At 41.7% G+C, this 110913-nt stretch overlaps 5 protein-coding genes across 32 annotated transcripts; 2 read left to right on the top strand and 3 right to left on the bottom strand.

Annotated features, from left to right (window-relative positions):
* Positions 1-4551: 4551 nt before the first annotated feature.
* Positions 4552-51925, bottom strand: lmo7a (LIM domain 7a). 16 transcript variants are annotated; one of them, XM_046403315.1, is made up of 32 exons: positions 51798-51925; positions 51063-51177; positions 44584-44654; positions 42247-42316; positions 37673-37779; positions 29202-29232; positions 27671-27784; positions 26459-26681; positions 25484-25733; positions 20961-20990; positions 20021-20135; positions 19004-19149; positions 17905-18556; positions 17433-17696; positions 16896-17010; positions 15267-15428; positions 14206-14375; positions 14028-14091; positions 13694-13750; positions 13329-13370; positions 12503-12528; positions 11769-11876; positions 10366-10452; positions 9403-9854; positions 9125-9181; positions 8179-8234; positions 7866-8024; positions 7334-7511; positions 6769-7080; positions 5934-6042; positions 5362-5464; positions 4552-5275 (listed from the first exon to the last, which is right to left on the bottom strand). In XM_046403315.1, the coding sequence occupies exons 2-32, from the start codon at positions 51129-51131 to the stop codon at positions 5253-5255; spliced, it is 4422 nt and encodes a 1473-aa protein (XP_046259271.1). In that variant the 5' UTR covers positions 51132-51177; positions 51798-51925; the 3' UTR covers positions 4552-5252. The 16 variants fall into 16 exon arrangements, with proteins under 16 accessions (XP_046259271.1, XP_046259269.1, XP_046259272.1 ...); XM_046403313.1 differs by lacking the exon at positions 51798-51925 and adding an exon at positions 51413-51731; XM_046403316.1 differs by lacking the exon at positions 51798-51925 and adding an exon at positions 51413-51731 and having other exon boundaries at positions 51063-51174.
* LOC124066684 (LIM domain only protein 7-like) lies at positions 21771-23572 on the bottom strand. Its single transcript, XM_046403331.1, has one exon. It carries the CDS (start codon positions 23239-23241, stop codon positions 22393-22395), a length of 849 nt encoding a protein of 282 aa, XP_046259287.1. The 5' UTR covers positions 23242-23572; the 3' UTR covers positions 21771-22392.
* A 942-nt stretch (positions 51926-52867) lies between the features above and the next one.
* uchl3 (ubiquitin carboxyl-terminal esterase L3 (ubiquitin thiolesterase)) lies at positions 52868-56749 on the bottom strand. 2 transcript variants are annotated; one of them, XM_046403412.1, is made up of 9 exons: positions 56595-56749; positions 56407-56418; positions 55429-55557; positions 55106-55262; positions 54593-54678; positions 54142-54189; positions 53942-54017; positions 53753-53811; positions 52868-53667 (listed from the first exon to the last, which is right to left on the bottom strand). In XM_046403412.1, the coding sequence occupies exons 1-9, from the start codon at positions 56634-56636 to the stop codon at positions 53578-53580; spliced, it is 699 nt and encodes a 232-aa protein (XP_046259368.1). In that variant the 5' UTR covers positions 56637-56749; the 3' UTR covers positions 52868-53577. The 2 variants fall into 2 exon arrangements, with proteins under 2 accessions (XP_046259368.1, XP_046259369.1); XM_046403413.1 differs by lacking the exons at positions 56407-56418; positions 56595-56749 and adding an exon at positions 56221-56386.
* Positions 56750-57801: 1052 nt separating this feature from the next.
* commd6 (COMM domain containing 6) lies at positions 57802-61191 on the top strand. Of its 2 annotated transcripts, XM_046403414.1 has the most exons (7): positions 57807-58033; positions 58548-58606; positions 58985-59050; positions 59151-59227; positions 59508-59676; positions 59777-59929; positions 60013-61191. In XM_046403414.1, the coding sequence occupies exons 1-7, from the start codon at positions 58009-58011 to the stop codon at positions 60061-60063; spliced, it is 600 nt and encodes a 199-aa protein (XP_046259370.1). In that variant the 5' UTR covers positions 57807-58008; the 3' UTR covers positions 60064-61191. The 2 variants fall into 2 exon arrangements, with proteins under 2 accessions (XP_046259371.1, XP_046259370.1); XM_046403415.1 differs by lacking the exon at positions 59777-59929 and having other exon boundaries at positions 57802-58033.
* An 888-nt stretch (positions 61192-62079) lies between these two features.
* Positions 62080-91142, top strand: tbc1d4 (TBC1 domain family, member 4). 11 transcript variants are annotated; one of them, XM_046403403.1, is made up of 24 exons: positions 62080-63167; positions 69090-69218; positions 69307-69544; positions 70309-70547; positions 71545-71634; positions 72051-72155; positions 72287-72419; positions 72551-72642; positions 72821-72931; positions 73723-73845; positions 74416-74475; positions 76233-76450; positions 76960-77112; positions 79590-79744; positions 80359-80553; positions 81440-81442; positions 81931-82092; positions 82206-82364; positions 82628-82728; positions 82839-82982; positions 84137-84296; positions 84435-84604; positions 86222-86398; positions 88311-91142. In XM_046403403.1, the coding sequence occupies exons 1-24, from the start codon at positions 62769-62771 to the stop codon at positions 88539-88541; spliced, it is 3747 nt and encodes a 1248-aa protein (XP_046259359.1). In that variant the 5' UTR covers positions 62080-62768; the 3' UTR covers positions 88542-91142. The 11 variants fall into 11 exon arrangements, with proteins under 11 accessions (XP_046259359.1, XP_046259357.1, XP_046259356.1 ...); XM_046403401.1 differs by having other exon boundaries at positions 70303-70547; positions 76236-76450; XM_046403400.1 differs by having other exon boundaries at positions 70303-70547.
* Positions 91143-110913: the final 19771 nt, after the last annotated feature.

Here is a 110913-nt window from a genome sequence, read left to right as displayed (position 1 = left end):
TACTATGGTGACATAACATCTGAAATGAAGCAGCAGCAGCAGTCTGTTAGCCAATTGACATTAACTCTATGAGTTAGCTCATAGAGTTACGTCTCTTTGACGTTTCAATCTTGACTCAAAATGAAAAGCCTGGGACCAAAAGGGTCTTACACTTTTATTCAATTTCTACGTTCATAATATGATGCTGATTCGCCTCCGCATAATGATGTAAAGAAAGACCAGAGCTGAAGCACAAGCAAGTCCCTGACAAGAAGCTTGCATGATCACCTGCTGATGATCCCTGTACAGAACATGGAAATAAAGCAGCAGCATTGTCCTCGTAACACCATCCCTCTTAGAGAGGCAAAAAGACTTTTTCTAATGGAATGGAAACACATCATAAGATTGATGTTAGACTGAATACTAATATATTTCCAGAACTAAGCAGGATTTTTCACAAGTTTAGTGAACACCAGGATATATTAGGAACAGAATGCTCCTCTGAAAGCCAGGACCTCTTTAGCTCCTGGATGGTACTTCAGTCACCACTTCATTCTGCTGAAAAACTGGTGAAAATGGAGTCAGCACACTAGATGATGAGCCCATGAACATACTGTATGTAAATAGGAGCATTATTTAGTGCATTAAGTCTATTTTTCACTTGTAGTCTTACTGCTGTCCACCACCAAATATTCATTGCCTTTGGATGTGTGTGCATCTGTAACTTTTTGCATGATTTAACTCTGTAACAGAAATCCTGACAGGCTTTCTTAGTGTTACTTTGTTCTGTAAGACAATTACAGGCAAAGTATTAGGTATCGTCAGATACTGTGGGGGTGAGGGGCGTGACAGTAAAAGGTTAAGGCAGAAGGTAACATACAGTAGAGACAGTTGGGTGATATTGATATGTTTGCAGTGTGCCTGATGTAAATGTTGTAAACAGCGGAACTGAAAAATATATAATTACATTCGAGTAAAGGACATATCTGCATCAGCTAATGTGAGTATGACGGTGGGCTGGATGTTGTGGGTGGCAGGTACAAACAGGACATCCATCATGTCACCCTGGCTGTCTTTGTAGCAATGTGTGCAGTGCAAATGTCAAAATTATTCTCCTGACATCAAATGAAGGGCAGATTTGAGTGTGTCACCCTCTCTTTTAAGTTTTCCTCTGATAAATTTCTAATTAACTTCAATGCTTGCTGAAGACGAGGGTTTGGGAGCAGAGGCAGGGGTGATGGGGGTCTGGGATGAACTTCAGCATGACGTCTCTGTCAGTTTGTGACAGACAGGCACTGCAGTTCCCATTTGTGGACTCGTACACCTTTCCAAGTCAACTGGTGTGCCTGCTGCTGCAACTCATTAAGTAAATTCTGCATTGTTCAGTGTGATTACAAGTAACATGCAACATCTGTCTTCCTGTTAGGGTAATGCTTGAACAGATGTGGCAAACTGTGAGGTGGTGTTGCTTTAATGAACAGGTAGTACTACTGCATCAAGGCTCCGAATATAAAATGTGAGTGGTGTACAATATCAGGATAAATTTGATAGTACTCGGTCTCGGTAAATTACTTCTCTCCTGTGTTCATCTTGGCCTGCTTCATACACCCCAAAACACCAAAAAAAGAGTGGAAAAGAAGAATCAGTATTCCAGCTCATGCTCAGCTATAGGACTGGAGCAGGGTGAATTAATATGAGGACAGAAGATGTGGTCCCCTGTCACCCTGGGCATAATGCAGTCTCAAGCATATCAGCGTGCCCCAGCTGCGACCATGCGGTCTTATCATTTCAGAGCCATGTAACACTTACTACACTCCCTTGCCATTCCCCACCAACTGGAAAAGCATCTCCAGTGCATCTCATTGCCAGTGATACACTTCCCTCCTCAGACACTGAGTACAGCAACAAAAATAATTCAGAGAGCTCATGAAAATAAATCACAGATGTACTTGTTCCCGACTGTAGAATGGCTGCACGGAATCTTCTTCCACGCAGGGTAAGTGAGTAAGTAGTTTCTTCCCCTGTAGAGACGCTGTTAGAAAGCCTAGGTGCAAAATGTCTTGTCAAAATGTTAACAGTCAGGTATAACAAAGCAGGACAGGATTACTCATGATGAGACATGTTTAATTATCATCTGCAGGGTACTAACCTGCTTGTGTGAATTGGCCATATTCACTTTTAATTAATGATTTGAGTCAGCATTCATAATGAGAACAACTGGGGATCAAGGCTGATCATTTCCTCATGGAGCAAAAGGTCACAGATCAATACCTGTAAACAAGTTGGAAAAAATGTTTTTCATGTCTGCAGATGGGAGGTGATTATCTGTCGATAATCAACAATTGATAGCCATCTGTGCCTGCCAAGAAGAACACTTAAGTGGCAACTATCATAGCATTTTCACTTTTTGCACTACAGGTAGCCCAGACAGAAGGGAAACTGCTGACTGATAATTCTTGTAAAAGTAAAAGAAGCACAACAGGATACCTAAAAGTTGCAACCCTTTTTTAAATGGGAAACCTTTTAGTTTCAAGATGGCTCTTAAATAAAGAATTAAAATAAAAACCTAGGAGAACATTAGATATAGTAGTAAGTATAGGTATTACCTACAATTTCCATGCACACCACATTCAGCTTTACCTACTGTCAGAAACAATGTCAAATTATTTACAATAGCTGCAGATGTGCCGTAATTAAATCCATCCCGAGCAGTCATCACTCGGTACATCAAAACTACCGTGAAGGTTGTATTTCCACTGCCGTGTGACGTGTTAAGCCACTGACTGCTCACATTTTCAGCGATTTATTAGATTGTTGCCTCTTTTTCATGGTTAATGATTCCCCACTGAGCATTAACTCTGCTACCGTGAATTTAGAATACTCTCACAGGTTAACCTCGATGCTCTGGGAATTTATAGGTTTACTTAAAGTCCATTTTCTTTAATCCCTGTGGATAACTTTATGACGGCGCCTCGAGCCATACGCACATTGCCTGTAAGCCCCAGCAACAGGTCTGGTGAGACAGTGTCTGCAATTACATGACTAATTATAGCACCAGTTCAAGCTGCAGGTGAATTAGCACCTGATGGCCTTTATAAAGTGCGAGAGGCATTCCTTTTAAGTGGCAAATGGCAGGAGGTGCTGCTTGTCTTGATGTCTTTAATCAAACACTGTTAGGTTTTTCAAATGTTCTTCACTGATAAATTGAAAGCAAGAATGCAAGAAAGCCAAGTCACTGATAAAAAAAATTGTCACATTTAATTAATTCTAAACCACAAACCACAAAATGTTATGAGATATTCCATAAGAAATTATGCTTTTTATCTACAACTTCTAAAGAACACTGCATCTGTACTTCTCATAAATGTCATGCTTGATGAGTGCAAGCAACAGCAGTTAACAACCAGCTGCAGTCTTCCACTTGATAAAACTTAGATCACAGTGCCCCCTTTTGGTAAGTCCAAGCTCCATCCAAGCTTAAAAATATGTGTGTGGAAATGCAGCATGATTACTGGAGTCTTGTGTGTTGATTGTGAAGCGAAATATCATCAGCACAGGCCTGACTGAAAATCTCCTGAAAAAAAGGTGAACTCTTTCCTTCTCATAGACATGCATTACAAAAAGCAACACACTGAGCTGTTGATGTGGGAAATAATTTTTTGATGGAGGGTACAACAGGCATATCTAAGCTCATCCATCTGTGTTCCATGTCTTTGAAGGCGCCTTTTCTTCTGAGCAGCCAATCAAAAGTCTTCTCTGTCGGCCACAGCACACACACACACCATTCGATTCTTTATGTCAAAACCTTCCATAAAGGCTGCTTGTGGCCTTGGCTTTGGAGGAAAAAGAAGGGGTACTTATACTGAAAGGTTTTATATTTCTCAGCCACTCAACTCCGTTTGGCGCCATTCAGGCAGTGCTTGTTTTCTAAGCATAAGGATTAAAATCTCTGACTGCCATGAGAGTGCCAAGAAAAATCTAAAAATGGAATCTAAGAATTTGAGATGTCTGCCTCTGGGGGTTGTTTGTGCTTCACCTCAAGAATACAGAGCAAATTTATATTTGGCCCAATCATTTTCGTATATTGCTTCAACTGAGCTGATATCCATTCATGGGAAACGAGGACAATTTCTTACCTTGCTGTTTGAGTGCATTTGGGAGCTGTGAACTGTGCAATCAGGAGCATCCCTAATCATATGAATATTCAAGACATGTTTATGCAGATATGATTTCATGAAACAGCTAAAATGACAGAATACATTAAGAAAATAGCTTATCAAAGCGTAATCAAATGTAATGCATGCATGCTGAATGAAATATGCATGACAAATTGGCTTTGGAGAACACAGAGCAGGCAGGTCCTCTGAACCTTTGCACAAAAGCTCATTGAAATTCCTTCCATTACGATTGTGGTGCAACAGAGAAACAGAAAGTGAGAGGGACAGGCAGGAAAAGAGGAGTATAATGATTTGTGATTACAGAGGCAGGAAAAAGCCTTGCATCATATGCTGGAATATCATTACAAAAAATTATGCAATTTCACTGCAGAAAAAAAGTACAGGAAGAACATGAGAGCATTTAGTCATTTTATTTACAAATGTTACTGTGTGCCTCACTGCCATTCAGCATGATATATTCTTCACACGGAAACCTGCTGCGGTGTACAATCCTCCATCTATCAGTGAAAACTCCAGGCAAATGCTATCCAAGCAGACGGTTTTAAATATATTTAGAAAGAATAATCTTAATTACTTCTCTCTGTTACAAACAAAAAGGCACATGACATAATAAGAATAACTTGGTCGACAAAACTTGTTAATACCACGAGCAGAAAAGGAAGCATGAACAAGAAGATGATTCTGCAGTTTTCCTTGAAAATTCCTCTCAGTGCCCAAAATCTTTCTTGGTGAAAGCCATTACAAAGATCTGCCTTAATATTCTTGCACACAATTTAACATTTCGACTAGTTTTGCAGCTAAAACATTTAAAAACTCTGGAGCATGCGGAACCCTGTAACTGTACAACTGTAATACTTGCGATATAAACACATTTAAAGGCGATAACATTGCAAGCTTTACCCTCTCAATCACAAAATGAAAAAAAAAAACACAAATATAATTCTTATCACTGAGTAAACTTTTCTAGAGTAATAAATGAGAGTATGTCCAAACCAAGAGTTCCTGCTGTTTTACATTGGAGTCAACGTTGACTTAAATGTTCACGGGTTGTTGTCACAAGTAGTTTCTTCATCAATCTGCTGGAGTACTGTTACGTCACATAGAGGTTGGCTGGCCAGCTAAAACAAAACAAACAGCAATATGACACTTGAAGAAAGCCAAAAACATCGCATCACCACACTGATCACACTGATCATGTACTTACTTTTAAATCGCATGTAGCAGGAGTTACAGTAGAGCTGTTTGTTTCGTATTCTGACTTCAGCTCCCGCTTTCGATCCTCCGAGGTCAGACTTACAGTCGATACACTGAGGAAGTTTAAGAAAGAGAAAAGCTTAAGAAAAGCTACCAGTCAAAACTAGACCGAAGGGTCCAAGGCCAAAGACGAAGGGATGAAAACAGACATAAGCCTCTTCACTGCGTGTATGAAAGGAGAAACGTGAAGGAAAAAGAATAAATGACAAAGACTGACAGGGTGGATCACTGTTCAGATGCAGGACACCAAACTCAAGTGAGGACCAAAGTTCCAGAAGAGATCAACAATGAGAGTGTTTGTACAAAGAAACAAAGTGAGGAGTTGATTAGTTTGCATACATTGGCACAGAAAATCTACTTTGCTCAGCAGCAAAGGGATCGGGACCCGGGATCAGGGTTCACCAGGATTTACCACGTTAATAATAAAAGAAAAAGAGCGTGAAGGGATTAGGTTATTTTTCTGAGGACTGGCCAATTTGTGCCGTAGATGTGCCCCAGGGCCAGCAGGAGTCCAGCTCTCACCTTAAAACAGCCCAAATGATAACAGAGCCCGAGGGACTCGATGATCATGGCTGCTCCTTTTCCCAGCGGGGTGTCACAGAACGTACAGATTTTCTTGCCACTCACTGACCTGGATTACAGAACGTACAGCTGTGATTGGAGAGCTAAGCATACAAGCATGATCCATGCATGTAATGCATATGCACACACAGAACACAAATTCACACTGGTACAGCACAGGGTTAAACTGATAAATCATTTGCTTGCTACAGTAAGAAATCTGGCCAATACTGGTTTCTGTTAAACATTAAAATTGGATGAGGATCAGTTTTATCCTCTGCTAAAATGGAACATAGCTGTGGAGCTAGTGAACATGGCTCCAATAAAACTTTCTGGGAACATCAGCATTTTATAACTCTGATTCAACTGTTCAGTCACCTATAAGAATTTCTTAAATAACATGCTTTAAAATTTAATATTAAAATTTAAAGGGAATGAATTTGACAAAAAACATATTAGACTAACTCTTAAAATCACTTCACAAACACATGAACACAGAAACACACAAACGCAAAACAATACTACATGTGCATGTGAAACTGAAAAGCTGAATCTGTATAAAATAATAAAAAAGAATGCAGGGAATAGTCTGAGTAACCTGTAAATGGATGAAGAATGTCACATAAAACAACACCATATGCAACAGCATATTAGTGAAAACAGTTTAGGTTCAGCTACCCTTTACCACCACTTACAACAACACCATCTAGACTGTGATTATGCAACCCAGTATACCAGTGAGAGGTTAGAGGCAGCTTGTTGGGGGTGTTATGCAAAGCAGCATTGTTGATTTTACCTGCTCTGTTGCTGAGAGGCGCCTGATTCAGCCATGGGCTCCGGAGAGGGAGTGGGTGACGGACAAGAGGGTGAGGGGGAGGGCGACTGCTGGGACCGTGGGGATGAAGGGGTTCCTGCCCCACCTCGGAGGGAGCCCATGGAGTAAGAGGAAGGCAGGGTGGAGGAGCTGGGCCGCTGGGCCCCCCAAGAGTAAGTGCTGCCGGACAGGGCAGAGTGAGGCCGGGTGTAGTTTTGGCTATAAGAATTATTTCTGGATGTCCATGATGAGCGCCAGGGATTGTAGGCATCCAAGTTGTCAAGAGACTCACCTCTGCAAAGCCAACCAACGCCACACCCGCAGTTAGCCAGTTAGTAGACGCATTTAATATGTCTAGATACCAAAAGGACCAATGGCAATTGTTTTTACTTTAAAATTTTTTCAACAACATTTGCCAAGGCCACTGAGTGGTAGCCAGACTAACAAATGTTTTCATTTCAGCACACGACAGACATTAACAGGACATTAGTAAGAGTTAAAAGCAAACCACCACCATTTATGCTCATAAATGCTGCATTGACTGCACCTGCGCATGGGTGGCATGTCGCTCTCTTTGACAGTGCTGGAGGGCCGCTGGCGAATCCAGCTGCTGTCCGTCAGCAGTGGAGTCTTCTTCTTCATCTCATTCAGGATCTGCTGCCGCTCCGCCTCTGCCTGAGACACGGACTGCTGACCTTTCTTCTCACCCACTTCACTGCCGGTCACTGCACCCAGAGAGGAGAGATAAACTAAAAATGATGTCTCGGGGCAATGAAAAGTTTCTGAGAAGTCGAAAATAGATCACGACTGGAGAGAGATTGGAAAAAATGGGACATAAAGACATTGGGATGATGTAGATCCTGCGTTTTTATAGTCTAGTTAAATTAGTTTTGAAGCCACTTGAATTATGGAAGCAACAATGCACCACAGTTGACCAATTAATTGTGTTCTCTAGCATTTTTATCTTCTGGATGACTGTTTGATTTACCGTTTGATTCATCGGCTGTTAATCAAACATTGCTTTTGATTTGCTATGTGCCATAATCGACTGATTAGCTGATCCGAGGGGCCGAGCCCACCTCTCTCTGGCTCTCTGTATCTCATGGCATTGAGGATGTTTCTCCTCTCCATCTCCAGCTCCGATGCAGCCCTCTGACTCCGGGCCTGTTTGTCACATGCACTCCTCTGCTGCTCTTCCAGCAGCCAGTGAGTCATGCCCCCCGGCTGCACATGCACATCTACAGTAGAGTACAGCCCACATGTGTGTGCAAAAGCATTTGGACATGGAGCCACTTATTAAAAAAAGTGACCCAATCAATTCCCTTTTTAATTTAATCTTATTTATAGGAGCAAATAATGAACTGAGAAATACAGGAAATCAAGAAAACAAACCTTTCCACTGAGGTTTTTCATCTTCATCAAGCTGTGGAGATGATTTGGATTTCATCCTGTCAAACAAAAGCAAAAACGTGATTAAAAAAAGGAACAATTACAATTAAAGTAATCATGCTTTTAGTGGATCTCATTTCTTTTTTTTTTTTTTTATAGAAGCCATATATTTTAAAACTCTTTCCACCACATACTCATAGTGTATTTTTTTTTTAAAGGTTATAATGGGAAAGTGCTGATTGCAGACCAATCACAGGTAATTCTCATCTCAGCTGGAGATCTAACCCACTTGCTGGAGGATTGGAGGACAATTTCATTCCATCAATAAAGACAGACAATGCTGTGAATAACTGGACACATCAGGCATACAGTAAAGTATAAAGTAAATATAATGAAAGAACAACATGATTTACTGACATATGTGATGTTAAATTATGCATCCACTGTACTGCTACCTGACATGCACGTTAGACACAAACTGTTCTTGTCTGTTAGAAAACTGGTGTTGTGCTGTTTGGCAGGATTACATGCGTGTGAGATATTTTTTTGGCAGTTTCTGCACAATTCAGGCAAGAACAAACTGTAGTGCCAAGATACCTTCTGGCACAGTGAATTATTTAGAGAAGGTGAACTTGGAGCTGAAAACGTGAAGGGACTAACATGACAGCAACATTTATTCAGGCTCCCTATGTAGCATTTATAAGTACATTTAATAAGTTGCTTATAACACATCATAATGTAGTTGTAACAGTTGGAAAGTGCTTCATGTGGCAGCAATTATAACTCCTTCTATGAACTGTTTATCTTGTAAATCATAAATATATATATGTATATCATAAATATCCGTTTATACACAACCCTCATCCTTTTGGGTACACACATCTTTTGAGTTTAACTGCAGATGCAGTTTGACAAATCCATACACAATCACTCTACTAACTGTACTAACCTGTCTGTAAAGGACAGTGGAGGCTGGACACTGGCAAAGCCATGGGAGCCAGCAGCCCTTTGGTGAAGAGTAGTGCATGGAGTGAAGCGGGGGGAGGGTTACAGCACAAAAGTGGAGGACAAAGCACATGCAAATACATTAGTATGTTAATGCACAGGCAACAAAGCAGTTATGTTCCACACTGTGGTGTGTTATTATCAGCATGACAGATGACGGAGGCGTGTGAGTACAGTGCGAGCACAGCACAGGATAGTAGGAGGAGCAGTGTCTCTACTGACCACTGCTGCTGTTCCAAGGCTCTCTCTCGCTCTCTGCGCTGCTGCTCTGCCGCTTCCTGCCGCCTCCTCTCCTCCTCCCTCTCCTCCTCTCTCCTCCTCTGCCATCTCAGCTCTTCCTCCTCCCTCCTCCTCTGCCATCTCAGCTCTTCCTCCTCCCTCCTCTTCCTCTCTTCCTCCTCCCTCCTCTTCCTCTCCTCCTCCTCCCTCCTCTTCCTCTCCTCCACCTCCTGCCTCTCTTTCCTCTTCCTCTCCTCCTGGAGACGCTGCAGCTCCCGCTCCTGCTCCCGCTCCTCCTCTTCCCACTTCTTCCTCTCCTCTGCCTGCCTTTGGCGCTCCTGCTCCTCCTTCCTCTTTCTCTCTTCCTCCTCCCACAGAGAAGAGGTGGACTGGTTGATGGGAGAGAGGGGTGAGTGTGAACTCACATTGTGGCTGTTTGCCTCCAGGCTCTCGGGCTGCCAGAGAGAAGGAAGAACAGAAAAGAGGAAGTATTTAACACACAATAGAATTAAGTAAGCTGAACTTTCATTTACCTCCAGGAGGAACTGCATCAACAATGAAGAAACTCCTGTCATCCCCTAAGGTGACAAACCAACAAGTGCTTTGAAACTCCAATGGACAGGGAAGTTTTTTTGTTGCAAAACTATGTGCTGGAAAGCCTTCTGCCTTTACAGTAAGTGTAGTCACACATGATGCGTGTCCTCCACGTGTAAACCTCCACATAAGTAGACATTGTGTTGCTCTCCTTTCCTTTTATGTGTAGTGGACCCAGGAATACCAGTCACATGGCGCTCACATAACTGCTGCATAATTTCAACTAATTCACTCAACAACACTATCAAAGCTATTTTGATACATTTAAATAATTTAGAGCTATGAGTCAGAACTTATTTCCATCTTTTAATACTCTGAAACTGTTTCAGTTATCAAGCCATAATTTCTACAAAATGAATCACTTGTCGTTACCTCTTGTTGGTCTTCACTGTCGCAGATCTCCTGCTGAGCTTTGAGCCACTCCTCCTGCAGTTTCTCCTGGTCACGTTTATATTTCTCCTGGATGAAAAAACAGGGAGGGAGATCAGAGGTCATCCAATTAAATGACACACATGAACACAATCTCGCATACACACACACACACACATATACAAATGAATAGTGATAGTGACATATGGCCAAATGGTACAGTGCACAAAAAATAAGTCATAAAAGGAGTGGGGAAGACTAAAGAGACCAGGAGACACCCAAAGACCATATAGATATCATAGCTGTATCATTTTCAGCTAGTTCCTACATGTTATCTAACCATCCTGAAGGCTGATAAAGCTTGAAAAGCTCACCCAGGGCTGGAAGTCTCCCTGGCACATCATAAAAATCAGGCCGTGTACCCAACAGGGACTAAGACTGGAGGAGTAACAAGCCTTCCCGGCTACAACAACGCTCAGCTTGGACACCTTTGATCTCCATCCAGAAATAGACCCTCAGAAAAAAAGTTTTGACAGGATTCTACAGCATTTAAGCTGAATATTTGACAGATCGTTTACTTTCTGATGCCAGAGCGCTCTGTAAAGTCTTCTGTTTTGAGCCTATTAGTAGTCTGCTTTGATTGTGAGGACTTCCTGGCCTTCATTTAAAGCTCTGTTCATCGTCTCTTTGTCAGATGGTGCACACAGCAGATTTCCAGATGGGTGTTTTAAATTAAATGGATTGTGAGATTGCGTCATTTGATGTTTTCACTTTTATTGATACATTATACACTTAGATGGCAGTTTGCTAAGTACAAAGGGCTAAAACTAATGCAGGCTAATTTTTCAGCCCTTCAATAAATGCTCCCCTCATGAAGATTATGTTAGCTATGTTAGTTCAGTTTTTGTTGAAGCTGATTCAGAGAGGTGTTGATACAACTTCATGTTCATTTTGGTGGGTGCAGTTTTTAGTTGCTGTTTAACTGTAATGCATCATATTGAGATATATGTATTTTGTTAATATTGTGTGATTTTGGTACACTTTGCAGTGGGCTCCTAGGCTTAGGAAGAACTTATTGTAAAATGCAATGAAAGCAAAGGTATAAACACAGACACAGAATTTTATTCATTTTTTTCTGAGACTTGCTATTCTATTTATCTATTTTTATGACTTTAATAGTATCTAATAGTAAACTAACAAAATTGCATTTTGTTTTTTTTACCTACCTGTTGCTTCAACTGTGAAATTTCTCAGTTTCAGTAACACTGAACAGCACCACAAGCTACAGAATCAACACCTCTATGAAACTGTTTCAACAATAACTAGGCATTATAACCCTTCTGAAGGCAGTATTTGTAATATATTGTAGATTAATGTCACCACTACACCAGTGTGCCTTTATGTACCTGTAGGAGGCGCTCCTGCTCCTTCTGCCATTTCTCTTGTCTCTTGCGCTCCTCTTCTGGGTCCCAAGACCAGCGGCTGGCGGACGGAGTGATGGCAGGAACAGGTATCTGCAGAAAAGACAGACAATATGAATGAACTTACATTCAATTTAGCAGACATGTAACTGTCCAATTATAGCTGGTACACCTGGAGTTTACTAGCTATTGCATCCCTACCTGCACTCTACTTCTACCTCTACCTGATGCTTATAGAGTAAAACTTGATACTGCAATTACTCCTGTGTACATTCTGGGAATGACTCAACTATTAGACCTGTAATGAACACTAAGGTACTGCATCACATCAGCCTTAAACTGTATGAAATCTTGCCACAAATGACTTTGGGGTACTGTCAGGTCACGCTAATGCGATCTATTCAGCCTGAAGTCACAATTTTCTCTCAAAATGCAATTTAACCTAATTATAATTGGCACAACAAAGAACTCAATTTATCCTTTCGTATTTGACTTCTCCATTTTCAAAAGATTCATCAAAATGAAAGCTGCAAACCTGGTTGAGTAATTGTGTGACTTAAAAGCTTAGAGGCAAGGTAACAATCCAGTCAATGTTAGATTCATAATAATGGGTCTGGGCTTTGTACAGCAGTTGTACCTGTTGTACAAAGGTGTTGTAATTCTATGGGGCAAATACAACAGGAAAAAAGTGTCCTTTATGCACTGATAATACTACTCACATCTGGCATTGCAGACTCTGATCCTCCTTGAAAAGAAAGAAAATAATCCAGTCAATGCTTCTGGCATGCACAGGCAGAGCAATAGTATAAAAGCTAACCTCGGGGCTGTATATCATAGTGATGCAAAGATGACAGGCTTATTAAAGTTTCAGCTTGACTGTTATGTCAAGCACCAATTCATCATTGAAAATGACACTTAAAACCCCAACAGTTAACTTTGTTTTCAACAAGCCCCAAGCAACAAAGATCAAATTTCACCCACTATGACTTATTGATTCTCTCAATTCAAGATCACCCACTTGTGCCAGCCTTGAATAGGAAAATCAATTAACTGATTGTGAGGACAAGATCAAACAAACTGAACGCAAAACAGCATTTAAGCAGCATGCATAAGACACACCCAAGACAAGCCAGTCTGAAAGACTAACATACAGCTCAATAAATGCATGCCAAGAGAGCAGCAGGAATACTTTAAACTTCATGCGCAGCAAAGTGAAAAGTGCAACCATGTGTTCAACCTGGACACCATTAAAAAAATACCACAAACACAACGTTCAGAGATTTGTATTTGTGGTTGGTACTCTGGTGTGACATGCTGTCCAGCATTCGGGTGTAAACATGATGGTTTAATACATGGACTGTTTTTTTCTATTTCATGGGACGTAAAAAAATAAAGTATATAATAAATATACATACATATATAATATATGAATGATAAAAATAAAAGCTATAAATTTGACTGAACTTAAAGTTTAAATAGCATGTCAGCTTCCCAGGGTGTACCAAGCGAAAGTTAGGAGGTCACTGCACACTCAGCCCTGTTTACCACAGAGGTAGACCAGCGCACTGACACTGGAACCTGAGCCACCTGAAGGAGGGAAGGGTCACAGCACAAGGGTTAAGCTCTGATGCCAGACAAGACTGTCGGAGAAATAAAAAGGAAATGGCCCCAAAACAGAGCCATGGAGGAATGTTAATCCTGACAGCTCATAATCAATTGATAATAGGCCACTTATCAATTGTGCATGAGGCTGTGAAGGATAAGGAACAAGTCCCTTGGAAATCTGAGGAATTCAGTGAGACAAAAGCACAGAGAACCCAGCCACCAGATTACATAGATGTCACTATCATTAAGAGCCAACCAGCCCAGAGACAGGCAACAGATTTTTTATTTTCTTTTTTCTTTTTTACCTTTTTCAAAAAACTCTGACCTCCGTTTTAAGTTTTTCAAAGATATGGTTTCTGACTCTACATGAGAAAAGGAAAACAGGATACAGTGAGGAACAGCAGAGGAGAGAAACAAGTTTCACTTGGGCATATACCACCTTGTAATACTAATACTATGAATTACACATACAGAGGATTTTGTTTAAGATGTATCACAATCACTCAATGTCAAGAAACGTATCCACAATAGTCCAATGTTTATTATAATATGTTTCTAGTTACCAAAATGACACCCCCTACTGGTGTGTGTTTCTACCCAGTGCTCTTAACCTTTCTGATTGTGTGCTCTGCTCTTTACCTTTGTTCCTCATGATCACCGACTCCTCACGGAAACCTCCATTAACTCCATTTGAAGCCCCATCCTGCAGGAGGACATGGCAGGGTATACGCTCATTAAAGAGGCACTCAGTCGGGAACAACACAGGAATAAAACCTGATCAAACCCGAGTCGACTTGAGTGATTCTGGGTCACTTACGATGACTGGGTGGGTGGGGCCCTCTTTGGGTGGCACCAGTGAGGTGAAATCCAGGCTGGAGTTGATAGTGTTTGCGTCAGCAGAACCTAGAAGTATTGGATGATCCGTACTGGTAAGATTGATGGTCTTATGGCTTTTAAATGGCAGGGAAGGTGGATCTCTGTTCCAGTCTGCATGCAGACAATGCAATGGAAAAAAATGGAATGCGTGTTTGCGCATAAAACCACATTTTCCATGACCATGTCTTTGTGCATTGTAGTTGTTCTGTATATGTGAAACCCAACATTTGACAAAGAATTTATTTACATGAAGACCACTACAAAGCAGGAGTTGCTGTTATAGTGTTATTATAGAGAGCAGCAGGGGGTGACAGAGAAACCACCTTCCCCAGCCATGCAGCCTATTAAAGCTTTCACAAACCCACACAGTGTTTCTAACCGGCTCACAACCACCGAAGCTTCACTAAACTATTTCAACAAGAACTGTGTGTTAGTTCAAGTGAGCTACTCTGGGTGGTTTATTATTCTTGTAAGGTGACACTGGTGTAGTTGGAATAAGTAAGCCTGTTATGCCAACACTGTGAAAACAGCACACTCAGAGAACTGTGGACATGAGCTGGGTTAGTTCTCCACAAGGAAAACACCGCATGGATATAGAGAGGAATGCTGATGAGACATAAAATCAGAAGAAAGAAGAAACAACCAGTAGAAATAAAAGGGGAAAGAAAACAATATGGAAAAACAGGGCAAAAAATGTACACAGGAAAAAATGTAGAAACAAAAAACACCGGGGTCAACGCAATAACAGTCTTCACTCATCAGATGAGAAAAAAAGTTACGGGTCTGTCACCAGCTGTCATGAAATCATTCATGGATGATTTCACAATAGTTTATGGACCAATTAAAATTGTCAAATCTGTTTAGTAACGCAAGCAGCGTAAACACTACTGTCATCCAGGAATGCAACCCTTAAAGTTCAATCTCCTGTTCTCTCTCTCTCTCTCACACACACACACACATACACACACTCACACACACACACACAGTGTTCTAATGACTCACTGTTCTTGCCATGACGGCGTATATCCATGACCAGTCTGCCCTCCTGCAGAGCCTCCTCCATGCAGGACTTCCAGTCTGTGTAGCTCATTTCTGCCACCTGGTGCCTGTTCACCGTCAACACCTCGTCTCCGGCCTGAAGCTGGCACATCTCAGCCTGACTTCCTGCAGCAGACAGAGGAACATGTCCGTAGCAGCAGATAGAGACTTGGCTGGTTGGTGACTTGGTTGATTGTCACAGGTTGCTGAACTCATAAGAGTTGTGAGGACTGACTATGATGAATGACAGTTTTCATTTTCACCAGTAGGATCTTAAACATATAGCATTTAAGGATAAGTAATTCATCACTGTAGCAACAACAAAAAAATTGCCATGCTTTTAGGTTTGTGGTTTGACATAGGAATCTTTTGAAATGCACTGGTTTAAAAGCATCAAGTTAAAATAACAATTTTGGTTCTGAGCAAAGAGAAACTGTTACAAAGGCTTTGTTTTGAGTGTTCTGACAAGGACAATTTCATCAACACGTTATTTTGCTATGAAAGAGGTCTAAATTTATAATCTGTATTGTTTAATGTGAAAGTGCATGCATACATTTCATCATATACTGGATGTGACAGATATTAAACAATGCTCAAAAACTGCTTCCTTCAACATTTTTCACCACTGACAAGTGAGAACAAGACAGACCACATATTGCATATTTAATACTATCTAATTATGTGGTATGAATATTTTTTTAATTATGACTTTATATGTACCTGCTCTGCTTGGGTGATGTGTACACAATGTGGTTAATAACAGCACTGCTCATTTACGCTCTGTACTGCATTGTATGGCTGCATATGCTCAACAGTGGATGTGGTCACTGCACGTCAGTTCAGCGTTTTGCTTCTTCCTGCTGCTCTGCGTGACTTGTGCTGTACGGTATATGCATGCTAATTTTGTTGCTCTTGTTGTCACTTTGGCATCTAACTCAAACACTGGTGAGAGAACATCTCCCCATAGGCAGCTGAAAATTAACCAGCTGGCTAACAGTGGCACATTTACAGGAATGTTGAAAAATGTGTGTTGTCCTTACAAATACAGAAGTGAAAGACTGACACATGCATTGAATAACTATAGTGAGCAAAACTACACAAGGAACACTGGTGTGACAAAGCCAGAGTTCGTGTGTTGATGTGGAGTGAGAATTACTAGTATTATGCTACTGAAACATTAGCTGAATTACATAAGATGCTGCAAAGGTGGGAAAATCTCAGCAGAAAGGGAGGCTCAGGCCCAGCAGATGTGACCCAGATAGATGCTGCCCTACATAGGTCTGGCACCACAGCAATGGACTCAAAACCGTGCTAACAACCAACCAGCCATGCTTGGTTATACATTATAACACGACCTGTGCAATTATTTCCAATGCTGCCACTGTACTGTATCTGTGGATATACTGGTCAGCTTAAGTGAGAGTGAGATGTGACAAATTCATCTTTTCCCGCTGGGTTTAACCACGGGGACTTTACAGGGTGCCAGTTTGGCTAACCAGCACACATTATATAGGATGGTAAATAAAGCCCCTCCCATACAATCCTCAGTCTATTTGTTTCAAGGTATTCCTTCTGAGCTGTCTCTGTTCTTACCTGGCTGGACGGATGTGACTCGAGCGCCTGTTGAGTCCCAGGCCGCCTGGAAGCCAAAGTCTTTGCTGCTGTTGGGCTTCTGGTTCAGGCTGATACGCATCTCGCAGCAGTTCTCCTGGAAACCAAACACCAACACAGGTGAGCAAAGATGAACCTCAACAATTACACATGCAGACAAAACAGTTTTGAGAGCAGAAATGAAGAGATCAGCACGTCAGGTTGTGTCTGAGTGTGTGCAGACCTGTTTTGGCACAAAAACTTACATCAATTATTTAAAGGGAAGAATAAATGCCAACATGTTGCTATTCATTAACTTGCAATGAACTTTCAATTTAATTTAGTGATTATTATTTACACAAAAACCTAACAATACATTCAGTGACTGTTCATGTTGTTAGTATTAAATAAGAAGCGTATATTTTAAGAATTTCCCTTCAGGGATAAATAAAAGAATTCCGATTCTGATAATACACACGCATTATGCTTCCCTCAGTATGCACGTTGGTCTATTTTGCCACCAGTAGCAAACTTGAGTACCTGGCTGACGCCTTTAGCCGGAGCAGGACTGACTGGGGCTTCACTTTTGACCAAAGAAGGGACAAGTGAGACACTCCGATTAGAGGTGATGCTCTTGTCTGTGTTCTCAACTTTTTCCTCCTCCTCATCTTCAGTGCTTTGGGCCGAGCTTGACTGGGAGCAAGCCTCATCCTCAGAGGTCATGAACTGCTGATAGCGGTTAGGCACGGACGACTTCTTAGAAACATCAGCGTCGCCATTGACACGCTTATGAGTGTCATCCATCTGTCCAAGATGAAAGTAGATTGTCAGAGTTTGAGTCTTAAGAACAAGAGAACGTATAATCAACTTAAATAAGACAGGGCTGTTGAGATCTGTAAAAGACCTTTAAATGACAATGCAAAAATTCCTCTGCCAAACAAACACTGTCTCCTCCAGCCCCTTGTGCAGCACTGGTAGTTTATATTTAGTTGTACAATTATGTAGTACTCACTGTAAAGGCTCGGGGAAGTGAGGTGATGCGAGACGGTTGGGTCCCAAAGGGCCTCGGCGTGACAACTGAGGTTAGACGTGAGCTATCCGATCTCTGGTAGCTCCTGGGGAGGGAGGCAGAAACCCGAGACACCTCGGGAGGCTTGGGTTCCATTGAGCTGAGCTGTGTGTGTTGTTTATACAGGGAACCAGAGGAAGGGGCCTCCACCTCAGCCTGTATGCCCGACAATGGGCGCCTTGGCTTGGGCACGGAGCTAGAAGAGGACAAAATGTTTGTGGTCTCTTCTGTCTTGACTGTGCTAGTGTTTTCTGAGACTGGATTCTGTACAGATCCAGCTGCTGGAGACTGGGATCTGTGTAAAGACCTGTGGTTGGCTGGAGTGATTTTTGTGGCGTCACTGCCCGTAGGATGGTCCACAATGTCAGCTTCCTGTGAGGTGGGAGGGGAAGCGGCCCTGCCAGTAGCTGGGTAAGCAGCAGGGGGTTCGTCCTCTTTTGGAGAAGGCTTGCAGGGGTCAGAGGAATAGCAAGGAGTGTCAATAGTGTAGCTCCTGGCAGGAAGGGTCCGGCTACGTGGGGAAATGACAGGTTTCGTAAATACGCTGTCCTCCTCATCCAGGTAAGAGAAAGAGTTGAAACGACCTTTATTTTCTCTGTGGATTGGAGAAAAGAAAAGAATGGGGATGAGATACAGAAGTAAACAGAAAAAAAGGACAGTGAGGAGTAAAATTAAAGAGGAGGATGGAAAGAGTAGTGATTTATGGGGATGAAAGAGACAAGAGACAGGGAGGAAAAAATAGAAAGAGGAGCACAGGTTGAAAAGAGGAGGGTAAAGAGAAGAGGGGGCAGGTTATAAAGCATGATTAGATTACACTTTCACACTGAATGAAGGCACAGTTACAAGGAGTCTCCTCATTCACTCGTACACAAATAATCCTGAAGTCTAACAGTGTAATACTGCAAAATTTCTCATACACACTTTCTCTTATACTACTTTAGCCAAAAGAAAATAAAAATAAAAATGTTGTGGTATGAAATGCAACAATACCATTTTGACTAATCCAAATCAAAAGCACCTGATCAGGTGTGTTTTCCCTTACCTCTCTTCTTGCATCTCCTTGAAGGTCTTAGACCTTCTGTTGCTGTCGCCGCAATATGTGATTTGCTCTATCTTCTCCCTTTCCTCTTTCTTCTTCACTATATCAGAGTTGACACTCCTGCGCCGGTTCTTCCATTTGCTCAGGTCCTGCAGCAAAAGTAAGCCCAGACCACCTCATGTGCCATTTCCTAACAATTCATCTCAGATCTAGATAAAACAGACTGGTTGTACTGCATGGCTAACTGTTCAGCTGAGGGGAGTGAAGTTGAGAAGGAGGGAGAAAGACGCAAAAAGAAAGGACTACATTTGAAGGTGTTCTATTTGTGTGCTGTAGGCTCCTCCCGGCTCACCTCCCCTGTGTATTGGGCACTGCGTGACCTAAAAGCCTCTTTAGGACTCCATTATTTTGCCATTTCTCCAATCAGACTGCTAACAACACACAGCACTGTCACATGTGGATGATGTTTTATTACTCTCAATTTTTATACCTAAGTATGAGCACGTAATGAATCCCTGGTGTTTAAAAGTGGAACACCACTGTCCTCTGAAAATGATTTTCCTAGGAATAACTTGTACCCTCAAGTCAATATATTATGGATCAAACTCAGTAATTTTTCAATTTAAGGTCTCTGTCTTACATCAGCTGTCTCTATTACATCACAACATTATTTCACATTAATTGTATCATGCATATTAACAGTATGTGATATTTCCTGCCACAAACACTGTGACTTGGAAATGAGGACAGACCATAGCCAGAGGGCAGTGCTGCACCAGCCAGGGTCTGCCTCCACCTATGGGTTTTATCTCAACAGCTCTCTTTTCACCCTGTGGCCACACACTGCACCACAACACCTGCTCTCCTGCTTGCCGCACAGATCCCGCAGATCATGTGCTCACCCCCAACTTCTGTTATCAAGCCGGAGTGAGCTTGTCTTGACTCGTATAACAAGAATGGTGGGGAGCAAACAGACATCCTCCAGGATTAGTGTGTGGTACGTATACTGGTCATACTCACATCTTGCCACGTGTCCTCACTCTGCTTTATCTGCTCACGATACCTCTGCAGCTCTTCGTAGCGAACCTGCCGGATGATGCTGGGGTCGACCAGGATATCGCTTGTTGATTTACTCCTGGGGAAAGAAAGCAGAAATATTAAAAAAAAAAGAAAAGAAAAGAAGGACACTGCGCATCAGTGTTAGGGGATGTTTAGTTTGCGTATCCTGGGAGAAGCTTTCCACAATGTAAAAAAAAAAAGAGAGCAAAATTTACTCCACTCCATGTATGCATGCAACAGATCTCACAATTATGTCAAACGAGCTGAAGAAAAAAATGCATACATCCAAAATTCATACAGTTAAAATAAATGCCACCTTGCACCATCCAAACATTTGGCACTGATGCTTACTTATTACTTTGACCTTTAACCTGTGACCAAGTGTTAGTTTGCAAACACAGCACACGGGTCAACCACAGAAAACTGTGGAGTGATGTACGCTCGGTTAGTAATGTGTATCACAGCCCTCCTTATCATGCAAAACAAGCAAAGTCACTCAAAGCTCACAGCCTTTAGAAGAAAATGTGCTCTTTTTTCCACTTACCCGTTCACGTTTACATGTCTCTCATATTGCTATCAGGGTGCTTAGGCCAGTGCTCAGTCAGAACTCTCACTGGGAAACACTACAGGTTCGGTAGATGACCCAGCGTATTGCTATTGTATGTATCTTTTCACTTTGTTGCTTTGTCAGTAGAGCTTTGTGGAGCATCGGACCCCCATCCCCACCCATCCACCACACTGAACTTGGCCCTGTGCCGTACAATACTCTGTGTTGTGTGTCAGCATTTAGCAGCTAGAGGGTGAGAACTGCAGCACAAAAGCAGAGGGCAGCGAGGTGCAACTGTAAGAGGCCAGAGCAAACGCAAACGTGCCACATTCCTGGGAGCCCGTATCAACTCACCCGTCGATACTCTCTTGCATTTGGTGCTGTCTAGGAAACCAGAGAAAACCACAGACAACAAAGTCACATTTCTGTACAAGGGCCTTCAACGGGGGAGTTTGGTGAAGAACTTGATGCCAATTAGTGACTCTGAGACCAGTTCATCCTCAGGTGATGGGCTCCAAATGCACGTAAACACACAGCTAAAAATGATTCTGCTGGTTTTCACTTCATACACTGAGGAGATTAGAGTTTAATGTGTGTATATAGTAAGCTTATAGCACAGTATCCCATTATCCTTTGCTTGACATGTGGCTGAGGAGATGTGTAGACATGCATCTTTAAACAATGCTGCCTTTCTGGAGACTCCAAGATGATGTCACTGGAAACATGACTTTACACATGGAAGTGAAGCAAATCCAGATGGCCTTGACTCAGGTTAAATGGTGGCTTTGTGCGTGCTTGTATTTGTCTGTTCAAGTGTAAACACTAGAGTACAGATTTGTGTTTAGGTTGCTATGGAGTCCACGAGTTGCATCTTCTTTCAGAGATGTGGGGAATTTCTATAGGCTTTCATGTTGGCTCGACAGACAAGACTACATGTAATTGCCCCGCTTGGTGCTGTCAGTGTGTTCACGACAGTATGTTTGGATATTACGCAAGCTTGAACCTTTCCACGCACTCTTGCTGCTGCACTTTAAGTTTTACATATCAGTGTGAAGTTCTCTGCTGAGGAAAACAAGACTGTTCTCTGGTCAGATCCATGTCTGTACGTGTTAGATGAGGTCAACAAAAGACCAGTTCAATGCATTCCATCACAAGGTCATGAAGTCTCTTATTTTCTTTATTGAGCTTAAATATTTTCCCCATTCACAGCCAAGTTAGATGGAAAATTAAAACCAAAATCAAATGCAGGATTCGGGTCTGTTTATCAATGCTCATGAAGTACCGAGGGAGGATGTTGGAGGTTTCTGTTGTTTTGTTCAAAAAATACTCTTCAAAAACACACCAGCAATATGTTCAATAGCCTTCCACTCAGCATTTATATACCATGTGCAAAATTAACCATTTCACCATCATGCAGAAAACCATCAACAATGGCCTGACATAAATGTTATAAGGTTTTTCATCCCAGTTTTTTGTTACCGTAACGACACACATCTAATACAAGAAAATGTCCTGAAGTATTGTTGCTCCTACATTACAGTTTGTGTTGAAAAACTCAAAACTGACCCAGTGAATGCTGAAGGCACCTATGAGTTCATAAACAAGCGCTTAATTTGATAGAACACCCACCTATGACAGTGATCTTCAGACCGATCATTTACAAGTTGAAACAACAAGCAGTCTAGACCACTTCACCATCAGACTGAAATGGCACTTACAATAAAAACACAAAAGAAAAGTCTGCAAAGTAAAAAGGAAAAACAGGCACTGCTGCACCATTTTGTTTTTACAACTTTAGAGCAGCCAGCCTCTCCACCATAAGCCTCTTCTTATATCTTAGTTGACTGGCCTCTCTGATAGCCTGCCATTTCTGCAGGTCCCCTTCGCTGCAGGAAGAAGGTACAGAGGGTGTCATCTGATTGGCTGATGGGCCTCTCAGTGTGCTCAGGCTGTCCTCAGAGCAAAGTCCAAGTTTCCTGACAAGCATGTCATCCGTTTTAGGACGTGTCTTGCTGTCAACCTGATTTTTATTTGCCGTTGTCTCCTGGGTCAGAGGACACGGGGGGCACAGGAGTCTGGCTTTGAGATCAGGAGGCAGACCCCACGGCTCTGGGATGGGCATTGGGGCATAGTTGTCAGGGGCTCCTGAGAGTGGCCGTTGCTGCTGAGCCTGCTCGGTTTTCTCCTTACGATAAACTACATCGTCCTTTTCGATATCTGGGAAATCGCTCTCCTCTGTGCAGCCACGGCCGTGTTGTTGAGTCACGATGTTGAGTTGTGGTTCAGATGAGTAGAGACGATGTTTTGGTGGAGTCTTTATCATAGCCAAGTCTGTGTTGGCCTGGAAGGCCAGGGTTCTCCTGGCAAACATGTCATCATTCTCCAAGTCAGGAAAAATGCTCTCATAATCAACAGGGTCTGGGGGCTCCCGGGGGTCTTGGCGCCCAAATAGGGGCCACCTCTCACATTTCACCAGTCTGGGACCTGAGGTGGGGTCCACGGGTGGAAACACCAAAGGGGGGGTCTCTAATAGAGGGGGCTCTATCTTAGGGAGCTGCGGGGGTGTGTGTGCTTGGACATGAGGACTGCAGGGTGGGCAAAAGGAGAGAAAAGGACAGAGAGGTGATGAGTGCATGCATGTGAACTGGATCGAAGAGCAAGAAAAGGAGGAAAGATAAATGAGGCATCCATAGAGGTGATAGTTGATTTCAATTATAATCACTCTGCTACACACTATTTGCAATACTAGGTACTATAAAAAAGTACAGTCTTGACTAGAATATGCTGTAACAAAAATAGGATAATGTTGAGGCACAGCCTATTTTCAACTACGAAGGTCAGTGCAGGCACACTACTTTATAAAGGGTATTAAGGCAATCTTTAGTAGCTTGACTGTGTTTTTACTATGAGTATATTAGAAAGTAGCTCATCAGAAATTCAGCCCCAACAACAGTCAGTTACTTTTCTCCTACAAAATCCAGATGCTCTAAAACATTCCTTCATTTTCACAATCGTGCAGCTGTATCGACCTTTTCCCCACAACAAGGGTGGTGTGAGCCGAGGCCTCGAGTGTGTGAGGGTGAGAGGGAGAGGTGCTGGAGGGGGAGGGAGCAGAGGAGAGCCAAGGACTGATGTCACAGTCTGAATCATCTGACGAAGAGCCCGACCTCTTATGGCTACAGGCGGGGACAGCAGAATGGACCAAGGAAAAGGGACAGAAGCAGAAAGAGGGCAAAAGGGACAGATGGGAGGCAGTGGCAGAGAAAGAGAAAGAAAAATAAGTGGGAGAAATCTATACAGAAAATGCAATGAATGACAGAACACCAAATTTTGTTAGGATGTTAAAAGTTATAATGTCATCAGTGATAATTAAAGTTATCGCAAAATCCAAAGGTAGGAAAGGAAGAAAAGATTATGCATGAAGCAGGGAATACATTTTATCTATGATGTTGCTACTCTGTAAAATTTATAGTATACAGTAATTGAAAATGTGTGTATATATGAGAGAATTACATATTATGCTCATCGCCCTCACACACCTGAAGCCTTGCATCTTCTTGTACCAGGGTCTCCTCTGAGAGCCCAGTTTGATCTTCTGTACATGAACATCTTCTTCGGGGGTCCAGAACTTTGGTAAGAACTTGTCATGAGATTCATTGCCAGCAGGCTGGGGTTTAATGCCCATCTTGCGTGTGTAGAGATCATCTTGGATGGGGTCAGCATAGCCCACCTCATCATCCTCATCCTCAGAGTCATCGTACATCTCCCTGAACAGGCTGTCAGTGGACACGAGTCGGCGGTGGTCCACCCTCACATTGCCATGCTTTGGGGGCTTCATTTCCCCACTGCTGATCCTGCTGCTGCTCAGGAGAGACAGCCAATCACACGTGTCAAAAGAACCTTTCAGCTGCAGTACAGCACGCCAGCCACGCAAACAGGAGCATATTCCTCGAGCACAACAGCATGATCAAATGAGATGACGCAAGGATTAGCAAACCAATGCAAGCTCAAAACCAAACTGTAAAGTAGATTGATTTGAAGAGTGATGTTGCCAAATCAAATCATTCCTCCAAGCTCATAAAATTGGACGGGAGCAAATAAGAACATGCTTCTGAAACAAATCAAACAGAAACCAACAAACTGAAGACTTGTTAGGGGCAGCATACTACAACCAAAGATGTTGCTCATGGTTACAATTAACCATGCAAACTGAGGGTAAGAGAAGCGTTCTAGTTTGCTCTCTTGAGGCAGGCACATCAAAATCACATTGCTGCTTCGTGTTCTCTGACCTGAGGAAGGTCACATTTTGTTGTGGGGTAACACTGGGAGTCATAGTGACCTTAGGCCAGGGGCCCCCTCTACCCCCAGATGCCTGTCCTGCTGCCAGGGGACTGATGGGCACTGCGAAGTTGGTGGGAGGAGCTGGGGAGGGACTCTGGAAGCGTCTACTGGCCAGGTCATCCAGAACAAGGTCAGGGTCTGGCCGATCTGTATCCGAGTCGCTGCCACTTTCATACTCGTAGGCCCACTGCAGATGAGCTGCAGGCAGGCTGTGGACAATCTGACTGTTGCTGTAGCAGTCAGAGGAAAGCCTTCCTTCACTGCTGTCGCCATCCCACAGCAAAGCAGAATGAAACACCAGAACACACCACCATTGACCATTCGCAGACAACACAAGGATCACAAAGACCAACAGTGATGGGAGAGGAGATCATTTAAACTTCAGGAATTTGAAGCACAAACCAAGGATTCGGGTGTGAATACAACACTTTTAGATCACCCTGTGCTTTCTTTTGAGAAGGAAATAAAGGGAATAACAAATTAGCTGAGATAAGAAAACAGCACCTTCAAACATATCAAAGTGCAGACCGCCATACCTGGTGAGCGTGCCTTCATCCTCTGCGTATGTGGCATTGGCCCAGCTGCGCCGATTGTCCTCATTGCGTTCGGCTCGTTTCTTCCTCAGTGGAGCAGGGACGTAGCCTGAGGGTTTGTCTTTAGTGGGCAGGAACTGGTTAAAAGGGGTGCTGGACTTGGGTGTGATGGATACCGACCGGCGGTAAGTGATATTGTCCTTGCTGTCAGCCATTCTGAAGAGAGAATCTGCCTCAGTGTCACTGCAACAACCTGGAGCACAGGCAGAACAGGAGAGGAGGGAGTACAAACAGGTGTAAGACACATTTAAATGAAGACACTGGGAGAAGAAATGGAAGAGAGGGGAAAGCAGAGAAAAGAGTGAAGGCAGCCTGTTGTATGTTTTGGCGTGATGTTGGAGGAGTAACAGAGGGGTGCAGGGTGGGGAAGAGAGGCCTTCTCATTTACAAGCCGGTGTGGATGGCTGTGGAATGTCTCACTGCCCTCTCTTTGGGGGGGCAATCGAGGCCCTGACAGCACTTCACTCTCTCAAAGCATGCTGCACTTGAGTCATGAAACAAGATCATAGGCTTTAGCACTGATATACGGTTTAACAGCTCCTTCTCTAAGGATTCCTTGGGGTGAATTTCCACTGAAAATATTCACTTTCAAAAGCCTACCACTAGATGGCAGTAGGCATTTGTTTTCACAAACGGAAAGTGACTTTCTGGCTTTGATGCTGCATATTTTCCCTGTTCACAAATATTTGAAGATTAACTAAATTCTAAATACTCATGCAGGGACACAACTTGAAAAAGTCTGAACACTGTTAGTGTGTGGGAGGCCATCTAAAATGACACAAAAAACAATGAGAGAAATAAAAAAAAAAACATGCTCTTTAGATGTGCAAAAAAGAAAAAAAGGGAGCTCTCACAGGTTTTGTCACAATAGCAGATATGTCTGATTATGAATGATGTAAATGACTTAACAGCTCCTACCCTCACTGCTGCCTTTAAGAGTGGTGTCAGACGAGATGCTGTGGGGTCGAGAGCCCAAAGAGTCCAAGCTGTCTAGGGAGTCGTCTCTTTTGTGTTTGCCTCCTCCTCCTCCTCCTCCTTCTCCTCTTAGATGGTGGAGTTCCTCTCTCTCCGAGTACCAGCTATCACCAAAACCGCTGTCCCTGACGTTGTTGCCTTTCTGACTGGACGTTTCCTGCAGAGCCTTTCATATGCACCCAAACACACACACACACACACAGTCAGATAATTACAACATTTAGCTTCGCTGTGTGTGTGGTGTGTGAGAGATCCCCCAGGTAGTGTGAAGTCTGTACTGCCTTGGCCTCTCATCCTTGCAGACTCACTTCGTGTAAACATACACTCCTATCCACGAGGGGCGACGCATGCTGCAGTTAACTGGAATAACCTCATTGTTTTCTGTTCACTGCAATCTTGGTCAAAACAAACTGTGCCATGTTGCGTGTAGCCTTGATGACTGTGTTTACTGCCATGAAGACAGTGTTATTGCATGTAAACATATAAGCAAGCCCTGGAGCCACGTTAACCAGCGTGGCTGCAGACAAGCAGAAACTTGTCAGCCACTTTAAAAAGAAAATGATTTTCTGATCTGTAATCCACCGAACTCTACCAGACAATAGAAAACCACAAACTAAACCCAGCCTAACCCCACGCCACTGAACCCGGATTATCATAGCTAAATGTACAAGAAACGAGATAACCAACTGCTATTACTGAAAATCCCTGTAGTCAGTTGAATTATAGAGGCCCTCGACACCACCATCAGGGATAAATCTATGTGGAAGCAAAGTGCCAAATTCAACACTAAGATGGGCAAGGGCTTCTTTGACAAAAGAAGCAGCAAATTTCACATGCAAAACTATGCGAACTGTGTGCAGCACTGTAAACAAGATTAAAATAGCTGAGTCGGAGGGTCAGGTCATTTATGACTTGACGTAGCTTTGGTTTTAGCGGTCACCAGTCTGAGGCCCCCTGGCCTTTAACGGTCATTCTTCCACACATGGTCTACATACCGGGCAGGATGCAGACACGCACTGAGCAGTGGTTGTAAAAGAGGTTTTCGTTCATGCTATTTCTGGTTTCCACAAGAGCATTAAGTTCTTGTTTCATAGCAGGGCAGATAAAACAGCTCAGAGTGCACAATAGAACAAATACCAACTTGGAGAGACGTACCTTGTACAGCGCTGTGCCCAATAATCCCTCGAACGCCTTAAAATTCAGGTAAGGTCCATCATAGAAACGGTCACTCTGAGCTCTTCTACCCAGCCAGTAAATGGTGATCAACACCTGAAGAGAAAAAAATAGTTATTACAGAAACCATACACAGAGAATACATCAGATTCTAGCTATACCTTTACCCTAACTGATGAATGTTCTGTGCAGTGCTGAAGCAGGCAATTGTTACGATGGCTGCAGCCCTGCACTAACACAAGTGCCATGCTCCCATTTCCAGGCTCATCCAGAATACTCTGCTGCTGTTTGTGTGTGCATTAATAGGGCCGGACAGGTAAATGTGCTGCACTAAAGCAAACAATCATTCCTACATCAACAATGATGGTCCCCTACTACACATGATACGGTTCAAAGTGACATGTCAGCACTTTGGTTTTATGTTATGAAAGTTACTAGATTGTTATTATAGCTGGAGTTTACAGCAGCCACATGCAGAAAAAAAGGATGATCAAACATGATGAAGCTGAGATGTGAAATTCTGTGCTATCACTTGCACTTGAAAATTAAAATCAAAACATATGAGTAATATTACATCTTGATATTACAACATCAACACTTGCATCTCTTACTTTAATGACTTACATCTAAAATTTTGTCTGTGACTAATTTGAGGATAAACTAATTTTGTGTTAAATGTTTAGAGTCTGCCTTTTAACATCTTAGGGTCTTGTTGGAACTAATTGTTCTCATTTCAACATGTGTAGAGGCATCCTGGTGGCCTAAAGGTTTAAGAAGCTGTTTCTGGATGTGGATCCTTGTTGTCCGTCCTCTCCCTAATTTTTCCTCCTCTTATTTTCTGTCACAAAAATGCCCCAGAAATACTGAGTGTAAGCAATACAGCTAAATTTGATGTCACCGTATTTAATTGTCTGACCTATGAAGGTGACATGCCACACCAAACATTATCTCTTCTTACTTCTTCTTATCTCATGTTAATGATGCCATGAAATGTTTAAGGGACTATAAAGATATAACAGAGTACTTCACTTATTTAAGATTCTACTGTTGGGCTCACGATGGTCGGCTTAAAAAAAATCTCAAAATAGATGCATGAGAAGCAGAGCTATCTTTTTTACTTCATGTATTGTGATTGTGAAAACCTGGCGCCTACGTTAACCACAACGCAATGCAGAGATGTGGGTTTGTTATGCTAGAAGCGGTCAATGTAACCTTAAGCAGAGATGAGGCGCTTGTTGCATAAGTTCACTCACCCGCACCTGCCTCAATTAAGGTAATTTATCAAATTTTGTGCAGCAACCTCCACCTTTTTTATATGCAATAACATCAGTAAACAAACTTTAATGCATAAAAATGGCGGAGTTACCCTTTAAGGGACTCTCCAGTGTTGCCTAAACATGATGTTAACTGATGCCAAGTTAAGTTTTACTTCTTATTATTGCCGAATGAGAAGCCAACAAATCAAGTACTCAGAGAGAAAAACAAAAGCCATCACTTATATTTTTTCACTCACATTTTTCAGCCTCCTGTTGGTCTCTTGATGCCTGGGAGAGAAAGAGCAGAAAACAGAGGTGTGTGTGTGAGAGAGAAAATAACAATAAAGGAACAGAGGGCATGCTTGTCTGGTCTCTGTTTTGGGCAGTGAAAGAGCTGGAAAGTGAGAGCACAATCCAGACTATTGCCAGCCCATCACTCACTCTCTCTCATACATCAACACAAAGGCTGGGAGAAAAACAAACACACATTTCAGGGAAAAAAAAAATCATTGCAAGCAATAAACTAAACTGTTATGTGTGTGTTTCTCTTTTTCCACTAATCACAAAATCAAGCAGCTGTAAAAACACTGCGTTAAAGTTTATTAGGACACAAAAGATTTTTTTTTTTGCCTCTGATTTCAAATAATGACAAAACTACTAACTGCTAATTTAACATGTGAATACCAAACAAGGCTTTACTGTTGGTACAACAAAGCCCTAAGCATGCTACCCAGGTCATGCAAAATTTCAGTCATATTTCAGGGGTTTGACAGTTGACCTGGCAGTCAGTAAATCACTTTCCCTGGAAAATGTCAGCTCAGCCTTGCTCTTGTGAAAGCACACAAAGCTCAGCCTCAGCCTACAAGACATTACCTTTTACTTATGTACTCTATGTATCTGTCACCTATGTAGACTGCAGTCTATTCAGAGAGGTAAATCAGAGAGGTAAATGAACAGGCTACAGTACACACAGTAAGCATAATGGTGACAGAGGAAGATATACAGTCTGCTTCACATCCCCAGTGCATGCTACACATTCCTGCTATCCTGTAGTAATACAATAGTCACACATGCCTCTCTACCCAGGAGCGCTTGGATTTCTTACAGCTCCTTTGAAGCGTGCAATGTAACCAATGCACCTGCAGAGAATGTAATGCATGCATAGCACTTCCTGTCAGTCAAACATGTTCAGGTTCATATAAGCTGCTTGGGTTCCGGTGGGAGGAAAAGTGAGGAGGTATAATTAAACACATCATTTTTTCTTTAAAAGCAGGACCACTGCTTAGATGGGGACAGCTGACTGGCCAAAGGTCGTATTATTAGGAAAGTCCAAAGATAAATTTGAGAAGCAGACCTTGTTTTGTTTTTCTCCACTCCTGCCACATTAATCATCTCATTACTAACCAGATTTATCTTGTGACCCCCTTGGAGCCACTGAACTAAACTACTGCACAGGGAGTATTTAAATATAACTCCACCTTGGCTAGCTAACTACAAGAGTCAGTTTCTTGTGGAATAGTGACTTATACTTTTAATAGTTGTGAATGTTGTGAATGAACTGACCACATGATCTAAGTTGATATTGTGATTTGTTGATATTTGTTGGCAATCAGTTGCTTATTTACACATCCAGCAGATACAGAGTGACTGACCACCTGTCCTCCTCATTCTCTTTCAGCCTCATAACACTGCTGTACTTAGTAAAGTAAAATTTTGAATGAAAAACTTTTACCTGTGATTAGAATATGTTTACATTGCTGCCCTGGTTCTTTTGCTTAAGTAAACGACCTGAGTACTTCACCAGTATGAGTCATCTCACACCATGGGTTTCCAACATTCTTATTTGCCACTGGTGAAAACTGAATGGACGTTTACCAATTTGGCATATTGGAAATTTATACGCCCAATAAAAGAGGCCGGTGAAAAAATGCCCTCTTTTGTGTGGCTTGGAACACAGTCACAAAGTCTAAGATTATAGCAGTGGAAGCCAGGTCCAGAAAAATGAAGCTGTATACCAAAACTACAACCACACTGCTTCTCGTAATGGTCATTTATAGCTAGTGGTAATAGATGAACAAAGGAAAAAATACATAAGGGCTATTTTCAGGCCTCCACAGCCTCAGGACTTTGCTGTAGAATCAGCTGAGCGTTCATATGACTGAGCACAATCATACGCCAGTCACACATAAGTCCTGCACAGAGTACAAGCTATGAATAGCTTCTGTAAAGTAGTATTATCAGTTAAAATAATCACATTGGGGTTCTGGTATTTATTGTACTCAAAGGGGAAGGAAGCCATTTGTGTTTATGTAACTTGTGTAACCACATTCTTCTTACATTTAACTAGAAAACCGATACATCATGTCAAACAGGTGGCATACAAATTAAATTGCGTCTTTTTTGGTCCTGCCTAGATGTGAAAATGTTCTGTTAGATATCCATCTTAGGTTTGTTTCTTATGGTACAGGTAAAAAAAAAAAAGGAAAGAAAAAAAAGCCTCAGTACAGAAAGTCAAACAACTTAGCTCACACCTATCAGACAAGAAATAGATCTTAGAGCTCCAGTTCCAGTTAATTTGACAGCTTGACAAATTAACTAGAACCTGTCATCACTTCTACCAATCAGCCATAAGCCTCGACCTCTACATGCTCACACAGACTTTCACATCACTACTCTCTCGCTGAGGTCAGTGGGTGAGAGACAACTTCCACCAGCTGGAGACATCCTTCTTCTTTCAACTTCGAGTAGTAGTGTGAAGATACAAGACAATACTTGTGGAAGTTAGACACTTACTGTATGTTTGACAATCATTAACCACACAATGCAAAACAGGCGGACAATATCAGACAGCTACACAATTACATTAACTTGATAACAAGACAGGTTTCTGAGCGATAATATTTTATTAACCTGTTTGAGTTTCATCCTGTGAAACTGTGACAAAACTGTGTGTGACATTATGTGTCAAAACAGAAAATAAATTAATTTCATTTCACTTGAGCAAGTCAAACAGTATGTTCTGCCAATACAAACCAGACAGAAAAAAAAACGTACAATGGACGAAACATAAGCCACTATTCAAATGTCAGACAAATAACTAACATGAACTAAAGTAAATGATCTCTCCAATTCACTCAATTACTTTTCTGTGCTGCAATTGAAACCAAATTATGTTTAGATCTCTGGCAGGTGGAAGCTCTGCATGGACTGAACTGAGGATGGGTTTCAATCCATGTGCAGCCACCAACAAGATCAAAAACAGCTCTGCTTCGTTGAGACAATAACATTCAAAAGACAAACAAACCCAGTACCAAAGCCTTAAATTAATGGGTGATCAGAAGCGTACCTCTGCAATGAAGATCACTTGTTCTGCAGCATTCAACACCAAAAAAAAAAACATCCTTCATCTGTGCTCTATCATTCTAAGAAAATACTTTGGATTTAAAGGACACACCAGATGCTGTCATGCATCAGGATCCCTGAAAAAATTAGACACATGCAAGGAGAGTTTGAATAGAGGACTCGAATAGAGGAGCTGTGGGTGAGACGTGGATGTGTTGGGCATCATTGTGTCATACTTATCAGAGACACTGCAGCCTCTGTGGGCGAGGGAACGGGGTGAGGCTGGTATTTCTCTCCCCAAGTCAACTACAGAGCACAAATATAACCCTTGTATTGGCCTTTTATTGCCAGGGCTGTGTCCATGGGGCAGAAACTTTATTGGCCTTTCATCATCATCACTGGCTTTGGTTTCACAATCTGCCCACAGTTCACACAACAACGCAACAAGCAGTGACGGCAGTGCCATATATTAAACCACGGAACCAGAGCATGAAGTGCCAGCTCAGTGAGCCACACCCGAAATACTAACACACGGGGCACTTCGTTGTTATATACGCTTAACTTTACTGGACCCTTGCCATAACTTAAACTACATAAACAACAGTACACAAATGGCATAAGGGACAACATTACATTTGGTGGTGAACAAATTCTGATAACAAGCTGTGTAGTTAGTCCAAATATCACTGGGAAACAACACATTCCTTCAGGTAGTTCAAACATTTGGTTTGATCTACAGCCAGGGATGCCATTGCATAATACAAATAACGTAATCACACCATGCAGCCACTCCTCATTCCCCAAAACAAAAAGAATTTTGATTTGTCTTACAGTTTCCTTTTTTGGTTTGTAAAAGAGTCTACCCTTGTCAATAATTTGCTTAATGAAATGGTGGCAACGAGTGAGACTTTGGACTCCTCTCAGTGGGGGAGGTTTGTCAGTTATTTTAAGGTCACAGAGCAAAAGCTGGACCCATGGTCGCAGACTCTTTACTCTTACCTCAGCAGGAAAAAACAAAATGGTTGGAATGCTGTGTAAAGCTTAAATAAAAACTGAATGCAATAGTTTGCAAACAAGCTGTGTTTACTGACAATGATTTTACAAAATGTTCCTGAGTCCGGGTGGGAATATGCTTCATGCAATCATGTCTTTTCATGAAGTGATGAGCCTCACCCCATCATTGCTTGTGGACGACTGAACCTTTTGTGGATGTACCTTTCATACCCATTCATGATAACATCACTTGTAACCAAGGAACCTGTTTACCTGCGCAATACTCCAAACAGGTGTTTTTTGACCAATATACAACTTTCCCAGTCCTTGTCCCAACTATTTTGAAAAATGTTGCTGACATTAAATTCAGAATACGCAGATATTTACAAAAAACAATGAAGCTGGTGAGAAAATACATTAAATATAGTGTCGTTGTTGTGCTCAACTATAATATCAAGAGGATTAGCAAATAATCACATTCTGTGATGTTCATGTTTTACACAGCATCCCAAAATTTTAAGAATTGGAGTTGTAAAAGTACCCAAAAATGTTCCATTAAAATGTACTTTAGCCACTTGGAGGCAACATAAACAAACTATGAACACAACATCGATATATTTGAAAACAACAAAAACAGAACCAAAACAGTGAAGTTGTGAGCCAGGCAGCTAAAACAATGAGCTGACTTTCTCTCTATAAAGCTTTGAAAACATGAGGGGAGCTGCAGGTTCAGGTGATAACTCTCTAGGTTCATCACATTATCATTAGATAGATAGATAGATAGATAGATATACTTTATTGATCCCAGGCTGGGAAATTGCAGTTCAGCAGCAGCAATACACACAACAAGCTAAACAAAATGTTAAAAATAGCAAAATAAAAAGTGGCATATATAAAATATATATACAAGGCAATATAAACACTGGTATTAGAATTTATTATTATTTATTATTCTATCTACTTAAAGTACTTAAAATACGTGATGCCGAATGTTACCTTGCGGATATGTGTGTGGCCGGGGTGGGGGGGGGCGGGTGGTGTGTGTGTGTGTATATACACTTTAATTCCTCTTAAACTATGCCATACACTAGATATGTACACTGAAATAAACCGAGTCACTCAGCACAGCACGACATAGCACAGTGTGTAATGTTAGAGTATGATAACTGCATACTATATGTCAAATTCTATTTAAGTAGCTCTGTGATAAATTACACTTGTTAAAGCATTCATAATGTAAAGTAATCAGCTGACATTTACTGTCATCAGGGAAAACTCTAGCATCTCCTTGAATTTGCCTTAGTGTCAGCTCAGCATCATCATCCTTGTTCAACCTTGACTCCTTACTGCTGAATTTCCACATGGCAGCTATGGGGTGAATTCAAGGAGAGCACATTCAGATGCCATGATTCATCTGCAGCTCTTGAATTCCCTCATTTCCTGGGCAGCTGTTAGGAAATGACTCTAAAGTAACTAAGGAGTCACAATGACGAATCACATTCGGTCTGGTCAGTTTTACACCTGTGGATATTTGAGTGTGGAGCGTAACTTGGTTGTAATAGCTGACACATGGACGATAAGAAAATCTTGCAGAATTCGTCACTTAGTAGCACACTCCTCTTACTATCAGTCTGTATATCTCACAACAGTTTGCCATATTATTTAATAATTTTGATACTGAATGTGTTTGTAACTGATAAACGCCTTTATCAGAAAGCAGGTTTCACAGTGGCAGGCAATAGAGCAATATGCATTCCAGGCAGTGGTAAGGCTGATACTACGAGGACTGCAAAGCTCAAAGGTCAAAATAGACACCCAATAACCTTTTATGGCTGTCATGACAATACAGACTAGTGTCAAATTAAACTGTGCAGCAGACATTGCTTCATCCAGCATACTCCAGCTTCAGACGAATAGACACTGGTCTTGCTAATAACTATAAAGCATGTCAGTTCAAAAACTGAATGAGAGGTTTGTTTTTCAATGCACTGGCATTGCATCATTTTTTTTTTTAAATCAATCAATAAATCACTTTAGATGTGTAGCACCTTACAAATTAGTGCATATGAGAACTGCAACTAATGGTTGATTATAAGTGAATAATCTGCCAATCAAGAATGTTTGTGAAAAAATAAAATCAATAAAATGCAATGACAAAGACAAAAAATTAAATTAAGCCGAGTCCTGAGAGTTTCACTAAGAAAAATGGTAGGTGAAAGCAAACGTAGAGCACCAACAGGATAACAAGCATATTGCTGTTGAAACAGAACAGGAAAGCTGAGCAAAGCACCTGTCAGACTGGGTTTAAGGGAGTGGAGGTTGGACACACACCAGGAGCAAGGACAGCTGATAGAGACAACTTTCTCTCTCCCCTCTCTCTGGCTCATTTGCCTAGGCTCTGATAAGTGAAACAAAACCACTGGTTGATGGCTGTGGCCTCGTTTGGGATTAACTCCTCATGTTTCTCTCCGTATAGGTTAAAAATACTGCAGCTGGAGTATTATATTAATTCATATAAATTTTTTAGCAAAAAGAACACATGACCCTTAAAAAATATGCTGTATTTAAGAAGAAGAGTGACTGTAAGAAGTCGTTCATCAAGACTGACTCCTGTACGAAACATGGAGCAGTTACTGGCTGATCTAAAAAATGAGTACAGTGTGCTACAGTGAGCTACAGTGTACTCAACTGTAGCTACAACAGCAATCCAACACACTGAACAATACTGATACATTTTCCTTTGACTGAACCGACAATCACAATCACAACTGCAAATCACACTCAAACTTTCACGTGTGCATGCACACACACACACACACACACACACACACACACACAGGTGTACTCTGGGGGAGAATGTATTGGGAGGAGACAACACACTATTAAAAGCTCTTCTTCTGAGTCCTGATACCATTCCAATCTATCCTGCCTGTCAAAGTGACCAGGTCCTAAAAATAGGATAGCCGGGCCTTCCTGACCAAACCCCCGCATGCAGGCAGCAGCATTTAGCAAAGAGCTGAGTAGTACACTCAGCTCTAACAGACCAGAGGGACTGTGACCTGATCTGCAAAACATGATTTCCAAATGCTTTAAATGCAGCTTAAATATGCCATATATTTGGTAATAAAGTTTACTTGTTCTTTACTGTCAGTATTGTGCACAAAGGTTATGAATGAGGGAAATAAAATAAAACACAGGGAATATGACCCATGAAAGAATTATCTCTTTATTTATGACACTGAACTAGACATTCAGCGAATGATATGAGTGTATCTTAGGACAGTCTGTCTCCTGCCGTTGGGAAAGGGCGTGTCTTGACAAAACGTGGGCAGATTTGTTTAGTTAGAGTTCATAATTCTATGTGTGTACAGTACATCTGTCTCTGTGCACGTCTTTGTCAAGACTGGTTTCGACACTATTGTCAGTTAATGAAGAATGACTGACAGGAGTCCTGGGTGGATCATGGGAAACATGTTCGTGGAGGCTGAGGCAACATCTTAAGGAAACATCCAAACTGAGATTAATTCCACAACTAAAAGACAACACTAACTGAAATAGAAAAATTTGAAAGAGCTCACAACTGCATCACCTACCATTATTTTGCCACCTAAAGTGATGCATTTGCTATTGAGGGCTGCATATATTGCTGCTGAAGCACTTTACTTTGTGCTTGCACAGCAGTGCTGAGAGACTGTCATGGTTTCCCTCCTGAAGGCACACCTGTGTAAAAACTGAACAGGTTGTTCAACATACCGCACACATCTCTGCCTGGCACGCAACTCACACAAGATCAACTGTGGAAAACTGAATAATAATAAACAATGTAACTGTCTTGAATTTTTGTCCTCCTCTACACACCATCGGAAGAAAAAATCCTTATGATGTACAATCTGGACCTGTCAGGAAACAAGTACTTTCACGCCTAATGTTTTGTGGCTGAGGTCATGATTTGCTAGACCTGCAACAAAAAGAAATAAACTAGTTTGATATTTTTCAATCAGCTCTGAGTACCAGACATGCTGGAGAGCACTTTCTGGGTTCTTCTTCTTGCCCGTGTGGTTTCATCAGGTGCTTCCATCATTTTAAAAAACGCATAAACAGGTGCTTCCTAACACAAGAATACAAACATGTACTGAAAATAGCGCTGACCTTTTTCAACTGCAGCTTGAATCATGCCTCACATGAGGGGACATGTGCTCGGAAATACTGTGAAGTGTCAAAGTCACATTAAACGTCCATCCTTTCTACCCACATTAATGCAAGCATAAACAGAAGCTGATAACTGGTTCATGCAGGGAAGAGTCAAAGAGTTTGTCTCTTACAGGACAAGCACGGGTATCAAAATGTCACAGCAGTGCCAATACTTTACAAAGCTTGCAAGATCAGAACTTACTTGACTGTAACTCTTGTGGATAAGTCCTGAAGATCTCCGGGGTGAAAGAGCTGCGCTTCCTTTAGTCCAAGCTTGCCGCAGGCCTTGAGGAAGACGTTAAGGTTGTCCTGGACAAAGAACAAAGCAGGGATGAAGGCTGTCTACCTTCAGAGGCAAAGAATAATCACTCAAGAATTCTCTGGCAGGGACACAGCTGACAACTCATTGCTTCCAAAGTTCATATCACCAGAGAACAGAGACGGACTGGGAGGAGCATGTGTGTAGCAAATAAGAAGCGACCCAGTGCAGAACACACACAAACACACATGCACAGGGGAGAGGCTGCGTGACATGAGATGACTGACAGCAGCAAAGCTACCTGTGGGCTGGGTTAGGGTGGGGACAAAGCCCAAACCAGGAAGGATGACATCAGAGCTGTACACAAGTCCCACCCAACTGGCCATGCAAGCGCAAAAAGTGACACACACAGGAACATGAGTCTTGTCACACACTTCTTTTCACACCCTGAAACTGTCCCTCCCCTCCCTGCCAAGCCCTTTCCTTATGAATACCTGTGAAATCAGTGAGTATTTTGGAGACATTTGGTTGCTATGAAACATGAGGTTGGGTGACAGAAACTCACAAAATTTTTCCTGAAGCGAGAGGGCGTCAGAGTGGAAGAACAGTTCCTCCCCCTATCACATTATGTCCATCAATTTATAATACATAAAGTTTGCACATGATTTCCGCAGATGTTTGAGTGTAATTAAAGATAGCATAAAGACATATTGCCAGATAAATATATACACATTTCATCTCAAGTACACACACATCACATCTCAAACAAATCTTCAGCCACAAAACCACCAGTCCTTTCCGGGGTTATGACTTTTCCAGTTGTAATCCCAAGTGTCTTGTTTGTAAGTCTTCATTTCCCATTGGGACGGCACTGCCCAAGAGGGTTTCATGTAATGACACATGGCTTTAGCATGGGCTGGAATAATTAAGGGGTAGCTTGTTCTATATTTAAATAGCAAACATGCTTATTAACAAATGGTAGGAGAGAGAGCTGACCTCTCTCTGCAGGAATCCCTTGCTAACAGTTTTACTTGTCCCTTACCAGGACACTGAGCCCACACAGGCCAAGGATCAAACAACCCCCACATAGGTTTAAAATTTTTAAAAGTTTTTGCTTTTTGTTGCATTGTTTCATTCAGTTACTAAGACCTTCTTTTGTCTCATCATTTATCCATGTAACACAGCTCACATGTACATTTTTCAGTGACACTAAAGTTATGGCTTCATTGAGTACAGCGTGTACTTTCAGAAACAACAAAGCACATGCGACATCTTGCCTACCTCGCCTCACGTAAGCATGCTAGCTGTAAAGACAGCACAAACAGCATTACATGCAACTTTCAAATACATGTACGCCATGCTGGATATGATTCTAGCCTGACTGATACGGATATCAGTTTTTTTATATTTTAGAAAAACTAGTTCATAATATTCTGGCCAATAGTCAGATTCTTTTACATCCACATCTCACACTGACAAGAATTATGACCACAATATCTACTGTGCGAAATTTTTAATTTTATTCTGTTTTACTTTTATTTTGACAATGCTTGTCATTGCTCTCTAGTGGACAGACTATGCAACTTCAACATAATGTCTGCCATTTCTGCAAAATAATTTCTTGTTCTTTATCAATCAGCATAAACACTGATACCAAAATATCTGCAATAAGCTCTGATCGATCTGCGCAGAATAATCAGTCTAGCTCTAGATATGATTTTTATATTCTGAGAGAGTTCTGCCTCAATCTAGATGAAAATCTCACAAAGGATCTCCCACTTTAGGCTGCGGTCTTCTACATGTGAAGCAAAAGCTCACCTTAAACCACAACATTTAAAAAAAAGAACAATTAATATCACTTAATTCTGAGTGGCATTTAAGCTCAAAGAGAATTATGAACACACTAAAAGCTCTTCTAACAATCAGTCCCAGAACACGCAGAGATAATGATGTTGAAGGAATGTTATGCTGACTTGTGCCTGCACATAATCCTGCTAAATATGCTGTACCCATCCAGCAGCCTCTAATCCTCTCATGCAGACTGGAGGACCCCGATTTAAGCACTTCACACCAAGAAGCAGAAAGATTTGACTCAAAAGTTGCCTGATTCGGTATAAAAAGATCTTTGTCCCAGCTGGTCACATTGTGGTCGCTGTATTTCCTCCACCATAGTCTTTGTCTAAGATATGCATGTGCTACAATTACCCTCAACTGACCCTTGGCAGTGCTTCAAGCACCAAGCAAAGCTATGGTTAAAATATCAGGCTACACATTTTCAAGTGCTGTGACAATAAACAGAGAGGAGATGGAATACTTGAAATGCTGCCTCTCTTGACTAAGGTCCAACAAAAGACCTTTTTGGACCAACAGTCAGATCCAGTCATAACATGCACCCATACAACACAAACACAGTAACAAAACATGTTCAAATGCCTGTCATTGCACAGATGATTACACAAGATTTAGATGAGTAAAGACACCCCCAGGGCCACTGAAAATGTCCATTTACCTCCTCCCACTGTTACCTCAACTCCCCAGGGAGTTGGTGTAGGCAGGAACATCCAGCACCATGTGGATTACAGTGTATTTATGGTGGGCAGAGGCCGATTGGGTCATCTTTAACGCTCTGGATTTGGCCCAGCGAGCCTCTCCTCAAGAAGCCTGCTGCCCTACCGCACAACTGTCCACTTCCTGCCCAGCGCTGGTAAAAGCAGAACCAGGCCCGAACCAGGGTGTCGACCCAAACCCGCAGCTCACTGAGTGCTCAGCAACAGGCAGAGGAGTATGCTGACATGGGAAACATTCCCTTGGACACAAGTGAAGCCAAGGAAAAGGCCCGAGTCTGGAGCCAACGTTGCTAAATATTCCACAAAACCAGAGATTTCCGTTCCCCTCACTCCCCCTTCCTTTCCTGGACTTTTTAATCCTTCCAGAGCTGAAGGCTGGTATCGATTTGAGTGCTGAAATCTTTTCAGATAGTAAAACTAAGCGACCGATAATAACAGAAAATGTTCATATTTGAGTGTTAATGAGGCGTGTTTGCAAAGAGCCTTTCATTCAGCAGCCATTAAAGTTACACTGTATCTACATTACAAACCTAGAAAATACCCAACAACATTATTGTTTTTTGTCCCACTGGATTTCTCATTCACATGCCAAGTGACTAAACATACACGTTTAATAATTAAATTATTTCACAGAGCTAAAACCCAATTTCAAACACTTAATTGCAACACTTAAAGAGCACAAGTGTTACTATTTGTAGAGATGAGAGATAGAGGACTCTCTTAATAGCACCACTTGACTACTTTGGGACAAAAGTTATTCTCACAGCAGAGTGAGAGTGAGTAACGTTTGTTTGGAGAGCTCTCCACTTTTCTCCATGTGGTTGGGAGTAACTGATAGCCGCGGGGCAACCAGGAGCGTTCACATTTGCTGGAGAATTTATGATCAGGTGGTTTCAGGTTCGTGTCCAAGTCTCGGAAATACCATGCTAGTGCTACTGATGGACGAGATGTTTTACCTCATTACCTCAGCAGGTGTCCAGCCAGTTACATTACAAACAGTCCAAAACAAACCAGCAGGGAATTTGATTTATGTCCTAACACACATTCACTGTGTGATAGTACTGCAAAGACCATGTTTACTGTTTACATCCAGCTTGAGTGCCAGACTGTTTCTTCCACCGCAGACTTGCCATTGTCTTGCCAAACATGCTGAGTGTTATTGGGTCCACTGACAGACATTCAGGATGCCTGGGTTAGGGTTGGGGTTCTCTTTAATTCCTCCAGACAGCTGGACTCAATTACTCCCACAAGAGAGAGCTTTGTGAGGGATGGGTTTAAGGTAGGATTTTCAACCCTCTACTTCCCGAGCACTTGTGTGCAGACACTCCCAAAACGCTTACTCCACCAGAGCCACTGTGGACCAAAAGACGTCGATGATAAGATTCTTATATTTGAAGATGTTGCCAGGCCTAAAAAGGAAGAGACTTAGAAACACTGATTCGATAACAGGTTATTACGTAAACTGAATTCTGCCCCCTCCTGACCTGCTGTCACTCAATCAAAAACCTAATTATCATACCAGCACAAAGACTTTTTGTCTCGGATGATTTTGATTGAACACAGCCTCAAGCATGGCAGACATCATATTTAGGGTGTGCTCAAATGCGGCTGGTGGCCTTTCAAGCAGCTCAGCCTTCACTGAACTTATTAGTGTGGATGGATATGAGGAGCGACAAGTCACTGAGGCAAACACCTCTCCCTCATTGGCAGCAGTGCATAAGACCTGTCACCAATCAGTTCGACTGCTGCTGCTTGTGCTGCTTCCACTCACATCTTAACACACACGATACACATCAGCCATTATCCCAACACAAAACAATAACAGATAAAATAAGAGATAAAAGTGTGGATGAAGAAAATAATTTGTGTCCAGATATCTTCAAAAGCAAATGAACATGCAACATCATATGAAACCACATTTAAGCTGAATAAAACAGTAAGAAGACTTACCAGTCCAGCAATAGGTGTGGGCAGCCTGTTAACCCTCTTGATAACACCAGGCTTGATCTTGTTTATCAGACTGTGAGCAAAAGAAGGAGAGGGAGAAAATCAGGGAAAGGCACAGAGTAAGTGAAAGCACTTGGTCACTGACTGGATTGGTCTAACAAGCAAGGAATGAACAAAAAGTGTTGCAAAGTCTTGGTGCTGTGTGTTTACAACTTTGTTTAATGGTGACCACCTGGCTCTAGTTTAGTAAATGGCCAGTGCTGCACCCTGATGTAAACACACCGGGTCCTCTGCTCCCACAGCATGCCATCTTCTACTGCAGCAACCCTAAACAAACCTTGACTCACCACATATCAGGAAAAGCTCAGAAAAGCTTAATGTTTTTGATGGATGACAATATGTTTCTGGTGTTATTTAAAAGGTTAAGGAAGAGGTTCTTAAGCTCAGGAGGTAAAAATAAATTCAAAATCCCCATAATAACAAAATTAATAAAAAATCCAAACTTGAATGTGAATTCAGATTTTCTACTAAAGTGAAAGTAGTAGAACCTCAGTGTAATAGTTTAATGTTAGAGGTACAGCAGGTAGCACCAATAATCATTTTCATTATTGATTAATCTATTTATTATTTTCATGATCAGTTGTTTAATCTATTCCAGTGGTTTTCACCCAGGGGTCCCTGAAGAGGCACCAGGGGTTCACCAGCAAAAAAGGAGAATCATTAATTTTGGCTATAATTCAGTCTGTAAGTAAAAGAATGACAATATAAAACCGGTTTGGTCATGCGTTTCATGGACGTTTTGCAAGAAATCTAAAACTAAACTAACAGTAAAAATTCTTATCAGATGGGGGACCCTGGAGCAAAATCTTATCAAATAGACATCCATGGTGTAAAAAAAAACAGTGAAAAAGGCCTGTCACAATTCTCTAGAGCTCAGACCATCAAATGTCTTACTTTGTCAAATGAAAGTGCAAAACCTGAAGTTATTCAATTTACTACAAGGTAAAAGAAGTAACAGCAGCAGCAAATGCTCCCGTCTGAGAAACTGGAACAGTCAAATGTTTGGCATTTTTATTTAGTTTCACATCTAACTGAAAGCATTAATAGTATGATAGTACTTTGCAGAATGTCTCCTCAGGATGTTATATTACCACATGTTACTGGATTATTATTATAAATGCACAAAAAAGTATAAACTGTTGGGTAGTTTATGCAACATCAGTCATGTGTTTTGTCTATAATGTCTCAATGTGGAAATAAAATAATTGTATAATAATTGTTTTGGGGTTGTAAGACTTTGCACAGGTTGACAATAGATGAACAGAAAGAATGCAAAAGGAATCTGGGTTTGTTAGTTCTTTAGTAGTGAAACAATAGAAAGCTGTGATGATTTCATCAGATAGCACACAGTGTAAGCCAAGTAGGATGTAATCATGTGTGCGACCCACACTAAACATTCCTTTCCAAGCAGTTGTGATAACCACAACACAATAGAAATGGACGCTTCTAAGTGACAGTGATTTAATCTGCCTTCCTCTTCCTCATGCTGAGAAAACAGCAAAAGCCCTCTGAATGAAAGTGTCTCTGTTGTTCTGTGAGAGTGAGCAAACAGCGGAGTCAGGATCAAATCAGCACAACGAGGGGCTTCTTCTTTGAACCGATGCCAATAGAGGTTTGGAAGATTCGGCATGGGCTGCTGGTAATTACAGCTTCCCGCTGATTCATGCAAATCAAATCACTGTGTCCATCCACCAGGACTGCCCACATACACATGCATGCAGGGGCATGATGATGACTCTCACATATACACATCTCTGATCTGAGAAAAGCCACAAGTCCACAACTCTAAGAAGAGCAGTGGGTGAATCACTGCAAAAGCCAATTCAGCATAGATAAATTTGTTCCTCTAACTCATCAAAACTCCTGATGCACCCCGGGCTAATGAGAAAGCAGGATGCCCCGACTGTCCCATGTGGTTTCAGCTGGAGCCTTTCCATTCACTACACAGCTTCTCACAGCTCTTATTAAAAGTAAGGATGGCACTCAGCCCATCCACAGAACATCTGTCAAACAGGCAACACAACCCCTCTTAAACAAATCACACTTCATGTTCTAAAATAAGAGCACAGAGGGCAGATCTGACACTGAAAAGAACTACATAACACAGCCTCTGTTGTGCTGCCTCGAAACACTGGCTCACTTTATGTGGCTGACAAACAAACAGTGACCCGGCAGGGGGTCTGCCTGGGAAATATCAGTAACACTTACATTGGACTGCAGACCTGGAGGAGAGCAGACGGCTTCCATATGAATGCTGCCTGGGAAAAGCAGAGTACTTACTCACACAACAGAACGCCATTCTCCAGCGCTGATCGGAAGTCGTTGCTCCCAAATTTTTTCTTGGTTACTGCCTGGAAAAAAAAGGGATACAAAAACGGTGAGGGAAATAGCGAGAGGGGCTGGGTGAGGAGAAGAGGCGGGGGTTAGTGTGTGTGTGTGGTTGGGTGGGGAGACTGGAGAAGAAAGGTAGGATGTTGAGAACAGTAGCAGAGGAAGTCAGAGGTATTTCCTCCTGAGCTCCTATAGTGTCTCTGGGACAGAGTTGAGCACAGTTCTTCAGGTATCCCTTGAGAGCTCTCGAGTGGTTCCGCTCTTCTCGATTTAATGCTAAAAGCCGCTGGTAAATGGGAGAGCTGTGTTAAAACTGTGGTGGAGCCAGGCAGCCCAAGCCACAAGGCTATGGGAGCATCTGGAGCGCTGAAGGAAACACAGCACTGTGTTATGGCCTCATGCCTTTCCCATGATCTCAAACCACCGCTGCAGGAACACCAAGAGTCATTATGCAGGCAAACATCCACACACTGCATGCATGATACGCAGTTTAAATACATGCACATATTCAGATCTACAGTTTCTACAAATTGAAATATGTATTTCCTCTAAAAGGCAATAACTGCTTTCGTTTCTGTTATGGGACATCAAAGTCGTGTTGATGGCCACTCCTTAGAGATTCCTGTTTTGTTTCCAACATCAATGATGTGACCAATCACCACCTGAGATGCTAAAAGTAACACAAATGAGTAATTAGAAAACAACTGGAGTGTATATATCTTGCATTGCTGCACAATCCACTATATTTGTGATTTTGGAAAATGTTCAATCTGTATCTGGATTTGCATCAAAATACATAATTGTGGATAATTACACATGGATGCACAGGATTCTTGTATTCTAGGCAGTGCAGTGCTTCAAATAAAAACCAAAAGGCTTAAAATGCCTAGCAATGTCAGGGAAACTTTTGAAAATATCCTGGCTCTGGATCTGTACCAAACACTAATCACTTGTTCCTTGGCCCATGGCCTAACTTTCTAACATATTTCACTGAAACCAGTTTGTGAAATATCCTGCTAAATGATCCCATGAACAAACAAACTGGGCCGAAAACCTAACCTTTTTGGCTGAGCTTATGACTACGCTGGCGGCCACATTGTTGTCATATTTTGTTGCAGAATTAACTCAGTAATAATTGCTGCGAGAGGAATTGAGTAATACACAAAACATTGTGGCACTATGACTGTATACCGGTAATCATTTTGCAGGTTGTTGTGCTGTTGAATTGTATTGCATTATGACAAGTTTATCTATTATTTTGTCCACCTCATGTATCTATGACTGTAGGCTAAATTACAGACACACCTCTCTGTATAATGCAGTACATTGCAACGTCACCACAAACATTATTTCAGGACTATTCATAACCTTCATACTGTCATGACTTTGATGCTGGGGAATTAATCAATACAAATCGACCAACAGAGCAGATGAGCACACACATATTACACTGTGCATATCCTGTACAGTATGGTAAGATAGCCAGCATTCACCAAAGTGTATACACACACACTCAGGCACAAGGCAAACAAGTCAAACAGGTCTCAGGTTCCAAGGCTTTTGTCCCTTCTTTTTTAAAGGCGAAAGGCACAAAAGCTGGGACGATAGCTGGCATAGCTAAGTACAGGCTGTCACTTTGAGGATGGCAGGAGAAACTGGAGTAATTAGACAGACTGACTGGAGGAGACTATTATTCTTTTTAAACAAAACTGTGTCACACCTCAGACCACACCCTGGGTAACATGAGACAGCCAAGGCTTTAAATACCCTTCATTCCAAGACAGTTAGACCATGTTATAAAAGATGAGTAAGATTTAAGTTTAAGGACAGCGTTCGTCTGCAGTCTGTTTGTGTCTGCACAATGTGATCAAGCTATTGTTATATTTACTAAACATATGGAGGACTTGGCCCATTCTTCCTTTGTGAACCAGACACTGACAACACAAAACAAGAATCCAATGCATTCACAGACAAAGCAGACAAAATTTACAGCACAGTGTACGATCAGTAAGGCGCTGCACTTGCACTTACACATGAAATCCTGACCCCTGCTGTTATGTGGCAGCAGCAGCTGGGATTCCTGGGATTCGTATACAAACAAACAATACAGGTGGATTTTTTGGGATTCCCTGGTGCTTACTTAAGACGTTTGATGAGAGAATGTGAAATCTTGGTTGAGAAAACATCAAAGTAAGAAAATTACATCAGCCAAACGGAATGAATGGGATGATTAAGATATTATCTCCCTATCCATGTGAGGAAGGTGGGACCTGCCCTGGCACTGAACCTGGCTCTAAGCTGGCTGTAACAGACTAGTTCTCTCTTCTCGGTGGTCATCATTAGAGGTATTAACTCCACTCAGATCCATCCTGCTGTGCCCTCTCTCTAGTGTTGAACCTGCCATGTGGGATAAGAAGTCTAATCTGCAGCAACATACTGCTAGTCTGATTTAATGCTGGAGATTTAAAGCAGGGGCACAACTTTTAAAAACAGCTTGCCTTCCTGTAAAACCACGTGGCCCTCAAGAATGTGCTGCTGAACGTGCCGGAGAACTGAGTCTTATGACGACTATGACGCCTCACATTAAAAGACAGGATGTGTGATTCTCAGAGTTCATTACAGGCTCTTAAAGTATTCAGATACATGCGTGAAATCAATTGTTATTATTGCAGTGAACCACAAATGGTGTTCTGGTAGAACACAGAGGAATCCAGGAGTATTTGGGTCCGTGACCACAGCTATTGTTTATTCATGCAGGGCGCTGAGGCAAATCAGTATTCAAGGTTTGTGTGGATGCAGCCCCCCACCACTAATTGTTCCTAAAATTCTTTGTGCCTTCTGCAGAGGACAGGGGCATGGGTCACCAGAGGGCAACTGGGACATTATCCAAAAATTTCAGGGATCTGATTCAAGAAAAATATACCACTGCAGAGGCCATTAGTATTGACGGCATCAATACGTCAGGATAATAGAACTACAGCAACATGTAACTGCCAGTGAATGGCTGCTTGTGTGAGGTCCTGCTTCACACGAGTACATCTGAATGCCTGCGTCCTACCGTCTAATTGCTCTCTATCAAAACAGTCAAGGGCCCAGAATGGTGCTGCAGCGAGGTGACTAATGATCGGTTCAGTCCCACAGCTTTTGGCATGAAAAACGTCATCTACAAAAGTCACAGAAGGCAATTCATGAGTGTTGGCTGCGGGATCAACTCAAGTTACTGAAAATATAAGTGGGGAAAAAAACAAACAAACAAACAAACAAAAAAAACAAGTTTAAGGAAAGGATCATGGATGGAAATATTTACAATTTTAGATCAAATTTACTACATTTTTGGTTCACTCAAAATACAATTTTATTTTGAATTTTGGAGATACTGATCCACATCCAAAATATATAAAAAATATTTGAAATTTGACAGCAACGCCTGTTTCTAAGTTGAATGTTTCTATGTTGTGAGCAGTGGAACTTCTGGTTACATCCTGCAAAAATTTATCCTGGTGCTATATTACATTGACCCAACAGTTGGGTAGGAAAAAGTGCAGAGGTTGTTTTACATTAAGCTTAGTGTATTTTAGGTGAAATCTATCTATGGGATTTGTTTAAAAAGTTGTTGCTCAACACCACAAATAAAATTCCATTTGTCTCCATCGTATTGGGGCTGCAGCAAATGACTCACAGACGGAAATCTCAAAAACCTGATATATCTGGTGCGCTCAGTAACACTAGCTGGAACATCTGTTATTATGTGATGAGGGTGAACGTGTGGCGAACCCTTTCAAAATATGCCACATGAGAGGAACATTCAGCTTGAGTGAAGGTGAAATTGATTAACTGATCAACATGCAATTAAACTGAAACAGTTTTGATAACTGACAAAATGTTTGAAGCAAAAGCTTTATATGGTTCCAACCTCTCGAACATGTAAATTTGCTGCTTTCCTCTGTTTTATTTGATTGTAAATTGATTATGTTTAACTGTTAATGGAACAAAACAATCTGAAGATTTCCTCTCAGGTTTTGGGATATTAAAAGGGGTCATTTTCCACTATTTTTCTAATCATCAGAATAAATGATAATGAAACTAACTGTTGATTGCATGTGCAATATCACTGCAAATGTGGCACCGTGTTTCACCGTTTCCCCCACAAGGTGTACCAAAAAAAAACCCAAGAGAGGCTCGGAGTTGGGTTAGTGTTACATGGCAGCAACAACTACATAATGAACAAAACGTCAAATAATCTACAGGATTATGTTACCTTTGATTGGCTGCTTTGTTCCAGAGTGTGTGAGGAACATGATCCCTTTCAACCAGCCACACACACACATAAAAACACAAAAAACAGAGCAGTCAAATCAAAGCTTATGCAGACTATGGTGTGTGTTATTACATGATCTTAAAGCACATCAGTGGCTGCTGACAAGCTATACAAGCTATACCAAAAAACTTAACCTAATCTAAAGAGGTATTCTGAGTATTCTGGGTAACATCTTCCTCTCAGAAAACAAATGTGCCTATCACAACCTTAACAACAGAGGTTACAGAAAAAACTGGCATAGTGTATCTGACACTCTCTATGCTTGTGATTTATTAATTTAACAACCAACATTTGCTATATCATCACTGGTTAAACCACAAAAAGCACTGAAAAAAAAAAATCGAATAATAAACGCTTTTCAAAATTGCTAAACGAAAACTAACTTAATTATTATTCCCAACAGACTGTGTTTATGTTTACAGAAGGTCACATGCATGATCTCCTGCCTTGTAAGTTGCACAAACACTGCCACTTGGTCTTGATGGTCCTAACAGTCACACTTACAGCCTCTCCATTGAATTAACAAGGACCTCTATTATTCTGCTGGGCCCTGTGGTTGTAGGACACAGCGCCCTGTGCTGACAGCTGGCCAGCTCTGACGGGACTATGTTCACAGCCATGGCAGCTAATGCAGGAATGCGTCCATGTGACAGGCTCCAGACCATTTAGTCAGGTTTTTAACAATACCACCAACCTCGCCATGCACACATGCCTCTGTTTAAAGTGCTGTGAAGCCAAGCAGCTTGTTAATCATTCAGTGGCTGAATTCAATAGCTGCAAAACTTTCCCTTTGAAGGGAAAGGGTTTGCCCCGTGCCAGAATTTGGATTTTTGATTGCTATTGAACCTATCCAGCAGAAATAACACACCCATGGACTATACCTTAACCTGTACAACTTGTTCCTGCTCGCCCTCCATCAACTTCCTGCTCCAGCCTGAGATCATGCCCCCACCACAGTGCACAAGCTACACCACTACAATGGGCCAGTGTGTAAGTGTGAGAGACACTGATGTCACATCACAAGCATTCAGATTCACCCCTCGTAAAATCAGAACAATATTTGTTTAGTTACAGCCATGCGGCAGCTCCTCGCCACCCTGCTGGGAGAAGAATTTGCAAGATGAGGAAACATAATTTTACCCGCTTGTAAAGTGTGAAGAAAGAATGAGAGTCTGGCAGGAATTTGGATGGAAACTTCAGATAATTTCACCTTTTGGAAATAAAAAGGGAGCCATTTCTTTGAAAGGTTTTAGTAGCTGTTTTGTATTTTTACTATTGTGCTTGGAAAGGGATTATAAACATAACAACTGCCTCAGCAAATGAATTACTTGCTGAAACCTCTGTTTTGTATAAATTATCAGAAACACTACATGCGGGTTAGTGTTTGACTCATTGCCAACAACTGAAAAGGCAATTTTAATATCCTCTGTGTGGCTACAGGTATTACATTCTATGTCAAGTGTATTAATCTGGGTTGACTTGGATCTGCTCTGCTCATCTTCTCACTACATGCTTTCAAGTGTAGTTTCACAACCCAGGTAGACATCAAAAACCGATGAGCGGGTCCAGGCAAGATCTGACAAAGGAGGCAGCGAGAAAACAATAATATTGAATGGGGTCAAATCCAGGTAGCTGTATTGTGAAAAGAGAGCCGGATCAGAGAGAGGGGAGGACATAGCTAATGCTCAGAGAGACAACAACATATCTAAGGAGTGAAATGATAGACATCCATCTCACCAGCTAGGGACGGGAGGTCAGAGGTTACACATGCCTCCACATATCTGCTGCTCCAGTTGGGCTTTAAGGTGCCGATCTGCTTTCAGCCATAAACTAAAGCGACATACTTCTAAATGAGTGGTCCACTTGAATGTAAAACTCAACTTTACACCTCTGTAGGGTCATGACAGCCTTTCTCAGTAAACTCAGAGCAGTCTAATACTACTATACTGGAGTCTTTAAACTTAACAAATCCACACAGAAACAGCTGTTCTCATTCTGCCATACAGAAACTGACGTCCCACCGTTTTTGGTCACCTTGCCTTTAACTGCCATGTAAGCAGGGAGTGTACAGAAGGGCGTTGAGATGGTTTTAAATGTTTAATTTACTCACCTCGATCCACCTCTGGGCCTCCAAGTAGGCTTCGTCGCAGCTGACGGCGGACTGCTCACGCCACTCCATCACACGAACTTATTACGCGAGCTGCACCGGCGGGCCAAATCGGCTCCTCATGTCCCGCAAAAAGGTCCAGCGATAGTGAGGGCCAGTTCAGACAGACACAATGAACGCGTTAAAAGAAAAACAAAACAAAACTCGTCAGTCCAGAAAAATCTCTAATCACACTCCTCAGTCAAAAATATGCCTCCTATTGTTCATTTTCACCGGCCCATCAGTGCATGAATGCAAGGCGTAACACTAACGCATTCCCTTTGCATCACCTCGCTGCTGCTGGCGCTACTTACCTGTTCTTTCATCCGACACACCTGTGGCTTTGTGTTTTTGGGGGGATATTTTCAAGCACCGCTCGGTTTACTCTATCTATGCAGCGATCAAACGAGTCCTAAAAGTCGTCTTGGATGGAGGGACCGAGCTGAGAGATCCTCCGTTCATCAACTTTAAGATGCATGAGTTGAAGGGGGTGGCAGGACGGCTTTCAAAGTGAGGTCCGAGGACCACCCACTGGTCCCTGAGCGGCTTCCAGGTGAACATAAGATCCAGTTTGCTGTTTTTTCTGCCCTCTGTGTGAGATTATTCTGATCCCACATTTTTCCACTGCTGCGTGTACAGTCAGCGCACAGTAATGCACTACCGCAGCAAATCAAAACCAGCAGCAAAATATTCTCTTACCAGAATTCCTCAGGACCTGTCAGTGTGAAGGCAGCGGACCGCTGAGCACCAAACAGATAAATGTCTAAAAGTTTGTCCCTTGAAGGTGCTCGTCTCTCCTTTCGAAACCATCAGCTTTCCTGTAACGCCACTCAGAGGCGGTTAGGCTGCACTGCAAGGCCTGAAAAACAAGCAACTGTGCGAAATGTCACTCCACTCATTTGTGATTTAAGTATAAGAAGTAGTGAAAAGCAACTACAGTACAACTATTAGGTACTTGTACTTGAGTGTACTTCATACTTGGGAAATGCATGCTGCTCTGATACATTTATGTGACAGTTATTTTCAGATTGAGAGAAAACCTGTGATCATCTGACCAAATGTAATCTCTATATAGAGTTGTTAAAATGAGCTCAACCTCAACCTTGACCAGCAACATTATAATGATATTAATCCACAGATGTCATTAATATAACAGAATGAGAAAAGCTCATTCTGCATAAGGAGTGCTTCTATTGACACTTTAATGATGTTTTGCTGATAATACATTTTTGAACTGAAATTTTGAATTACTTGTGATAGAATACATATTTTTTTTTATTCTAAGGAGTATCCCCTAAAATATATGCATCTTTAATTAAGCACACATGGCTGGCTTTGACTTAACTAAGAAATCCTGAGTAAAAGTCAACCTTTTGAGTCAAATCTAATGAACTAAATAGACTGAAAATAGCCTGTTAAAGGCAACATGGTTAACATGGATGTACAGACTTCAAAAAATTGTGAAGCTATCCTTTAAGGTCTAGATGAAAAAAACAAAAAACAAAAAGGAAATATGTACTTTTACAAATATTTTTAGATTTTATAAAAGACATTGCGTGGAGCATGCGTTTCACAATCAAGGCTGATTTCTGAGTTTATCAATTTTCTATTTAAGTAGTAATTTCCCATGATTGAGTTTCTACATCAGTGTACAAGAATATTATATTTGACAATAAACTTGTCACAATCTAATTTATGCAAAGGTAAACAGATGAACATTTTTGACTAACTCAGATGTTTGTGTTGCAGAGAAGATTCACAAAAGAATGTTTAATAAATTTGCCTTTTATTTGACAGAATTTTTGATTCTTATTACAAAAAGGTAGGCACCTTCCACACAGATTTACAGTCTTTCTTTTTCAGTCGGCCTTACTTAAAGGAGATGTTTTATTGATAAGCTTTTCGTAACATCATCAACGCATATGACAGCATTAGGCCTATCTGTTTTGTTCAAAGCTGTGACTAAAATTAAAGCCTTGCAGGGCAAGTCCCTTCAGCTGGTTTCTACCAGTCTGTTAGATATATGATCCAAAATAAATCACTACATACAGTAAGTGCTATTAAACCCAGAGAAAAAAGTAATAATAATTACGATGATAATGTTGAGATCCCTCCACAACATGGAAAATTCGTCAAATTATTTCTTAATTGGAAGCCGAACATGCCATGTAAACAAACTTTAGTGCGGTGTGGTTAGAGGTGTTTCAGCAGTGAGGAGCTGGAAGATTTTGATCTCAACAAGAAATACTTTTAGTGGCACAGCAGCGCTCTAATTCACTCGGAATTTCACAAAGCTCGTAAGTGATGCATGACAACAACGGGGCATGACTTCAGTATGATATCCCTGACATTTTATTATTTTCACCACAACACTTACTAAAATGCTTTTGGGGAAAAAAAAATGAATTAATTAAGTCAGCACTTGAGAATGTTTGGCAGTCATGTTTCCTTCCTTTTCTGGTATCTCGGGGGACTTTCCTCAGTATGAATCTTTGGAAAGGGCAATGATGGTGAAACGAACCTCCTGAGGGTCCCGAGCCATGAAGATCTTACAAACCTCTACAGCATCCTGCAGCGTAATCGAACACATGAGGAAAATGAGGGATTGCAACTCAGCTTGAGAAGACAATCTGTTTTATTCTGGTATGTCTTACCTCCAGGAAAGTATCCTCTGAGGTTTTTCCATGGACAACAGGAAAAGGCTTCCGCCCATCTAGGTATATAAAGACAGTGTCGTTCAAATCAGAGCTAAATGTGCAATTAAAGCAATTAGCATTAACAGTGGAACAAATACAACTAAATACTTTCTATATATTAGCTTACTTCAGCAGTGGTTAACTCACCCAGTTCATATAACTGTCCTCCGACATTCACAAAAGCTATAAAATGCAGATTCACTTTTTCATCTAAACTCGGGGCCTGTAACAGAAAAGAAATCACAAAAACATTAAGTTGTATGGAGTTAAAAACATTCAAGTTCAACACAAAACTAGTGGTGTTATCTGTGTCAGACAACACAGATCACCCGTAACTTAATACAAACCTCAGTCTGTCCCTCCTGCGCACTGGATTCATGTGTAACACGTATACTCTGAAAGACAGTAGGAAAAGGAGCCAGTGATGTACAGTGTAAGCAATGGCCCCTAGTACAATAAAAAAATTGTTTATGCAATATATGACACAAGGCCACCATTATTATCCAACAAATGACAGCTACAGAGCTTTTACTTAAAACTGTAAATGTCACATTTACAGACTAAATATATAAATAATAACCTGATAAACTGAGGGTTATTTCCACTGATGAGGATGCAGCGACACTAATAAAGGTCTGAGGCCAAAACATTTTTTTCATCTGTCCCCCTACTAATTTCAAGAAGTATCCAACAATTCGATGACTGCAAAACCTTAATTTTTTTGTGAGAATCTGACTAACAACCACAAATAACATGTGTTGCCATTTATTGAAGATTTTCTTTTCAGTGTATTCTTACCTCATCTTTTTCCAGGAAGGCAGCCCTTTCCTCAGGGTTCATTTTAGCAGTTTGTTCAAGAAACTTCTTAAGAGCAGAATTGGACTCTGAGGACAAAGGACAACATATAGTAATATCTAGAGGAAACTGTCTTTGAGCAACAAAGTACGGTATTTTGGTTTAAAGCTGGGTGATATGTCAGAACATAGCAGATTATGTATCACGAGTTAATGCTTTAAAAGGATAAATGTCATCTCCTCCTGGTCTAAAAACTCAGTGATACAAAGAGACACACAATGAATGTTACCTGTTGTGCAATCATATTAACATTATTTTTATTCTTGAAATGTAATAAACCCCAGCTCAATGGACTTACTAATAATATGATGTCATACTGTCAATTCCCAGTAATTCTAAACTCTCACACAATCAACTCTGCAATCATATGACCATCTCGAGTTGTCCTCTCATGTTGTAAACATGACGTTCTTGCACATCTATACCACTGCATATGTGACCACAAGAAGTACTCACCAAAGTCCAGGTGTTGCTGGTTGTTTGCTACGGCATGAATTAATCCTATTGTTCCACAGGCATTTCCAATAGTTTGCTTAATGAAGTAAACGTCAGGAGAGACCTCCTGTGGCTGATCCTTGAGTCTCTCTTCCTCTTCTTGCTTAAATGTCTCATACTGGACCGAAGTAGGGCAGAGGGGTTAGTTACTGTTAGTTCAATATTGTGTCTCATGGGAGAGACACGAATCTCTATGGAATTATTGGTTAAAACATGTGTACTTCAGAGACATTAAGTTTCATGAACATAAGGTTAATTCATTGTATGGCAAAAATAATAAGTACCTTCTCTGTCACTGGGAACAGAAGTAGCACTGCACATACTGGTCTTGGTACCATGCTGAGAAGCTCTGGATCCAGCCCATATACATCTCCGAATTGCCAGGTTGGCTTCATTCCCAAACAATTGACAAACTACACAAAAGCTTAGAGTAAATGTGTATGTTTAAAAAGACATAAAGCTGACATGATGGTATCTGGAAAAAAAATTCTGTCAAAAGTTCTGCCAATGCATGCCAACACACTAAAACTTTTTAATTCTTGTGAATGAATAACAGTCTTCTATCTAAAGTGTGAAAAAAAACATGTTTTCACAGGTTCATAATCACAGAAATGAAAAGAATTTTCTGGAAAGTTTTCTATATACTGTAGACTACTTGTTACAGGGAAAAAACCCAGGAAATTCCTTGAAGAGAAAGTTCCTTTAAAAGCCAAGCAAACATTAATTCCTTACAAATTTATTAATTTGCATGCTTGCCTCTAGATAAATTTCACATTTTCCACTTTGAGCTAACCTGCTTTATACTGACTGAACGGGGTTGCATTGAATTTAAATGCATTAATTTGAAATATACCAGTTAAACACTGTCTCTTTTCCCCATAGTCAGTACCAAACGACATAGTTCCTGCGAACTTGTACAATGCAACTTATCCAATATGTGTCTTTTAGCATGACATTAAACAGATGTGCTGCCTTGTATAGAAACCATCCACTCTCCAACAGTAGCCAACAATTAGTCTGGTTATTGATTGTAACTTATCTCAGGAATCTTAACCATTTCAAGTCGTAAATCTTGCCGCCGTTATGTTCATCAGACAGTAGTAGGCCTGCATTATTTCGTTGTTGCGTTTTTATTCTCTTAAGGATAACGTTACACTGAATGTAGCATCGTCGCCCTGTAGGCCTTGTACCTCTGCAAGTCGCTTTGCCGCTGACTATTCAGACCCACCTGCTGTTACGTAAAATCCGAAGAAAAGACTCACCTTTGTCATGACCTGAAACGAAAATACACAAACAAACTGATTATTCAAACCGCTTTAGGGTTTAGTAAGACAGTCACACCGGCTTCAGCTTTTGTTCTCTCTGCTAGCTACAAGTTAGCTAGCACTCACATGCCTATGAATGAATGACAGTAAGACAGTATGGTTTAAATGGAATCCATAATACATACTTCAGGATTTGACTCTAGAGGTAACCAGCGTGGACTGTCCATTCTGAAACAACGTCAGTTATTATTTTCCTTTACACCGAGAGCTGAAACTGATTTTCCAAAATCTGTTTGACAGCTGGAACTCGCTTCCGCGTCTGGAAATTACACCTTCACATTTTGGTAATACGGAGGGGTAGTTTCTTCTTTATAAACCATAAATGCCCCACACTCGGGACTGTGCGACATAAATATACAGATCATATGTTTTATTTTACCGTATTATGGTATCCCCCCAAAAAATAATCGTGCCATGAGTACTTGTGAGCAAAATTAAGGAGTTTTGAATATAAGAGTAACACCATCAGTCCAACAGTGGACCATTCCAGGGTCATGGGCGTGTTTCAGACAGACTGATTCTCAGGAGTAGTGTGGTGGTTCATTCTATTAAGCAGAAGCTTATCCAGTGCACATCTCGTTTGGCGTACAGATGATCGCCATGTTCGTAATCTGTTTTGAAGGTCATTTTGCTGTAATAATAATGATGATTAATATTGCCTCCAAATCATGGAAACAGTACGATTCAAAAGTGTAGACCGAATATGACCGCAAGATGGAGGTGCTGTTGCACTTAATTCAGATTAAGTTTTATAGCGTCTAGGTTAGGGTGTAAGAGAAAACAAAACACATGTGTATTAAACTGTGAGTTAGTACCTTTTATTGTATTGTTCATGAAGACGACTTTCACTTTGTGAGAATGTACTATTTATTCTCTCAAACAGCAGACCTTTGCTTTAATGTAGAAAGTAGTGCGCTATTATTTTAATTTGCAATACTGACCTAAATTGTTTTTTTTATTCTGTTACTTATCAGTTCTTTTTCTCTTTTTATCTATATTTACTCCTCTCTCTTTGTGTTGCTGCAGTTCTGAACAATTAAAGCTGATAAATTTAACTGACTGCGTCTTTTCAAATGATTTTCCATAAAAAATGCAAACAAGGGACTGCAGGAATGTTGTTAGGGTGATTAATTTGTGTATGTCAACAACAACAATATGGAATGTATGGAACAACAACAAAACCACTGACATATTCTTTATATGTATTTGGATATTTATATGAAGTCAACGGTGCAAACTGTCCCAAGACCTCAAAGGAGAAGATTCTCCTATGCAGTAGGTGGCGATATACACATTTCAAGATGGTTGCCATCCACCAATGAACCCAAATAAGAAGAATGTAGCCATTCTCTCACAAGGAAATGCGTTATCTGCCGAAGAAGTCGCTGTCACTGCGCGTTTGTGTATACCTTTTCTCAAGAGCACTACTGTTTATACGTTTGATGGTCACTTGAGAGTTGACAAACCGAGCGAGAAAGTCACTACGCTGGCAACAACACTGCGACGACAGTCAAACTTGCAGTCTGATTTAGCGGGAAGATGCCGGCAGCAGAGGATTTGCATGGTGGGATTTAACTTGCACCATATAAGAGTTACAACGCTTTCAGTAGCTAGAATGTAGCATTAGTAGAGTGACGATTGGACTGGACTTTTCTTCATACATTTCAAGCGATGTATTTGTTATTTGTTGTTGTTAGCTTAACGTAGTAGCTAGCAGGATGTGTGTTAAAAGTCCGTTGTGTTTCCCCTTAACTGAGCTAGCTTAGGGTACAGCTGAACCAAACCACATCTCTGACTCGAAACAGTCCACTTCTGATGAGATGCATGCCTGGCAGGCTAGGTTGCCATGGTAGCGAATAAAAAGTGATGATTTTCTCAGGATTGGGACCTGGCATGGCGAAAACAGTTAAATTTACACATGAATGGTGTACCCTCAACATTTCATTTGTCATTTTCCCTTGTTGCCATAAATGTTAGTAGTCTCACATGACACTGTCACTTGAGTGCAAGTAACGTGACTATGACTTGTGGGAAAATATGGTGAAACCTGTAGTATATAAATTACTTCTGTGTTTCAGGTGTCAACAAAGTTGTGGACAACATATGTAGACTGTCTCCAGATCTCTTAGCTGAAGCAGTGAGTATATTTTATCTCTAGGTGTATACCCCCATACAGGCTGAAAGTTTAATGACTGTCAAGAATCAAGAATCTTGATGCTTGTTTAAATGTCATTCTGACAGTCGTTAAACTTTCAGTTTAAATAAGCATCAAGAATGGAGAATCTTTATTATCATTATCCATGAAATTTTGTTCAGCAGCTCTTGACATGCTTCTTCATGCAGATTTGCAACATCATGAAGTTTTGTTACCCCAACCTCTCAGTGGAACTAACAACTCGATGTTCAAAACAGTGTAATGTTCTATTGCAGGGCTGTTAGCAGTCACACAGGATGTGGTGTTGTTGCCATAGATGTTATACTGTAGTTCTGATAACTAATCTTAAAATCTCCACAGTGTCAGCACATTCTGACTTATCTTCAAGGACAGACCAGAGGAGTGGATTCAGCTGAAATTTCTGATGTGAGTCAATATTTCCTTCAGATATTTTTTTTTTTTTTACTTGGAGTATCTTCTCAAGTTCCTCTTTCATTACTTGTTTTGTTTTCTCTTGTCTGGGCAGAGATTTCAGAGAGCTGGAGTCAGACTTGAGCATGAAGCTCTACAGAATATTATCAGATTTCTCTTGTTAACATTCAGGTATCTGTCATTCTATTTTTGTTTCCCTAAATGTGGCCTGTTTAGATTTAATAAATGGTGGATGTAACTTTTCTAAATCATGGCCTGCATGTCCATATGTTAGACCAGTTTGATGTATTTGCATGTTCCCCTAAATAATAATATCATAGGCTTCACTGTAGAGTATAATGGAGCTGTCGCAGCTTCTGTCCTGGGTTATGGACCTAACAAAAGTCCTTATTATAGATAAAAACCACATTGCATAATTGTAAGGTGTGATCGATAACATTTGTATCACCAGGTCAGCTGGAAAGAGCAACCTCTGTGGAGATGACCTCGTGTCGAGACTGGAAAAAGACAGTAACAAGTGGTCCAAAGCTTCTCTTCAGGTGTTGCACAGTTTGTGGGGTGAACAAGGTGCATTAGTTCATGCCCAGCAGGAGGTCCACACCATGCTCAGCATCAGTCAGGTATGTCTAAATTGAGTTTAAATATTTGCTGATGACCCAAACACAGAATTTGTCTTTTTCAAGGCTCATGAGACTTAGTGTATTTGTTGTATCTGTCTAGTTAGTGGACATGGAGTGGAAGCTTGGCATGGCAGTAAGCTCTGACACCTGCCGATCTCTCAACTCCCCATATGTGTCTCTGCTGTTGAAGTTTGTTGAGCCCTCTGGACAGATTTGTCAGAGGTCTTTTGAAATGACTATCCCACAGTTCCAGGTTTGTGTTTGCTGATGTGGATGGAGCATTATCTGCCTTATTTATTATTGATTTCATTCTGAGATTGTTTTTGTCCTCTGCAGAACTTTCACAAGCAGTTCAAGGAGATGGCTGCTGTTATGGAGACTGTATGAAGGTTGCAAGCATACCTGAGTGCGTGTCGCATTTACAGCCCAGTTTACATGTAACCAATGGAAGAACAGCTTTACTCATTGTTTTGTCTGCTGACTGTCTAAAAATGTAGATACAAAATTACTGCAAATGTTCTTTGTCACCTTGGTTTGCACTCATGTTTTTGCAGAGATTGCATAAACCTTGGAGTGGTTTCATTTTAGGACCAGGTGTAGTTGAAATGCTTGTCTTATCTTTGAACATCGTATGTCCTCCATCAGAGTCTCATGAATCTGATTTTAGGAAAGTGTACTGTACACTAAATCCTTAAACCTTCCTGATGTTCACTTTTTTGCTCTTTTCAATCTGACACTGATTTATCCCTGTGGAGGATTTGAAAGAGGTACTGTTGCTCTGTATTCCATTATAGGGAGAGGTGTTATTTACCTTAGCCCATACTGACAACAAGTGGGTTGGCCAAAATACTTGTCAGTATGACGCAAAAGAGCTCAACATAACCACAAACTAAAATGCCTATAAAGTTAAACCAACACCTCTCTGAGACAGTTTCAACAAAAACTGAACATCATCATGAAGGCCAGATTTATGGCAGGGTTGTTGTATTAGACTCCATTAGCCAGGCGAGTAAGTGAGTGAGTGAGTGAGTGTATATCTATACTGATAATACTGTACCTTGACTAGCATTCAAAATGTGCCTCATTTTTATACATCACTGATATGGTTTAGGTTCCTCATAGTTTGCATTGAACTTCAGTTTTTTGCACTTTTAGACTGCACAGAATGCACATACAGCAAACACATCTGTTGCTTATGTTGCTGCATCTTTATTAAGGGTAAGAGATTGTGTTTAGCCCACTATACAACATCCTGTGTACTATACAGTTGCAGATAGTGGCTAAAATCCTATCTAAACTTTCCAGTAAAATTTTTAGTTCAAAAAAACTTTTTATTGTTCTCACACTTTTTGTTAAAATCTATGTTATGAAGACGAGCTGTTGTCTTCTCTCTGATGATGATGAAATGCATGCTGTATGGATCTGAGGAGGCTTTTGACTTTTTTTTTCTGTCTTCGTCCATCCTCATTCAGATGCCAAACAACAGTGATGCAATAAATAATTATTAAATATGAACCTTGGTTGCGTGGTTATTTGACCCAACATCACAGTGCAGAGCAAATCAAAGTCAAAGCAGCTGTACAGTAAATCAGCCAAATCCCGCTAACAACCTATCCACTCTGTATATGTAGAATCCAGAGAGAAATAATTTAGATCTACTTTTAGGCAGTTTTATAGTCTAATAATGGTTCCTGATGTGAAGTCATTCTTGAGAAGGTTGCTGCAGTTACCCAGTATACAGACTGTGTATGGATTTTCAATGCATTGTTGACAGTCATATTCAATATAATATAAATGCTCAAATGACAAAAATATGACCATATAACTTCATCCCTGCAATATAAAAATCACCTGTGGTTAAGATATGCACACAAAGTCATCTGTAGTAGTGAGAGGGTTCGGTAGGCTCTAGTGGCTACTGCCTCAGTGATGAGGTTAAATATGGCATAGCTGCTATTTTTAGGACAGCCGGAGTACTTGGAATAGTGGCATGTGATACATGGGAAGTCCTCAAGAGCAGAGAGCATATCAGATGTTGTGACATCTATTCAAGACTTTTAATCAACACAGCCTGCTTGCTAACAGCCAGCTGTGAACTGCCTTAGTGTTACATATGGTTCAATGTACTGCCAGCATATGGTGTTTGCTCGTTTCACCTGGTGAAGTCAGTAGGTAGGCAGGGTTACAGCCAAAACAATTACAGGGCTGGAGGACTAATGGTGGCTGCGGACGTTCAACACACTACCATGGAAGAGCTTTTCCAGTAATGCACAGGGGAGAAAGGTGGAGCTCCGTCCTGTCACGTTTCTCACAGCGGCTCTACCCTGCCCACTCCTCCTGCACATGGGATGGTTGGGCGGGTCGTCGACGCGCACAGCCGCTCCGCCTCCAAGGCGTTGTGGGAGAAAGGATCACAGTGGGGAGGCTGCACTGGAAAGCTATAAACAAGCATCAATGTATGTAATTTAAAGACGGCTGAGAAAGAAACATGCGACCGCGCCAGCGAAGCTTGTGTGTATGAGGATTTTAGGGCTGGGTCTGTTTTGATGCGCCGTCCCGGCTGTGCGCTCAGGAGCAACACGGCGCGTCAAAGAAGTCAGATTTCTCAGGGCGACTGGTGTTTACACGGGAGCCATCCAGAGCCACGTTTTAGCAAGCAAGCTTGGTTGGTACAGTACAGTGCGAGACTGTTCAGCGTTTGACTCACTGCCCATGCAAACAGTGGAGGAACAGACACAAACACAGGACCATAAAAGTGACTTTTCTTGAAATACCTGAAGGAAAGTGTCCAGCGTAGAGGTTTTTGAGTGTCATGGAGTGCTGCAGCTGATCGACGGGGCGAGCACATGTTGTGCGTGTAGCTAGTCTCCTGGTTGGATGAACTTTCACTTGATGTGGACATGAGAAGTGTTGCAAACTAAGCACGACTGCATCTGCCCTTGGCATCATTTTTGAAAGTTATCTACATTATGATACATCGGCATCGTTTTTGAAGGTAATCTAAAGAATGCTACAAAGCTATTATTTCTGAGAGTAATTTTTAGTCCTGCATCGCTGTCAACGAGCTTCGGTCGAAAGTCTGCTGGGTCGACATGGAGGGTCGGGATGAGAGGGAGAACACTCCTCCGAAGTCGGACAGGAGGTTCGCCCTGACTTACATCGGCTGGTCCTCGCTGGACAGGCGGACCACCCTGCCCATGCTGCCGTGGCTGGTGGCTGAGATCCGCAGAAGGAGTGAGAAAGGGGACTGCGGCCCCGTGGTGCAGCCGAGAGAAGTTCAGCTGATCCTCATCCCCCCTTTCATCCGCTGCGTCCCCTCCAACAGCACCAACTCTTCAGTCTTCATATTCGAGCACAAAGCACAGCTCATCTCTCGCTTTATCCACAACAGCAATGACCTCACCTATTTTGCCTATCTCCTGCGGGGCCAGCCTGACAACCCCGAGTCCGAGATGTCCTGTCATGTCTTTAAGGCCTGCGACCCCAACCAGGTAGGCCTGTCTAAGTGTCATAAACACCTTTACGCGTGGCACAGGAGGAGAGAAGTGCAGCTCGTAGCATTGCAGTTAACAGTAGACTGGGAAAATGCGCATCAAAGGGTAGTTAAGCCTAATCACGAAAATAATGAATATTATTTCTGTATCGTTGTTTGAGAAGTGACTTTTCAATGAAATAACACTCGCTGAAATTCTAGTTTAAACAATTTCAGTGCCTCTCTGCAATGTGTTTGGAATATTCCAAAGGGATTAGAATTTTAGATTCCTGAGAGTCCATAAATCTATGATAATGTGAGGATTTACAGGGAGGCACACCTGTTCAAATCTTATGATGTACTGAATCTGCTTTTTAAACGTAAACACAAGACAAAAGAGTCTTGCAAAGCCCATATTAAAATCTCCTTGAGGTGACAACTGTGTAATTTAATCTCAAACACACACACACACACACACATGCACACACGGTAGATTAGTCAGTGGTCCAAACACGTTTGCTTTGGCATTAAGTATTTAGGGCAGTATTTAGGTCTGTGGGAATGATAAACAGAGCACCCTGGACCTTTGGCAAAGTTAATCCATCTCTGTGCTTTCCTATTTGGGGGATCAGACATCCCTCTCTGGTGCCTGTCGTGTGACAACAACAACTGAATTTTGAGTCAGCACATTTACATGCTGATCATCCTGCCACTCTTGAGTAATAAACCAAAATGTGGTAAACACTCCAAAATCAGGAACGTTGGAGTGACAGTTTGAAAAACAATGTGCAGTCATGGCTTTTTTTTTTTTTTTTTTTTTTTGGGCCATACTCTTGAGGGTTAGGCACTGTACTCAAGAGCTCACCCCAGCGGTGCTGATGCGTGTCTGTGTGTTTGCTTGTGTGTGAGTTAGTGGCAGTCAGTTAAAATAAGTGCTTAATACATGTTTTTTTGTGTGTATTCACACATGAATCGTATGATTTTAGGTTGTGTTAGCATGATTATTCACCTCCCCGAAGACAAGCTGAAATCCTCACGCTTGTTCAGGCTGTTTTCCTCAGTGTGGGGAATATTCACAGATGATTTTCACAAGCAGTTTTCCAGTTTTGCTCCCTTTTTTGCATGTATCGCCCATACGCCTGCCTTGTATCATGTGTCCTGTGGTATGTGCAGGCTGTGAAAGCTGAGAGCAAGAGAGGCAACAAGCTAGAGGCAGACACACTTTCGAGGTGTCTGACCTCTCTGCTGGGATCTAAATATTTGCAGCAGTCAGAAAGGCATCTTGGTCATACCCCATTCAGCACTTATTACACAACAAGAACTGGTTTGGCAGCCAGCGAGCTAGCAACATGTGCAAGGTGGACCATGTGGAATGCATTCTACCAGTATACCGTTGTTATGTTTAACACCACGTTGCAGTCCTTGTTAATGATTAGATTTTTTTTAGTCTGGTATTTCCTGTTTAGAATGCAGGCTTTCCTATTGTGCAAACTAGTGCAGTTTTGTTTTTGTCCCGAGTTTGAAGATATGACATGTCTTTGTTTTGAGTGACAGGTACGTTTGTTGAAATCTATTCTTAGCTGTAGACATGGACAGGGTGCATTGTGCAAAGCCTGAGGAAAGACCCCTGCATCTGTCAGTGGGATGTGAAAGGTTTAAATGCAACAACTCTGGTGTCCTGAAGAGCAGGGGAGCTTCGATGGCCAATGTACAGTTTATTAGATTTCGTATGGATGCATAAAATACTTTTAGCGCAAGAAATTGCTAAATAAACGCAGAATATCTCATTGCATGTTCCTTTTATTTGAAAGGTGAGGTGTTTAAAATCACATCTGACTTCCTCGATTTGCAATACATGCAATATACTCAAGTTTTTGATGTAACTGAAATCACTTATGTGTAACATTTAAGGCTCACCCATTCATCTCTGGGCTCTAAATAATATCAACCTGGGTTAAACAAGTACTCTTATTCAGAGTTTAATTGTAACGTTGTACTTGGATCAGAGTGTGGGACACTTATTTTCCTCCTCAGCGAGGCTCTCATGCCAGCGTGCACAAATTTAACACCGACCCAACTGAACTCGGGTTGCGCTGTTATCAGGCCATTGGCAGAGAGTCTGAGCCTGCACAGTGTAAACCACAGCCCTGCGTTTTCCACCCCTGCTTTGACTTGGACCTGGACCACAGTGGAAGCCTCTCACTGGGTGACCCTCTGTATAAGTGACCCTCTCTATATAAAGACAGTGGGACACACATCTTGAGCCAAGTCAGGCCAACAGTGACATACTTGATCAGTGAGTCTTGTCATGTCTTGAACAGGATTTTAGTGCGGTCATAAAACCAAGATGGGATTTTGCCTGTCAGTGAACTACTCATGCTGGACCAGGAATAATTTCAATAAACAATCTAATTTTTATTATTTAAGACTATTTATATTTACACTATGAACTTTGTGTTGACAATAATGTTAAAGGTCATGTTGTAGTACGGCAGTAAAAATAAAAAAAAATCAAATTGCACACATTACGGTGAACATAATGACCTGTCCTTTCAGAATAACAAATAAATAAATAAATAAATAAAAATGATAGTTAATTAAATGAGACAGCTTGCGATCTTATTTGAGGGTTAATGGGAAGCCAATTTTGTCTACACAGACAAAGAAAGGTCCCCATATGTCTTTAAAGATTTTTTTCAAACTGTAAATTATTGAACAATTCTTTCATCCACAGAGTGTGCGATGGCTTTTAGGGTCATTTCGTGCCCGTGATATAATTATTATATATAATAGCATAATAATGCAAAAGCACCTTTTCAAAGAGGAATGAACTTTTAATTCTTAAAAAAATTCAGACATCTGATGTAAATGTGGGGGGAAAAAAACCCAATATGTTCTAAATATAGGATACGGTTATAGTCACTCATTCCTGAGCAGGCAATGTACTGCCAATCCAGGTATTGCCACTTTTCACTGGCTCATTTCCATGTATCATGTCCATATATGGATAAGTGGAAAAAATAAAATGTATATTTAAGATAAAGATATGTAGAGTAAGTTGATATTGTGACCAGCCTAGTCGGGCTGAAAACTTAGTATGGTTCCTTCTTCACACGAGGTTCTAAGTCAGACATTTTGTATTTTTTGACTGTATCACGTGATCAGTATGATCAAAACAACAAGAACAAACAAATTTTTCCATGCTCTCCTTTTGGCTGAGTCACACCTGTGTCAGTGAGGTGACTGTTAACATGATCTTATTTCTTGCAAAGTGAGAAACTAAAGACTTCAGATTCTTATCTGGTTGTCCTGAGAGATGTCAATATGCGTAATATGCTCTGTTAGCTTTGCATTGGGAACAAATTGAGTTTATAAATCACATGTTGCTGGATGCCAAGATAAGTGTACAGAAGCATGGAAAATGGTTGTGAATTTCAGTAATGATATGAGCTTCTTGGCCCAGGTTAAGGTGACATAAGTGCATTTGTTGTGAGTTGGGACATGAACTTTGTTAAACTACGTTGTCCTGTTTCTCCTTAGGCACATGGAAAAGCACTGGGAGGACATCATAGCAGTTTGTGCAGCTACAATCATGTGACAGGCACAGACCTCTAAAACTAGTCCTTTAGCCACACAAAGACAGATATGTTAAGCAAAGGAGCAGTATTTTTCCAGAGCTACACTTCAGCTCATATGAATGAGCAACTGATTTTTTTTTCTTACAGTTGCCTATATCTCATAAGGCAGTTTCTGATTCAATTTTGTGTTTTTATTTTTTTATTTTTGGCCTGATGGGTTGAGCAGTTGACATTTAAAGTTCAGCTGTAATTGGATTTTCTTGGCTTTTTAATTATTTTGAGTAGTTTTGCAAGAACTTACTGATTACTTTGAAAGCGTGTAATCTCACATTGCTTCTGCCTTGACATGGGGACTTATCTTCCATACCTCAGTTTCTGTCTGTTCCCATCCTTATCTTGTATTGACACAATGATAACCTGTGTCTCTGCAAGAAAGCTAATTACGCCTAACTGTGGATGCTGTGTGGGTGAGTGTGTTGGGTCATCAGTGTTTCATAGTGATCTGGCTTAACAGTGTTGATAAGGGCAACAGAACGATGTGCCAGCTACCGTTTGATCAGGTATTATTAGGACCTGTTGTAGGGAGGTTCGTCATTACCTCACCCATTCACTGAGAGTGCTCAGGACTCAGCTCAGAGGGGGGACAACCCACGTGTTTGTTTTCCCCTAAGCTCTAAAGCTGCTGGTGTTTATGTAGGCAGGCTTTGGATCACAATCAGTGTCACTGATATTGTTTCATAAAGCCGGGCAATGATGAGTGGAGGTTAGATGTGAAAACCAGCTTGAAGAACCGTTGGGAGTGGGAGGAGATGTCTGAAAACATTGCCAGTGGAAAACACAAGGCTTTTCTCTATTCCCTGACAGCTTTCTGCTTGTCTGTGCCTGTCTCCACCCAAGGAATGACTGGCTCCATATTGGGTTGGCTACAAATAATTAATCAGATCAAATGTTGCTGCAGCGTCATTTTACTCATGTATAATCCAGCAGTTCCTTTAAATGTTAAAATGTAATTTCTTCCTTTGTGACCAAAAGGTGCAGGGCGCAGGCCTGATTTTGTGACAGACCACAGGGTGCAGCTGTGATTCTCCCAACACCAAGGCCTCTGAGTTATGTTGACCTGAATTTCTCAGCACTGCTTTTGCCAGTGCAGAACTGCTTAAAAAAAGCTTTGCTGTTATCTCAGAATGTTCTTTGAAAGTCTTCAAGGATTCCGTATCAAAATAAGTTGTAGTAGTAGATTTCTGCGTGTCTCAGATGTAAACTGGCATCTGTGAAAAGCAGGGATAGACTTAGTGAAGATGTTTTATTTTATTCAGAATCATTCCTTTCCTTTTCCATTGGCCTGCCTGCTTCTGTCCTGTTCTTCTGGTAACACCTCAGCTTCATCTGTTTTGTTACATAACTCCCCTCCCTAGTCTACATGAAACACATATATTTGCTCAACTGTGAGCATGCAACTCTTATCAGAAACGACAGGGGATGTGTGCACTGTGTGGAGTCACTGTTTGTTTTAGGGCTCATTGTTGTCTCAAACACATTGTTTGGCTGACCTTGGCTTGAGGTACTCTCAGTTTCTCTCAGTCGGTTCTTTCGCATCTATCAGAATTATTACAGTCTCAATTGCAAAAGTGTGCAGAGACTGGATTGGCTTCACATTCCCAAGCATTGCTTAAGAGTGTACTTTGAAAGACTTAACATTTTTCTGCATTGACTTTTTGGGTTTTTTTTCCCCTTGATGCAGCTCACCGAGACAGATTTCCAGGTGTTGAACAAGGTGCCTAAGACAGTGTGGTGCAGAAATGGGCTCCGTGACCTTCAAGTGTCTGATTTCCTCCTTTCCTCTGTTTTGTCTTCTGTCCTATAGCTTGTGGGCGTTTTCCTGGCTCCTCGCCTACGTTTCTTGTGTTTGTTCTAGCCTTATTTAGTTTAACTCTTGTGCGTAAGCCTTGAGTTATTTAAAGTTGCAACATATCTTTGGTGAACTGCAGCTGTTCTGTTGAGTGTGCATTTATTTATGTCCAAAGCACTTTATATGATTTGAGGGATTCAAGCTGCATTTTATTTGGGTTTTTTATTTAAATTTGCAGTTTTGTATTTGCAGTTTTGATATTTAATTTGAGATGAGGATTATTTCAGTATGTTAGTAAGTTGAAACAAGTCATGTTCTGAGGTCATTCCACTCGATGTTACTGTGTCCGTCTCAGTTGAGTGTTGAGTTATGTTTGTCACATTTCGTTAAGCTGCAGGATGAGAGCTGCAACCTGGGATTTAGTTCCAGTTTACTTCCCTTTCTCTTTTGTTATGATTTTCCTCAAAGCCTTGGTGTTCATCACATCCCTTTGTTGTGTTCTCCTTTCTTACAGGTCCCTGAGGTGATCAGCAGAATTCGTCAAGTGTCCAAATCAGCCCTAAAGGAAGATGCCAAGCCCAAACAGGAAGCTGAGGAAGCCTTCTACAACTCCCAGAAGTATGAAGTGCTTTACTGTGGCAAGGTATAAAGGAATGCACTCCTCAAATACAAAGTATTTTCATTTGATAAGGCAATTGAATTAATGCAGCTGAATTAAAAAAAAAATCCAGGTGACAGTTCTACACAAAAAGGCTCCATCCACCCTCGTCGATGACTGCATCGATAAGTTTCGTCAGCATGAAATCGAGCGCAAGCGCTTGCGGCTGCTCAATGGTCAGCGAGGGTCCACAGAGAGCGCCCCCGTGGAGTTTGTCATGGGGGGAGAAGGAGACCCCCTCTCCTCTGTTCTGAATGAGAGCACAGAAGACCCTCAGGGCCCTGGAGCGGAGGACATGACTGGAGGTGGTGGTAAGAGCCTCATGCAGATTCAGAGTCGGGATAAATTGCTTTGCTGAAATATTGTGTCTACACACAACTAGAGTAGGGACTAAAGGTCAAAGCAGAAGCTGCAGCTGGCTTTAGTCAGATTTCAGCAGCACACAACAGAACATTCTCTGAGCTCTGCATCCTTTCGTTAATGTTGCTGTGCCTGCCAAGCTTTCCGTTCAGTGGCAGATTTTACTACCTGTGTTTTATACAGAGGTAAACAAAAGAAGGCTTGTCTTTTCTAGCTGGTGTTCTGTTGCTGATATATGCGACTTAACACATCTGTATATGCAGGTTGGGGTTAGAGTTGTTGATGATTTTGCCAATTGAAATGACAACTGTTGCATAGCTGGCTGTAGCAAACTGACCAACAGGGCTGGACTTTTACAGAAAGTCAGGTTGGAATAATTTCAAACCAAAGGTAGTTTGTTCACGTTAATTAGAATATAGCCAATGTAGCATAGTGCATGAATCTGAGATACAGTGGATAATGCTTTTATATTTTCATGTGAAGTACTGTGTAACTCCACTGTCTTTCTTTAAGTCAGTCAATAGAGGAGTCAATCAGATGCAGTTGTGCGGCTGCTCCGCTTGTTACTGATGCTGCTTCAAAATGTTTACCTGTGTTCATGTGAAATTTCGAATTTCAAATAAAAACTGACAGTTCTAACCAGGCTAACAAGAGCTCCATGAGAAAGCATATGTAAATCTAAATAAAATCTTTGCCGTATGTGTTTCGGGTAAAGGTTTGTCTAACAGTGCCAGTCAGAGCAGCCTGCGAGGATCCTTCCCTGAGTGCATCCTGGAGGATTCTGGATTTGAGGAGCCTCAGGAGTTTCGGACGCGCTGCAGCAGCCTTGCAGGGAGCCTGATGAGGAAGCCAGGGGAGGGCGTCATCATGGGCCCCACGCGCCGAAGACATTCTAGTGCGCCAAACCACGTCCAGCCGTCTGATGCAGACAAGAACCGCACCATGCTCTTCCAGGTAGGAGAAATATGGTTGAATTCCACGAAAAGTGACGGTGTGCTGCACTTTTGGTTATGTCTCAGGTTCACAACGATATGCTAATCTTTGTGTCCAGCTGACTGTAGATTTTCAGTCTGCTGGTAGAACACAGCACTGGGGGGCTTTATCATAAAAACCTGTGGCTTAGTGCACTCAAATGTCGGTCCAGGACTAAGGGATCTGTTTTATCTGAATTACAGTCATTTGCATTTCACTGAAAGGAATGAATACTATGTTTGATTGTGGTATAGACTGAGAATAAACCATGTATAATTGTCCTGCATTATATTTTACACTCCAAAATTGGAGTGAATGTTAGGTTTATGGACAGAACTCTAAATATAACACAACTCCCTTTGTCAAAGAAATGGATGGATATTTTTTTCCCTTCACTACCTCCAAGTCATAATTTATCTTGAAGAGCTTGATTGCGTCTGTCACAGCAGAAAACCAAATGTTTGCTTGCCTTGCATCGTTTTTCACTGTTTGTCACCCTCTTTTCATTTAGTCTGCCCTCTTGCTCCCGCAAATCATTTTTATGTGCACAAGGCTGGCACTTCTTATGTATGGAGTAGCTTGGCACTGTGTTACTGCTTCAGTTTAAGAGGCTGTAACTCCTGAGCAGAATTTGTGACCGCAGCGCTGCTCTTGTGTACACATAAGGCCTCTGCTTTATGAAAAGCATGCAGGCTGCAGAATGAGCCAGCTGCCATTGCTCACACACCGTGCCCATTTCCTCATGAAGCTAATTTTAAAAACTAGAGCAAAGCGCTCAATAAAATACTCAACATCGAAGTCAATTATGGGAAAAATCATTGATGCAGTCTTACTGACCTTGATTTTGAGAGTGCATAAGTGTGTTTGTCTGTCATTGAACAGGTTATATAGTTACATGCATGATCAGCACACAGTATGAATGTATTAGTGGTTTGTACGCATACTGTGACCACAGTATACTGTACTTTGTGTTTCACAGGTCGGACGTTTTGAAGTTAACCTCATAAGTCCAGACAGTAAAACAGTGGTGCTGGAGAAGAACTTCAAAGATATCTCATCCTGCTGTCAGGTTGGTTTATTTTTACTCCCAGTATTTACACTAAAAGTCTCTCTATTCAGTCTCTGCTACAGTCCGAGCAAGACAATAAGCTCAGTCCAATTTTGTGCATATTTTTTCAAGGCATCTAATAAACCTTCACCAGTGTTAAAAAAATGTTCTTTTTTACTGCATGATGTCCTAGTCATATTTCTTTAAATACACGTGCAACATAAAAATAATGAAGTGTAATGTCTAGTGTGAGCAAAGTTCTCATTTTACTAAGTGATAGGAAATTGAAGAATGTCAAGAGCCATTATGCCGTCTGTGGCATGTGCTGTTTCAGTTTTATCAGTTGTATTTCTGGACTGAATCCAAAGATCCAAAACTATTGTCTTCCCTTGCTGTGATTTATTCTAGTTTTCCTGCCTGTCTTGACTTTGACACAGGGTATCAAGCAGTCCGACCATTTTGGGTTCATCTGTCGGGACCAGTCAGATTCTGGTCCCAGTCAGTATGTTTGCTTCGTTTTCCAGTGTGCCAGTGAGTCCTTGGTGAGTCACAGAACACTTTGTTAAGACATGTAAAATGCCCTCAACGCAAAACTTTATTTTAACCTCTGCAAACCTCTTTGTTCTGTCTTTACGTGTCTTGTCATGTCCCTATGTCTGACTGCACTCGTCAGGTGGATGAGGTGATGCTTACCCTGAAGCAGGCCTTCAGTACAGCCGCTGCCTTACAGAGCAACAAGACTCAGATCCAGCTGTGTGAAGCCTGCCCCATGCACGACCTGCATAAGCTGTGCGAGCGGATTGAAGGTGAGCCACGTAAACTCAGTCACGCTCCAGCACCTCTCTCTGGCTTCACTCATGAATACATTGATGCATGGGCTGTTTGTCAGACTTGAAGCAACATAAGAGAGCGTTCTTACTTCCTCCTCTGTTTTCAGGTCTCTACCCACCCAGGGCAAAGCTAGCCATCCAAAAATATCTCTCCCAGCTGACTGACAATGAGCAGGCTGAGATTTTTGAGCGAGTTCAAGTAAGTCTCAGCTTTCCTTAGAAAAAGTACACTTACCTACCAACAGTTCTTTGGTTACTGATTTGTAGAAATAGTTGTTTCTTGTTTTTTCATCATTTTATCGTTCTTCCTTTTTCTTAATGCTTTACTGTGTTTTGTCAGCCTTGGGTTTTGAGTGTTTGTGTGTCCATGTCTGCAGAGATTGAAACCTGGCTCAGATCAAGAGGAGAATGAGCTGGTGATTCTCCATCTGAGACAACTCTGTGAAACCAAACAAAAGTCCCATCTCCACATTGGAGAGGCCCCTCAGGTAAATGACTTACTCTGAAAAAATAAAAGAAATGATCTTAAAGAATTTTACTGCATAAACTGTATTCTTCTGTCACAAGAGCAAGGATGAATCTCTCACAGATCCCCAGTTAAAGAGTGAAGTTTTACTAGGCCTAACAAAGGCCTTTTAATATTTGACACACAATTTTTGAAGAATAAAGGTTTCTGAAAAGTACATTTTAGAAGCAATGTAGAATAGCGCAGAATTGAATGTGTGTCAGTCCTTTAGATCTCAACACTGACAAGAACCTCTTATCCTAAGGTTCTCTTTTGGCTTTTTCTTTGATTTTATACCAGCAGATATAAATTATCAAGACCACAAAAAGGTTAAAAAACGTAAAAAAGAAATAAAGAACTTAAAAATCAGTGATGACAGGATTTTGTTTGAGTGCTTGAATTCCAACAAGCAAGTGAGGTGAGTTTTTTCAAATCGTAGTTGCTTGTGATGGATGCTTTTGATGCTAAAAGCTCAGTTTTTCAGCTTTAAGCTGGTTATTAATTGAATCCGTGTTAAATTCCATAAGTTGCTGAGGGGAAAACATGACATTTAAGTCTATCAGAGTTGCGGATCATTACGTGTGTGATCTATCCTGAGGGACTGTGTGTTAAATGTTACTGTTCAAACAAAAGACCCATTATTATTATTGGTCCTGTGTCTTGCTGCTATATGCTCACATTCACATGGAGTGTTTAAATAATCAAAGTCTCTGCAGTCATTTCCTAAATCGTCTGTGATATTTTTTTCTTATTTCCATTGTCATCCTCGGACAGAATGCAGCAAACAGCTCGTCAGCAGGAGATAGCACAGCTGCCAGCAGCCGCTTCAAACTTGATATTCTCAAGAATAAAGCCCGCACCTCCATCACCAACTCTCTGGAGAACATCTTAGCACGGGTGGGTCTGAGCAGACAGGGTTTTTATTCGTAACACATTTTCTCTTCCGGCTCTGGCTCATCTTTATTTAATTCCCTGCTGTTAATGTGTCCATTGTTTTTTCTCTTTATCCACGTCTGTCTTTTATTTCTCCGGCTGAGACAGAATATATCCACTGTGTTGTGTGCCTTTATGCGTCTCCCTGCTCTTACTCTGTGTCAGTTGCTGTTTCTGTGTCATTGTCATCCAGGAGATTTGGATTGACCCATATCTGCCAGTAAGACAGCAGAATAATTCCTAAGTCAAAGGATCCAGGCAATCTGAGACCTCTGCTGCCATCTGTTATTGTCTCAGTGACTTAGCTGAACAGTGATGCAGTTTGTGTTTTCAAGTCAGGAAAATTTTTGTCCTTTTCATTTCTTGCCATTTCTGATTTTCTGAGTGAAAGTTTTACTACTTTGACAAGACCAAATGAGCATTTTGTCATCAACAGTTTTTACACTTTTGAAAACAGTAAACATTTTTGGCATATGTTTTCTATAAGTTTTTTTCAGAGCTTATTTCATAGTGTATAACCACATCTGTCACCAGGGTGCCAGCCGGATGCGCGGCCGCTTGGGAAGCATGGGAAGCATTAGCAGTTTTGAAAGGGTAAGTGTCCTTGAGGCATGACGCGAGGATTCCCTGAACTTCACTCAGGGGACTATGAGATTTCTCACTTTTTACCCGGTGGCTTTTCAAAGCATGTAATGTTTCAGCTCTGTCATCAGGAAAGGACAAGCGTGATGAGCAAGCTTTCACTTTAATCAGTCGTGGTAGTTTTATGATGAAGCTGCGTTGACCAAAAGAGGGAACCCTGCAGCAGGGAGTGTGTTTACAGAGTTTTCGATGAACCCTTTTGGGTTGCTGGCTTCACTGTGTCACTGCTGTGCAGAATGTGGAGTGAGTGTGTGATGCAGTCCCTCTGAAAAGAGTACTTCAGTTAAAAGAGTACTTATTATACTTATACACCGATTTAGCATTGCACTATGTGTAAGTTTTCTAACAACATACCCACAGATATTTTTTTTTTCAACCTTGTAGTCTTCAGACCCAACTGATGCTGACTCAGATGATATCAGGAGATTTATCATATTTCATACAGCTCCCTCTGGAGCCCCATTCGCAGTAGTACTCTCTAAGACCTGTAAACAGACAGATGTATAAAATTAGTGGCATATAGCCTCTCCGTTATGTGACTTACTTTGCCCGTTGCATTAATGATGTAATGTCAGATTTTCCTCAGCAGCTTGTTTATCATTAAGATGTCCTTCTTATGTTATTTTGTTATGTGAAATTGTTACATGTCTGTGTGCTACATGTCTTTAGAACTGAGGATCTTGCTCACCTGTATTACACTTTGTTATATTTGTGAAGGTCAGAAGAATGTTGTTTTCCCCGTGATTAAGTGAACAAGTAGTCATCTGGGGATTGTGTCAGGATGCCATCGCCCTAGCAAGCAGGAAATTCAACTCAGGATGTCCAGTTGTTCATCTGCCGAGCCATGCCTGTCCTGGCTTCCTCTTCTTAGCCCCTGCCATAGGACACAGCACAGCACGAGTGACTGATAAGCTGAGCCACTTTATCTTATCAGTGTTTCTAAAATGTGTTAATCAAGCCGTTCAGCTCAGCAATATCTGACAGGATTTATGTGTGTGCAACAGTCGAACAGGCCTTTTGTTAGATCAGCGTATATTGAAAGATGCAGCACAAATGTCGTAGAGTTTCTCCTACCATGTCAGATTTTAGAGCAGGAGGTCTCTAAAAGCATGATGGGAGGAGATTGGAGAGTTTTCATGTGGCGTTGAGCTGCCGAGGTTCTCCCCACCAATAGTGTGTGATGCTGTGAGTCACAGGACATTGTCCATTAGAATACAATAGATGTGGGAGTTGTACTGCCAGGGCATGAGGCAACGCTGAGTCCAAGGGTGTTGAGTGGAAAGTTGAACCTGGAACGAGTCTTGCTGTAGGGTTTCATTGGTTAGGTGAGTGCAGAGTTGTAAATCGAGTAACTGAGGTGGTGCTATATTTGGTTTTGGGCTTTGTTTCTGAAAATAGTTAGCAGCTGTGCGTGGATTGACTTCCAAAGACATCTCGCAAGATGTTTATTACCCTTTGAATTTTGCCTGCTTATACTTGGGTTATATAACTTCATGGCTGTGCAAAATTTCTTTAGTACTTTTTTTCGGTTGTATTTTACAAACCATGCATTAACCATTCTCTCCTTGGTTCAGTTTTACAGTCAGATAAATCTGAAAATCCAACCATGCTAAAACAATCTAGATATAAAATATGATAAACATGCGTTTATCAATGAGTTTTACATATGCACTGACATCTTTCGTCCTTTCACTTTCTGTCCTTCTCAGCAGGATGAAGAATCTCCTGGTCACTCCCCTCCAGGTTCGCCTCCTGCTTTACCTGACGACGACCCGGAAACCGGCGTGCAGTTCCGTAGGCGTGCCCACACCTTCAGCCATCCACCTGTGAAAAAACGCATCTCGTTCGAGGGCCAGCCGGCCAGCCAGAGCAAACAGGCTCCACTGCGCAGGCAGCAGTCCGTTAACCCAGAGCTGCTGCAGAGCAGGTAACTTATACTGCACTTATCAGTCACTGCCTTCCTTGTGTGAACCTGAGAGGAATAGCAAAGAGAGGAGCGATCAGTGCAGAATATGCATCTTTTTAAAAATGTTGCAGGAGTAGATGTTTTGCGCAGAGTGAATTTTGGTACATCTTTGATACAGGGGTGGGTTTTGTTTGAAGATATGGCTAACGCTAACTTTGCTTGAAAAAATCAGAACCAGCTGCTCTTCAGTTTAATAATGAATAATATTTGGTTAAACTTTGATTTACACGCAGACAGTGTAATCTATTTGCAGCACTTTGATCACTGAGTCTCTCCACCTCCTGCTCCACTGTCCTTGAACAATGGCATCACAAGTTTCCTGTCACTGTTTTGATTGCTTATGAGTTCCTCAGTGTTTCTTTGTGCTCTGACCACAAGCTCCTTCTTTTGTGTAATGTGTTTGTTTTTTTTGTTTTTTTTTTGTTTTGTTTTGTTTTGTTTTCTGGGCATTTCATGTTTGGCTCGCCCAGTCCCGTGGCCGTCTCGAGAACGCGCAGCGTTTCGGAGAGCGAGTCCTCCTTCAGCCTCCCCTCCACTTTCTCCGCTCCCACTTTCCTGAAAAGCATTTACCAGGGCTCACTGGGCTCCCTGAGCTCCCTGGCAGACAGTGGGAGCCTCAAGAGGTGAGAGGAGGGTGTTGAGAGAAACCCCTCGCTTGGACCTGAGCGTATCGGCCAGGGACAGAGGGGATGGGTGGGAGGGACGAGCTGTTCTTTTGCTGGGATGGCAGTAGCCGCGTACTTGTTGGCTGTCCAAATCTTTTAACACCCAGCTTTTTTTGTCCCTGTACTTCCTGTCTATCCATAGTAACTTTTTACTGGTAAAAATACTTTCCAGCTGTTTCTTTTTTTCCCCCATCATCTCTGCGGCTGGACCCGCCCTCTTCCTGTTAAGCTCAGAAATAAATGAGGATGCTGATACACCCCTCTCTTGTAGTATTTGCATGTGAACTTGAACTTAAACTTTTGCATGGCAAAACGTAATTTAATCTGTATTTAGAGCCTTCATTAACTGCCCTTCACACTCGTGCTTTCACCTTTCCTGGCCAGTGCATCGTGCTTAGTTTGGTGGTGCACTAATCAATAAGTTAATACAGTATGTTTAAAAAAAAAATAATTCTAGATCCTCCAGCGCTACCCTGTCCGGGTCTAGTAGGTGATCGGATGATAAAGGTTAATATTTCCATTATGAATGGATTTCAGTATTGTAAAATGGCATTTCCACAGGATGCTTTTCTCCTCTGACAGAAGTCCAGTCCTCTGAGCACTTGCATTGATAATGCAGCCAAAAGAGGAAGAAAAGCTCATGCTACCCCTGATGCTGAATAAGAGCAGAAGCCTTGACCTGCTGGGTCTTTAAATCTGAATATACCAACAGGTTCAACACCACACTTTATCTGTTTCACTGTGAGATAACTTAACCCCAGTGCTGGTGCTGTATTTCCTGACTTCCTTAATGAGTTTCCTGGCAGGAAAGGGTTATAGGAAGTGAAATGTCAAGAATTTTAATCTGTCAAGAGGTGATGCTAAATTAGCACAACAGCTGAGAGCTTAAACACCATGGTGACGTGTCACAATAAAGGTCTCTTCCTGTTTTTCACTGTCTACATGATCAGACGCTTGTGTGCTGACGACTACTATACTGATCAAGGATTCAAGGAATCAAGGAACTTTATTGTCATACCAGCTCACATTCACATGTTTATGGTACGAAATTAGGACTCAGGTCCCGGGAGCAAGTAGACTATAACAATATAAAAATATAAAAGTATGAGGTAAAATATGAAATATAAGCTAAACAGAAAGTGGTCCTTAATGTTGCACCTGTGAGCCCTTAATATTACACTTGTGTATTGCACTTGTAGGATAAAGTGATCCTCAACAAGTAACCTAAAGTAGTATATGAGTATTCAGTGAAATGAAATTGTCCCATTCATCCAGCATTTTTCACTTGCAAATCCGGATGTCTTAAAAACAAAGAAACAAAATGACCCCACCCAGCAAGTCACTAGTGGCAGGGCTTTGGTTCACTGGTATAAATACAATACATCACATGATAAATGTTTAGCATGTGAGGCTGCAATGCAGAATTTACTGATATGAAATCATCCTATGAATAGAACTGCAAGAGAGAACAACTGTAAAAAGTAAGTGATTTAATGACTAATGTTTTGGTTACATTATGATATTAATGACACATATATACACCAACAGTTCTAACTGAATGCAGCCTTACTAATCTAAGTACCCATACTGCAAAAGAATAAAGGTATTTTCTTTGATTCTGCTGCTGTCGTACTAATTATACTGTGAAAAATAGTAATAGAAAAATAGGATCCTTGTTGCGCTCTCCTCTTCATTTCATCCAACTTTTTTTTGCACCAACTATACTCTTATGTTCACACAGACAGGAGGTTTGCCTCGTAGACTCTCACTGTCTTTCCATATATGATCAAGCAATTTTTTTTTTTTTTTTTTCTGGTTTGGTCTGATTTTGGTTGGAACTTTTGTAGGATTTGGATCAATATCTGCCAAGTTTGCTACATTGTCTGCATTGTTGTCTTTGCAGGTATGAATTTCAAGGCCTGGATATTATGACTTGATCAATGTGAATTACAAGTAACATGAGGCAGTGAACGTTTTTCAGTAAATCCAAATTTTATTGTCCACTAACAAAAGCAACTTCTTTTCCAGAAAACAAATGAGCGCGCATGCACCTCAGCTGTGGCTGTTTGTGTGGCTGATGTTTATCGCCATTTTACGTACTAACTGTGACCTCCAACACTACCTTTGGCTTTATTAACATGGATACTGGGTTTATACCTTATACAGGTTATACATCAATAAATGTAAGGTTTACCTTGACATTTTCTGATCAGCTCAGAAAGTTTGTTGATGAGAAATCTATGTAAGGTTTCCTTTGTTGTTTCTGAGTGGAGAGATTAGACATATGGGCCTCCTTGTATTGAATGGTGTGTGTGTGTGTGTGGGTGTGCGTGCGTGCGCGTCTGCCTTTGTAAAAGCTGCTGAAAGAGTGTTGGTGTAAGATGATACCTGACTCATTTATCGGGTGTCTGTGACACTGCTGTCTTCTTTTGTAGCGATGGTGAAGGCAGGAAGAGGACCCTCTCTGGCTGCAGCAGTGACTCAGTGAGTGGGCTCCCTCTGACCTCACGCAGGATCTCTTGGAGACAGAAGATCTTCCTGAGGGTCGCATCACCCATGATAAAGGCGTCTGCATCCATGCAGCACCCAGGTCCGGTAACGCAATCCCTCAAGCAAAACAGCTTGAGGGATGCACAGTGAATTTGCTCTGAATAATCGGCAAGTGTATACAAACTAAGCACACGGCAGAAGGAACATTTGATTCTTGTGGAAATCTGCTATCCTTAAACCTCTCGATTTATATGCGTACATGTACGAGAAAAACAGAAAGAGTTGAAATGAAAGAAAAATATCCTATTCGAAGAAACCGAAAAAATGTAGCACATTATTCCAATATCTGGGGATTATTAACAACATCTGAAATATCTGGCTTTTTAACTGCTGCATGCTCATACGCTAGTTGTTAACTTTACCTGTTTGCTGGTCAGCTGGATGGATGGATTTATTGTTCCTGCTGTGGCTGGAAACGGGGTTGTTGAGAGGGATGAGACTGAACAAAGCAGTCAACATGCCAAATAACCAAAACAATAAGCTAACAGAGGCTAACAAACTGTGTACAACTGTAATTCTTTGTTCAGAGTTTTTAATTCTTTGTGGACTCGAGCACACAGTTAGTACATTCATTATTCATATGAAGAATTGTGACTTGTGAAAAATGTTTTCTCCATGTACTTTCTGTTAATGTTTTTGAATGCTGTGTTTCAGACCACTTTGCTGACAGGGAACTGTTGCCTCTCTCCCCGCGTGCCTGCGATTCAAGTCTGGATCCCTTGGGGCACCTGCTGCCGTCGGGGGAGAGGCCTAAGAGGACGGGGGCTGACTATCGGGCCCTCTGGAAGACTGCCATCCACCAGCAGATCCTGCTGCTGCGCATGGAAAAGGAGAACCAGAGACTGGAGGGTGAGTTGCACATTAACTGTGATAATCACCCTGGAACAAATCCTTCCTCTGGTCACATGATGTCCGTGGCCCTGTTGCTTTTAGAACATTCGGCATCCTTTGATGTTTGGTATATTTGTTCCACAGCAGACACTGGCGTGGTGTTTATAATTTTTCCACGATTTGTTTCTGTTTAAATGGGCTCACACAGAGGATTGTGGTTGAGATATTCATTAGGGTGATAACTTCCACTTTTGTTCCTTTTCCTCACCTATCATGAGTGTTGGGTAATGACGCTTTGTCTTGTTGTTCTCAGCTGAAGCTTAAGAACGACTCAGAGTTACTCCCACACTGTTATGATACACAAATAAACTCAAACAAACACTTGGTAGGTCAAAGAGCATGTTTGGGAAAAAACATCGGTAATGGTTGAAATAACAGGAAATATCTCTTTTTTTAATAGCCCTGCTTATTTAGGCTGCTTCCCAAAATTTTTTTTCCCTTAACAGACAAGAGGAGGAACAGTTTGTGTGTGTGTGTGTGTGTGTGTGTCGGGGGGGGATTTAGGACAATTAATGAAACAACTTTATTGCCTAAAAGGCATTTACACACTAAAGTGGCATGAGATAAACCCTCACCCAGTGATGAAGGCTATAATGTGTGTCACTTTTATTCATGATAAAACTCAAACAATGGACAAAAAATAAATAAAAAAGCAGGATAACATTTCTTGCCCTCAGAGAAAAGGAGGAGATGGAGAGAAAGAGGTGATATTGTTGGCATTGGGATGCATCTGCTATTTGTAGCCTTAATATTATATTATACCAACACATCTCTTTCCCTTTGTTTGTTACTATGACATCAATGCTGGTCTGAGGACCTAACTGTGAATAACGGTTTTCAATAGAAGGTAAGCCACACAAAAGCAGCCCTTGGGATCAAAGCACGTAGATACTTTGCATGATTTCGGGTGTTATTATGTTCATTCAATTCAGCTTCTTTGTTTGCATGTTCAGGTACTCATCATACTTTATCCTGTTTTTGTTTCTTTTGTCCTCTGTATTTCTCGACACTATCTTTATGCAGCTTTTCCATGCCTCCAGCTTAATGAGGATGAATTTTTGGTGTTCATGTGGGTTTTGTGGCTTGTGTTTATGTTGTAGGCTTTCCATGGCAACTGGTGAAAAAGGGGTTGAGGGACTATATTCGTGCTCGCTCTCAAATCTGACATCTTTTAATTGGCCACATGGTTCTTTTACAAAAGAAAAAGCAGAAGGGCTTTTTTGCTAGTACTGCCCTCCTTTGGCGTTGATTTTTTGGTGTGACAGGTGAATCTTTGGCAAAATGATTTTGAATACCTTCTTTTAATCTCTTGTTATTGTGGTGCCTGTGTTGCAGCGAGCAGAGATGAGCTGCACATCCGCAAGATGAAGCTCAACTACCAGGAAGTGGGCCAGTGCTCCAAAGAAGCACAGACACTGTGGGAGAGAAAACTGACAGCCCCGGGTAGAACAACAGTCCCACAAGACAAGGAGGAAATGTATCGCGCTCTCTGCCAAGGTGAATGATGAGTGTGCGTGTACATTTTTGTGTGCAAGAAAGCGAGAGGAAGAGATGTATTTGTGAATCTATAAGTCTGTAAGCTCTAATGGAGTCTCTATCTTTGTGTACAGGTATTCCCAAGAACAGGCGTGGGGATGTGTGGATGCTCCTCTCCCATCAGCACCGGCTGCGTCACAGACTGCCTCAGCGTCAGCAAGCCCCGGACACCCCTTACCGTGATCTGCTCAAGCAGCTCACCGCCCAGCAGCATGCCATTCTGGTGGATCTAGGTGTGCTCACAGTTGTTAAACGGGCTCGCTGAATACTGTATTTTAGTAATCGGAAAATGGTTCAAGAGTGCATATAGAGGAAGCTGCTGCATAAATAGAAGCTGTTACTATGACTGGTAGTTGTCATAGGAATAGTACTTTGATTGTTTTTCTTCTTAGTTTTAGGAAATTAGAGCAAATGACAAAATGCTATGTCTAGTCTAGAAACTATGAACATTTGATAGAAGTTCAGATGTGAATATTATCTCTGTTGCCTTGCTCAGGCCGGACCTTCCCCACCCACCAGTACTTCTCAGCTCAGCTGGGTGCAGGGCAGCTTTCCCTCTACAACCTCCTGAAAGCCTACTCTCTGCTGGATACAGAGGTAAATACCACAATCCTGTTCCCACTGCCCTCAGTGCATTGCCATTAGGTCATGGTGCAGTGAATGTCATGAAATTGGTAGTTCATATTGTCTGCTTTTACACCACACAGGTTGGCTACTGCCAGGGTATCAGCTTTGTGGCTGGGGTGTTGCTGCTGCACATGAGCGAAGAACAGGCCTTTGACATGCTGAAGTTCCTCATGTATGACCTCGGTATCAGGCAGCAGTACAAACCTGACATGGTGTCTCTGCAGGTCAGTACGTGAATGGATGGATGCATCGCTAGAATATAAGGAATGATATAAGAATAATAAAGAATATTGGATCTTGTTACAGTACGGTAACATTTTAACTGTGCTTAATTCCCGGAAGATAATTTAGGGTTCTTGTTGGACCAGATTCAATTCTACATAAGTCAGATTGCAGCTGAATTGCAGCTTTTAACGTGAGTGAGTGTTAGATAAAGTGATTTTTACCCCTCCCGGGTAATATCAAAAAAAGGCAACAATGATAAGCAGTAACCCCATACACCATTTTAAACAGCGACACACCCTTATTTTGGGGCTCAGAATAATTTAATTATTTTGGTTCGGAATAATAAAAAAATCCACTATCACTTGCAAGACTTGTGCATAGTGGCTTTACACTTAAATGCTAGGCATTAGCATATTTTCAGTACATTTCCAACCTCTTCGAAACAGAATGTGAGTAACAAGCACATCTGCCTGCTATGAGAGGCCTTATGTGGGTTGGTAGTTAGCAACAGCAAACAGTAGTCAAGTGTCTCCACCTCTGCTTCAAGCCACACCTGCATGCCTGTTCTGTTAGCCTCAGTTAAACATCAGCTGACCTCACTGGGGTGAAACCACCAGCAGGCGTGGTAATGTTTAATCTATATCAGGTAACCATTTAGCCTGCTGGTTCTCGCTGCACTGCAGTTCTGTTCTTATAAAAGTTGCAAAGATAAGAGGGATTTGTGCCGTTTCTCTCTGTGCGGCAGTTCAGCTCGTGGAGGTGAAGGTATTACTTGTTTTCTTTGCAACGGACAGGAAATTGTAAGACTGATAACAGTCTAAAATTAGCTTGAACTAACTTCTGCTTCTCCTTTCTTTCTGCCGTGTATTTCACTGAGGCACTTGTCAGGATCACTGTGAAACATACTTAGTCATTTGCAGTTAGTGCTGCTAAAAGCTCGGCTTTGATGCATGTCTCAGCAAGCCTCTATACTTAAGCTGTAAAGGCTCATTTGCCAGCTAGTGTTTCTTTAGAGTTTGCTGTGATTCTCTGCCACCTGCAGATCCAGATATACTGGTTTGTTCTGGCACATTGTGTTTTGACCTACCTGTATGTGTATTATCTCTTTGAATGTGTGTGTTTATGCTTGTGCACACTGTCTGTGTCATCTCAGATTCAGATGTACCAGCTCTCCAGACTGTTACACGACTATCACCGCGAGTTGTACAGTCACTTGGAGGAGCACGAGATCTGCCCGAGCCTCTACGCAGCGCCGTGGTTCCTCACTCTCTTCGCCTCACAGTTCCCGCTCAGCTTTGTGTCCCGCATCTTTGGTATATCTTATCAGCACAGCGCTATTCTTGAAAAATAATGACGTCTCGGGAGCCCTGTAATAATTACAGCATAAAGAAAACTTGTTTAAAACATTTTTACTGATGCGCCTTTGTTGTTTCTTTTTTCTTTTTTTTCAGATTTTGTATTTTTCCAAGGGACTGGGGTGATCTTTAAAGTGGCCCTCTGTCTGCTGAGCAGTCATGAGGGGGAGATAGTAGAGTGTGACAGCTTTGAGAGCATTGTGGACTACCTGAAAACTACACTTCCTGCCCTCACCCACACCCAGATGGAGCAGACCATTGCAAAGGTACAGAATGCGAAGTTGAGATGGTATGAAGTACAATCCCAAGTTTCCAGACAACTAAGAGCACTGATGCATAGAATCTTAGTACTTGTGCATGAGTGGCCACATAACACCAGCCTTTTGTACTGGGAAAATGTAAGCTTTCTGATAGTTGTGTTTGTGGAAAATATGTTTAGAGGTGTTAAGCTGTTGAAGATCCAGTATTCATACTTACCATAATGCAAGATAAGACACATTTTTCGTGTAGTTTACTGAACTGATTTTAAGACTTATTTTCAAATCTACTTGGTCCCAGACTTTGCAGTTATTCCACATTAACCTGATACCATTCATACCACCAGCTCCTTTAATGCTTGCGCTCCATCTGAAAGTTGTTCTTCAAATATTCACTGCCTCTGGCAAGACATTTTCTTTTTAGACCTGTAAGCCAAAGTGAGGTTTGCAGTAAACCGGTCAGTTTAATCTAATAGTGGAGATGATTCTTCCTTTCTGCACATCAGTGCTCACTTACTTTTTGCACCTCTGGCTCACATTGTGTTAGATGAAAAATGGAGAATCCCCCAAAATTTGTGAGTGAGTACAATAACTACTGTCCAATAAACTATTTAACCAGTTTAACAAAAATCCTGGAGTCCCTAGTAAATTGTTTAAAGTTATAAGTTACAGCCTCAGCAGTCAGGATTTAGATTGGGACTTACACAGCAACAGCCGCAGAGATATTATTTAAGTCTTATAAATGTGCAATTATATATAACATAAATGTTTATATTTCTTATACTGTTTTATATGCCTTCTCTTAATAAGACCATTGAAAATCTACAGTCTGCTTTCAATTAATGTCAGATGTCTTTTATCAAACATAAGCTTTTATGAAAAACAATATGTATGTTTTTCTCATGGTCACTGATGAGCCTATCCAGCCTGTTTATTGAATTGAAATTGTTGAATGTTATAAATACTTGGGAATCTGGGTGGATAATAGACTCACTTTGAAGACCTAAGTGGAACACAAACTGAAAGTCAAAATAGTACAGAACCAAATCTTGCTTTTTGTTTGCTCATCAGAACACTATTGTACCATATACAGCTATGTCTGAATAAGGTGATAATGTGCATATGGATGCCTCTTTCTCTACCTTAAAGTCTCTTGTATAACACGATGCTCTGCACTTTTATCACAGCTGATAAATGAGTCACCATTGGATCTTATATGAACCGATGGGATGGTCCTCCTTAACCAAAAGAGTGAAGTAGGATTTGACATTATTTAATTATATGACTCCCCTACAAAACCTGCTTCATGACCTCTGCCCTCAAATGAGTACAGCTCTTACACAGGAAGGTCACAGCACATTCCAACATTAGAACTGGTTTCAGATACTCCTCACAAATGGACATGAGCATTTGTTGGGGACTTTTTTAAGAGTACTACAGAGACACAGTTGTTAGTAAGATCTGTTTTGTTTTTTGTTTTTTTTTAAAAAACTTGTGTATCACCACGTTATCCTTTACTCACTATGCAGACTAATTTTACTGGGCCTTGCTGTTGGTATGCTGATATACTATAATGATTTGTCAGTTGATGGCATCCGTCTCACTGTGTAACCTGTTGTTGTTCAGGTAATGGAGATGGACATCTCCAAGCAGCTGCACGCCTACGAGGTGGAGTACCATGTCCTGCAGGATGAGATTTTAGATGCCGGACCGCTGCTTGATGACTCTGACCGGCTCGACAAACTGGAAAAGACAAATGTTCAGTTGAAGAAACAAAATATGGACCTGCTGGAAAAACTTCAGGTAAAGAGTAGGAGGTCTGGGTCTGAAACAAGACCACTCTCCCCATTTGTTACCTTTTATCACCACTTTTTGGAAGAATTTTTTTATAATTATATTATTTTAATGCTCGGTCATCAAGAAAATTTCCATGTAAATGTGGGAGGTATCTAAAATTCCTTCTTTTGATGGATTGGTGAATGTCTCGGTCACATTTGAGATACTCAGAAGTTGCTGCTGATAGTATCTCAAACAACCTATAGAGGGCACTAAAACATAAGTCAAAAACACAATGAAAATGATGGCAAGACAAAAGGATTAAACATTGTGTGTAGTCCATATACTCTTGCTTAATTTTAATCAGCAGTTTGGGAATTTGCACAGCAGAACTGCTAAAGTTGCACTGTGAGATTCTCATGTTAGAGAGGATTAAAATGTTATTGAGCTGCCGTCTTGTCTGAGGTGACAAAAGAAAAATTAATGGGCTTGGTAAGTGTCACTACGACATTTAACAATTTACACTTGTTAGATTTGGATTCTATATCTATATCTATATCTGATCACATTTTTTATGATGTTTCCTGTACAAAGTCATGTCAGTGGTGACTTACAGTTGAGTTGTAAAATTTGTAGCCTGTGTTTTTAGTTTAACAAGCGCTGTGGCCACCAGAGGGCCTCAAGAGCACTTGTAATGTTGCACAAGAGAGCTTGAAATGTTTTGTTTTTTGTTTTTTTTTTGTGATATACCGTATTATGCCAATTGGATAGACACAGGTGCTGTAGCGACTGTCCAATCAACCATAGTGCTGCTGAAGTATGATATGATGTGAAAAATATATACAAAAAAAAAATAACAACATGGTGGCGCCTCCAAAACGCAAGGATTCCTGTGATGCTGCCAATAGAAAGATGAAGAAAAGAGAGCGAAGTCAGAATTCAGGTATTTGCTGAATTCACAGAAGGGGACAAATGATTAAGACTCTGATGTAGACAGTGTTTCACAAAGTTTGTAAAGTTTCCTCTAACTCAACAATTCACAAAGCTCTGCAATTTCTTTAAGGGATTCTGGTATCTTTACCCTTGCTGACCGAGGAGTGTATTGAGTATATGAGCTGGGATTATGCCCCTGCTTTCTCTTCTTTTAACACGATGTTTTCTGTGTGTGTGTGTGTGTCTCTCTCTCTCTCTCTCTCTCTCTCTCTCTCCCCCTCTCTCTCTCATATCAACAATGACCACGCGTTTAATAATAATGTGTGCTGCATTTAAATTGCATTGTTTGTGTTCATATGAGTGATTGCTGTCTGTGTGCCCTGAGGATTTTTGCTGAGAACTCTGACTTAAGGTCTGACTTAAGGTCTGAGTGCATAATTCTTTCTGAGCATCTACTTAATGAGGGTGTGTTTACTACAAATGTGTGTTTTGTGTATTAATGTCAAGCATATGCCCCCTTCATAGAGTGCTGGAATGTTCTTGCCAAGTTTTGGCAGTACAATATTAAAAGGCTGTTATATTGTCCTTATAAAACAAATGATATTTTTCTATAGTTATATACACTGATCAGCCACAACATTAACCCCACTGACGGGTGAACATTAATCATCCGTTTACAGTGCAATGTTCTGCGGGGAATCATGTGGACATTCTTTGACACACACCACCCACCTAAACACTGCAGACCAAATGGCAGTACAATGGGGACTTGCAAAATTTGAAGCAGGTGGTTTTAATGGTGATGGTGATCGGTCCATATAGTTAAACTATTTGTATAATTTTTAGTTTATTTCACAGTTCTTTGCTCCAGGCAAAGGGAACTCCCTAAGAAGATTGTGCCCAGGCCCCCCCGTTGTCTTGAGCTGGGCTTGTGTTTACCCTCCATCCAAATGTGTGTCTTTGCATCATACGCTGTATTTATTGAGGTGCAATCTTTGTTCTCCAGGCTGCACGGCAGAAGATTCAGACGCTGGAGACGAGCGTAGAGAACTTCCTTTCTCGGGAGAGTAAAATGAAGCACATGATTCGCTCTCTGGAGCAGGAGAGGGCAGCTTACCAGAAGACCATTGAACGCATGCGCTCATGCCTTCCCCCTGACGCCCTGACAGATGTGGAGATGACCCAGATCAAAACAGGACCCAACGGGAAAGCCAAAACTGCAGCCAAGAAGCCCTGATGGCAGCAGAGGGGCAGGCTGCTCTGGGCAGATGCACAGGCAGACACTGAAGTGAACAAATGGAGACTGTTTTAGTGGAAGGCTGCGGAGACCAACAGCTATTGTTATACTGCTGCACAGGAGTAGCAGCGTTTTGTAAATGTGTGATGTCTTGTCGAGAGACACACAGACTATGGTAAATATCTACATGATATTTGTCAGCATATAATAGTGTGGTGGGAGGATGGTTTCAGTTATATTAGCAAACAGGCTGTTCCATCAGTGCATCAAAGCTGGTGTTGTGTCTCATTTGTTTCACTGCCAGTTTGAAGGTGAGATCAAGATGCACAACATCCTTGCCTATTCAGATCTTTTTTGGTAATCACAGGGGAATATTCTAGATTGACACCAGTGAGAAATGTCTGTCTCTGCACATTTTTCTAACACTGCCTTTATGTGCTTACTACCAGTCACAGTAGCACCACGACAGCATTGAGAAGAAGGTGCCTGTTGGCTAACAGTCCTTTGGACCTCAGGTTCAACTTATAGCCATTACCAGTGTGTATGATCCTGGAGCTGATACCCCAGTGTCTTTGTTGTTTTTGAACTCTGTCTCTGTGATGGAAACTCTGCCTCAATAATCACATTGCTTTCTTATTTCCTTTAATTCACTTGAAATTTTTGTGAATGTAATTTCCCTCCAAAGATTATTGTGATAACATTCTATTTTTCACAACAGTAGCATCTGGATGCACATGTCTGCCATGTAAGTCTTTGAAATTTCGGCAGGCATTCAGTGTCTTGTTGCTTATCTCTCAGCAGAGTACTTCTGCATTCACGTGAGATATCTTTAGTAATTGCACTTGCTGCATTTAAGGAGGAAGTGTTTCTTCCAAAGCTCAGACAGGATGTGAGGTTGTCTGCCTTCTCAGTTTCCTGTGTGACTGACCGCGACGTCTTGTTTTAGCACCACATTGAGAGCCCGAAGCAGAGTTCACCCTCCCCAGGAGGCACTGAAAATCAGACTAAAGTGGAGCATTGATCTGAATGTACAGCACGTGCTTCTGTTTTAAACGTCTGTATGACATTTTTGTTTTTGTCTACCCAAGGTAACTAGCGATGCCCTCTCTTCCTGTACTTCTTGAGGTGAGACTACAATCAGCAAGTGTTGTTTGGCTCACCACGAGCTGTCAAGGCAACATATATCTGCAGTTGCATTGCTGTTTTTCACACAGTCAGTTTTATGTTTGCAGTGTTTATGTGAGTAGAGAGACTGCAAAGAAGAAGAAGAAGACAATTCAGTTTCCTTTTGAGTGGAGACAGATCTCTTCTGATTCTGGGCAATAAAGACAGTATCCAGTATGCACTTACTCGCATACACACAAACTGAGCAGTGAACTGGCTGACTGCTTGGACAGACAGTTCAAATGAGTTGAAAGAGTGTCCGTGGCTCTCTCCTCAGTTTTGTTTTATCCCACCTCCGTGTCTGACTCATCATTGCCGTTTCTGATTGAAAGCAAAAACAGTGTTGGGCTTGACCTGGCTTTCATAGAAAACCCTTATATTAAAACCAAGGTGATGTCTGTGATGAAAAAAGCACTCACTAAAAGTGTCTATCAGTCTTCCTGTCCTTGGTGACAAGTTGTGGTGACACATTTGTGTCTATTTCAGTGTAAAGTTTTTATTCTCAAACTTTAGTCCAAGCTGACATATCCTTTGGTATGCTATGCGGTATATCTAGCAGTTCTGTGTATTTGCATATACTCAGAGCGCTTGCCTACTTTTGCTAAGTTACGAGAGTTTTAGTAGTTCACATAAAGTTGGATGGGTTGATAAATCTGGCCTGAGTACTCTGTAATGGTCAAATGTTCTTGTGGTTCTTAAGGTGACGTAAACGTTTGCACCAAACCTCTCATAAATAATAGAGAAATAGTCACCTCTGAAGAGCAGGGATTTTCTCAGCAGTCCAGAAGATTAAACATATCAAACCGGTCATTTTGAAATCTGTCAAAGAATATGTAAGGATACGTTACTACACAGCTCGCCTGCCTCTTTTTTTGCCTATTTTGCATATCTACAGTATTTCTGCATCATGTAAGTTGACCAACCAAAGATGTGGTTGTTTTTCAATAATGTGTGAATGCAAAATGAATTAATTCATTGGTATACTGTGAGGTCTTGTATGTTATATATGGTAACTTTGTCTCTACACCTTTTCAGCATTCAGATTGGTTATCAAAGCTTGAAAAGTTATTGGTGGTAAAAACTTGACACACTAAAAAAGAAGAAAAATGAAGAAGACCCATTTGCAGACTTGTTTATGAATTATTATCATCTTATTCCTTTGTGCCAAAAGTTAACAATGGCCTTCTCTCCATTAATCGGAGATAGACCATTTGTCAGTATGTAATGTTAAGCACATCCTCATGATCAGCAAAGGGTCTGTATCTAACATCAGGTGCTGTGAGTGCTGACTACTGAGTAGTGCTTGTATCACTGTGTTTTAAGGAAAAGCACTTAAAAATAGATGAATTGTTTTTTCTGTCAACATGAGGGCTACACAAAAAGCAAAGAAACTGTCATGAATTCTTCAATAAACTTTACCTTGCCTTTTTTTCTGTATACTCATGTCTGAATGTCTTTCCTGCTCAGTAATCTCTCATAAAGAAATCATGTTCCTTTACTGCTCTACACAGTAGCACTTCAAGCGCAGGACGTAGCCTCAAGCTGAAACAGTCTCAGTGTGTAGACGTATTATTGCGTAAAAGGCCAAGGTAGACTTGGACAGTTTTAGAGAGTCTATTTAAAGGCCTTTCAAGAGTTGTACTTTTGCAGTGCCTTGGGCAAGAACTACAGGTTTCCAACGGGAAAAAAAATTCTCTGTGAAATTGTACCCTGTTGTGTACCAGAAACACCAGAAACATCCAACTTGAGTTAGCCATGATGCAGTGAATTAAATATTATTCCTCACATACTTGACCTCTATGGAAAGAAACATAAAAATGCTTTGAATTAAAAGAAAATATCAGTCTTGTACGCTGCTAACTTTGTTTGGAACCACTGCGATATAGTGATTCTCAAACAGCTATCCCGAGTCCATAATGGAGTCAACATTGCAAGGGGACCAAATTTGCTGACAGCCCCCTTGAAAAAAGCAAATTTAATTTCCTGCAGTATAGGTTATGTAGCCTCACATTAGACCTACATTCTAGTTTTCCACTTTTTAATACATTTGAAAGAAAGTTTGACATTAGTCAAACATTATTACACAGAACATATTGTAATTACTGTCTTGCATGGTCCTATGTTTTGTGATGCAGCTGAGAAAACTGAGCGTGAAAATGAGTTAGCAAGTCCAAACAGTTAGCTATAAGTAATGGATAAAGCATACAAATAGTAAAGTAAAAGTATTGGGCAAACAGTTAAAATGGCTTGTTTACATTAAAAGTAGTGCAATGGATGTGAAAGTGGAAAAAAAGCTAAAAGTAATAAATAAATATTTAAATAGGTAGAAACTGTAACATCATTAGCAAAAAGAATTGGACAAACTGTTGAAATTGTTTAATGGTCACTTGCAATACATAGTTAAAAGAAAGCCTAATGAATTAACAATTAGTTAATATTAAAAGTAATGGGTAATGGTGAAAAAGCTAAAAAAAAAAATAGCTAACCGAAGCTGGTTGAAACATGCCACATATTGCTATTAATGCAAACTTCATAACATAAACAGTTGTATGAAGAAATATTGTAACACTATCCACTTTAATCTACAGTATTAAACAACAACCGGGTTAATAAAAACTATGGACACTTGGATGGATACATTAACAAAAACAATTGGGAACCACTGATGTAGTTGCCTTCTTAGCCTTTTGTTCAGTCTGAAGTCTATGAATATGAAACACAGCTTGAGCCCAGCAAGAGCTCCATCAGCCAGGGAGGGGCTTTGAAAGATAGCAGCCATAAGACCAGTCATTGTTTTTCTAGGAGGGTCTTACCCAGAAAGGGCTGTTGAGTGTTGCTCTGATCAGCCTCTGCCAAGCCTGGAGCTTGTCACACATAAGACACACAAATGCCGCCAAACAGGAGCCTATCGCACACTAAACAAAAGGGGCCACATTCCTTATGTATTCCCACACGAGGTTACATCCTGCAACAGGGGAAGAGTGAGATGGTGGGAATCCACTGGGGATAGACTGAGAAGGACACTTCCTCTGCCGAAGGTCTTATCAGCTCTGTTTGTGTTTTTTTTTTCTCTCCCTATTCACTATCTTCATCTTTCAATCTATCGCTACCTCCCACTCTGCTTCCCGCTCTTCTCATCCCTCCCATTGGAATTGTGAGGCTTCATCAGAAGTTTTGGTATAATATTTACTGAGCTTGAAGAAGAAAATACAGCAATGCAGATGTCCAGACAGGTATTTCAGTGAAAGACAAACTGAAAATAAAAGCTGACAAATATCAGTTGTCAATCTGAACGAACGAGACATTTGCCTGTGTGTGTGCATGTGTCTTAAGGGCATTAGACCACGGTCTAAGCAGAATGGGAAGAATGAGCTGACAGTGTGAGCTAGATGCAAGGAGTGAAGGGGTAGAAGAGGGAGAGTGGAGGAGGAGGAGGGAGAAGGTTAGAAAGGGTCCTCCTGCCTTATATGGGAATTCATACTGCTCTGCTTGTGGTGCAGTCGAAAAGCTGGAGTTCTTGCAGAAGAAAACACTGGGCTGCAGCCATCAGTACAAAATATTACAGGTCACAGGATATATGCAACACCTCACTTTCTAGTTTGCAGCACCATTTCATGCAATTCAAATCAATAATGCGGTTTGAAGGCAAAAAACAAAAACATTATACAATTGCACAAATATCGGCACTGTACAGTAAACTGGCTCATCTGAGCAGTGTCACAAGGCTTGTAGCTGTAGACAGAGATTGGGGAGTTATTGAATTTGAAGGATGGAGGGGGTGATGAGGGACACTTTGGAAGTGGAGAGGGAGAACAGCTGGAGAGGTGGGAGAGAGACTCAGGTGGGCTCAGTCTAGTCCAGAGAGAGGAGCTGGCTCCCCAGAGGCTGGGAACACACACACACACACACACAAACACACACTTCACTGCACCTCATAGTTTAGCTGCGCCTTGATTTCTCTACCCATCTTTCGCCCTTACCCCCCCTGCTTTACAGATACACTGGCTGCTCTGGCTCTTTCCAAGCTCCCTCTTCCTTCTGCAAAGCTATGAAGTAAACTCTTCAGTATAGCAGCCATGGATTCCAATCAGCTATCCACACTGCACAGGCATGCAAAAGTGCGCACCTAGACACACAGCACCACCACAGTGACATGTTTTAGTTAGCACGGTGACAGATTTGCTTCCTACAGAGTGCTTTTCTCTCTCTGTACCTGTCATGGAGGTAGCTGCCAGAGGGGCTTATGGTAAATGGCCAGATCCAGGAACTGCAGAAGGGACAGGGAATTGGGCAATAATGAAGCCACAGAAGAAACACAGAACTTAACACACACACACACACACACACACACACATACACACACACACACACACGCATGCATGCTACTTCTATTCCCATGACTACCACAGTCCATTCCTTTGGTTCTTTCCATTGAGAGCAGGTAGATCCACGAACACTAGCTGGAGAATCTTGTGATTAATGATACGCCTGTCATGTCTAAACCTTCTTCATCTTTTTCCTGACGAGAGCCACTCTTCCTCTCCTCACCCCCTCCCCCAGCGGTCTGGCAGACACACTTCTTAAAATCCCCTGGGGCTAGCTCCAGCACATGCTGGGGAGTATCACTCAGCTTACCTGAGCCATTCATCTGTGTAGCCTCTAGAGGCCTGAAAAACACACTGAGTATCCTTAGATGTATACATGCACAAGTATTACAAATATATATGTATGTACATATGTATGAACTTTAAACTGCCACACATATGCTGCCTAAACCCATTATTTCCTCTGTGGTCTCTGTGCTCCATGGCCGCGCTGGTTGACATCTTGGACAGGGCTGGTGCACACATCGTATCACTTTTAAAAACAAGGCTAAAAAGAGATGGGGTGAAGCTCAAACACCGTGAGTAACAAGGGGGTCTTATTGAGGCCATTCTCCACCTGGAGATGCCCGACAAACGTGACTGAAGTCCCAGGTGACTGGAACAATCAGAATAGAGACTTTGTGCCTGAGCCTCTTCTAATCACATTATCCACTGGCTCTGCCTGGCCCACATCACCTCAGCAATGATTAAGACAACACAAGCGAGAGGAGGAAAAAGAGACAGCAAGAGACAAAAGTGCTGGCAGGCTAGAAAGAGGGGGTGGTCAGACAGACAAGGAGTGAGTCAGACAAGCAGATATCTTCCTCCTACATGTAGGTCCGTCCAATACAAGTGCAAATAATATGTAAAGATCAAGTCCAGCAGATACAGTCTTTGAGCTGACTATCTGTTTGTGTGCTCAGGGTTAACCCCTGTCAGACCTGGGTGTGTGATATGGGTGTGAGAGACACTTCTGACATCATTCAGTGATGCAAGGCCACCAAGGGGACAAAGAAAGATGAGGTGGTGAGCAGAGCCTGCCTGTGGACATATTCTGACGTTGGCCTCTGGAAACCCAATGAAAGCAAAGTGATTTGTCCAAGCAGAGGCTGCCTGAGATTTGAAGTGTCTACCATTGCTAGCTCCTTCTTGAATCATAGCCTCCCTTAGCATTACTGGGATTTTTTTTGTTCAAGAAAATACAAGCTCAAGGCAGAGAAGATGCAATTTGGTGATGCGCAACTCTCCTCTCCCTTGTTCATTTTTTTTCTTTGTCGTCAAGCCACCCAGCTGTTCCTGTGAGCACATACTAACACACTGGGTGTTATTATGCTGATCTGACATTGCTGAAGTTGGGAGGGGAGACAGCTGTACTTGTGTGGCCCTGGGCACACTCGTTATTAGTGCCAGCCTCGCTCCACTCCTTCTCCATCTCTCCCTTGTTCCAGATCTCCCTCCCTCCTACATTGTTTCCAAAACAACACCACACCCTTTTATAAAATTTGCTGACCTAATTTCTCTAAGTCTTCCCACCTGTCCATCCATCCATGTGCGAGGGTGAAGACCTTCACCTTCACCCTCGCACATCTTCAGCTCACCATTATCTGCCATCAAAATGCCGAAAACAACCGCAATTGTGTTGGTAAAAGGTTGAGTGTTGTGTTCTTGCCACTCAAAAAATTCTTGAATAAATAATTTCCAAATTGTTTCAAGCTGTGCTCACATCTACTGGTCTGTGTGGGCTTTAATGTGAGCAGGACATAATCAACACCCTGTGTTTCTGAGCTCTGTTTGTCTGTTAGTCATTTATAATTCTTTGACTGCGTCTTCCTCCCCATTCCTTCTCTCAGGATCTCATCATCCTCTCCTTCCTCATATAGCCTATTTCTACCCGCTCTATTCCACCCCTATACCTCACTATCCCATTTCTTGTGATAATACGGTCTGTGATACTTAGAGATTGATTTCCCACTGTGTGTCATTAACCTGTTCTCTCTCCTCTTCGTTAAACCCGGCGAGTACATTCTGCTGTTGGAGACAGAGGAGGCTTGAGGAGCATGCTACGCTCACTCAAGTGGGATGGGGGTTTCACCAGCAATCATAACTACATCCTTATTAGCCACTGAATTGATACTGTAATGGTACTCCTCTCTCTTATCATATACCAATATTTCCTTCTGCCCTGCTCTAGGTTACATAATTTCTCTCAAACCTTTGTTTTTACGCCTGTGTTCTGAAGAAATACTGTGTGAGTGTCAAAAAAAATTACTCTACATGATACAAATCTCACTTCCCCGTATGTGCCATGTGACATAACACCCGTGGCAGACAAGAATGCACATGCCATATTGTCACTGTGGATGTAGTCAGATGATATGACCCGGTACAACGCTTTGTCGTTCATAAGATGCTTCATGCCTGCGGGGAGGGAGGAAGACAATCTTTGTGCATAAAATAAAGAGTCTGTCGACTTCCTCTTAAAGTGTGTTTAATCACAATGAGTGAGGTGTAATTAATGTTTCACTGGTGCACTGTGTATGTGCAGTCGAGGACCGTGGGTGAGAGGATGTAGTGTGCGGTCTCTCTAACAAGCTCCCACTCACCCCAGTGGAGGCAGGCAGGCAGGGAAGGCTGGAGTGACTGCGAGGCTGTTAGAGCAAGTGGGTTGCGTTGGACGTGTCCATGTCTGTGTGTGTGTGTGTGCTTGTCGGTGAGTGTGTGTTAGTGTGTGAAAAGTGTGCATGTGTGTCCTTTTGTGTGTGTTGTACTGGGATGTGGAAATTGAATGGAGCCTTTCAGATCTACTGCTCGTCTCCCCGGGGGTGAGAGACTGGTTGCCATGGTTATCCTGGAATCCTGCCGCTAATGGGTGGGAGTTTGTGTAGCTCTGGCAACCTGGCCTGTCTGTGTGTGTGTCAGTGTGTGCGTGTGTGTCTGTGTGTGTGTTTGTACCAGGGGGTGTGGTTGGGTGGAGGCAACATTCTAGGACACAGGAGGTCACATATGTGAGAGCACAAGCTTCCATTCCTGTACGCTCCTGCACGTACAAACACAGACTATTATCATGTTTAAGTGTACTTTACAGTAGTGTTTATGCATTTTTTGTTGTATACTGTTGATATACTGCATGCAAAAATATATATCGAATAAAACGTCCATGTCCACTGACAAATCTCAGTAAAGTTGAAAATCAATAGCACACTACAGCTTGATGTCACAGTCCCAACCTGAATTCATTGTGTCTCCCAGCAGACAGTCACCGTTTAAAAAATCTTTGATGTACTCACCCTGCAAAGTCAAATTACAAGCGTGGTGGATATCATAATCATGCGGTGATGAAATAACCCACTACTTTTACTACATTATTGCAAGTGTAAAACATAATGCACTGAAATAGTTAAGCCCTGCTCTCCCGTCATCCCCATTACCATCCTTTTACCCTCAGGCGAGTGGGACTCTTAACTGGGCACAGAGACCCCACTGAACAGGAACACAGCGGATAGTGGATAATGAAAACCTCCACACAGAGTAGATGAGTGTAGACAAAGATACATTCTCACTGAGTGTTTCCCTTGCTACACAATTTCAGATATGATTATGAATGCTTGTCCACAAAAGAGTTCTGCCTCAAAAATATGTGTGCATATCTAAAAGTACATGCTAATTGGGATATATTATTCAAATTGCATTATCAATTTCACACAGAGTACTTTATATATATCTTCAAGGCTGGGCATGTACCATTGTGCAGAAAATATATACCCGTGATATGCAATGTGACCAGATAATCCTGGTTTTCCTACTCCCAGTGTTCTGGTAGAGGGGATCAGTCTCTGCTAGTCACACAGATGTCTTGGCTCCTGTTCCTCTTGGAAGACTGATCCATATGTTGCATGAAACCCTGTGGATTTAAAGGAACTTGGCTTAGGAATTTACTCTCCTCTATTCCAGTCATTATGTATGACCATTTCACTGCGGCCTGAAAACATTAGGAAAATGTTTCTCTTGTACAGCATCCAAAGTGCATAAAAATAGAAAATAAAAGCAATGTTGTGATTTCCTTCACGCAGGATACTCTCAGTATGTGCTCTGAGGCCCACGGATGAAATCATCCGTCAGGAAACTGCTGCTGACAAGTATGATGTGGTTTGATTCATTTTTGTATTGAGCCCCTTTTGGTGCATGGGCCTTGAAAAGCATGCAGATCCCCTCAAAAGCAGTGAGCAGAGGCTGAAGAATGTGGGCCGGACTTGTGGTCAAACCCAGCAAGTCATGGGGGGTAGAAGGACCTTGTGGAACCACCCCTTGCTCCTTAACCCAGATTTATGCTGAACAGTTATATAATTCAATAAACACTTCCATCTCTGTTGCTGAGGTCCAGCCACAGGCCATCTAACCCCCAGACAGCCACATGATCAGCATTTTAAGTTGTATTTCTACCAAGTAATCATGAAACATTTGGGAAAGATTTAGCAACTGTGGATGCTGTGATGTTTTTATATGGCAGCTTCATAATATAAGACTGAAGGTATGTGTTTTCTTTGTAAAATATTAACAAATCTCTCTCAGGTTCCCCTGTAAACTTTTAGATGACAACAGAACACTAACTGTGTGTAGGTCCTGTTGAGTGAATATCTTATCTCCTTATGTAATGCATTCCTCCTCAGCGTGCTGCTATACAAGCTGACAAAGGAGAAGTGACACCAAACTTAATATGTTTGCAGTATTACAGAATAGACTCACATCCATTTCCTAGCTTTCCCTCACCAAAATTCCAGAAACCTTCTAACCAGGTCACTATGATAGTTTCCTCTAATCCTTTATTGTGCATGTTCCCCTCCTCCCTCCCCAACCCTTCTGAGATTTCCACTCACTAGCCCAGACAGCCTTAGCCTTGACTCGGGGCCACCCCATGCTCTCACTGTCCAACTATTTAACTAACCGCAGTGAAACAGCTTTAATTTCAGCTTACTGCTCAGCCTGGCTGAATGCAGCATCGCTTGGGGGTCTTTCTGGAAAGCCGTGGTATGGGGCCCAACAGGAGATGCAGGCAGACAAGGGAGAACAACAGCCCTGTGCAGTTAGATCCCACAGACCCCAGAGACACATACGTCAGTCAGAGCAGCCTCCCTCAGGAGTCGTTCAGTTAGTTATGGCTCTTTTAAATGCTTCTCTGCACCTCTGCTCGATGCATGGAGGTGTGAGTTATTGGATAGCCAATAGTCCACAGCTGAATAAAGACACATCTTACAAGTGTGCTGAATGTATTACCCGCTGCTTTTTTTCTCATCACATATCTAAAAATTTTGTTAGGACTTAAAAAGAATAAAACAAGACCTTTTCATAGCTGTAGCTATCCTTCCCATCATGTATGATAACACGTTACTTAATTTCATGTGTTTATTGCACATGATGACACTCCAGGCTCTGCGTCGCTCAGGTAATGTAAAAGTTCTAAAAACCAGCAGGTTTTAAATACATCACCAGTTTAATCAAATCAAATAATCAAACACAAAAAATGAATGCACTGAAATTATCAGTTGTAATCTTAGGCTGGATTGTAAAACTGTGTAGTTACACTTCTTGAAAGTACACTAGGGTCAAGTATGAACCAGAAAGCAGCTTTTTAATTTTATGCACAAAGTGATATTCACTGTTGTTTTCATTTAACAGTTTAAAGCAACTTAATTTAACTTAAAGGTATAGTTTTGAAATATGCTTATTCACTTTCTTGCTGCAAAGACTGATGCCACTCTCATGACTGTGCAATAAATAGGCAGTTGCTCAGCTCAGGGAAACCCTGCCAGACTCTGTCCAGTCAAGAAATAGTACAGTCATTGTCACTTTATTGGTAAAAATCAAACAAGAGAAATACAACATGTTAGTTACCTCTGGACAGAGTCAAGTCTAGCTGTCTCTCCAAATTTCCAGTCTTCGTGCTGAACAAGACTACATGGCTGCTGACTCCAACTATGTATTCATCATACAAGACATGACAGTGGTATCAAAACCAGAATACTGAACTTAATACAAGACTGAAAAGCAGTATTTCATTGCCCTCACTGAAGGTTTGAAATTTGCTGGACTTCTGGTGCTCATGGGCGAAGTCAGAAATTGGCTCTTTTGCACTTTAAACCAAAATCACCAAACCAAAGAGTGATGACACACCCTGGGGTACTTTTCTGCATCACTGCAGTAATAGGAGTTAAACCAGTGGAGGTCAGCAAAAGCAAGATTTGTAATAAATGTTTTGGAAAATAAGACCTTATTATGGACTTGTTTTTTTTAAGTAAATCTGATAGCTTATCTAGTTACCTTGCAAAAGTCCGGAATGGTGAAATAGTTCCAGAGTAAAATTTTACTGTATAACCAATCAAATGTGTGTGTATGTGTGTGTGTGTGTGTCTACATATATTTTTGCTGACACAGAAGACTGTGGACTTGTCTGGATGAAGGGGAATACATTTATGGTTTTTGAGGAGTGAGGGCCCACACCAGCCACCCTAGGGTCTTGTTATCCTCTCCTATGCTTGCGCTCTTGGGGCGACTTTAATGAATACTTTTGCTCCAGCCCTCTTCTGGCTCCAGTCAGGCTATCGACAGGGCTGCCCCCCTCCTCACTGACTGTGCCTGCCTGTATGGCAGAGCAGGTCCTTCTACTGCAAGAAGGAGGACAAGGAGAGAGACAGCAAGAAGGCTAGGTGATCGAACTGAATAATTTATGTGAGGAGTTCACGCGGGAACACCTCAAGAGTTTGTCTGAACACACTGACCACCATACTGTATGTGTATTTGCTCCTGCACAGAATTGAAGGAGAAAATGGTGTATGGGTTAAAATTGTATTTTTCCAATATCAACCTTATATAAATTGAAAAACAGATTTGCTGATTATAAAATGTCACTGATAACTTAGTATCAAACATTCTGGTATTGGATGAGATTATAAATGATTGCAAACAGCTTGCTAGGGAGTGAAATCATTCCCATAGACTGATAAGAGACACTCTAATGTGTCCTACTGACAAGACCAAGCAACAAGTGCCTGGGCTCCTCCCATTACCTCATGGATAATGGGAGTTGACAGTATAAAGCTGCCAGGAAACATGAGGCAGTAACATGAAGTACAACAATGTTTCAACACGATATACCCCTTTTATAAAAAAAGAGTCTCAAATGTTCTCAATAAAAGGTCTGTACACTGTAGCTGAACAGAGTCGAGAAATATGCTTTATGAAGTCAACGTAGAGGTGAAGCAACAGCTGTTGGTGAATGTGATATTATGGAAACTGTCATTGGTCAAATTTTCTAGAATGTGTTGGCTAGAAAGGACACGCTGATAATGGATCACCAATTGACAAAATGATGCATGTGTTCCAGAGCAAGAAATATTTCTGGAGAAGCGGCTTGTGACCGGAGGGTCGCTGGTTCGTGATCCTCCCCCCTGGACTGGCAGGAAAAGATTTGGGTGTGATGGAGTGATTAATAACACCCCTCACCCATTAACTGGCTGATGTGCCCTTGAGCAAGGCACTTAATCCCCACAATTTGCTCCCCAGGCTCCTGAAATGGCAGCCCACTGCTCCTGTGTGTTTCACTGCATGTTGCATGTGTGTGTTCAGTCACTGATGGGTTATGTGCAGAGAAGAATTTTTTAAAAAAATTTAAGTTTAAGAATATAAAATATACCTAAGATGAGTTATAATAGTGTTTCCTGTTGAGTGGTCTAAAGGTCTTAAAAACACAAGTGAGTTTTTTCTTTGTTTTTAGGGCAAGGGTAACAGCACAGTGTGTCTAGATGTACAGAATGTATGCATGTGTGTCTTTGAACGTGGAGGAAGGCTCAGAAAACTAACACTTCTGGAATGCCCCCTGCAGAGAGAGGACTCCAGGGTTGGATGTGTGTTTATGGGAGCGTCTTGGCAGGAAGAGGCAGGGACCTGGTCCAGAATAACGGAACAACAGTGGAATGTGGTACAGCAGGGAATATCCTGAGTCAAACACAAGGCAGTCCTTGCGTTTGAGGAGGAGCACTTTGTGGCAAGACTTTTATAAACTACATTTTCATATTAAGATAGATGACACCCATTCTCTTGTGCGGCTGACAACGCAACACGGATGCCTGCAATCGTTTTTCATTTGACTCTTTTCATTTCACACCACAACTAAATTAGAAGACCATGTCCCATGGAATATCTTTCAAACCTGTGACTCATTCACTGAAAATTTCAATCCAAATGTGAGAGCCCCAACTGTGGCGGTGTTGAAGTCACAGTGAATATGAAGTGTTAGTATTTCTCTTCAGGCTGTGCATTAGGCCGGATGCCACGCACCTTCGCCCACATGCCTCCCACGACCCAGCGCCCGTATATAGAGGGCAGAATCTGAGCCCAAGCTGCAAGCAGGCAGATAAAGACAATCTCATTGATGTAGGAGCAGCTCACTGGTAAAAAAGAGACATCTCTGACACAACCCTGCTTGCGTTACCATTGCTACAGAATCAGATTAACCACTGCAAGAATATTGTGCTAAGGCTTGAAGGCGTAGAGTCAGCTTTTACATACATATCAAGCAGTTATGGTGCATCTATGTATGTGAATGTGTGCGTGTACATGGCCATAAACCTGGTGGCTGTAGGGAAAAGACCTTTAACTGAAACACCGACAAGCAGCTCAAGCCATCAATTCCTTCAGGATTTATGTCTATGCTTGTAATTACATAAATATGCACTGTGGAGCCTGTGAATGACATATTCCACCCACAATGCAGTCTACAAACTAAAACATCTTAATACATTATGGTCTTTCTTTTCTTATATTAAAACATAAGAATTCACACAGAAAGTTAAGATGTAAATGTGCACATCTCTTTTGTGAATTCAAGGGACATTTAATCTTACCTGGTTAGCTCAGTCACGTTTTTCCTAGTATCTGTGTATCCACACAATAGACCTGTCAACTCCACAGTACCACCCACATTACACCAAAGGACATTTGAAAACACCACCAACAATCCTATGCTGTATCACTTACACTAAACCTGCCTTCAGGAGAATTCTACCTGCTTTTTTTGTGTTCCATCATTATGAACAAGATTTGTGCACTGTGTGATGAGCAAAGGTTTAAAACAGTATAAGCATGTCTCCCTCTGTCTACCCTTTTCACCCATCTCTGTGCTTTCTCTCTTTTACTCTCTTTCTCCCTCTCTCACTCCGGGTCTGTTTCCTCTCACTCTCTTTGTCTTTGCTGTTTTCTCTTGCTCTGCCTGTGCCAGACCTCTACTTTACACTCCCCCTCCTCCCTGAAACCAACTCCTTGGCAACCAGTTGCAGCGTCTCCCAGAAAGGTAGACAACCTCCCTGTGGTGCCACAGCAACCCAATGCAACATCAGACAGTGAGGCATGCTACATTATTAACCAGAAACAGCCAAGAGGGGCTGATGAGGATGGGATCATGGACATGAGGGAGAGAACAAGAAGAAGAGAATCAGGGGGGCACCAGTTCCAAACAGCTGGTTGTTGCAGTCCAAACTATATAGATAGACAGACAGATAGATAGATACATAGATAGACTGAGAAAGACAGAGAGAGAGAAATACTGAAGCGATTACATACAGCCAAATCCACAGGGAAATCAATAAGGAACATCTGGGTCTAGGGTGGACAGGGCGGCTTTTGTTTGCAGGCAGTACATTGGCCTGACACCTCACCCAGATTCTCTCTGGATTTCTACATGGGGGGAGAGAGAGGGACAAATTACTGGTGGGTGCAATTTGGGGGGGGGGGTGGAGTTTACTCTTCAGCAGCCAAAATTTTTCAGTAATGAGAGTACTCACACATTGTATTTGTGACAAATGTGATTCTATTTTTAGATGGAAATTCTTCTACTTTTTTTGTTTGTTTTTGGGTGCTCTATTTTCAGTAATCATAACTAAATAAGATTTTGTTTCATGAACAGCTGTGTGTGGTTGAGCTTGGTGATACTTTAAATTAATATCAACATATACATTTTTTCAAAAATCTGTGGGAATATCAGATATCAAGGTTGTCTAATTGAGGTGCATCACACTGGACTCAAAATCAATTTACAACTGCTACAGTGCAGGTAGCATTCTCAAACTAAAGCAAAAAAAGTTCTGTATTGTCATGACATAGAAACAAGATGAGTCTACGGCCATGCCAGCAGCTCTGAGGCTGTATTTGACAGCATGTTTTAAATATGCTGATGTCACTGTGCTAACATGGTGATATTTAGCAAGTTCACTGATCCAAGTTTGGACTGGTATTAAACTCAGACCAAAACCAGAACCATACATAAATATCCCACAATGCAATGCAGTAGTGACAACGACAACATAACAGTGGGAGTCAGCTCTGGTGTAATGTCAATAATGCTTTAGTTCAACTGTAAGTAAATTTCCACTTGACTGGGCGTAATATCTTTTTTAAACCAGTTCATCACTGGCACGGGTTACCGTGGTTACCAATATCCACCTGTCATGGAGGTTATCAGGAAGTGACGTGATACGTGACGAGCAGTTTGTCCAAAATGATACATACTACTGTTTATTCACACAAAATTATGTATAGTAAACATATTGAATATGTAGAGCATAGGTGATTTCAAATGCAGATGATATGCCTGCTGACACTGATGAGAATGTTAAGTTAGAAGTTAGAAAATCATCAGGCTATTATTTTAATATCACACCAAATTACATGTCAATTCATTCAGTAGTTGCTGAGACAATTAACTGAAAATATGAAATGTCAGCCTCATGATGGTGCTAGAAGAAAAGGGAGAGGATCACCAAAGTCATCAGGACTCATCCTCCGGGGACCATGAATGTTTCAGTTTGGACCAAAACTGTGAACTGAAGGATGGACCGACAGTCCAACAACAGCAGTACAGCCATGCTGCTGGTGGAGCTAATAAAACAAAATGATGAGATTTCAGCAATAGCAATGAAATAGCTAAAATATTACCAAGCCTCTTAGTTAACACAGCTATCTCTAAGTTAAAGCTAAACCATAGGGTTGAAAAATTTGGTAGCTGGAGTGAACAAGTGATGCAATGGAACAGACCAAGGATTAACTAGGGGACTCCATGGTAAAACTGAGCAGCTTTCCCCTATTGAAAGCCCTATGTTCTCCACACTCTGCTTGTATTTTAAGAGTATCTAGTTGCCTTTAAGCATCCATCAGGCACAGCGCAGACACCCAGATCACTACCCTGCTCTACCTGTGGCTGTGTGGAGTCTCGCCTTATTTAATATTGCATGTACTTCATCGAAGTATCTACGAACTACACTACCATGTAAAATTTCTACAGTGGAACAATGTCAAATAAAAACAGAAAAGATTTCACTATTCTATTAGCGCTATCCTTGACTGTGCTGAACTGAGAGTCACACAGAGTCACAACAACAAAAGAGAAACATCATCAATTCTTCATCTGGAAGCTGAGTCTCTGACAGTCAACCCCACTTCATGTTTCTGGAGATGAATGTACTTTCCTCAATCTGCTATGCGCTTAAACAGGGAGGGAAAATGCAAAAGTTGAACAGGAGAGACAGACAGAGAGAGACAGAGCACAAATATAGACAGGAGATGACTGAAATGGAAAAAAGTGGAGGAGATGAGAGAGAGGCTGAAGTGGACAGATAGGGGGAAACTAAAAAACAGAGAGAAAGAGTTTGAGGGTGGTTTACTCTGAAAGAGAGAGAGAGAGGGGGGAGTGAGAGGAGGAGAGAGGAGAGGTAATGAGGCCAGTGACTGGCTTTACACCTCGTCTCTGTGGAAACTAATTGGGAGAAAGCTGGAGGGCACTAATTTGAGCACTCTGCTGGGTAAATGTAGTGCAACGAACTATGAAGGGTAAATCAATGTACTACCTCTCCCTACACCCCCACCCCCCACCCCCCCATTATTGTTTCCTAATAAAAATTCCATTGACTTCAACTATGCTTGTGGGCATAAAGGTATTGACCTGGGTAGACATCATGTGTGTTGATGAGGTACAGCTCACCAGAGAGAAGTTCAGCTAGTTAGCCGGCAATAAAAAGAGAAAAAAAATTACTGAATCATCACGACCTGAGATATCTGTTCACTCAAACCGGCTTTGAGAGATGTCGGCATGTGGCATTGTTCCTACTAAGCTCAGCTTTACTGTACATCCTGCAAGCTTGTAGCCCTGTATGATTAGCCAATACATCTCCCATCAATCTGGAGACACATTTTCTTCCCTCTGCTGCTGAGCGTCGGAGCGATGTAATGATCGACACACAGCAATGCTTACTTGGAATGTATTATGTACAGCATGTGTGTGTCCTCTCCCAGGGCGGCATGCTGTCTGATGGGAGAAAAGGAAACACAATGTATAGTTACCCCCTGTGGTGAGCCCAAGGGTGGCTGAACAAGGAGCCAGAATTTGGGAGGTCTTAGGGGGAATTATCCTCACCCTCAGGCTTGAGGATATAGCAGGCTTTTTATCCTCACATAACAGAAAAGCCCTGCTCTCATCGACAGACACAGTGAGATTCAACCATGCTAAAAGAGGGAAGGAGAAACAGAAGACTGAGCTATGTGCTTTAATAAAAGAGAGAAGTTTGAGTGTTTGGTTATTCAGATACAGTAGTTCTGATTTGATTTGTGTACAGCCTATGTTGATTAATTTGTGAATTCTTGGAAATATGAAATGAAAAGGATCAAAAAAAGTTGCTGCCTGTGAGACAAAATGCACTGCACTGACTGGTTGTGTGTTTGTCCCTCTTACTCCACCTTTCATTGCGGTACTTGGAGGATGCTGATCTGCTCTGCTCAGCGCCATCTGCCCCCCTCTCTTGGTGACTGTGCCTTGCAGCTCGGCCCCCTGGGAAATAGCTGTGGATAAGTTATTCAATTAGAGGGGCATTATTGGCCCGCTCTCTCGGAGGACAGAGCTGATGATGCTGTGATTATACCGCTCTGCATTCCTTTATGGCTCGGCACTCCCTGTCTGTGTGTCTACGCGCACACTTGTCTGTGTGTGTGTGCGCATGTGTGTGTATGCTTATACTTCTAGACATAGCTTCTAGACACAGCATGAGTGTGTGTTTCTGAGTGTATGAGTGCTCGTGCAAATCAACAGTGTTTGTAGGGTGAATGGATATAGGGAGGAGGTGGAGAGAGTTAACAATAGGGGTCTATCAGAGATGCTTGGGTGATTTCAAATGAGCCCATCTAAGTTTCAATTGAAATACATACTCACACAACACATATGGGCTGATCACACATTTTCTTGGAGAGGATGGAGACATGCCCCTTCTGAGTGACTAATCAGTGTGAGACGGAGAGTCTCAACCAGTCTAACTGACTTCAATTCATCTATCAATTAAATTTAAAGTCTTCCTTTATTGCAGACAAGACATAAGTTACAGTAAATGTGTAATGAATTGTCATTGTGATTTCCTATTAATAGTGAGCAGTCATTACCACTTGACCCTGAGTATTTCAGATTCATACTGTCAAGTGTTTTCTTTTGTCACCAGAATACTGGTCAGAACAAGAAACAACAGCACTTCAGACAAAGAAATGGAAGCAGAGATGTCTCAGCAGGCTAACACAAAGGCTCCTCACACCCGAATCCAAACACATTCCCTCTCAGCGGACCAGTGAGGTGGTCTTTAAAGTGCTGCCATGATGGGTCTGCCCTATCTGCCCAGTGCAGACCCACACATGCCCTCCCAGGGGGACAGGCTAGAGGGGAGCAGGGCAGCGGGCCTGGAGCCTCATCTGCTCTGCCCAGAATACAAATAGGTCAGTGTGTGGTGGGAGAGGAGGGGCACAGGGAGGGACACACACACACACAAACACACACTGACCATGAACAAGAAGGGGTCCTGCCAGCTGAATTCCTCCATTGGCCATGATGGGAAGGGCCATCTGGTATCAATGTGGGGAAGTCAAGCAAGCTTGTGAGAGCACACGCATACACACCCACATGACCCCACCACACACACACACACACTCACAGCAGACATGATTTTGAATCTCTAAGAGGTTCAGGATGACACGTGAACAACATGTCAGTGACCTCTCATTCAGAGTCTCTGATGCAATACAGGCCTCCCAACGGGGAGACACACCGTCACCATTTATACCATTCAACTTAGGCTAAGTAGATAGGCTAACTGTTTGCCGCTTGACTAACGCAAACATTCTGTCCCCCTCATAAAAACAGCTTTATAATGATGTAATGCATGCTTACGTCTGCATTTTTGCTCAACTTTGTTAATTATTCACGAGAGGTAGCATTCATTGAAAGGTTCTTGCACTTCTACATTATTTTAGAAGGCCAAACTAGACTGTAATTCATACCGGTTCATTACCAATGCAATTATACTGCATTTCAAGATTACTGTTGAATGTTATTATCTGTCAATGTTTTCCAGCTTTTTCCACAAGAAAACCTTCTGAGACTTTTACAAAGACTCCTAACCCCCATAGATCGCTATTCCAAACGCCACTGGACAATGTTTAATCCCTGTTACAACCCTGCTTTTATGACTGCAGTTTAATTTAATTTTTGCAGCACTGTGCTCAATCTTTCAGATTTCTCCTGTTTTGGAAATTCCTGGAAGTAAGAAAAACTTTAGCTGGGTAAAAATAGACATTGTTTGGCTGTGATGTAATCCTGTGGCTGTATTCTAAAGTTTTCTTTCTGCTGCTGGTGTAGGCTCAACATATCGCTGAAAAGGGAAACTGATTTATTTTGGCTTAATATCAAAAAAACCCTGGCCTAATGAGGGAAGGCTTGCACAGAGTAAATCAAGTAGAAAATAAGCAGGGTTGAATTATTTTCAAAAGCCAGCATGCTATTAAACCAGAGCGGGCCCGTGGCTGCAGCTCATGAAAAGAAAACATTTCTGGGTTTTCTATCATACAACTTCTTGCTCTTAATATCAGCACCTCTTCATAGATACATAAACTTTCAGAAGGGCACCAAGTGCTTTACATCAGTCTGCTGCAGAAGTGTAGAGAAACATGTGTGCTCTAAAAAGTGTTCAAGACCCCTGCTATACAGTATATCTGCCAGCAGCCATGTATGAGCAAATGAGAGTTGAGGAGGCCTGGATAAGCAATACTGATCATGTACACTGTGCCGATGTTTTGAGACACTCAGCTACAAGTTACAGAGATGTATCTGCAAATGAACCTTCAAAATCACATTAACAGCAAGCTTGGAACAAGGAATTGATTTGTCTCCCAGACATTCACATCCTCTCACAAAGATGCAGCAATTGAAAATATTACGACTTGAGCCGTCCCTCCTGCACTTGCATTAGCGAGATAAGTTCTGCACCATGGCTTGCAAATATCTCAAGCAAACCTTGTCTCCACCCACCACAGTCTTATGTCTGGAAAAAAAGAAATCATTTGTTTTGCAGCAATCTGCGTCTTTTTGATTAACACCCCCATTCTACTTCCTTGGCGTGCCCCCGCCTCACCTCTCTTTCTTCCACCCTCTCCCTATACGCACATCCATCTCTGTGATTATTTAAACAGGTGCCAGAAAAACACTGTGACCCGTCTAATTTGGGCTATGTGAGAGCGTAGAGAAGAAGAGAGGGGCCCTGCGATTTTCCACACTCCCTTTTACCGAGTGGGGAAGTGGCGAGAGGGTGAGAGAGAAGCTGTTGCCATGGCTACCTGCTGGCAGCTTCTGTCCTTGTGTTTGGAGAGCGCTGGCTGTTCCCTCTCTACCCAATGCCTGGGAGGGAGGAAGGAGGTGATGGAGGTGGGAGTCTGAGAGGGAGTGGAAGAGGGAGGTGATGGGGGGAGTTTGGGAGGGCTCAAGCTGCCAAAAGGGAACAACACAAGGTCTCGCCGCTACGAAACCAAAGGGCTACTGGCTGGGAAAAGAGCAACAAAAGACAAATGCTGAGGGCTTGATCAATCCCTGGTCCACACACACACACACACACATACACACTGGTACTGATGACAGGCTTGACAGCAGTGGAGGGTGTGGAGGAGTGGCAGTGGATAATTGCTTCAGTGCTGCCACACAATTCAGGTGTCTCCATTGCTGTGCAAAGAGACTTATGGCTCAGCCACTGCTCACTGCATCCTCAGGTTAAAGCACAGAGCAACGTGGAGCTAACCAGAAGATAGATATTATCATCATCACACCTTTACATGTTTGGGCCCAGCTTCTGCTGTGGTGAACCTTCACAACATTCCATGGTGTCAAGGTGTTGCATTTGCACTTGGTGATTTCTCTAATGCCTGATGTTTCAGTCACAGCCTTTTCGTGGTACTCCTTGCAGCACTTCTCGTGTGCTCATAAATGACTCAGGTATTTCAGGATGGCTTCAGTGTCTCAGGCTCCACCCTGAGTCTAGCCACCCAGTAAGATGATCCAGGTAATGGATAGCTATGGAATGGACATCATACGGAGCTGGCAGTTCTAAAACACACAGGTCTCCTTGTTACTCTCCTAGTGACCCCTTCATCCTCTTAAGCTGAGGAGCCGCAGTTACTTTGTCAACTAATCCAAACTGTTTCCGTCTCTTTGTACCTTCTCTTGTGTCTTATCTTATTTGCCGAGTAAAAATGTGAGCTGCTTGCTACAGGCTCCCCCTTCCTTGAATGTGTCCCTATCAGGACTTTATTGTGTGTCTCTTTATTGGTGTTAAAGTTCATTCTAGGAGTGTGTATGTGTACAAAAGCTTTGCGGTTGCTATTAGACACAGCGTGCCTGGTGGTCATGCTGAAGCGTTCCCCTCCCCACCCCGCTCCCCCCCCTGGCAGGAGGCTGACCTTGGCAGGGCCTGACAGAGAGCTGGCCTGGAGGGGGATCCATG

This window comes from Scatophagus argus, chromosome 11 (assembly GCF_020382885.2).
Source record: "Scatophagus argus isolate fScaArg1 chromosome 11, fScaArg1.pri, whole genome shotgun sequence".
Lineage (NCBI taxonomy): Eukaryota > Metazoa > Chordata > Actinopteri > Scatophagidae > Scatophagus > Scatophagus argus.
The sequence above is the reverse complement of the archived record's forward strand: the minus strand, read 5'-3'. Positions and strand labels throughout refer to the sequence as shown.

What these genes read in the sequence shown, in the direction of transcription:
- LOC124066684 (XM_046403331.1), bottom strand. Translation starts at nt 23,241, where the DNA reads ATGCACTCATCACCTCTCTGTCCTTTTCTCTCCTTTTGCCCACCCTGC.
- lmo7a (XM_046403315.1), bottom strand. Translation starts at nt 51,131, where the DNA reads ATGGAGTGGCGTGAGCAGTCCGCCGTCAGCTGCGACGAAGCCTACTTG. An exon ending in TCCACAAGAGTTACAGTCAA is followed by an intron (nt 29,233 to 37,672) that starts GTAAGTTCTGAT and finishes TTTCTCTCCCAG; the next exon opens with GCATCAAGAGACCAACAGGA. An exon ending in GACATGCCACCCATGCGCAG is followed by an intron (nt 7,081 to 7,333) that starts GTGCAGTCAATG and finishes TTGGCTTTGCAG; the next exon opens with AGGTGAGTCTCTTGACAACT.
- commd6 (XM_046403414.1), top strand. Translation starts at nt 58,009, where the DNA reads ATGCCGGCAGCAGAGGATTTGCATG. An exon ending in GGCAGCAGAGGATTTGCATG is followed by an intron (nt 58,034 to 58,547) that starts GTGGGATTTAAC and finishes TCTGTGTTTCAG; the next exon opens with GTGTCAACAAAGTTGTGGAC. An exon ending in CAGATCTCTTAGCTGAAGCA is followed by an intron (nt 58,607 to 58,984) that starts GTGAGTATATTT and finishes AAATCTCCACAG; the next exon opens with TGTCAGCACATTCTGACTTA.
- uchl3 (XM_046403412.1), bottom strand. Translation starts at nt 56,636, where the DNA reads ATGGACAGTCCACGCTGGTTACCTCTAGAGTCAAATCCTGAA. An exon ending in CCTTCCTGGAAAAAGATGAG is followed by an intron (nt 54,190 to 54,592) that starts GTAAGAATACAC and finishes ACTGTCTTTCAG; the next exon opens with AGTATACGTGTTACACATGA. An exon ending in CAGAGGATACTTTCCTGGAG is followed by an intron (nt 53,668 to 53,752) that starts GTAAGACATACC and finishes ATTACGCTGCAG; the next exon opens with GATGCTGTAGAGGTTTGTAA.
- tbc1d4 (XM_046403400.1), top strand. Translation starts at nt 62,769, where the DNA reads ATGGAGGGTCGGGATGAGAGGGAGAACACTCCTCCGAAGTCGGACAGG. An exon ending in GACAGTGGGAGCCTCAAGAG is followed by an intron (nt 77,113 to 79,589) that starts GTGAGAGGAGGG and finishes CTTCTTTTGTAG; the next exon opens with CGATGGTGAAGGCAGGAAGA. An exon ending in GTATCGCGCTCTCTGCCAAG is followed by an intron (nt 82,093 to 82,205) that starts GTGAATGATGAG and finishes CTTTGTGTACAG; the next exon opens with GTATTCCCAAGAACAGGCGT.